This window comes from Heteronotia binoei, chromosome 1 (genome assembly GCF_032191835.1).
Source record: "Heteronotia binoei isolate CCM8104 ecotype False Entrance Well chromosome 1, APGP_CSIRO_Hbin_v1, whole genome shotgun sequence".
Classification (NCBI taxonomy): domain Eukaryota; kingdom Metazoa; phylum Chordata; class Lepidosauria; order Squamata; family Gekkonidae; genus Heteronotia; species Heteronotia binoei.
Genome location: NC_083223.1, coordinates 250,598,776 through 250,723,517, shown reverse-complemented (window position 1 = coordinate 250,723,517; position 124,742 = coordinate 250,598,776). Strand labels below are relative to the sequence as shown.

The 124,742-nt window shown below is 46.4% G+C and overlaps 7 protein-coding genes across 7 annotated transcripts in view; 3 read left to right on the top strand and 4 right to left on the bottom strand.

Moving 5' to 3' along the window:
- Positions 1 to 11,159: 11,159 nt before the first annotated feature.
- On the bottom strand, positions 11,160 to 20,804 carry FAM89B (family with sequence similarity 89 member B). Its single transcript, XM_060252342.1, has 2 exons — positions 20,048 to 20,804; positions 11,160 to 12,868 (listed from the first exon to the last, which is right to left on the bottom strand). The coding sequence occupies exons 1-2, from the start codon at positions 20,303 to 20,305 to the stop codon at positions 12,584 to 12,586; spliced, it is 543 nt and encodes a 180-aa protein (XP_060108325.1). The 5' UTR covers positions 20,306 to 20,804; the 3' UTR covers positions 11,160 to 12,583.
- Positions 20,805 to 24,857: 4,053 nt separating this feature from the next.
- On the bottom strand, positions 24,858 to 28,367 carry ZNRD2 (zinc ribbon domain containing 2). The gene is made up of 4 exons (XM_060252331.1): positions 28,183 to 28,367; positions 27,860 to 28,011; positions 25,863 to 25,947; positions 24,858 to 25,379 (listed from the first exon to the last, which is right to left on the bottom strand). The coding sequence occupies exons 1-4, from the start codon at positions 28,235 to 28,237 to the stop codon at positions 25,006 to 25,008; spliced, it is 666 nt and encodes a 221-aa protein (XP_060108314.1). The 5' UTR covers positions 28,238 to 28,367; the 3' UTR covers positions 24,858 to 25,005.
- Positions 28,368 to 31,861: 3,494 nt separating this feature from the next.
- BBS1 (Bardet-Biedl syndrome 1) lies at positions 31,862 to 54,718 on the top strand. The gene is made up of 17 exons (XM_060252306.1): positions 31,862 to 31,981; positions 33,393 to 33,469; positions 34,749 to 34,783; positions 35,428 to 35,700; positions 38,835 to 38,881; positions 41,575 to 41,613; positions 41,754 to 41,826; positions 42,736 to 42,867; positions 43,298 to 43,404; positions 46,094 to 46,214; positions 47,875 to 48,033; positions 48,774 to 48,843; positions 49,562 to 49,720; positions 50,931 to 51,064; positions 52,182 to 52,316; positions 52,628 to 52,714; positions 52,962 to 54,718. The coding sequence occupies exons 1-17, from the start codon at positions 31,944 to 31,946 to the stop codon at positions 53,046 to 53,048; spliced, it is 1,773 nt and encodes a 590-aa protein (XP_060108289.1). The 5' UTR covers positions 31,862 to 31,943; the 3' UTR covers positions 53,049 to 54,718.
- On the bottom strand, positions 54,712 to 66,932 carry CTSW (cathepsin W). The gene is made up of 11 exons (XM_060252319.1): positions 66,794 to 66,932; positions 66,086 to 66,152; positions 65,310 to 65,423; positions 64,042 to 64,178; positions 62,323 to 62,419; positions 59,706 to 59,786; positions 58,155 to 58,274; positions 56,875 to 56,939; positions 56,498 to 56,588; positions 55,298 to 55,374; positions 54,712 to 55,004 (listed from the first exon to the last, which is right to left on the bottom strand). Exons 1-11 carry the CDS (start codon positions 66,890 to 66,892, stop codon positions 54,894 to 54,896), a joined length of 1,059 nt encoding a protein of 352 aa, XP_060108302.1. The 5' UTR covers positions 66,893 to 66,932; the 3' UTR covers positions 54,712 to 54,893.
- A 12,369-nt stretch (positions 66,933 to 79,301) lies between these two features.
- Positions 79,302 to 90,456, top strand: LOC132579523 (uncharacterized). Its single transcript, XM_060249996.1, has 6 exons — positions 79,302 to 79,539; positions 80,216 to 80,552; positions 85,144 to 85,307; positions 86,779 to 86,853; positions 88,351 to 88,517; positions 89,516 to 90,456. The coding sequence occupies exons 1-6, from the start codon at positions 79,302 to 79,304 to the stop codon at positions 89,627 to 89,629; spliced, it is 1,095 nt and encodes a 364-aa protein (XP_060105979.1). The 3' UTR covers positions 89,630 to 90,456.
- A 3,474-nt stretch (positions 90,457 to 93,930) lies between these two features.
- LOC132581167 (transmembrane emp24 domain-containing protein 10-like) lies at positions 93,931 to 100,354 on the bottom strand. Its single transcript, XM_060252292.1, has 5 exons — positions 99,913 to 100,354; positions 99,632 to 99,752; positions 99,009 to 99,082; positions 97,745 to 97,871; positions 93,931 to 94,468 (listed from the first exon to the last, which is right to left on the bottom strand). The coding sequence occupies exons 1-5, from the start codon at positions 100,108 to 100,110 to the stop codon at positions 94,347 to 94,349; spliced, it is 642 nt and encodes a 213-aa protein (XP_060108275.1). The 5' UTR covers positions 100,111 to 100,354; the 3' UTR covers positions 93,931 to 94,346.
- Positions 100,355 to 114,801: 14,447 nt separating this feature from the next.
- FOSL1 (FOS like 1, AP-1 transcription factor subunit) overlaps positions 114,802 to 124,742 on the top strand; it is a 10,869-nt gene continuing 928 nt past the window's right edge. The window contains exons 1-3 of the mRNA XM_060260172.1: positions 114,802 to 114,951; positions 120,312 to 120,563; positions 123,941 to 124,048. Of these exons, the coding sequence (XP_060116155.1) occupies positions 114,853 to 114,951; positions 120,312 to 120,563; positions 123,941 to 124,048 (459 nt within the window). The 5' untranslated portion in view covers positions 114,802 to 114,852. The remainder of the gene's footprint in view (positions 114,952 to 120,311; positions 120,564 to 123,940; positions 124,049 to 124,742) is intronic.

The following is a 124,742-nucleotide window of genomic DNA, read 5'->3' as shown; positions in this document are numbered from 1 at the left end:
TCTTTCCTGGCTGTACATTCTCTTTCTTGGGCGAGTGGCCAGGCGGGTGGGATCCTGGCCAGTTGGAACTCTGGCTCTGCTGCCAGCCAACCCTCAGCAAAGTGTACATACTCAGTAGTTAAGCTACTAATGCTGCTGAGCAGAGCTTTCCTGGAGGATCGAGGCCAACAGTATGTGAGAGAATAAATAAAGACTCCGGACACTTGCAGAAGGTATTTCTCTCCCTCCTTCCATGTAAGAGCTGGGGATAAATATTATATCACATTTTAATCCCACTGTTCCTCCAAGGAAGGAGACAGAGTTCTCCTTTCTATATTTGTCCTCAACAACAACCTTGTGAGGGAGAACAACAGTGACTGAACCGAGGGCCATCATAGTATTGTGTGGGGGTGGCCAAACTGCAGCTTGAGAGCCACATATGGCTCTTTCACACATATTGTGTGACTCTCAAGAGCCTCCAATACCTCATTGGCTGGCTTGGAGAAGGCATTCGTCTCTTTAAATCACTTCTCCAAGCCAAACCAGCCAGAGGAGTGTTTATTCTATGTGGCTCTTTTGTTAAACAAGTTTGACCACTCCAGTATAGTAGTTAAAATGATCTGGGATACCTGTGTTTGAATCTCCACTCTGCCATGGAAGCTAGCTAGGTGATCTTGGGACAGTCATACACACTCCCATCCTAATCTACCTCACAGGGTTGTTGTGAGCATAAAGAGGAGAGGAGAACAATGTAAGTAGCTTTGGGTCCCCACTAGAGATAAAGACAGGAGATAGATTGATAGATAGAGGTGAATGAGGATCTGAACCCAATTTCCCTCACCACTAATCTGTGGCATTGCTCTGATTTCATTCCAGAAGACCATAAAGCAGGGATGTTAAACTCATTTGTTATAAGGACCGGATCTGACATAAAGGAGACCTTGTCAGGCTGGGTTACGTGTGTCATAAAATGCAATACCAGGAAGTGAAGATACAAACTTTATAAAGGACACAGAGATGCTTTTTTTTCTTTTTAAAGGTGCTTTCTCCAGTGGGATTAAGGGAACTGGGCAAAGGAAACTGGCTCTTTCCCTCCCTCGGGGACCAGGAGGGGGAGGAGCCTCAGCCAATAGAAGGAAGAAAGACTTGGCTGATTAGTTCTGTATGATTGAGAGAACCTGGCGGAGCAAGCTCTCCCTCTACCTCCCCAAGGGAGGAGCTTCAGCCAATGGAGAAAGTAGAGGCTTTGCTCTGTAGCTCCTGGCTGACTGAGCAAGCCTGGCAAAGCAAGCTGTGACACAGGAAGAAATAAGGGAAAGAGAGAAGGAAACAGACTTGCTCACAGGCCTGATAGGAGCCATCCAGGGGCCTGATCTGGTCCCCGGGCCACATGTTTGACACCCCTGCCTTTCTCTCTCTCTCTCTCTCTCTCTCTCTCTCTCGGCTTGGCTTCGCGAACGAAGATTTAAGAAGGGTGCAATAGTCCACGTTTGCAGCAGGCTCGCTGGTGGCTGACAAGACCAATGCGGGACAGGCAGGTCCGGCCACAGTGGCCTGCCTTAAAGGCTAGATAAGCACTCCCCTCCTCTTTGTTTTGAATGCCAGGGACTGAATGATACACTGGGAACTGTATCCGGGCATTCTGCCCCACTGCAAGGACTCTAATGTATTGATTTATGTTGTTAGCCACCCTGAGCCTGCTTCGGCGGGGAGGGCGGGATATAAATTAAATGATGATGATGATGATGACTCCTGTTCCACGCTTATATGACATGCCTCAGGTTCTCAACATATGCAGCTACTCAAAAGGAGTAGCTGCATACATCTGCAATTGTTTGTTGAAAGTGGCTTATAGGGGGTGCGATTCTGTGCGACAAGGTAGCCATAGGGCAAGATTTGCTGCTCTGTTTTAAATTAGGCTGCCCAGTATTCCCCTTCAGCATCCTTTCAGCCCCTTGAAAGTTGCCTATCTCAATTTCAGGCCTTCTTGTCCTTATGAGCCCAATCTGAGGTCTCTGAATCCTCCTTCCCATCCATTCCCATCCTCACCCACCTTGTCTGCAGCTTTCCCTCTCGCATACTTGACTTCCAGCTCAGAGAGTATAAATAAGCACCCCGTAAACTGATCCCAAACAGGTTCCAGCGTCATCTCGGGTGGACATGTCCATCATGGGAACACATTGCCCCAAATTTAGCAACCAAGTGACTGGATCTTACATAGAGATTCCCGAAAGTCAGATGGGAGGGTCCAAGAAATTTGTGAAAGAATATAACATAACATTTCTCCAAAATATATAAACAAAGAGCTAACTTACCCTGTCTTTGTATCAGACCTTACTTAGACCATGATTGTTGGAATTAAAATTCTGTGTGTCTGTGCATACTTATGGGGGTATGGTGGGGCTTCTAAACAGACCTGAACCCCTATATGTCTCTCATTTTGAATGCTGTATTTGTATAAATTCCAGAGAAGTGACTCTGTTTTCCCTAGCATTTGGTGGAACGCCTTTCCCATGAGCCTCACCGAAGTTTCTGGCTATCTTGTCTTTTCCCTTTGGTTTTTAACAAGTTGTCAGGTATTTGTCATCCGCATATTTACATCCCATTTAAGGAAATTGGGATTTTGCTTGTTTTTAACAATAATCCTGTGAGATAGGGTGGTTTAAGACACAGTCCTTTACCTCACAGTGAACTCAGTGCTTGAGGAGATGTTTGAACCCAGGTCGCCATAGTTCACACCTAGTAGTCTCTTTACTATACCACGCTGGAGTGATTTTATTCTACTGTGCAGAACCAAAATCATTTATAATCTGCCGGGTTTTTTATTTTTGTGCTATAACCCACTGAGAGCCCTTGTGGGGATATTGAGCTTGATATAATTCTCAGTGTACATTAGAAATGGCAAGTAACCACTTCAAGTCTACAGGATAAGGTATAACACTCAGAATAAAGGAAGAGACACATTTGGTCACAGTTATCTTTGCTCTGATTATAATCTGGTTGGGCTACTGCAATACATCCTAAGTGCGTCTGCATTTGAAGACTGTTCAGAATGTAGCAGTTAGGTCAGCCACAGCTCTCTCCGAGCTGTTCTCCCAAGAGCAGTTTTCTCAGAGCTCTCTCAGCCCCACCTACCTCATAGGGCGTCTGTTGAGGGAAGAAGAATAGAAGAAGAAGAATTGCAGATTTATACCCCGCCCTTCTCTCTGAATCAGAGTCTCAGAGCGGCCTACAATCTCCTAACCTATATCTTCTCCCCCCACAACAGACACCCTGTGAGATGGGTGGGGCTGAGAGGGCTCTCACAGAAGCTGCCCTTTCAAGGACAACCTCTACCAAAGCTATGGCTAACCCAAGGCCATTCCAGCAGGTGCAAGTGGAGGAGTAGGAAATCAAACCCGGTTCTCCCAGATAAGAGTCTATGCACTTACCCACTACACCAAACTGGCTCTCTTAAAAGAAAGGAGATTGTAAACCACTCTAAAACTGCAAGTGAGGGGTGGGGTATAAATCCAATCTCCTCCTTTTCCTTCTTCTTTCCTGTTTGGTTTCTTTTCTTCCAAGCCCAGAGCACATGTGGCACATTATTACTGCATACCACATCTTTGCACAAGGGGCAATAAGGTTGCCAGGTCTGTATTGTAAAATATCGGGGGGGGGGGGGGCTTGGAGAGGGGCAGGACTTCAGTGGGGTATAATGCCATAGAATCTACCTTCCAGATCAGCTGTTTTCTCCAGGTCAGCTGATCTCTGTAGTCTGGAGATCAATTGTAATCCCAGGAGATCTTCAGTCAGTGCCTGGAGACAGGACCAGATCTACATGGTTTTTAATTACATCCAGTAATTAAAAAATTACACCCCCTTATGGGCCCATAGAATAGAATGGACTCCATACCCAATTTGGTGCCCCCCTCCGGGGGCACCCAGGGCAAGTGCCCCCTCTGCCCCCCACTAGATCTGACCCTGCCTGGAGGTTGGCAGCCCTATCGGACAGTAATGTGTATGCTTTGAGAAACACACTGAATGCCCTCAGAGAGGTGTGTGGGGAAAGCAGATGCCACAGTGTTCAGCTTGTGCAGAGGGAAAAGCTGGCAATTGAAAACTAGTCAGAAAACCAAGATCACAGATATACAAGAACTTTAAAGGGAGATCTACTTGGGAAACAGCCCTCTCCCGTGCCCCACCCAGGGTAAACAGGGCCTGCCCATGACTCAGCCTGGCTAGAACCAACCACTCACACTGACTCAGCAGAAGAACGCGGCTGCCCCTGGGGCGTCACTTTCAGGTGGCTTTTGCCCAAGTGGCAAAGAGGAGCTGGGAGATGCCATGTTTTCTGCTGAAGTCTGTCAAGAACACAACAAAGGAGTTCAACTAAGGAAGATGCAACTGAATGAAGCCGACAGAGCAACTTTCTAAGGGCAAAGAACAGTTCAAGCTGCCAAGGGGAGGGTGTAGAGTTCCTGCCCTGCTTGTTGGTTGGCAAGAAAAGCCTGTGCACTGTGAGTCTGTGGATGAGAGGTTGCTCTGGACTTTGGTTTCACTTCTGCCAAGGGCTCCTAACAGACTTGTCCGATGTGATGGCCACTGATGGGATTCCTGATGCTCATTTGTTTCTTCCTCAAAGCCAAATGTAGTCCTGGTTTTCTACTACATTGTAATAGAAAGAGCTTCAGGAGAGCCTGAGAGATATCGTGTTTGTTTCTGCAGACGGCATTCAGAAGTGGGTACTTCCATCATAGGATGATGTTTGGCTTGCCACCTCCCAACATTTTCTGATTGGTGCCAGCACTTGGCAGCCATTTTGTGGGGGTGCCAACTCCCTGTTCTCGGCACACCTAGCCCTTCTCCCGCAATTACATTTCAGCCTATTAGGGAGCCGCTCATAGAGCTAGCAAAGACTACTGAGGAGCAGTTGCCAGTCCTGGCAAACAACAACATAATAATAATAAATGGCATATATGTAGTCTAGAAACATTGGTTTCAGTAAATATTTATACAAAGGGGCTGCGGGCTATTATAGCCTTGAAGCAGATCAGAGAGAGTCAGGATTTATATCAGTAGATTCAAGGAATGATCACTGAGTAAAAGTTCGGCCCAGGTGCAAGGACTGTCTGGAAAACAGAATTGTTAGTCAAGGACAGACAGGAAGGCACAGTTCAAATATGTGGTTTATGGGTTAGTAGCCAACAGATAATTGCATGTATTCAGAACTTGTAATCATTGTTTTTAATATCCGTGATAATGATTAAATGTAGCAAAAATGTGTTAAAGCATACACATAACTTAGTGGATTTATTTAAGCATATCTAAGTATAGATAATTTTGTAGGATGCTAGAAGCCCATAATATGAGTCAATAATGTGCGCTCGATTAAGCAGGACAGCTGAGCACTGGTGGACAAGATTTTGTTATGAAGTAATATCTTTAAAGAATATAAACCTAAGAGCTTTGTAGCAGAAGTGAGCATCTTTAATTAATCCTTGCTACTGCTAGGGGTAAACAATACATTGGATTCTTTATTTCATAATAATTATTTATTTCATAATAATTATTCACAAATGGTATTTTAAAATTTAAGTTGGACTTATATGTGTTTTAATAAAAGGCAGAACGGAAGCAAAGATCATTGTGCTATACTTGAGATATACCTCTTAATTGTCAAAGTTCACTTTCCACTAGCAGATGGCCATTCATGATCCAAGACAGGGTTGTGTGTTTGTTTATGTAAGCATGTATGTAAGCAGCTGACTTCTAGTCTGGGCATGTTTTATTTTTTTAGCAGGAATGTACAGGAACACAGTTCTGGCTGGCTTGGTGTCAGGGGGAGTGGCCTAATATGCAAATAAGTTCCTGTTGGGCTTTTTCTACAAAAAAACCCCTGCTTCTAATGACCCTGTTTGGTTTTTGAGGCAAGAGACATTCAAAGGTGGTTTGCCATTGCCTGCCTCTGCATAGCAGCCTTGGACTTCCTTGGTGGTTTCCCATCCAGTAGTCAGGGCCAAGCCTGCTTTCCTTCCAAGCCTGCTTTGCTTCTTCTCTTATGTTCTTATAAGGGTAATTAACATGTGGAATTCACTGCCACAGGAGGTGGCGGCGGCCACAAGTATAGCCACCTTCAAGAGGGGTTTAGATAAAAATATGGAGCACAGGTCCATCAGTGGCTATTAGCCACAGTGTGTGTGTATATATAAATTTTTTTGCCACTGTGTGACAGAGTGTTGGACTGGATGGGCCGTTGGCCTGATCCAACATGGCTTCTCTTATGTTCTTATGTTGTTCCAAGACCCTGTCTAAGTCCTTTGAAGTGATTAAAAGGGTGTAACTTGTTCTTAGGATGGTGCTGCTAGACACCTTAAGTGCAGACCAATGCCTCAATTATCCTGCTCTTACAAAAGCCAAGTCCGACCTAGCCTGATCTTTTCAGATCTTAAAAACTAAACAGGGTCAGCCCTGGCTAGTATTTGGACAGGAAACCTCCAAGAAGTACCAGGGTTGTGATACAGAGACAAGCCATGGCAAGTAGTCACCCTTTAACATCTTCATGCCTTGAAAACCCTTCAGGGTCACTATGAGTCAGCTGTGACTTGTTAGCGAAAAACAACAATGAACAGAAGCCATCCAGAATGGGTTCCTGCCAACTCTTCAGGATGGGTCATCTGAGTAGAAAGAATCCGAGCGCAGAATGCACGCCACGTACGCCATGAGGGGATGCTATCCAGAATAGCCTCTTGTGCCTTTCAAATGTACAAAGGGATCAATCTCTTCCTGTTTACAGGCTGCTGAAAGACGGTTGTGAACAAAAGCCACATGTGCTTTCCTCAAGTCATACTTGTTTTCCCCCTTCCCCCTCTTGAAGTGGTATAGTTCAGCAGTTAGATCATACGCTTTGCATGAGGATGGCCCCAGGTCCAGCGTGCTCTCTGGTAGAGGGCTCGGCCAGCCAGAGCAGACAAACGGAGTGTTGAATGACTTAAAGGAGCCAGGTAGGCTATGTTATCATCTGATGTCTGCCCTCGTGAAGGGTTTTGCATAGAAACGTCACAGATAATCTTCTGTATTTTATGGCTCTTTATCCTTACCTTTTGTAATCCCCTGCCCTGTATGTATAGATATGCCTGCTGATCTTTTAACCAAATGGTAAACTTCGGAAGATTAGTTAGCATGGAAACCAGATCAAACAAGATCCCGAAATCCAGATGACCCTTCAGAATTTTCCGGAAGTGGGGCCTTGCCCTGTGCTAGGGAGAGCCTGGCAGCCTGAGACTAGGAGCCAAGTCGCTTCTTGGCATCAGTGGTAGTGCTGGCAGCTGTTTTGCAACTCTTACCTAATCCAAAGGGAAATTCCAGTTATCGAATCCAAATCAGATCAGGCCCCAAGAAATGTCATTGGTCAGTTGGAAGCTTTTACCTGCAAACTGTCTCATGGTGGCATAGGTGGATGGAGAGCTAGGAAAACATTTCTGTGTTGTAGGAGCCTGCAGCTGATGTCTAGACAACTGGCACATGTGCACAAAAACACTTGTGCAGGTAGGTTTTTTGAGCCACGCATTCATCGCAGCACAACAAAGAGTTCCGTGTTAATTCCAATGAAAATTAGTCTGAAGGGGGTTGTTTTGTCTAGACTCTTTGGGACTCTGATCTTTCCTTCCTCTGCGATCAGCTTTCATGTTATAAGCAGATGAAAGCAATTTCAGCTTTCTTGGCTGCAGAGGGGTGTGTGTATGTATGTAGAACTAACAGGGAGTGGTGGAGGAGAGGAAGCTGCTAGTATTTTGGCTGCATCAAGAATAGGAGGAAGCAGGAACTTGGGGAAGCCCTATTGTTGGGGGAATCTGAAAACCAGACAGAATCTGGCAGCGTGGCAAACAGGAAGCGGAGAACAATGGCCACCTAATTTGAGTAGGGATCCTAGTCCCAAAGGGGGTGGTGGAAGAAAAACATGCAATTGGGAGGGGGGGAGGGGGATGGAGTGATGAGGGACACGGCTTGATTAGGGTCAAGGCACCTTAACGCTTAGCAGCATGGTGAGCTTTCTTTGGTTTTTATTTTTAATTTCTTCCTTTACAAATGCAGTCTCCAAGATTGGGCATTGATTCCGCCCCAGCTGTATCTGTTCTTTCTAGGGAAAAGATATGGCTACCTTCAGGTCTGTGGTGTCTTGCTGTGAGGAAGAAAACAACAGGGGGGAGAAAGGATTACAGTTTCTCTCTCCTCCAATTAGTTGCCAACCTCCAGGTGGTGTCTTGAGATCTCCCTCTATTGAATTTATCTCCAGGCGACAGAGATCAGTTCACCTGGGGAAAATGGCTGCTTTGGAAGGTGGACTTTATGGCATTATATACCCCATTGAAGTCTCTCCCCAAACCCTGCCCCGCTCAGACTCCATCCCCAAAATCTCCTGGAGCTGGCAATGCTGACTGAAACCCCCCAGGCATGCCAGTTCTCCTCAGAAAGCAATCTTGCTCCTACAACAGAAAAAACAAGATTATATTCAAATAAACTCATTGTGTTTAGTTCAGCCCTTAATTTCTGCAGGAAAGAGAAACTAAGGAGCCAAAATGGAGGAGCAGAGAATGTAATGTAAGTCATCTTAAGTCCCCATTCGGAAGAAAGATGGAGTACAAATGAAGTAGATGCAGATGAGAGCCTCAATGCTTGAGAAAGGGCTTCAGTCCACCCCCCCCATGCCATTTTCCCAACCTCACACAGTTCCTGGGGTGGAGGGCTGATATTTGTCTTCTTCTGGAGAGACCATGTAATACTATACTGATGCAGTACATGAAGGCCATTTTTTGGATGGGAAAATGGAAGGATAAACCACTTCTCAAGCAAATTGGACCCTGCAGCCCTGGGAATTGAATTCTGAGCAGGGAACTTGAAAACGCATGTCTAGGAATCCACTTGGAGTTTCAGTGAGAAAGGCAACTATGGTGGGGGGGTGGTTTAGAGCAAGATGGGGATCTGTGTTAATCTGTCTGTAGCAGTAGAAAAGAGTCCTGTAGCACATTGAAGACTAGAATTTGTGGTAGGGTATATGAGTTTTTGTGAATCACTGGTCACTTCTTTGGGGGGGAGGGGTGGGCTGCCTCTTGGGTATCCTGCCCCCCCAGGGAAAGTGTATGCGCAATACATAGCCTCTCCTCTCCCGGTGTAGTGAATGCCGCGTGGTCACTGTCCGGCTATGCCTGGCAGATGGTCACTGCAATGGCCTCTCCTGCATTACTGCATCCGTGGCAACACCTTCCCGCTGGTCCCCCCCGTTTCTCACAGAGTTTGCCACGTCATGGTGTGACCGAATGTCCGGCGGTATAACCGGATGGGCAGGCTGGGCTCACCAACCTCACCAGCCAAGAGAAGGAAAACTGTAACATCAACCCTGGGCAGATAGAGCTCGTTAATGTAACACCTACCACCTGGAGGACTCGCTGCCAGCGTCCCGGTTTACTGGGCCATGGCAGATGACCCCAAGGTGAAAGGGTGGGGCCAGTACCGCGCACACTGTGCTTCACCTAAAAATTCCTCTGCGCAGGCCTGAAGGGCATATCCACATCCACAACCCACAACACACCAAGTCCTGCAGCGATGGGCAAGGGGCGAAATGGCAGGTGGAAGATGCCACTGGAAGCCGCAGTCCCGATCCTGCATGTAGGCGGTTCAGGGTATTGGTCGCCTGATGCTGACCCGGAGACGAAAGCATTTTTCGGCAGCACCCTGAACGACCAAGCAGCCTTATCTAGGGACAGCACTGCTTGCTCCACACGGAGAGGGGCCTAGAAAAGGTGGCCTAAACAAAGCTCGTCTCCCCCACCCCAGTTGGCTAGCCGCGGTCAACGGGCATCCTTACTTGTGGTCAAAAAATAAAGGATCGCACTGCTACAGCACCAACCCCAAATCAGACTTTTCCCTGCAGCCACTGTGGCCGGATCTGCCTGTCCCGCATTGGTCTTGTCAGCCACCAGCGAGCCTGCAGCAGACGTGGACTACTGCACCCTTCTTAAATCTTTGTTCGCGAAGTCAAGCCGAGAGAGAGAGAGAGAGGGGGTCACTTCTTTACATGCTTTATCAAGAAGAAGTGACTCATGAAAGTTAATTCCCCTGCCACAAATTTTATTAGTCTTTAAGGTGCTACTGGACTCTTACTCTTTTCTACTGCTATGGATGAGGGGATTAGGGATTAGTTAGAGAGAAAAGAGCCCCGTGACGCAGAGTGGTAAAGCTGCAGTACTGCAGTCCTAAACCCTGCTCACGACCTGAGTTTGATCCCGGCGAAAGCTGGGTTCAGGTAGCCGGCTCCAGGGTGACTCAGCCTTCCATCCTTCTGAGGTTGATAAAATGAGTACCCAGCTTGCTGGGAAGAAAGTGCAGACGACTGGGGAAGGCAATAGCAAACCACCCCATAAAAAAGTCTGCCGTGAAAACGTCGTGAAAGCAACGTCACCCCAGAGTCGAAAATGACTGGTGCTTGCACAGGGGACAACCTTTACCTTTTTTAGAGAGAAAAGAGTGTCAAGTGAGGGCTTTTTGAGAATAGGGGAAGGCAGTGTCTGAGTGCAGTAGGAGAGGAGCCAGAGGAGAGGGATAGGCTAATTATTGGCAGCCAGACATTGGGGAAGGATTGGATGTGGTAAACCAGGTAGGCAACTCACCAAGTGTGTGTGTGTGTGGGGAGGGGGGACAGAAAAGATTGTGGGAAGAGGGAAACTTAGAAGGAGAAGGGAAAGCACGAAAGAGAGATATCAGAACAGATGGTTTCTATTTCCACCTTGAGCAGAGAGTGAGGAAGAGGGAGCTGGTGAGGCAGGCCTTAGTGGAGTATGAAAGGTGTTGATAGGTACTTGGAGAGGCTGAACATCTGTGGTGGATTGGGAAGGGTTCGTTAATGCTGCTTTGCCAGATAGCAGACAAGGAGGAGGAAAGAATGAATTTGTGATGGTTAAAAACAGCTAGCTCTTTTGTTCTCCTCCAGAAGTGTACGGATTCAGGAAATTATGGAGATATCAAATGATCCTGTGCTGGCAATAAGAAGAGTGAATGTCCAATGGGAACATTCTTCTCATATTCACACCTTTGCCTATATAGCTCCAGCTTACCTGGTTTATAACTCCCGTTAGACACACTTAATCCCCTTTCAGAACATTACCCTGTCCTGCACCTGGGAATGAAACACAACCAGACCTTGGTTTGTTAACAGGATGAGGCATTTTATTCTCTAGATTTCCAATGGCAAAATGCCCCATCACAACCAATATATTAAATTAGCCATTTAAGGTTTGTACCCAGTTACAAATGGGAGGGAGAGGGAGAAAAGGGGTTGCCCTCTCCTGGTCCCAAACCTAATATTTCAAGGCTTTAAAAAAATAACAAAAAGTTCACATATAATTAAATATTTTAAAAGAGGCCACTTTTGGGTAATATGGGCGAGGCACTAATAATAAATCCAGCCAACGCAACTCTGCCTAGAAAAAAATCCAGCAAATAAGCTTCGTGCACAGCAAGTTCCTATCCAGCTACACCATTCCTAGATGCTTCCAGCAGAAAACAGGAGAAAAGGAAAGGGGAAATGAGCTGTGCCCCTCCAAAGCTGAAGGAGCAAATTTTGGGGAACAGGGTTGTAAACAGGGGTTCTGAGCTGTCCCCAGCCTCAAATCACATAATTAGGAGACCCTGTGGGAACTGGGGCAACCTGTGAGAAGATGGAGCACAACAATGTGATATCCATTCCTCACAAACAAGCAGAAAGCCAGCATCATGGCCAGAGAAGCCACTTATTTCCTAAAATGTATTAGTTTCCCAGTTACTGGGAGAGGTTCATGCACACCCAGGGAACATCTGCACCTCCCCCCCAACCCCCCCCCCCAAAAAAAATGTTTATAATAAGCCAAAGAACTTCTGTCTGGTAGTGTTCTCACAATACTATGTTAATCAGGATTCTTTTATACCTGTTCAGTTCTCCTTGCCCCTGGCTAGTCTACTGATACACTAGGTCAGGGGTCCTTAAATGTTCTGAGCCTGTGGGCACATTTGGAATTCTGACACAGAAGGATAGATGTGGCAACAAAATGGCTGCCACAGGTGGAACCAGCCACAAAATGGCTGCTGAAGCTTACTTTGTCACCCAGTGAAGATCCTTGTACTTGAGGCAGCTTCTGCCAAAGCAACATTTTTAAAAATCTGCACAGCCAACCGGAAACTTTGCTTGAGAAGAGCCCCACCCTCTTTCTAAAAACACTTGGTGGGCACCAGGAAAGATATTGGCAGACACCATGGCAGCCATGGGTACCATGTTCAGGACCCCTGCTCTAGACGTTTATCTGTGCCCTGAAGGACAGAAAGAGCATACTCGACTCCTGCACTGTCCATGCATAAAAGTCTCTCTCAGAAGAATTATCAACAGGATCCCACTGGCTCTATCCAGTGGTAATAAAACATTAAACTACTACTGGTTAAGTGCAAACCCTACAGCATATTCACGGGCGGTTCCCAAACCAGCCACAAACTGCCCGTGTTAACATGCCTCATTCCTCAACCCTATAAAAAATTCCTAATTTATTGTCAGACTTTTCCCCACATCACTGGGAAAGGCAATTCTGTGGCAGAGGCCGCCTCAGATGGTGATATGGAAGGAGTCCTGCAGCCACTGGTCCCGAGAGTTCTGGGGCTGGAGAAGACGGAGTCGCTGTCCCAAGGCATTCTCCTTATGCCCATCTGGGCTAGATGGATCCACCTCGAAGTCTTCCTCCTCGTCAGAGAAGCCATTTTCGGCAGCCAGACTGCCTTCTGAGTGAAGTGAGGAGGACATATCCTGAAAGAGACCTTTATACTCCTGAATCGACTCATACAAGGACCACAGCTGACACAAAAGGGACATGTCCAGTTGCCGGAGTCCCACCTGCATAAGGCAAAAGAACAAAGGCTGAGTCATAGAATCAGATAATTACAGCACTGGATGGGGCCCTACAGGCCATCTAATCCACCACTCTGCTCAATGCAGGATCAGCCTAGAGCATCCCTGGCAAGTGTTTGTCCAGCCACTGCTTAAAGACTGCCAGTCACACAACCACCACCTCTCCCAAGACTCATTCAAGCCAGCACCCCTCAACTACTTGCACTGTAGAGCACCTAACTGAAGGTCCCCAAAACCAGCTGCAGCTAAAGCCAGATGAAGCCTCACAGGTGTTAACGGAGCAAGGGTTTCCTGAGGACAGTTTCCACACTGGCTCAGGGGCTAAAAAGCCCCCAATGTGTTGCAGAGGATTCTGGGGAGATTATCTAGGGAGGGTACATCTTTGGGTGGTCTCTGGACAGTGTTGGACTTTACTGTCATCCCACTTGAACTGGGAATGCAAAGTTTACAGGCAACTTGACTCTGAGCTAAACAAGGGCTGGACATTTCTCCTGCTTAAATAAAAATTGAGAGCCCCCATGCCAAGTTCTGTACTAGAATTTCAGGATGTCCACTGCCCCAAGTATTCCTCCAGCTCTTGGGAAGGAGGAAACAGCCAGCTTGTTGTCATATCTTTCTTTGTAGATTGCCCAGCTGGGGTTATCAAGGAGAGAGTAAAGGGCTGGGTGGACCTTTGGCCTGATCCACAAATCAGTTGCTGTGGTCTGTGAAACAACGGAAATGACAATTTCTCAGATCAGCTGACCAAAACCACTTACTCAAACATCTGCAGTGCCAAGTTGAGGGCAGGCAGGGCATGTAAAAAGATGCTACCTGGGGCTGTTCCTCTGGAGTCCCATTCCCCCCAAAGTCTCAGCCTGGCCCATTTCCCACAGCCCAAGTTTTCATGCTAAAGATAGGCTAAACAACAAATATGAGGTAAATGAGCAAAGGAGCCTAGGAGGTGAGCCCCACCCCACTCCCATCCACTGCGTTAAAAGTGGCAGAGTCCACACACTCTTTAAGGATTAAGGAACCATTTATGAAACCTATCACCTTCGGCACAGTCTGGACATCCCAGGTCTGGTTCACATGTGCATAGAGAATGAGGTGGCAGAGCCAGCAGAAGAACAGACTGCATCATTTCAGCTGCAGAGGGTGAATGCCAACAGTGAATGCTCAAACAATTAACAAAATTCCATGCCGGCAGCAAGCAGACACACTCTAGCCAAAGGATTCTAGTTGGTCCCTCTTTACTTGCTGTGCTGATTTTTTTATTCACAAGGAACTTTTTTTAACACAACAGGACTTTCCAAAATGTAATCCTCCCTCTGCATTCTGTACAATCCATTCCACCACTTCATTCTCCCGTCTGTGTGAATCAGGCCTTCGTAAAGTAAACCTCTTTGGTCTTCTTTGGGCACAAAGAACCTCAAATGGTAGCGTGTGAGTGAGGGTTGCCAGCCTCCAGGTGGTGACTGGAGACCTGAGATTACAACTCCTTTCTAGGCAATGGAGATCAGTTCACTTGGAGAAAATGGCCACTTTGGATGGTAAGCCCTTTAGCATCAAGAAGTCCCTCCCCAAACGACGTCCTCTTCAGACCCTACTCCCCCCCCCCCCCAAAAAAAAAATCTCCAGATATTTCCCAATTTGGTGCTGGCAAACCTAGTGTGAGTGGATTTTCCAGCAGTGGCCAGGTCTTCAGTTGATGAAATAGCTCTGGACAGCTCAGACCAGAATAAACATGTCTGTCCTTAAGGTGCCACAAGGCTGCTTGGGTTGTTTCCTCTCAGTGCAGTTGTTTGGCGCTTCCAGGCTTAAAATGGGTTTGGCCAAATGCTCTACCTTTTTGGGAAAGCACTGTTGTGCATCTCTGCTGCCCCCTGCTGGAGAAAACCTTCACATATCCTTTGAAAATGTGCTTCAGATGTCCACTGTAGGCTCAAATATAGGGAAGAAGCTATTCAAACATGAAACCCCACTGAAATTTGAAAGTATCTGTTGGCTTTGCTCTTACAATCAGCATCTGGGGCTGGTTGTTTTTCTTGCACGTAGAACTGGACAAAGGTAAAGAGTCAGTTTCCCAAGGACACATAATGCATCTTTTAGGATCTTGAACTCCAAGGTGCAATCCCATGATGGCCTGCCCCTGCTTCATATCTCATGAATTGTTTTCACCTATTTCATACGCCTACAAATGGACCTTGAGCTTGTTTGGAGGTTCCAGCAGAGGAGCACAGCTATCATATACCCTTGACCAGGGCTTTTTTTTTGTAGCAGGAACTCCTTTGCATATTAGACCACACACCCCTGATGTAGCCAATCCTCCAAGAGCTTACAAGGCTCTTAGTACAGGACCTACTGTAAGCTCCAGGGGGATTGGCTACATCAAGGGGGTGTGATCTTACATGCAAAGGAGTTCCTATTACAAAAAAAGCCCTGCTCTTGACCAAAGAATGGTACACTCCTTCTACCTGGGATGGTGGTCCTCTTCCACCAAGCACGCAGCTTCAGGAGGGACGCACATGGAGTGGTGAGGGAGGCAGAGACACCTGCCTAGCCAGCCGTATCAGCTGAAGCAACCCTGGCAATCAATGGGGTGACAGATGTTGCAGCCACACATCCTTTTTCATGTATTTGATTAAAAGCCACAAGTGATTGTTAAATAAGTCTTCCAACAAAAATTCATATAGTTTTTATTAGCACAGGAAATTACTTTGCATTACTGGCAATTAGGAACAGAGCCCAAGCAACCGGATGATGATTTACAGCCCTTCATCAAACTGTCAGCCAGGGAGCCATTCTGGTGTGAGAAAACTTCTGCAAAGGGTTCTGCTGTCTGTATTCCCCCCTCCCACCTAATTGAAATTGTCAATGGTGGTAAGGTCTTTGCCTGTATATCACTTGTGCTTTGCTCTTTTGAAGAACACTTTCTGTCTTGATGGCAAGTCAGGAGGAAAGGTGAAAAATGAATGCTAATTCAAGTTGCCTCCACTCTATGATTCTTTAGAGCTGCTGGAGGAATTTTGTTTCTCCATCATCAGCTACAAAGCAGAACTGAAACTGGGATTTCATGCCACACTTAATACAGTGCTCTAATCCCCAGAAAATCCAACAATGCTCATCCCTACAGTTAAGACCCTACTTAAGACAGGCCATCACCTGTCTCTGCGTAGTGACCCTAGACACTTCCCTGGAGGTCTTTCATCCAAGGACTAACCAGGGCTGACCCTGCTTAGCTTCTGAGATCTGATGAGATGAAGCTAGCCTGGGCTAGCAAGGTCCAGGCAATTACAATCCTAAAATTTTTTTTGGTGTAAATGTATGGCCCTGCAATCTCCAGAAAACTGGCTTCAATAAAAGATGGAAATGCTAAGACTACAACAAGTTGACACTGATTGCCTAGTTTTGTAAATGCTGAGTGGCCAAATGATGTTCATTCAGATTAAGAGCTTTGTTAGTTTTTTCGTCAGTTCTGACCCCATTCTGCTTCGATTTATCCCAATTTCCACACACATTTTTGTGCCTTTAGTTTTCACTCCCCCCCCCTCTCCCCTCGGTTTTTTCCCCCAGTGAAGACCCTTTTACCCTGATCTTTTTCTGGAAGCTGATTTTGAGTTTCCTTTTTCTTCATGCATAATGTTTCCATCATTCTTTGGCCCACTCACTCCTACCCACATCCAGTCTACTTTCTGTTGATTGGACAGTCTTCATCACTAAACCACTCCCTCTCCTTCCACCTTTTCATTTTAAAAAATAGTTGTAAAATGTCAATATGCCATTGTAATGATTGATTAAGCAGGTGATCTGAATTCTCAACTTTCATTTTTAAAAACAAAGTCAGCCTCTACCCCTTTTTGAAGATATTCCCTTTTTCCCCTTACAACTCCATGAAATAGAGACTTTACAAAAATAAATTAAAAGCTGGGAATCCAGAGAACCGGTCCCTGGTGCCAAAAAGGTTGGGGACCCCTGATCTAAGGCACCTGTAGAAGAAAATAAACTGATTCCACAACTGTGAAAATGCAGAGGGAAGGCAGACATGCAAAAAGAACTGTACTCAGACCAATTCCAATGCTTGTGGATCAACTACCAAGAAAATCAGGAGTAAACTGAGTGTGTGGAAAGACTCTAAATGGTCAGTATGAATGCAATAGACCGTTATAACACTATGGCGATATAGCTATTGCCATTTTTAAAGCCCCCCAAAGTCCTTGGGGAGGTGGAAATGGCCACCACAGGTATGGAAAAGGATGCTTACATAGGTTGGGTTGTGAAAAGGTCTGGAGAAAAACATCCTGTTCCTTTAAGGGAGGCTTCATGTTTGAAGTTTTTCAATAGCATGGAAGTAAATAACATCATCCAGTAAACAACATGCCATTAAGCCTCTATTAAAGGGATGGCCAGTGGGACTACTTTAAAATTGGCAACCCTAAATGTAGACGAGGCCTAAAAACATGCATGTTCCAATCCACATAGCATCCAAAAGCAATTTGACTATGATCTTTCCAAACAGATTGCATTAAACCAGGTTTAGGAAAGGTCACAGCAAAGCAGGAGAAAACACAGGATAAATAGAGGGCAACATCATGTGGATGCTCCCAAAAACAGTGCTGCGGAAAGGAAGCCCAAGGCACAGCAAAGATCCATGTGGAAAATAAACCAGGGTTCCTGGTTTGTCAGGGTTGTCCGATTCAGGTTGGGAAACTCCTGGAGATTTTGGGGGTGAGGACAGGGGCCTCAGTGGGCTACAATGCTATGAAGTTCACTCTCCATAGAATCCATTTTCACCAGGGGAACAGCTCTCTGTAGTCTGGAGATGATCTATACTTCTGAGGGATTCCCTAGTTCCCATCTGGAAGCCGGCATCCCTAAAGCAACCTGTAAGATTTTTAAAAATTAGTTGTTGTAGATTTTCCATTCTGTACAGCCTTAGCCTTGGCATAGTAGTACCTGACGTTTCACCAGCTGCTGTGACCGGCATCCTCAGAGGTATAACACAGAAAGATAGAGTTCTTTCTGTGTTGTGTCAAAGTGAGAGGAAAGAAATGGTAGGGATTTATATCTACTCAGGAAGGTGAGGTTGGGCTGAGTCATCTTGTAGGAATTTCCTAGGCTGTGACATGTTAATGGAGAAGCTTTCCTGAGGAGGTTCTTTTGTACATGGAGCTTTCCTGAGGAGGTTCTGTTGGAATTCTAATCTTACCTGTAATGCTGTTGTAAAATTGCAATCCCAGAACAGTTGGGTTTTTAAAAAAACCCTGTATTTTCTAAGATTTGACAATGTTTTCAAAAATGGCTGTAAAAATTTTTTACTCGTGTACTGCAAAGAGGCTCATATGCTTAGTCTCAAGGCTAATCAAATAGATCCAAGCCAAAACTAACCACTTTGGAGCCCCACTGGTATCAAGGGAAGCACATATGCTTCAGTCTCTGATTTTAAAATAGACAGGGGTCCAAACTTAATTCTCTTATAAAAGTCCACATGATCATTCACAAAGACTCACTTGCTCAGGGCTGTTTGCAAGTTAGGGTTGCCAGCTCCAGGTTCAGGAATTCCTGGAGATTTGAGGAGTGGAGCCTGGGGAAGGCAGAGTTTTGGGCAGGGCAGAACCTTAGCAGAGTCCATCTTCCAAAGCTTCCATTTTCTGCATGGAAAACAATCTTTGTATTCTGGAGGTCAGCTGTAATTCTGGAAGATCTTCAGGTCCCACAAAGCGGTTGGCAACTCTATTGTAAGATCAGTCAGTGTTCAGAAATGCACTCCACCTCTGAGAAATACAGCTTTGTGAGGGGATTCTTGTAAAAGAATGCTTTCCCCTTCAATGAACTACAACTCCCAGAGTTCCTTTGACTGGCTACTATGACAGCCAAAAAAAAGCATGTATTACACTATATGAATTTGTGTGGGTACCTAGTTACTATTATTGGATTTTTGCAAAGAAATATATCATATACTGATGATAAACTTGGGAGGCTTTTTTGGTTGCCATGATCTGAATAGGCTAGAGGGAAAAGTTGCAAGTCTGGACAGGTGGAATTTAAGCAAGTGTTTCAAAGATTTAAGTTTGTAGTTGGCATAGTGAATCCTTCAGCCACTGCAGTAGTAGAACATTCCTGTTCAACAGAATTAGATGTTTCCAACTCCATAATCCCACCAGGACAGACAGTCTAGGAAAACTTTCATAGAGTCTCCTACATCTTGTACACAGATTCATAGTTCTCCAAAAAGCATCTCTTTGTTCACTGCACTTTTACTAACTCTAATTCCAAGACAATTGATATGGGTCAAAAGTGTACTGTCCAGGGGATGTATACACTGTGCTTTTTTAAAAGTATAAAGTATATTTTTACTGTGACCTGTGCACACTGTGTGCCTTTGCAAATGTGTTTACATGTATGCAGTTTAATTTGCATAAATGTACTCTGCTTTTCCACAGTTCTACCTAGGCACAGAGGGTTTTTCTGCTAACTCCAGAGGATGCTGAACTCTGCACCTAAGAACAAAATTCTGTTTATGCAGTGCAATCTGTTTATGCAGTGCCATATACATGGAACACGTTGTCTGGGGCAGTGATGCTCTGTATTCTTGTGCCTGAGGGCTTCTGAAGTTCTGGCCCTGCTGGGGAACCTCCTGATGGCACCTGGGTTTTGGTCACAGTGTGACCCACATTGTTGGATTGGATGGACTACTGGTCTGATCCAACCTGGCTTCTCTTATGATCTTAATCACATCATTTATTTAGATATTTCTATCCTTTTTTCCCCAAAGAGAGGCCCAAACAGTTTGCAACACCATTCTGCCTTCCTCCATTTTATCTTCAAAACAACTACCCTGCAAGATAGGTTACAGTGAGCCAGTGACCTGGTCAAGGTCACCCAACCAGCAAGTTTTCACGGCGGAGCAGGGGTTCAAACCCTGGATCTCCCACTTCCCACTCCGATTGTAAGAGTTCTTGTAGCCCAGAACCAGGAGTTCAAAATCAGGGCAACCCTTGGGAAGCCTGCAATGCACCATCTCTGGAAGACCTTCAGGTGGGCACACAACACACCTGGGCTCCTTCTGCTTTCCTACTCTTGTCCACCTGCGTGTATCTCCCTAGTTTCAAAAGCTAATTGAAGGGGTACGGCGTGAGGGAGAAAAGGAAGAAGGACAGAGGGAAGGCAGTGGGGTTTTCTTACCATCTCCTTGCGCAGCACGGCCAGGGCTGAGTCGAGGTTCGCCGGTTTACTGCGGAGCAGCAGTTTTTCCGAGGAGGCCTGGGACTTGCTCAGGTCATCCTGGATGCGCGTCTTCTTGCTGTACACTTTCTCGATCTCCCGCCAGGAGCCCCCGCTGGAGTTGAGGATCCCGCTGAGCCCTTTGGGCAGCGGCGGGAGCCCCTCGATGGCGCATACGTTCCCTCCCAGGCTATCCTGGGAGGTCTGCAGGCAGTTCATGACGGCCCGGAGGCGGAGAGGGCGCAGCCCGCGGCGCTCAAGGCAGCGGCAGCGAAGAACAACGCGGGAACCTCAAGAGGCGGCCAGTCCCAGCCATATATGGAGCCGCTACGAGGCAGAAGCGCCGCGGCGTGGGCCCGCCGGGGCGCCACGCTGGAAGGAAGCCCCAGTCCCGGCGCAGGCAGCGCGCCCTCGGCCACACTTTGCCGATACTCCGAGGAACTCTCGGGGCCCTTTTTCCAAAAGTCAGGCCCCGGAGCCAAACCCCGCGGAACCCCCACGCAGCCGCCTTCGATTGGATCGCCGGGCTAACCTTCCCAGGCCGCCGCTCGCTCCGAAGCCATCGGGCTGCTGCTGGGCCGCTGCTTCAGCCCCACACCCGCCGTGCTGCACAGCAGCCGTGCGCCCTGCTTGATGCTTCCTTCGGGAGACGCCGGCGGAGGTGGAGGGGAGCCAGGCCGAAAAGTGGCCCAGAGGACCAAGACGCTGACGCCGAGCCGGGCCACCGGGCGCCCCTCGCCTTTGTTCGCGCTGCTGCAATCGCGGCGGCCACACCCGCAGCAGCGCCCCTGCTTGCCTTCGCCTCCCCTGAGCGCGCAAGGACGCGGCTTAAAGGGGCGACAGCCGCAACCGCCGACAGGAGGGCCCGGCCTGGGCAGAACAAGAGCCGTCCTCCATCTGGGCAGCCCCCTTCCCAAGTGCCAAGAGGGAAACGTCCCCCGGAGCATGTGCAGAGTGCTTGCCCGGCCCCCAATAATTCATCAGCCGGAGCCATGCTTCATGCAAACTAGCGTCTCTTGAGTCTAGAGAATGACTTTCCTTCGTCCAATCAGCCCCCAGAAGGATCGGCAGCTTAAGGAAAGGAGGGATCCCACCGCTCCTTGGACTGCTTTAGAAGCCGGTGGGACTCTCTGCCACCTGGCCTTGGCACAACTGAAAATAAAAGAGCGTGCCTCTAGATTTGAGCAAAATGGATTACTGCCAAAAGACTGGCTAGTATGGAAGGCAAAAGGGATGAGAGATTGCCATATTTTACGCACCCACACACACTCCCAATTAGGAAGGAGACCAGGGCTGGGATGTTCAGTTCCATCCAACTAGGCGCACTTTGCTCCTACTACTGCTCACATTATAACAATAGCAGCTGATGAAGCAAGAGAGATATCCCAGTCGTGCCTGGGGGGGGAGGATAATTTCCAATTCCCAGGGATATGGGGGTGTTGTAGGCTTGAAACATGTGGTAGTCACATATGGAGCCACCTAGATAGATAGATGTGGGGAGCCAAGAAGAATGAGAGTGTAGAAGAGCCACAGGTAAAGTACAAAAACAAGCTACTCCAGCATCAGCCAAATTGCTCACCCCCTTCCCCTTCCACAATGCAACAGTTTAAATACCTCTAGGCTGTTTCTACTCCAACTAAATGAAGTGCACTCGGAAAAACATGTCTCCAGGGTGGCAAAGACAGCATTTTATCACCTACCAGCTGGCCTATCTATCCTGCTCTAACCTCAGCACTATGACCCATGCAATGGTGACCTCCATGAGAGATTACTGTAATGTCCTCTATGTAGGGCTGCCTTTGAAGACACCTCTGAATGTGGCTGCCCGATTTCTGACAGCATCTCCTTGGTCTGCACATATAACACCAATACTTCAGCACCTGCACTGGCTTCCAGTCAGCTTCTGATGCAAATTCAAAGTGCTGGTTTTGACCTATAAAGCCTGAAATGGTCTGAGACCATCTTACCTGTGTGACTGCATCACCCAGAATGACTCCCTTGCCTCCTCATGGGGCCTTCTCTAGATGCTTGGCCCATGAATTGCCCTCCTATCAACCAGCAGGGCATGGGCATTTTCAGCAGCTGTCCCCTCTCTGTGGAACCAGCTTCCTAGGGAAGTTTGTGCCCTGCAGAACCATGCAGCATTCCATAGGGCATGCAGAGCTGCTTTGTTTCCAGGGCCTTTGGTTAGCACTACAAACTGGGGAGTGGGCCAGCTGTTTTAATCCTTCAGATTGGCTTGTCAAATTGATGTTTAATTGGTTTTACTGTTTTATACTTACTGGATTTATTTGTATTTATTGTATTTTAAATGTCATAAGCTACCCCAAGTCTCCTGTGGAGAGAGGGTGCTGGATATAAATAAAGCTGTTTACATCTCTCCCTCCAGAATCAATATTTTCTTTCCGCATACCTGCAGGTAGCACCATTCTCAGGCTTCACCACTGCAGGTAAAGGGCCCACACAGGCGCACGCACCTGTTCGCTCATCAGCTCTTATTGACGAAACTTCAGCTGAACATTCCTTGCTATTCCCAGGCTTTAACTGAATAGCTGACAACTTGCTATCAATTCATGGCAGCCTACAATTCGCCATCTGAGGCAAGTTGTTCTCCAGCCGTGTCTTTGCCATGTGGCTTTAAGAGCCCCGTGGCGCAGTGTTAAAGCTGCAGTACTGCAGTCCTAAGCTCTGCTCACGACCTGAGTTCGATCCCCGGTGGAAGCTGGGTTTTCAGGTAGCCGGCTCGAGGTTGACTCAGCTTTCCATCCTTCTGAGGTTGATAAAGTGAGTACCCAGCTTGCTGGGGGGAAAGCATAGATGACTGAGGAAAGCAATGGCAAACCATCCTGTATAAAGTCTGCTGTGAAAACATTGTGAAAGCAACATCACCCCAGAGTCAGAAACGACTGGTGCTAACACAGGGGACCTTTCCTTTCCTTAAAGACTCAAAATCAAAAGATGCAGCTGTTCCCTTTTTCCAGGGCCTTAGCTCAAGGCTATCCAGCAGGTATCCTTGACTGCAAAATTACACAGCCCTCTAGCAAGAGCTCTAGCAAAAGCCCACTCTTCCTGCAAGTTGCAGCCATTTTGACTGACATAAGCCTATTTCACACTCGCATGCTTGTGAAGCCTGATTCTCTGCATGGTGAGGCGTGCTGAGGTTCACTGACTTCAATAGGCTTATGTGCCCCATCTGTTGGATTATAACAACACACTACCATTCTCACCCTAGGTAACCTCTATTAAGCGCCAATGCCCATTGCACCCTTGCTGGAGAGAGAAACCCACTGCAGTTTTGCTTTCAGACTGCAGATCTGGAAGGCTGCCAGGTGATCAGTCTTTGTGCTTTCATCCTCCTTGTCCTCTGGGTGAGCTGGCACAAACCTCACACAACTAGCTGATGGGATGGTGATGCTCTTGCCTCATGGCACTTTGGTTTTTCCAGGTGTGGTGGGGAAAGCTAAAGACAGGGCAACATTTGATCACTAAAAAGGGAACAAAAACAGTTCAGACTACTCTGTAAATCCTGAAATAGACTCGGAAAAGTGAGACCTAGAAAATATTGTAGGAATGGGGACCAGAGAGGGGCTGTGGCTCAGTGGCACAGCATCTGCTTGGCATGCTGCAGGTTCCAGGTTCAGTCCCTGCCCTTTACAGTAAGGATCAGGTAGGAGGTGATGTGGAAGACCCTGCCTGAGACCCTAGAGAGCTGCTGCCAGTATGAATAGACAATACTGACTCAGATGGACCAAGACTCTGATGCAGCATAAGGTGGTTTCATGGGTCTGATGGACCTGTTTTCTTACTTGTCAGGCTTTAGAGTAACAGCCCTGCCTTCACATTCTTATATCTGTAAGTGTTGCACAATTATATATTTTGTTAAAAATATTGACATTGGGGCTCTGAAATTTCTCAAACATTGAGGTCAAAAGGTCCTAAAGGTAAATTTCTCATACACAGTTCTGAGTAGTTATTTGGTCTTTATGTGATATGGAAACAATGAAGCAGCTTTTGAGAACCCTCATGGTTATAAGCCCACCACCACCACATTTATGTCTATACAAGCCAAACATAGTCCAACAGCCATGCATTTTGGCCACCAGGCTCCTTCCTCTTGCAGGAAGTTCTCTGAGCTCCTGAGAAGGGGACAACATGCATTGCTGGTGGGGCTACGTGTGGGGAGAGGTCACACACTGTGGAAGCCTGCACTGTATAGTCCCTGGCAGAAAAGGCCAACACACTCATTTTACCACTGTGGCATGAGCCCCACCCAAAGATCTTGGTTAAAAACTATTTAACCGTGAGGGATAGAAAGTTGGAAGGGACCTCCAAAGTCAACTAGTCCAACCCCCTGCACAATGCAGGAAATTCACAAATACCTCTCCCGACACATTTCCCGTGATACCTGCTCAATACTCAGAAAATGGCAAAAAACCCCAAAAGAACAAAAACCCAAAACAAACAAAAAAAAACTACCTCCAGGATCTCTTGCCAAACTGCCCTGAAGAAAATTGCTACCTAACCCCAAAGTGGCAAATAGCATTCCACTGGGCGTGTAAGAAATGGCGGAACTGGTTGCTCAGAGATGTGGTGGGTTCTCATTCTTTGGTGACTTTTACACAGAGGCTGTCAGACCATTTGTCAGGGATGTTTTAGGTTATCATGAACTGCGCAGGGAGCTGGACTGGAGGGTCCCAAGGACCCTTCCATTTTTTAAATCCTACAGCCCTGAATCCCCAATGAACTATCAAAAGCTCCAAGACAACCAGAATGAGGCAAAGAGCATGAGTTTTAATCAGAGTCAGAAATGCCGTCTTAGCTGAACTTCCCAGACTCTAGTTTCTAAAAGGGACACACACCCCACTGGTGTTACAGGCATAGCCTCTGTTCCTTTTGTGCCCTGAGAAGACCAAGCTGTCTCACTGCAGCAGTTCCTTGATACCCTTTAGGGATTCCGCACAGGAGCGGATGAGTGAGCAGAGCTGTATGCTCATCTCAATGGAGGTGCTCTGCTGGAGCTCCCGGCCAGCCCAGCTGATCTTCTGCAATATTGCTTCCTCTACTGCAGCCAGGGTGCTGGTGGGAGGTGGCGAGGGAGGCACCGGAACAGAGACTGGGAGGACTGGAACAGGGGCGGATGCTCTGAGTCCTGATGCTGCCCCTTCACAGTGTTCCGGGCGTGGCACATGGCGGGGAGTTGGCAGGGTGGAGTACTCTGGTGAAGTGGTGTCTTCAGGATTGGAGGCCAGCCGGCATTCGCGCACCTGTGACAGAGCAGCTTGGGCATTCAGGGCTAGAGTAGGAGAGAAAAGAGCACAGGGGTGATCCTCAGGGTCTTATTCCCCCAGCCTGTGCCTATATTACCACCCTGTCTCTTGCAAGCACCCCAACAGAAAACAGCAAGGCAGCAGTACCGGAGGATCCAGCCACAATTTAACTGCCTTTTGTCAAGTCAAAGTTTTTTGCTTGCAAGGGCATATCCAGTGAACAATGCAACAGGCTCAGTTGCAGTTGACAAAGCAGCAGAACACAAACATGAGAACAATGGCTGCTTTTTGTAGCAACAATGGCCTTAAATATGCGTCCAAGATCACAGAAATTGAGTCACAATAGTGAACAAACCTCCAATATGGGAGTCCTTCTTCCAGTCCAATGGAGGTGAGGGAAAGAAATCCCACTTTCTGACTGAGGACTTCAATCCTTCCCAGTCAATTTACTTTAGAAATAGCTATTAAACTGGAACAGCAACAGGCTCTCTCTGCTTCTCTGGACATACCTGGATTGTCTTTGTCAACATCAGAATTAAGTTCTTGGCAGGCAACACAATAGAATTTCTTCTGCTTGTCTTGCAGCAAAATAGTCTGGAAGGACACAGGAGGTTATTGGGAGTTTGCCATAAACAACACAAGTGAAACAAATTTAGCAAGTAATAATAACAGAAAATACACCCTGGACAACGTCAAGTGTAGCTAACAACTTGAAAGACACCATCTTATTGCACACCCAGGTGAACAGGCTGCATACTGAATAAACAAAAGTTGTCAAAGGACGTCAGGGGCTAAGGAAGAAAGCAAGAGACACCTTCACTTTGAAATGTGCACATGAAATCCTTTGATACCACCTACCTGAGGCTACTCTGTCATATACATAATCTTCAACTCCCATAGAAATGTCAACATTTTGTGCTTCCTGATTACCAACTGGTTACCTCTTCTTGTAAAAGAACTCCAGTCCTCATTACTTTTTCTTTGAGGAAAAGAGCTGTACAATACCATATGTGAAAATCACAAATGGCATGCAGAAACTTTTATCTCCTTGAAAATGACCGACATATTCTTCCTCTACTTCACAAGCCAGCCTCCCCTACGTTAAGGAACACTGGAGAAAAAGATTCAGTGCCATATTCTTAATGTAAGGAAAGGCAGCACAATATAGCCCGATCTTATCAGATCTCAGAAGCTAAGCAGCTTGGAATGGAGAGCACTAAAGAATCTCAGAAGAACAAGGCAATGGCAGACCACCTCTGCTTCTTACTTGCTTGAAGGCCCCTTGGAAGGTACTTGGAAGGCAGACCATCAAGGAAGACTCTGCAGAGGAACGTCTCTGCCTTGAAAGCCCCTTGCTGCAGTCACCATAAATCAGCTGCTACTTGACAGCACTTTAGACACACAATATACGGGCCATGCTTCAAAATACTTAGCTCAGCTTGCAAAGCAGCATTCCCTACTGAAGGCAATGACTCTGCATCATATTGTCTACCAGAAGGACTTCTAGGGTTACATTGCCCTTCTCTTCCAGGAGTGTGCCTTGGAGTCCTTTCTTCCCAATGCTCCCAGAGAACAGCTGCAGCCTTTGTGTGTGTGTGTATCACCTGTTTCCTACCAGTGCTGTGGAGTCCCAAAACACCATATCAAAAATCTGAATACATTTTCACTGAACTAAATCCTTGACCCTTCAGGACTAGTGTTGTCTATTCAGAACAACAGCAGCTCTCCAGGGTCTCAGGTAAAGGTCTTTCACATCACTTTAGGTAGAGGTTACATCATCTTAGGCAAAGATCTTTTACATCATCTATTATCTGCTTGCCTTAGCTGGAGATGATGAGAATTGAACCTGGGATCTCCTGCACAGTGGTAGATGCTCATCTTCTGAGCCACAGCCCTTCCCTACTTTACCTCCCAACAGTCTCCAGTCCCCACCCTTTCTGTGATCCACACCACAAGTTTCCCACAGACCACACAAGATCCTCTTACTTTGAGGATATCAGTGCCTTTGAATCCAAGGGATGCCTTCCACTGAAGCAACAGTGGAAAGTAAGAGACCCTTGTGAGGTCTGTGGGAAGCGTGTGTGTTTCAGAATGAAACCATCTGTGTAAGAGACACTACGAAGGAATTCAAGCCAGAGTAATTTGGTGGTTAGAGGGAAAGAAAATCTGGATTCATTCCCCATTCCACCATGGAGCCAGAGACTTTAGCCAAATCACACCTCTGGCCAACCTACGCCTAAATGGAAGAAGGAAGGTCGATGGCAGAGAGCTGTTCAACAATGAAAAACACCATCTCTCCTTCCAAAGAAGTCTTTCCGCAAACAGGGCTGCTGCAGCTGCAGGGGTTGAATTGGAGGACCCGAAAGAAATCTTCCAACTATGTAGGCTGGCCTGATTCCCCGGGGAGAAAAAGTGAGGTAGAGGGATACCTCTCCACAGGCCCTCAGAAGGCCCTCTCGCCCTGCGCACACTCTGCACATGCTCAGGGGAGCCCTAGCTGCCTCACCCCACAGTCCTCGCAGCACTCGCCCAGCATGCGGTAACCCTTGAGCAGGTACTCGCTCATTAGCTTGCTGATCTTGTCCTGTCTCTCACGCCGGGCCTGGATCACCTTCAGCTCCGCCTCGGACGGAGGCTCCCAATCCGCATCGTCGTATCCTATGCCGGGAGATGGAGAAAGGATGAGCGATGGTGAGATGGAGAAGCAAAAGGCCCCGTTGCCTTCAAACCTCTCCTCCTCGCCCACGAGAATCGGCCAAACCTCAAGGCTTGCCGCTCGCCAGGCCCAACAGCAGCGGTTGCCATGGATACGCCTCTTCCCTCACCTACCTGCCCCGTTCACAGCCATGTTTTCCCCGCTGCCGCAGCTTCCGGCCTTAGCCATGCCTTCTCCCTCGCCCTGGCCGTCTCTTACGCAATCCCCGCCCCCAGCACTCGTGTTCTCTATGGCTCTCAACCATAGAGTTGAACTAGACTAGCCATAGACAGGACTTCCTGATTCCTTTTGGTGCTGCGGTTTTGCTTTCTCCCTCAAGAGGGGGAAGAAAGTAGAAGCAACCTCTTGATCAGAAATTGTGGGAAACTGCCAACCTCCAGGTGGCAACTGGAGATCTCCCACTATTACAGTTGATCTTCAGACAATCAAGTTCAGCCCCTCCTGGAGAAAATGGCTGCTTTGGAGGGTGGACTCCATGGCATTATATCTACCTCCTCTCAAACGCCACCCCCAAATATCTCAAGGTATTTTCCAACCCAGAGCTGGCAATGCTGTGTATGTCGACTTATGGTGACCCTATGATTTAACATTCTTCAAAATGTCCTATGGTTAGCAGCCATTCTCAGATATTGCAAACTGATGGCCCTGGCTTCTTTTCAGTCAATCCATCTTGGGTCTTCCCTTTATTCTGCCGCCTTCAACTTTTCCTAGCATTATCGTCTTTTCCACTGACTCTTGTCTTCCCATAACGTGACCAAATTACGAAAGCCTCCGTTTAGCCATTGTAGATTTTAGACAGTTTTTTTATTTAGTCTGCAACCCACTTATTTGTCTTTTCTGGCACCCCAAGGTATTCATAAAACTTTTCTGCAACACCCCCATTTCAAAGGAATCTGCTTTCTTCATTGCCCAACTTTCACACCCATACATAGTATCAGGGAATACTATGGCATGACTTGACCTTGGCAACCCTAGTGCCATGCCATATCCACAAAAAGGAGTTTATGCCTTTTCTGCTTCTAATATTGAGGAAAAAAAATGTGGCTTTTCTAAAAGGTTGCTAAACTGGTTTTGTTTTTAGTTACCACATCATTTCCAATGCTGTTCATAACAAACAGGAGTCCAGTGGCATCTTGAAGAATAACAAGATTTATTTTAAAAGTATTTTACTTGTCATAAAAGATCGTATATGATAGTCCTAGAGAAACGGAAATCCTAATATCACATCCCCACTGAGCTCCATCCCTTCTCTTTCCCAAACTTTGCTCTCCCATTATCACCCTCAAATCTCCAGGAATTTCTTGAGCTGAAGTTTGCAATCCTAGAGCCGTGAATTAGGGGGCAAACATCACATGGCTTAAAGCTGAGGGTGGCTGTTAGAGCTTTTTTTTTTTTTAGCAGGAACACACAGGAATGCAGTTCTGGCTGGCTTGGTGTCAGGGTGTGTGGCCTAATATGCAAATGAGTTCCTGTTGGGCTTTTTCTACAAAAAAGCCCTGGTGGCTGTCATACATCATGCCCTTCCATAGGTCAGCTGGTAAAGTAGAAAGCTAGATCATATTTGAATATATTTATTGGAACTTTTTCAACTTGAAGAAGAGCCTGGTTGCCAACTTCCAGTTGAGGCCTACATATTACAGAGATCAGTTTCCCTGGAGAAAATGGCTGCTTTGGAGGGTGGACCCTATCGCATTATATCCTGATATTCCTCCTCTTAAGAACTTAAGAGAAGCCATGTTGGATCAGGCCAATGGCCCATCCAGTCCAGCACTCTGTCACACAGTGGCCAAAACCCAGGTACTATCAGGAGGTCCACAAGCAGGGCCAGGTGCCATCAGATCCACCAGCAGGGCTCTCCTCAAACCTACTGCCCCAGGCTCCACCTCCAGATCTTCAGGTATTTCCCAAGCAGAAGCTGGCAATCCTATGACAAAGCACTCTAAGCCCAGGGGGAAAGAAGCAGAAGAAGAGGTGCATTTCTCAGGGAGGAAGCAGCACTGCTGCAGGTTAAAGGGAAGCACGAGGTGGATCTGCAGGGAAAACTAAGGAACAGACAGGAGGACTGACAGCCTCATAGTGGAAAGGCTAAGGAAGACGGGCCCTGGGAATGATAAAGGCCCCAAATGGAGCAAACAGGTGACTGGTAAAAGTGACCATCCAAAGAAAATAATGAGTAAGGCCTAAACTCACGAACCTCACTGCGACTTGAGAGGGCAGTATTCCTCACCAGGTAGCATTTCCTGGGATATTAACAGGCCTATGCAGGAAAAGTGCAGCACAACAGCCTGATGCTGTAGCTAAAGGACCTATGGAAGAATTCATGCCCAGAGCTTGAGCTGGAGCAGGCAGAAATGATAACTAGAGGCTTGGACTGTTACTGTCACAAGCTGGCTGTTAAATGTGATTGAATAATTAAAGCAGCATTGGAGAGTAGTGCCCCTGCCTCCATGGAGGCTTTACACAGTGCTTATGTGTGTTTTCTCAGTCCCTGGTAGTTGTCATCCTCACCACTGTTTGATTATGTAGAGCAGGCCTTTAAAAAAAAAAAAACCCAGCAAGATCTCATTTGCATATTAGGCCACACCCCATGATGTCAAGTCAGCCTGAATTGCATTCCTGCGCGTTCCTGCTCAAACAAAGCCTTGATTTGGAGTTTGGTATAGTGGTTAAGTGAGCAGACTCTAATCTGGGATAACTGGGGGTTTGATTCCCCACTCCTCTCCTCTACATGCAGCTGCTGGTGTGACCTTGAGTCAGACCTTGAGCTCTCTCAGCCCCACAGACCTCATAAGGTGTCTGTTGTGGGGAGAGGAAGGGAAAGGAGATTGTAAACTGCTCTGAGACTCTGATTGAAGGGTGGGATATAAAACCAATTTCCTCCTCCTCCTTTTTCTCAGTGTGAGTCATGGCAAGATGTAAAGCTGTTACTTAAATACTAGAGCCAGGAAGGTATGTGTGTGCTTTAGGCAAACTGGCTATTTTGCATGCATTATAAGAAACCCAAGTATGTACTCTCAATAACATCACTAGCAAAAGGGTGCTAGTTACCTCCAAAGTACACCGTGCTACAAAGGGCAGCCTTTATCTTGACAGGAAACCTTACTTGTGTACAGCCATGTACAAGAGCAGCACCCACTGGAACACTCACAGCAAAAGTAGCTTATGAACATATGAAGCTGCCTTATACTGAATCAGACCCTTGGTCCATCAAAGTCAGTATTGTCTTCTCAGACTGGCAGCGGCTCTCCAGGGTCTCAAGCTGAGGTTTTTCACACCTATTTGCCTGGACCCTTTTTTGGAGATGCCGGGGATTGAACCTGGTACCTTCTGCTTCCCAAGCAGATGCTCTACCACTGAGCCACCGTCCCTCCCCAAGAGGTTGTATGGCTTCCCAACTTTCTGTCAACTGGACAAAATGATTTTAGGGAAGAGGGCAGAAGTAGATTCGAATCATTTATTGTCTTTCAAACTTTAAGCCTTCAATCACCCAATGAGATGGACAAACAAAAGATTTTGAACAGAAACCAAAGGATATTCATAATCTCCCATAAACCTCTGAAACTCATTGCTACAGAATACAGGTACCTGGCATGTACAGTTTTGGTTAAAGGAATTACAAATTCCTAAGGATTTTGTATACACTATTAGCAAGGATAGTTGAACATTAAGCATCTGTCACAGTTTTGCAAATCCAGTTTCTATCTGCGGTAGGAAATGCTGGGAAACCGGGTTTCTGAACGCTAACCCTTTTCCTACATGAGCGTTTGAGAGCGTAACACGCAAACGTTCAAGGGGGACTCGTTTTCCTGGAGCACCCATTAGCAGCCACGGAGTTGCCATAGCAACAGATTTTCAGCTTAGCCGTGGCTTTGAAATGGCGACCGCCGCTTCTTCTAGCGGTACCAGCGAAAGGTAAAGAATGAATGGATGGCTATTATGTCCAGGGGAATAAGACTTTGAGGAAATAAATGCCCCCCCCCGGAAGTCTGGGGAAGTCCTGTTTTCCCGAACTTGATGTTGGATTTCTAAGAGGAGAGGGTTTGTAACTTAGAAGGAGGAGGCTTGGAGCTAGGGCTCCTGGGTCCGTAAAGGGGAATGGAGGTGTCTTTGGGGATTCATCCCAACATGTTGATCTTTTCGTTGCTACTCGCCTTACCCTCACTCCTACTTCCGCAAGGCTTACACTTTTAATTTCTTTATTGTGACGGACAGAAGTTGCCTTTTCGCCATCGGTAGATTGGATAGTTCCAAGAGGTATTTCCATTCCATTTACAGTTGCCAACAGACCGGAATAAAAATGTTTGCCCTTTAATCGAGATTTAGTGGGTAAAAATTGGTAGCAGCAGCTTTATATGGCATGAAGGTCAATAATATCACTTGCTAAATAACATTCTGCTGTTACCCTTATAATAAAGGGTTAGACTGCATTTTTTTTTTCCTCCAGGTATTTGGCAATCCTACTTCTATTTTTGCTTGAAGGGAAGTACGGTAATGAATGACGCAGTGCCGGTAAAGTGGCCACTCCACCATAGTATTAGCATGGGCAAAATGAAGAAGGGGTCTGAAGTCTTTGAAACTCCTGCTTTACTTTGCTGTTTCAGATTAATAACGTTATCCATCTTCATGGTAGCAATGCTCCTGACTCTTCTACATCCAAGGAGTCAGTTCATACTTTATTATGTGCCAGTTTGGCATATTTATGCCGGAATTCTCTGTAGGGAAGATGTAAAGCATTGAAGAAAGATTTGTGTACCATTGTTCTGTCTTTCCTCCGTAGTGTCTTGTTCTTCAGTTTTACATTGTAAGCCTGTAGTCAGGGAACAAATATTTTTACATTTTTGTACAGCGCCTAGCACTTTTAGGTGTTTCATAAATAATTAATTGCAATCATAATTCTGCTCCAAGTACACAGTAGGCATCTTACATTCCTGTGAAACGTGCATCTCCTCTTCTCATTTTTTATCTTCCCCAAGTACAACAGCTCTGGGACAGCAGGCAATAGAACCCAAGAGTCCTGGGTTCACTCGTAAAACTGCCACTTAGCATTGGAACTCTTGTGTTCAAAAAGAGAATAGGATGAATGTGTATGATGGTGTGTGTGGTCACTTGGAGTCAGGATGCCTGGGTTCTTGGAGAGCTAGGTGGGATTGCAGTGGTCAGAGCTTGGGAGTTGGGGCATTGCGTTTACTATTCTAGAAAAACTGAGAAGGGCTGTTTGGTTGTGATGGGGGATTTGCGTCTGGGCTGAAGGGTCTTGCATGTTCTCAAAGACATTCTTCTGTGTACTTTCTTCTTCAATCTTTTTCATTACCACGTCTGCCAGTACTCAAGCCAATTCCAAATGGCTGGATGCCCACTACGATCCGGTGGCCAACCTGTACACATTTTCCTCCTGTGTTGGTAAGTCTGAACCTCTATTCAGTCTCTTCTAGTGTTTTGAGGGGGAAGAGGGGAAGTCAAAACTTGTGGTATTTCAGCCCAGGTGTCAGTGGAATTTCAAAAATATGTCAGTTTTCTCTGGCCTCGTAACCAAGTTAGCAACAGGCAAAGATGTGCTTTGCTTTCCATCAAACTAGTATAAGCATTGCAAATTTGGTGGCATTTCCTGATGTGGCTAAGAGACTGGGATGAGGAAACCTGGGCTTGATTCCTTCATCTTCTACAAAGATCCGCTGGTGAATTTGAGCCTTTGCACACACTCAGTTTATCCTCATGGTGTTGTTCAAAGGATACACAGTACTGATTTATATTGTCCTGATACTCCTGGAAGAAAAGCAAGGTGCAAATATGAATAGACAGATAAAATTAACAGCTGATGACTACGTGGTTGCTACTTACAACTTCCCCAGCCTCTATAAACTCCTTTGGGGTAGGAACTAACCTATTTTGTTTATGCTGTAGAACACTGTGCTCATTCATGCAATTTCTAACAATGTCTGATTTATGGCAAACTCCAGTTTGCTCCTCCATAATGTTTGCCTGTGTTTGAAAGGTGGGAAATCCAGATCCTGGCTTTTATTATAACTGGGGCTGCAAAGATCAGGCAGTTATTAACACTTCCTTCAAGCTCAGATGTGCATGAGGAAATGTGGCTGAGGTAAGGGAAAACCTCGCTGCAAATGTTCAGAGGCGCCTTCCTTTTATTGTCACTGCACATGTCTCAGGGTTTAGACCTGCCGCTGGTAACGCGTTCATGTGCTTAATCCTGACAAGGTGGGTGGTTCAAAGCAGCAGGATGACGGCAGCCAGTGAAATACCTTTGCCCAAGGTCTCTAATCCCATCCGAGGGCGTCACAAGAGAAGATCTGCTGTTTTGTCTGCCTTCCAGCTGGGGTGTAGCTGCTTTCCTGGTTGTGATGCCATGTTCTTTAGAATGCCTCCCAGAATCTTTGTTGGTCAAGGGATGGCAAAAGTTAATATTTTTAGCACAGAATTATATTCCCTAGAAGGATTACCCTGGAGTTGGGAACCACAAAAGTGTTCTCCCCTCAAAAACAAATATGTTCTCTAATTTGAGCTCAGAATATTATTTCAAATTCCTAAATGACAGCATCAGGTTTTGGGAGATCCAGAGCCGGCTTGCTAGACAATGCATTAAATTAATCAGTTTACAGAAATGTTAAGAGTTGCCTTTCTGGGTCTCTTGTTGAATGGGCTGAAACAGGGCCTTCTGTTTCAGATCTAGCTGACTTGCATGGTGATGGAGATTATAAGGTAAGACAGCTGACTGAACCAACAACCCTTCTCAGCATGGTTACCAATATGTTTTCCTTGCCATTGTATCCCCAAACCTGTAGCCCATCTGGTACTTCTCTATTCCAGCTTCACTTCACTGATTGGTCTTAATGGCTAGGCCTGTTCATACTGTGCACGTATTAACCCATGCATGTAGTTTTTCCGTGTAGATTTTGTGTGCATGTTTCTAGTCCTTTTTGTTTCTGGGTTAACTACATACTTTATGTTGAGGCTGAACAAAGCTTTATGTGGGAGAGCTATGATCAGATCCCTTGGTCTATTTTACCCATTAAAAGTAGCCCTAGAGGGCCCAGTTTGAATTAAGGATGTGGTATGAGGAGAGTAGCCCCCTTACCTGAACCATCTTCTGAATAGAAATCTCTCACTCCTGCTGTTGCTATTGGCCCCAGTGAGGAAAAGGCAGCATGTGAGTGATTTTATTAACTCTCCTTTTCACATCTCTAATTTGACTTGGGGGTAGATGATTTATGAAGTTAAAGAAATTCATCTCTGACGTAAAGTGTAATTTACAGACTCATGGCATTAAGAGATCTTGAGTGTTCACTCTTTGTGATAATTCAGACAGATCCTTGCCTCTTTCCTCCCCCTCTCCACTCCATCAGCTTGTGGTAGGTGACCTAGGCTCTTCCTGGCATGACATGAAGTTGAAGGTGTACCGAGGCACAGATCTGCTGAGTGAGAATGCCCTGCCGGACTTGCCTGCTAGTGTAGCTGCCTTCCTGATGGAACTGCGTGAGCCATACATGCCTGCTGTGGCCGTGGCCTCTGGGCCGTTTGTCTACGTGTACAAGAATCTCCGTCCCTATTTCAAATTTACACTGCCTCCCCTGGAAATCAACCCCTTGGAGAAGGATGTCTGGGAGCAGGCTAAGGAGGTAAGAAGAGAGCAGGTGGGCTGTGACATGGAGGTCACCCAGCAGGTAGTTCTTTGGAGTGGGATCTTTCAGCACAGATTCTGTTACCCAAATTGCCTGGGTCTGGTTATTGACACACAGGGCAGTTCAAGTGCATAAGGGTTCTTTATACTCTATGTATTCAAGGGTCAGATTGCAAGGGGAACCAATGGAAGAAAGAGGCCTTAAAGAAAGAGCCAGTTTGGTGTAGTGGTTAATTGTGCGGACTGTTTCTGGGAGAACCAGGTTTGATTCCCCACTCCTCCACTTGCACCTGCTGGAATGGCCTTGGGTCAGCCATAGCTCTCGCAGAGGTTGTCCTTGAAAAAGCAGCTGCTGTGAGAGTCCTCTTAGCCCCACCCACCTCACAGGGTGTCTATTGTGGGGGAGGAAGATAAAGGAGATTGTGAGCCGCTCTGGGATTCTGAGATACGGAGTGGAGGGTGGGATATAAATCCAATATCATCTTTTTCTTGAATAAATGAAATTTTATTATGTATAAATTCACACTAAGCATTCATACAAAATAATAAACACAGATACACACACAACTAAGAAACAGAGGGGTAATCAATAGTGACAAGAAGAGGGTTGGTTTGTAATAGGGTGATATTCACCTGATCCTGAAGTCTGGAACCCACGTGGAGGAAGGAGGGGAGAGAGACATGACTGACCAGTGGTTCATGTCAGAGGCTCAGACAGAGTCTGAGAGTACACTCTTCTAGGTGCCTCAAGAGATGTACAAAGCTGGGACGCAGAGTGCCAGTTTAAGTATTCTTTGGAGGGCTAGGGGTGGGCTGGCCCAAGTGTAATGAGTAGCCAGGTTAAAATTGTGTAAGTGTGGGATGCTTGGCTTGTGCTTCCGAGGTCCTTCCTCCTTCTAGTGAGGCTTCCAAATGTCATGCGTTGTGTGATATTTGGCCTGGGGAGTAGGGAGCTCGCTCTTCTCTGGACCACCCAGGGCTGCAAGAAGTCCTCACTGTCTCCTGGGGCTATGGTAACAGTAAGATTCTCAAATTTCTCTCTCTAGTTTTGCTCGTTTGTAGTCCCCAATCCCTGCAGCATTGTGGAAGCTGCTAAATCAGACGTGTAGGAATGGGAAGAGTTCCTTCTCCCGCTTTCTCAAAGCTGCATTTTATCTGCATTCTGGCTCCACCCCATTACTCTCCAGGCCAGTCCTTACATCTTGTCATAATTCTGAGCCTTCTATGCTCATTTAGCTTCTGGAGCTCAGTAACCTTGGGTTGTGCTTCTATGATCACTGAGTTCCCCTTTGGAGCTGCAAAACTCAGGGCTGGACTCCAAAGTGTGGATTTTTATTTTATGTGTTATTAACTGCATTATAGTGATACAGTGTAGCTAAAGCAATAAACAAAATCAAGAGCAAGAAAGAATGAATGAATGTGTGAGTTTTTTGAGGATCCTTCAGTGAGTTCTATTACATGCTACTATTTAAGACTTGCTCGCCATCAGAACTGATTGTTCATTATATTTCTGCCCATTGTTCCTTTAGAACCACAGTTTTCAAACTTTCTGACTTCAGGATAATCTTCCCACAATATTTCATTGACATATTTATTTACGTTTTTAATGTATTTTATTCTGCGTGCTTTATCTATGTTTGTTGGCCACCTTGAACTCCATAAAGAAGAAAGGTGGCTAATAAATGTTTTGATTACTTGATGATTAATTAAAAACATTTATTAGCCATCTTTCTACCTCATAGGAACTCAGTGCAGCTTACACTGTCAGTAATAATAAAATACATCAAAACCATGAGTTAAAATCAATAATTTAAAATCACCGGTAGGCAGAAGAGCTAATTATATTCCATCATGAAGAAAACTGTCTTCAGCCACCTCCTAAAGACCAAGAGGGGGCCAGGTGCACCTCCCAGAGGAAGTTGCTCCATAACTGTGGGACTGCCCCTGAAAAGGCCCCCTCTCATGTACCCACCAGACAATCTTTATCTATGGGACAGTCAAGAGGCCCCTCCCTGTGATCTTAATTCCCAGGCAGAAGCATATGGGAGAAGATGATCCTTCAACTATCCCAGTCCCAAGCCATGTAGAGCTTTAAAGGTGTTTTAGGCTAGTGTTATTTATATCATTGTGATCCTTCTTTATTTCAGGGGTGGTTAGACTGCTTTTAAATAAAAATCTTTAAAAGCTGACATTGAATGAACTTTACCTGGGATAAAAAGTTTCCTGTTGACACCTGGTATAAATAAACTTCTGACATATTTTTAGTGAGAGGGCTGATTACTTGTTAGAAAATGAGAAAGTAATCATCTCAATACAGTCTTGTGGGTTAGTGGTTAATTGCATTTGCCTTGGAACAGTCAAAGAGACTTCAGTTTCCATGTGCTTGTTTTAAAATACATGCTTTCCCCACCAGTGGGATAAAACTCTGTATCAGTGTGTTCCTGAAGGTTCTGGGCAGGCCCACACATGCAGGGTCCTGTGCAGATCTTTCATGTCTAGACATCACCCCATATCAACTAAGAGTACACCTACCAGACATCTAACATTCTACAGGGGAAGACTGGCAGTGGCAAGTAGGCTTTCTTTGAAAGACCCTTGTCAGCCATTTCTGACCTTCCCATCATGGTGCTTCCGTAGTTTTCCAAGAAACCTCAGGGCTCCATGGAACAGCTTATAAAATAATGCTTTAGGAAGCTAAGTACAGATAATGCAGCACTCTTAGTGGTCCACATTGACCTGAACACCACAAGAGCATTGTATGTTCCCAACACTTGCTTGTGCAAGACAGCTCATGATTGGGTCCCAAGGCTAGGCTCCCAATTTGGAATTACTTGCAGTGGTCTTCACCTTCAGCAATGAGAGGGATAGAGGCTGAGTGGAGCCTGAGCACTGGGCTAGAGATGCCAGCCTCCAGGTGGGACCTGGGGATACCCATGAGCTCCACCTCCAAATATTCAGGAGTTTCCCAACCTGGATATGGCAACACTACCCCACACCCCACTACCCCACATCCCCTGCTGGTGGTCAAGGGGGACTAGGCAACCATTACACCCTAGGTTTTTCAGAGTTCTCTTTGGTGTGTGCTGGTGCTGCAGTAGGAAGCAGCTGAGTATTCTTGTTCTCTTCTTACAGGACAAGATTGACCCTCCAACAGTGAAAGAGATGCTAGAGATGATCCGGTGAGAAGCTTAGAATCATAGTGTCCCTTAACTGAGTTTGAAGCTCGGGAGTTGTAGAATAGAAACTTCAGGACCCTAAGATGAGAGATGTGGATAAATATGTGATGCAGATTCCTCACACATCAAGGTCTTGCTGCATCTTCCTGCCCCCTCCCCATGGCAGCTGATTTAATTCTTAGCTTCCCCATAATATCGGCACGCTTCTGCCAACCTTCCAATTTTCCATAGCTCCACTGCCATTTTTTTCTCCAAGCCTCCTGGTAATCCATACCCAAAGTGGGGTTGGGCAAGTGCAGAAGAGAAAGTACCTATTTCTGCACCTGTGGCCTGTGGCAGCATATCCAACACCATCTCCTCTCCAGCCTGCTGCTCCCTCCCTCCTCCCACCAGCATATTTTTAGCCAGTTTTTTTTTTAATTGCTGCTTTGATGTTGAGGAGATAAGGCAAGATAGACATGTTTCATAAATAAATTATTATTGGTATATTGCAATATGCCTACTAATGATAAATTAAGGGGGGGACAGGCTAAGAGTGAAGTATGTGTGCCAAGTTCAAATATGGAAACAGAGAGCAGTGGCCATTAACTCAGAGCTGAGTATTCTTGTTCTGTGTGGGTGGCATTACTCTGGATTTTCAGCCTGTCCATGGCAAGTAAGGGTTAATGGTAAGCATTTGTTTTGAAGCCTGTGCATTCTCAGTGGCAAGGATTATCCCTGCAGGGTGATTAACCTAGTGCCATTATAAGAAGAGCTGCATCCTTCTAAACCCACGGACTTCAGTGGTCTTATAAGGGTGTAACTCCACTTAGGATTGCAGTGTAAGAGGCCAGTTCGCCTGCCTTTCAGAAAGCAGTCAGGTGGAGTGATGACTGGAAGTCCAGACTAATGCCACCCACACAGGATTATCCCTCTGAGTTAATCCGAAATGGCCACTGCTCTCTGTTTCCATATTGGGACTTGGAAGACATTCTTCTCCCGCAGCCTGTTTGTTTGTTAGGTATGCAGCATGTTACTCCCAAGCACTCTTCTCATACTTGCAGGCCAGGTGGTGAAAGGGTTAACTCCCCTCTCCCTGCTTCCTTTTCACGGACACGCTTACTAGTGTTCAAAGACATTGTGAAGCTGGAACAAGCACGAATGTCAAGTATTCAGAGGAGTTAACCATGTTAGTCTGTTGCTGCAAAAATAGCAGAATTCTGTAGCACCTTTAAGATTAACAAATTTTATTGCAGCATAAGCGTTCAAGAAACACAACTCTCTTCATCAGATGAATCTGACGTAGAGAGCTGTGTTTCTTGAAAGCTTATGCTACAATAAAATTTGTTAGTCTTAAAGGTGCTACTGAACTCTTTGCTATTAATGTCAAGTGTGAGAGTGTGACCTTGGACATGGGATAAAAAGCATGGGGACGGCCCCCTTCCAAACTATGAGAAATGGAGGAGCTAATGGGTGACTAATATTCTACTAGACAATCCTGCATGACTATCCCAATCAGACAGCCAGAGTTCAAACTCACTTTAACCCCAACGTCACAAATAGCTCTGTTTGCTCCTTTGAAGAAGACAGATGGTTCACACATGCTGAGATGCACTCTGCCTTTCAGTCTTTTCAAAGCTGGCACTGAACTCTATCCATCTTTTGAACTTTTATCTCAGCTTTCTTCTAAGGAGCTCAGGTTGCCTGCTAGACATAGGTCTCTCCTCCTGCATTTTATTTTCACAACAGTCTCATAAGAACATAAGAGAAGCCATGTTGGATCAAGCCAATGGCCCATCCAGTCCAACACTCTGTGTCACACAGTGGCCAAAATTTTTTATATATATATGTGTGTGTGTGTGTGGCTAATAGCCACTGATGGACCTCTGCTCCATATTTTTATCCAATCCCCTCTTGAATCTGGCTATGCTTGTAGCCGCCACCACCTCCTGTGGCAGTGAATTCCACGTTAATCACCTTTTGGGTGAAGAAGTACTTCCTTTTATCCATTTTAACCTGATTGCTCAGCAATTTCATCGAATGCCCATGAGTTCTTGTATATTGTGAGAAAGGGAGAAAAGTACTTCTTTCTCTACTTTCTCCATCCCGTGCATTATCTTGTAAACCTCTATCATGTCACCCCGCAGGCGACGTTTCTCCAAGCTAAAGAGCTACATGGTGTAGTTTAGGCTGAAAGAGAGGGTGACTTGCCCAGGTTCACCAAGTAAGCCTCAGGTCTGCCTCCTCGGAGGCATGACCTTTAAGGTTCCCAGGGAATTATGTTGAACTAAGAGAGAAGTGGTGTGTTTGAGGCCTGCCAATAAGTCCATGGCTTAAGGAAAGGCTTGAGCCTAGGGTTCTCAGAGCCAAGTTTTCTTTAAATGTTTGATATTTATTTACAAAATTTGGAATCTGACTTTCTTCTCTCTTCAAGGTCACAAGGCGGCTAACCAATTAAAAACCTACATATAAAAAAACATTAAAACCTAGCAGAAATACATCATTAAAATATGAAAACCAAGTTAAAATATACAAGCAAAAATGTAAAAATAACAAAACAGAGAGCAGGAAGGAGGGGTCACTGAGGGAATGCTAGATGAAAAAGAAAAGTCTTTAACTCCTGGTAAACGATGGCAGTAGTTAGTGAGAGAGAGTCTTTAGGCCCACCTTTGTGTTTCTTTCATGACTTATCTGGTTTTTTATGTCTTCTCTGGCAGAGAAAAAGGTGATATTCCCTTGTCCGTGCAGTCCTTGAGGTGAGTTCTTTGGCACAGCTTTGATCAAGGGGCAGTGGACTTGCTTTCAGGCCCTTTGCCCTTTAGAGAGAGGGTGGCTGTCTCTGGTAGCAGGGGTCCTACTCTGCCCTGCCTCACTCCTTTCCCCTATGCTGCTGTAGGTTCCTGGCCCTTGATACCCCTGAGATGGACTCATTTGTGAACCAGTATAAGATGCAACCAATCAAGCGCCAGGTAGGGACTTCTCTGGTCAAGCGGGAGTTCCCAGAGCTTTCAGTTTCAGGTGTTTCTCTGAAATGCTCTTGGAAGGAGGGAGCTAAAAGACCATCTTTAGGGCTAAAAGGAGTGCAGTAGCACTTGCTTTCTGTAGTGTTTGCAGGATGACCAAAATGCCTCACTGACATTACCTAAGCAACTGATACAAAGGGCTAAAGCCTACTGGAATCCATATGGTTGAGGGATCATTTCTCCCTCTGTATGCACTCGTTCACCAATTCAGATCAACCTACAGATCTCTCCTGGCCCCTTCCATCTGCCAGATATCGTTTGTTTCAGGGAAGGAAGGCTTGCATCATGGCTTCAAAAATCTTCCAGGGAAATAATTTTGAAGAGTATGTAAAACTGCTCTTTTCCCAAAGGAATTTGATGGGCACTATTTTAGGGTACCAGCTCAATTTTCTCAGTTGAATGTGGCGATTGGGTTGTGTATGTTCATTTGTTTTTATTGTGAATGATGTTCTCATGCTAATTTTATCTGGTTTGTTGTAAAGCTGCTTCAGATTGCTCCAGTGAAGTGAAACAGAATTTTTAAAAATTAAATCAGCCAACGCCCCTGGAGGCAATATGATTAGCCCCTGCTGGACCTGGGTGACTTATAAGCGGTTTACATGGGGCTGCTAGTTCCTTGTAGAGGTGGGATTAGCTGGTTCAGTCTTTTAGCTTCAGTAGGGCTGCCCGAAAATACCTTCCTGTTTAAGACATTACATGCTTGGTTGAACTCATTCTCCGTTAATTTGGTTTTGTACTAATAATAAAAAGTCTGATTCAGCTGGTAGAGGGAGAGGTACTGAAAACTTCATACCAGTCTCTCAGCGCTTGGCCTTGCTCATTTTGGTGCTAAAGGGCATCCTTTCCATCTTTCAGACAGTGATCACTTGCATGTCTACTCTGAAGAAGAATATGGCTGATGAGGATGCCATCAGCTGCCTGGTGATTGGGACAGAAAGCAATGAAATCCTGGTTTTGGACCCCGAGGCCTTCACTGTCTTGGCAAGGGTGAGGCCATGGAGCAGAGTTATTTGAAACTGATAAACTTAGTTGTTTCTCTGCCAATTCCAGCTTCATCCAGTGAGAAAAAGAAATCTCAGTTATTGTTCAGGACTAACATGGTAGTCACTCATTATAGTATTATTCATGGTTGTGCTGTTCAGCCACCAAATTAACTATCAGACACCTAATCGAGCATCTAGAAAAACAGTTTCTACCCCCCTATGGCTGCAAAGATGCCCTTGAAGCCCGTGCACAGTTTCTGTGAAACAGTGTCTGGTGGGGAAGATGAGCACAACCCTTTCTTTGTGCCCTGGATGTGGGGGGGGAGAGATTCCTTTTACTGACATTTGAAGCCTCAGACAGCCTGATGAACCCAACCCAGGCACTATGTTGGGGTGCCCAGCATTACCACTGCCCTCTTTATTTTCCATGACAGATGGCACTGCCAAGTGTGCCAGCCTTCCTGGATGTCATGGGCCAGTTTGATGTAGAATACCGTCTGACTGTAGCTTGCCGTGATGGATGCATTTACATCTTTCGCAGGTGGGCATCTCTGACAGAGGAAAGGGAGGTTGGCAGGGAGGGGAAATGTTGGGGGGGACATACCACAGAACAAAAACGTGGCAGCATAAATGTGCTATGTCTAGCTCACATTTCCCCTCATACAAGCCAATGTTGTTTTGTTCTTTGATTCTTCTTGGCTCCAGGTGGCATTTTGTGAGCAAACTCCCCTCTTCCAGCCCAACCTCCTTCTGTAGTTTAGCATCCCTGATATTATGTGGCTTGTTATGCATGCATATTTAGATGCATGTTCTCTGTGAATGAGCCCACCTTTCAAACTGGGCCCTGAAGTTCACACAAACAGTCAAGAGTAAGAAAGAAGCCTCTCCTCCAGTTCTCCTCCCTCATGTCTTAGGCAGGAGCTGCAGACTGAGGTCTCAACACCCAACGCAGTCTAAATCCAGATGCAGACCTCCATGGCTTTTTAGGGATCTGTAAGAAGAATGGTGTTTTAGGGATCTGTAAGAAGAAGAAAAAGAATTGGAGATTTATCCCCCGCCCTTCTCCCTGAATTAGAGACTCAGAGTGGCTTACAGTCTCCTATGTCTTCTTCCCCCACAACAGACACCCTGTGAGGTGGGTGGGGCTGAGAGGGCTCTCACAGCAGCTGCCCTTTCAAGAACAAGTCCTGCGATAGCTATGGCTAACCCAAGGCCATTCCAGCAGGTGGAGGAGTGGGGAATCAAACCTGGTTCTCCCAGATAGGAGTCTGCACACGTAACCACTACACCAAACTGGCTCTCAAAAGAAATGAGGATCCAGAACAAGCTTGAAGACTGGGAAAAAGATCTGGGTGGAGTAAAAAAATGGGGATAGTTTTTTTTTAGCAAGATACCAAAATAAATTTATGCCATCATAATATGAGGCACGCATATGGCATCCAGTGCCACACTGCCCGCACTAAATGTGCCCACATACACTCTGTGCAACATGCAAATTCAAGAGTAGTGTTTAGTGGGGAAGCGGAGAAGAGAGGGATATGGGTATCAGAGAAAGTAGATGGTTATCAGTGCAGTCCTAAATGCTGTTCACATCCTTCTAAATGGCTTTAGAAGGGTGTAATCTCCTTAGGGTTGCACTGTATACTACGTTCCTATTTCTGCATGGAGAAACTGTCTGGATTCCAAGTATCTGATGGGCCAACAGAATTAAGTCGTGGAAGCTGGAACTCCAGATTGCCTGCTTTGTGCAGGTGGGGAGGCTTGGCGAGAGTCCAGTGGGATGGCTGAGTAAGAGTTCTCAGGAGGAATCAAAAGGAAGGTCCAGTTGCAAGCAGCCACGTATAGCAGAACTGATAGAGCAAGAGAGTTGAGATCCAGGGTATGTAGCAACAAGGCTGAGATCCAGTTACTTGGCACATGCAAGTAGGGGGAAATTAACTCTGATAGAGGGGCAAAATGATAATAGGTGGAGAAAAAATTGATTTTCTCAGGCTTTGTCCAGGAAGGGGGGGGGGGTGATTGATGAAGTCAAAGGTGAGCCATCCCGTTGGTTGGGGATGTGGTGGAGGTATACCTGGGATCTAGGAATTTCTTGAAAGAAAGGAAAGTAAGAGAGAAGGCTATGGCAGGGCAGAGTTGTGTTGGGTTCTTAGTGACCACAAGTTAGAGAAAGGCAAAGTAGTTTATTACTTAATTTACTAAACACTGATGTCAATGAAGATTCTTTGTTTGGAAGCAATGGAGCAAGACAACTGAGCAGGGTGCCTAAAAGCAGCTTGGTTGACTTTAAATAGCCTAAACAATGGCCCAAAAACTGTTAATGCTTGACTGAGTTGGTTTCTCTCTGAACATCAGCTGTGCCAGAAAAGCGTTTTCAGTTATAATTCAGCTAGTTTGGTTGTCCCACTCCTACCTACTCTTCTACCAGTTTGCTTCCGTTTTTCTGCATACAGCTCCAAGGCAAGACTTGCAAGACTCTGAATTTGCCTAGTTACAGGCTTGAAGGAGAGAGACTAGCAAAAAGGATGCTCAGAGAGTGTAACAGCATTACCGAAAAAAGCACAACATTGACAATCTGTCTCCATGGTGCACTTTTTTAAAGGCAGCAGTGCTTTCTGTATAGGTAAAGCAGTCTGTGTGAAGCTGCCTTTGATGAACAGCAAAGGCCTGAAGACCCCTTTAAGCCTGGCCTCAGAGCTCAGACATCCTTAGTAAGGCAATGTGAAGCCATTTTAGGCAGCTGCTTTTAAACACAAGACAGACCAAGCCAACACATAGGCCATAATGTATCAGGACAGTCTCCTTTGCAATAGCTGCGTTGTACGATTCCTGTTCATTTCAAATTTGTACTCCACTTTTTCATCCATTGGGGCACAAAGCAGCTTACAACATCCTTCTGCCCTCCATTTTATCATTACAACAACCCCCCAGTGAGGTAGGATAGGATGAGAGTGTGTGAGATTGCGTTTCCATGGCAGAAATGGGATTTGAACCCAGATGCTAGTCTGATAGTCTAACCACTAGGCCACTTTGGCTGTCTCATAAGAAGCTTATGTCAGAGTGCATCCTGATGGATTTTGTGCGGTACTAGTTGGGATAGGAAGCCATTTTGAATTTTCCAACAGAAGCAACAAGACCAGTTTTCCCCTAGAATTACTTTTTTGGTGGGATGCAGGTCAGAATGCCAATGAGTGCCTGTGCTGATCCATCACATTTTGTCTTCTGTGCAGAGATTCCAAGAAGCCCAAGTACTGCATTGAACTGAGCTCTCAGCCTGTGGGTTTGGTTCGGGTCCAAAAGAACATTGTGGCTGCCTGTTCCGACCAGACGCTGCAAGGATATACACAGAAGGTTGGAGGGGGCTGTTGTGTGCAAGAGGAGAGGGGTGAATTATTGGCGTGTAGGGCTTAGTTGGTTTGCCTCTCCCAAGTTGCCAGCAGTAGATGTGCTGGGGTTTAACTGAGACCAGGAAACCTAATTTCAAGGGGCATTAGAAGTCTCCAGACAAGCTGAAGTACATACTGTGGAGGTGTTTCTTTTTCCAGGAGGAAACATGGCCAACCTACAGTTCACACAATACAATTGCCTCACTCGTTAGTAATAAAGTAATTTTTTCTAGGTGAGGGGCAGCATGTTTTTCTTTTCCAGTATTTCAAACAGGCTGTTCAGCTTGATTTGTTCATTAAAAATATTGCTGTAATGGAAGAATATCCTGAAGGTTATCTCTTTAATTGATAAACTGAGGAAGGATTGATATGAAGATTTTAACCTGGAAATTTGTGCTATGTGTATTCGCATGTTAACATCGTTGGTGTCAATATATTTAATCCAATGTTTATGATGTCATTTTAAATGCAAAGTTTGTTGTTATAATAGGGGATACAGTTGTGTTGTGTGAACTGTGCTTTGATCCCCCCCCCCCCTCCTGGATTCTTGAGGTCTTTCCTTCTTTTGCTTCTGATATTCCCTTTTTCACCTGCAGGTGGTGCTTTTGCTGTTTTGCAGTAAAGGGAAGGGAACATCCTGGTTAAAATCAGGATGAAGGAATAGAAGGAATGCTTATTACATTTGCAGATGATACTAAATTGGGAGGTGTTGCAAATACAGTAGAAGACAGAAACAGGATGATCTTGGCAGGCTGGAAAACTGGGCTAAAACCAATAAAATGAATTTTAACAGGGGTAAATGTAAAGTTCTGCATTTCAATAGGAAAAATCCAATGCATCATTATAGGATGGGAGAGACTTGTCTTGGCAGTAGTATGTGTGAAAAGAATCTAAGGGTCTTGGTGGACCATACGCTGAACATCAGTCAACAGTGTGATGCAGTGACTAAAAAGGCAAATGCTATTTTGAACTGTCTTAACAGAAAGATAGTGTCCAGGTCACCTAAAGTGATGGTATCGCTCTGCTCTGTTAAGACCTCACCTTGAGTATTGTGTTCAGTTTTGGGCACCACATTTTAAGATGGATGTAGACAAGCTGGAATGGATCCAGAGGAGGACAATGACGATGGTGAGGGATCTGGAGACCTATGAAGAAAGGTTGAAGGAGCTGGGTATGTTTAGCTTAGAAAGGAAGCGGCTGAGAGTGATATGATCACCTTCTTCAAGTACTTGAAGGACTGTCATATAGAAGATGGTGCAGAATTGTTTTCTGTTGCCCCAGAAGGTAAAACCAGAACCAATGGGCTGAAATTAAATCAAAAGAGTTTCTGGCTCAATATTAGGAAGAACTTCCTGACCGTTAGAGCGGTTCCTCAGTGGAGCAGGCTTCCTCAGAAGGTTTTTAAAAAGCTAGATGGCCATCTGACAGCAATGCTGATCTTGTGAACTTAGGGGGAAGTACTTGTGAATTTTCTGCATTGGGCAGGGGGTTGGACTAGATGACCCTGGGGGCCCCTTCCAACTCTATGAAAAGGAATGTTGGTCCTTTACTGGAAGGGAATTCAGTTGAGGAGCAGCTCAAAGCAGCAGTGCCTAGATGTTCGTAGTGGTATATTCTCCTGACAGGGAAAGAAGCTCTGGATCATCTCACTGCCAGCAATACCAATGACTGTGAGCCTGATGGACCAGAAATCTCGGGGTTTCCAGGCAGTGCTAGTGGCTTTAGCCAACATGGAAGTACACTTGTACCAGGACAAGAGCCTTGTGAATGTCATCCGAACGCAGGTATGATGTGATAGAATATGTGGAACAAGCATTTGGATTGTAATGGGAACTGTTTAGATTGCAATGTGGAGAGGAAGGCAAGTTCTAAAGCTTGGGGGTGTGTTTCTCAGATCCGGGGCTGCTGCTTGTTGCCCATTGAGATGGAAAGGGTTTTGCTTAGGGAATTAAAGCAGGGCAACTTGAGAACTGGGACTCCTGCCATCTGCAACCATCAGAAGTGTATCCTGTTAAGCCAAGGATGGACCTTAGTTAGCAAAGATCAGCATCTCCTATAGCTGTCTTGGCACAGAAACTGACTGAAGGAGTATCCTCTGACCAGCTTGGGTGTGGCTGATCTGCCTGAATCCCCTCCTTTCCAAGGAGACTGGTGGTGGACTCCCTTGCCTGTTGTCCCTGTAGGCAGCCAGTTCAAGAGCCATGGTCATTCTCAGCTGTAGGAGAGGAGGCTGCTGCAGGCCAGAGAATGGCATGGCAGAACCCTAGCAAGGAATAGGGACAAGGGGGCCAAGGGGGGGGGGGGGAGAAAGCCACATAGCTTGCCCATGCTGAAGTGAGTGAAAAATAGCACAGGAGAAAGTGTCATGGTGGCAATGGAGGTGGCTTGTTGATCAGGAGGAGGAGTCAGAAAGGGCAGAGGCAAGTAGGAGGATGTCAGCAGAGGAGCCTGGAATTGGAGGAGAGGAGGAAATACGGCCTCTGCCTCCACCCACAAAACTTTCTCTTCTGTTTCCTGCTTCTAGGATGTGGTCACCAGTATCTGTTTTGGGCGCTATGGGCGGGAGGATAACACCCTTGTTATGACAACCAAAGGTAAGAACAGAGAGCACGTCTTGTCAGATCAGCCCATCTAGCCCAGCATTCTGTCTCCCAACAGTAGGCAGCCAGATCCCACTGATGTAATATCCCTACATAGCTCCACACTCTGCCTCCAGCATCTTGTACTCACAGGCATACTTATACCTAGTGGTGAAGGCTGTTGTGTTTCTCTTTTTTAATTAAAAAAAGACGGTGAAAACCTCTTTGTCTTGTGGATGTACATATGAAAAGCTAGGACCAGTATCAGAAAGTTTATCAGTGCCAGAAAGTTTACCATATGTCACTCATGCATGGTTTTTTGGAAGTTGCTGCAGCTTCTGAAGGTTTTGTTTTTTGGCTATTAGAATTTTGAGATTGTGCTCATCTGCTGTAAATAGAATATTGTCTATAGCTGCTGTGACCCTGTTAGTTGCTTTATTGGGTAACTGCAGTTTTATGGATTCGTTGCTGTTTTATTAATTTTTCCATGAATTTTTAAGCTAGCTGCTTCTTCCCAACTGTTTTATTTTTTGTTTGTATTCTCTGCGCTTTGGCTGCTCTTGTGGTTTATCATTACCCCTCCTTGAGAGCTAATGTTGCTGAAGGAAAAGCAGGCAAGAAATGCTTTAGAAATTATTTTTTAAAAACCCATCTGAGAAATGATGTAGCACTGGAGGAGGATTTTATAACCCGCTGGACTAACTTACCCATGTCTTTTACCCCCTTCTCCTAGGTGGGAGTTTGATCATCAAGATCTTAAAGCGGACTGCTGTGTTTGATGGAGGCGATGCATCTGTAGGGGCCCCCATTGCCCAGAGCATCAAGCTCAATGTGCCCAAGAAGACAAAACTGTATGTGGACCAGACGCTGAGAGAGCGGGAGTGCAGCGTGGGTGAGTGGGGAGGGGTGTAGCTTTCTCTGCCTGGCCCCCTCAATGGGCCAGCTGGCCCACCTCAGGGCTGAGGCACACAATCTCTTAGCTGGGCCCCCGGTTGCCTACCTCTCTGTATCAAGAGAGAGATCCAGAGGAGTCAGCCAGGTAAGTCTGTTGCTGCAAAACAGTAAAGAGTCCAGTATAGCATAAGCTATTGAGAAGCACAGCAGTCTTCATCAGATGCATCTGACAAAGAGAGCTGTGTTCCTCAAAAGATAATGCTACAGTAAAATTTGTTAGTCTTAAACTAACTCTTTACTGTTTTGGATCATGGGAGGCTTCCCTGCTTTGTACTTTGATCTTTGTACTTCAATCTGTTGTAGAATCCTGGAGGTCTCAACTGTTCTTCTTTTTAAAAAAAACCCCAATTTTTATAGTCTATGTAGTCATAGAGGCAAGAAGCCCACTAAAGGAAGCAAGACTTTTGTGAAGAATACAAATTGTGTAGGAAGCTGTTTGCATGAAATATATCCCAAGTGCTTTGGCACTGCAGTCAAGCCAGCATGGCCACCTGAAAACGAGATGTGATTGAAAGCACTCCGAACTTAGTGATGGTTGTTTGATGTGGACACCTTCCCAGATGGCTGCACTCCTAGTGGCTAACAGCTACCACCAGAGTGTTTTACAAATCCAGAAAAGTGTCAGCAAGCACAGGCAGACCCAGGTGTCCATTCTCAAAGTCTAGATGTTAAACATCTGACTCCTGATCCTCCACAGAGAATGTGACAGCCAGAGTGGCATAGTGGTTAGAATGTTGGACTGAGATCTTGGAGATGCAGGTTTGAATCCCCACACTGCTGTGGAAGCTCACTGGGTGACCCTGGGCTAGTCAGACACACTCAGCCAACCTCACAGGATGGTGGTTGTGGGCAAGGATTTTTTTGTAGCAGGAACTCCTTTGCATATTAGGCCCTGATGTAGCCAATCTTCCAAGAGCTTACAGGGCTCTTCTTATAGGGCCTTCTGTAAACTCCAGGAAGATTCGCTACATCAGGGGTGTGTGGCCTAATATGCAAAGGAGTTCCTGCTACAAAAAAAGCCCTGGTTGTGTGGATAGAAGAGGGGGAATGTTGTCAGGCATTTGGAGCCCATTGAGGAAAAGTGTGATATAAATGAAGTAAATCTGAAAAATGGGTGTTCATGCCTGCCTCTTTCCTTCCCTCTCCAGCCATGTATCAGGTGTTTCAGATGGAGCTGAGCCGCATCCGCCTCCTGGCCACACGCACCTACGCCCAGGCCCTGGAGTCCAGCCTGACTCCCATCACAGACACCCTGCAGGAGCCACTCAAGATGAATGCCGTGGTGAGCAGAAAGAAGGGAGACAGGCACAAAGGCCGTGGTCCACATTGGTCCTGCTCTGGATTGACTCTCTTGCGAAGACACAATGGGATGATGGGTTGCTGGGGGTTTACTGTAAGATGAGGAAGGGACACCTTCTAAGACAGTATCTAAAAACTGAGTGGTAGTCATTATTTCCATGGAACCCTGGGTGCTTATGTATCTGGGGGTAGGGGCAAGGCAAAGGGGGAATGCCAGGGGTTTCTGAGACTTCTCAGTACCATCCCAAATGGATTTGATTTATTTGATTTCTTTTATTTGATTTCTAGCCTGCCCTTCTTGCAAATGGACTCAATTTTCCATGTTGCAATTTTGCATATACAGCAAGGCTGTAGGAGGAGGCTTGTCTGTTCTGTAAGGTGTGATGGAACTTGGAAGATTTGTTCTACAACTAGGAATGGTTGAGAGGAAGGCACAGTTCCTTTCAGCAGTGGCACTCCTTAGAAAAGATAGTGGCTTAACTGGTTAATGTAGTAGGAACCAAAATGGTCTCTAGAAGCCATCAGACATACTAGAAAAGCAAATCCACAGAGGAAAAAATTGGGGATGTGCCAGTGAGAATCAGGACGTTGCTGCAAAAAGTAGGAGAGACCACTTCTATATATACATTTCAGAGCTGTTTGGGGGTGGCAGTGACTTCCCTGGCTGGTTTCATCATATTTCAGCTATGAATTCAGTTTTAGGGCTTGTTGCAGATGTTCAGAGCACTTTCCTCCTGATGAGGCTCATGGAAGCTTTGCTAGTCTGCTGTTCCGTGCCCCTCTCCCTGAGATGACCAGAGCCAAACTAGATAGGATGGCACGTTGTGGCTGCTGCGAGGACATCACCACCAGCATTTCAAAGGCTTTTAAAAAATGTTGCGAGGATGTGATCCTGGTGAGCACTCTTGTATCCTCCCCCCCGCCAACACCTTACGTGTCAAAATGGCCACCCTACACCTCACAATGAAGATTGGGCAATAGTGGCATTTTTAAATGGCAGTGGAATCTTCATGGTGGCCACAAGGATGCTGTTGTATCAAGTTTGGTCCTTAGCAACTCAGTTCCAGCATTTCCACCTAACATCCACTCCTCCTGTACAGGTCCAGGGCATTGGTCCCACCTTCAAGCTGACCCTTCACCTACAGACCACATCATCCACCCGCCCAGCCATCAACCTTCTCATCAGCTTCCTATACGATGAAAGCCTTTACTACATGGCACATCCCTTCTTCAAGGTAACTCTTTGTTCCTCCCGCTCTGTTCCTGTGGGTTTTCCTTATGCAAGGCTGTCATTCAAAATATTGCTATTAAAACATGTCTTTGGCATCAACAAACTTTGCATACAGCAACCAATGTGACCTGGAACCACTGCATTTTCAGTGTACCCATGAGGGATTGTCCCCTTCCAGTGTTGTGAAGGGGTTTCTCTTTGGGTATGTTCTCCATTTTGCCACCCTCTGCCCTGCAGTCTGCAGATATCTTTTTACTTCACCACTCCACTTCTGCCTGCTCCACTGGAAGCTCTTAATCTTCTTCCTCCCTTCAGGCTCCTATGTTGGTCCCTGGCCTGAATTACCCCCTGGAAACCTTTGTGGAGTGCCGAAGTGACAAAGGGATCGCCGATATTATTAAGGTTGGTGCCTATGCCTTGTTTTTTTCCTGCCTCTTTACTCTCTCCCTCCTGCCCCAAGCCTTGATCCTCGGGGGCACATTCAACTTCTTTTAGAAACATAATTCTTATCCCAGAAGAAGAGCCTTTCCACCATCTTCCAGTTGGCATCCTGCCCTCCAAGTGGTCGTATCCCAAACATCCTGGGTGGCTTTTTAAAAAAGGCAGGGGCATTGCTGTCTCACCTATGCTGTCTTCCTTTGCCTTGCAGGTGTTCGTGCTGCGGGAGGGAGAGAGTGTCCCATTGCTCATGGCACACATCAATATGCCTATCAGTGAAGGCCTGGCAGCCGCGTGAACAGCTAGGGTGATGCCAAAAAGTTGCAAAGAGAGCAGTTTTAGCCTGTAGGCTCCTTTCTGGAGTGGACGTAGAACACCCTTTACCTCCGTCTGTTCTGGGATGGGGCATTTTATGAGGTATCTCTCATCTCTAGACAAAGAGAATGCGATTCCTTGTTCCCAGGAAGATGTCACAAGAGAGGTCCATCTCCAAACTAGGCAGCTTCCTTCCCAGGTTTGGAGGACCCTTTGGTAGTGAGGCCAGTGTTCCAAGTAGCCCGGTGAATCATATCGCTCTTTGAATTGGGTCTCTGTATCTGCAGGCAATCCGTGGAGGTGTTTGTGGCTGAGTTACTAGCCCACAGGAAATGTGTATGAACAGGAATGTACAAAGCCATCCCACTGAGTCACTTTGTTGGCTCACCCACCCAACCCTGTCTTGTCTCCTCTGACTGGCAGCCACCCAAATAAGTTTTCCTGGTACAGACACTACAGGCCAGAGCTTAAACCTGAGTCTTGTGTGTGCAAAGAATGCACTCTACCAGCTTCAGACTGAGCCACCCCTAAAAAAATGCTTCTATCCCTGAAGCCTTTCCTGCTACATGGTGATTTGTGAATCCTGCAGATGTGGAGGAGAAATGGCCCTTGCTGCCCTTGCTATTGTATCATTTATTTATTTTATTATATTTATATCCCACCCTCCCCTGATGGGCTCAGGGCAGGATATAAATATAATAAAATAAATATCACATGTTCCGCCCTGCACCCTAAAGCTGAGGCCCAGCTCAGGTTAAGCCCCACCCTTGGCTTGCCTCTTCCTCATATAGGACACAGCTTAGCAGGGTGGGCCTTGGTGGGGCTTTTGGTGGGCCTTGGGCAGCCTCGTTCCTGTGCTTGACGGTGTGGCTTCCCTGCCCACCTTCTGTTCCCCCACTGCCTATCCATCCTTTTTTCCCCTACCCATTTGGTCATTTTCCAGCACTCTTAACATTCTCATGCTGGGTTGGAAAATGCATGTAGCTGGAAGTGGTAGTGGGAGGACTCAGAACCAGCAGATGGGCAGCTGAGTGGGCTGGGAGTGGTGGCAACAGGCCCCTTCAGAAGACATGGGCTTTGACAACAAGCCCACCTCGGTCTGCTTTTGCTGGCCCTGCAGCTAAGATTTTCCGTTAACAGGCAAAGTTTCCTCGCTGTCTCTCCTCCCTCTTTGTTCAGATATAGCATGCTGCATTGCAACCTTGATATCTTAGCCATTTTGAACTGTTCTGGTTCTGTTCCACTTCTGTTGAAGGAGGAGGAGCAGCTATACCGGGAGGGCCCCTTCCTGTTGATGGGGTGGACAGCCTATCATTTACTTTTTCCACAGCTGTGTGGTTTCTTTTTGACACCTTTTGACGGAACACAGAGGTGTGAATAAGCAATTTCTATTCCCCACTCACAGTTTTAACCACTCTTCATGAGCGGGTGCTAACTCTCTCTGCTTGTCAAGATATGTCTGTTCGGCAAGCATCTGCCTGATAGTTGGGGATGGGATGGGAGGCTTTCTATGGCTGGCAATGCTGATCCTCCTGGTGTTTAAATGTGCTGCACTGAACACAGGGAGATAATTCTCAGATTGTTCAAATGACTTTCCAAAGAATGGCTGTGATTGTTGCAGCAAAAAAATAAAGAAATTCAGAGGCTGTGAAATCCTAATATTGATTTTATTAAGAATGTAAATCAGATTTATGGTATTATTGTCTACCGTGTGGTTGGGAAATGAGAGTGTGGGGCATTAATTCTTAGTAACATGTCTGCTGGTATGGAAACTGAATCTCCAGCCTGCAGAGCTGGAGAGGTTCCTTTATCTTATACAGTTCTGCCATCAAGGAGGGCACGAGACAGGCAGTTTCTTCTCAGAAGTCCAGACAATTGCAGTCACTGGGTACTGGGCAATGCCACAAGTGTTGGTTCCTCGATGCAGCCGAAAATACCCCTAGGTAGGCAGAGAAAACATGGATTAAAAAGTGCATGGGGGATTGTGTCTGGTACCGGCCAAATACCCATGCCTTGCAGATCTCTGCAAAAAGCCCCCTTTGCACATTCCTCTTCTTTCTATTCCCCACCCTGCCCTGCTTCAAGTTTGGAAGAAGGCAGGGGTTCCCCAGTATCTTCATTAGCCTTTGAGAAGTCCAAGGAATGGGCCCATCTTCCTCCTTTAAGCAGACTGGTGGAGGGTTCTCCCAGGTTTTTCTCTTCGTGCTCTTCAGTTATTGGAGGTTAGCATACCTTTTCTCCCCAGCCTTCTCCCCATGAGTTCTGTATAATCCAGTATGGTCCAGACCAGGATCCCCGCCTTGCTTTGACTGCACAGAAGTGTAAACAATAAAGTTAGTTTGTGTTTCCTAGATCAGACAAGAGGCCCATCTAGTCAAGCCACATCTCTCCAGAAAGCTCCCACTAACAGCAACAGCATTAGAGGTAGACTGCTTCTGAACACTGACAATCCCTTTTAACTATCTTGGACTAATCTATTAATTTTACCTAATCCATGCATACATTGTGAAGATCTCAGTGCAGTGGAAAGCTATTCCATAGAACAGCCACTGAAGAAAAGCTGGCAGTTTTGCAGAGGCTGATCTCCTAACCCTAACTAGAAGACAATAGTCAGAGGAACTTAGTTGTCATATGGGTTACTACACAGAGAAGTAGTCCTGTCTGTTCATAGTAGCCCAAGATTGTAAAACTCACTCCCTTGCATGTTTTGCACTGTCAGACTTTCAGAGGTTCATTTAAATTGCTTTATTTAACCAAGCTGTTAAGAGTAGTTTAATCCATGGAGCATTCAGTTTTCAAGCTACTTGGACATTTAGTATCAAGACCTCAGCCTCCCCCATATTGTCCCTACACAATTGCTATTAAGAGGCACAGTGCTACTGAATATGAGGGCTCTATTCTGCTATCATGTCTAATAGTTGTTCAGATCTATTTTCTTCCATTAGCTTGTCTAAAAAGGTAAAGGTAAAGCACCAGTCATTTCCGACTCGGGGATGACATCACATCATGCATCATGTTTTCATGGCAGACTTTTTACGGGGTGGTTTGCCATTGCCTTCCCCAGTCATCTAGCCTTTCCCCCCAGCAAGCTGGGTACTCATTTTACCGACCTCAGAAGGATGGAAGGCTGAGTCACCCTTGAGCCAGCTTCCTGAATCCAGCTTTCACCGAAATCGAACTCAGGTCGTGAGCAGAGGTTAGGACTGCAGTACTGCAGCTTTACCACTCTGCACCACAGGGCTGCTCTATTAACTTGTCTAGTCCATCTCAAAACTAGTTGATGAGGTCAACTGTAAGCCTGGAGAGGCTATCAGCCACCCATTTTCCCTAGCTTATGGCTCCTGTCCTTTGCCCCACCACACTCAGTGTTAAAAAGCACTGCTGATGGTATTTGCTCCAGCTTTCCCATAACCCCATCAATGAATGCCTCACCTTCACCATAACCCACAATGAGCACAACATGTTCCAGATCTTGGGGGCTGCAATCCTGAGAAGGTCTCCGGATGATGCCTTTTCGGTAGTGCTGGCAGACAGAGAACACAAACTGATCAGAAAGGGACAGGAGGTGTTCTGGAAGCAGGGGCAGTTTTTTGTCTTGGAGGTGGTGTAGGCCAGGGGTGGCCAACGGTAGCTCTCCAGATGTTTTTTGCCTGTAACTCCCATCAGCCCCAGCCATTGGCCATGCTGGCTGGGGCTGATGGGAGTTGTAGGCAAAAAACATCTGGAGAGCTACCATTGGCCACCCCTGGCATAGGCCAAGGAGAGGGGAAGAAGGGATGGGTTTCTCTCCACCTCCATCAGACACCTACCTGAAGTGACTTGATATTGATGAGCGCTGTTACAGGACCTTGGAAAGCAATGACTTGGGCTATGTCTGGGGAACAGCAAGGAAAATGACATCTGAGATTAGCACCGGGGTACAGAGATGGGAGACCAGATATTCTGATCCTTGATTCCTGCCCCAGAATGTGATCTCTATAGCCATGTCAAGGTCTAGTCTTGACACATGAGATATTATAATAGCTTGGACATGTGCTAAATAGCTGCCAAGTTACCACAAATAGCCTCTCTGTGGCCAGGCTATCATTAGAAGGGAGGAGGAATCCATGCAAACTGATAAATTCAAAGTGGCAAAAGTTAGCTTTGGAGTTACAGAGTTCTTCAGCACGTGCACATTATACAGTACAAAAATCAAAAAGAAGATGCTGTCTTCTTAGGCTGGTATTGGCACAATAACATTCTGTGCTCTATTCTTTCTAAGTACTGCAATCTTTACCGAGTCTGCGTTTGCCTGGGTATGCAGTATCCTTTGTCCTTAAAAGGAAAATTTACAGTTACACCTTACAAAGGATTCTGTGTAACTTAGAAGCTCACTTCCAGTATTTGGAACATTATTCAATCCAGTGAAGCAACAGAAGATAGTCACAGCAAGCAGATCCCTGGCACCTTGCTCCAGTTCTTCCCCTTATCTCTGCTTTCTCCTTGCCCTGCTCAGGTGCTTTACATCCCCCCGCCCCCGAGACTCACACAGAAAGTCTGTGGGCTTACTCATCCAGATTCCATTTAAGCTAGCACTTGAAGTGCGGGTTCATCAGCCCCAAACAACATCTAAAGAGGTGGCTCCATTGTAGAGCATGTACTTTGCATGCAGAAGGTCCTAGATTCAATCTGACAACTCCAGTTAAAAAATCTTAAGTAGTAGGCATTAGTGGTCTTCTCCAGCAAGGCAGAGCAAACAGCATTGAGTTAGATGGGCCAATGGTCTGATTTGGTATCTGGGGGAGGGGGGGGCTACTTCTCTGAATATGTGCAGAGTGCATTCTTCTCACCGCTTGCCTCTGGGAGTCAATTCCCCATAAGCAGAGCTGAAACGCAGCCTCCTTCAATTGAAATCAGATCACTGGTCTTTCTCAATTATATTGTCTAGCCAGGATTCCAGGTAGAGAAAAGTCCCTCCTGCTCCACGCAGGAGATTCTTTAAAATGGAGATGCCTGGGATTGAATGTGGGGTCCTCTGCATGAAGTTCTCTGTCACGCCCCCTTTTCATAGGCTTCCATGCCTTTGTAAACTATCACCATAAATCCTTACGTTTCTCATCCCTGGACAGGAATTCATAGTCATGGATCCAGGCAACTGCTTTCCCTTGGTTCTTTCTGCACAGCTGCTCTTTGTTCACATAAGGATAGTGTTTCGCTTCTGTCAGTCCACCTAGAATGGAGCACATTGTCTATCAGGTGAGGAAACTGTCCTTTCTCTCTCCATCCCATTCATTAGGGACTGTATCAACAAGAGGGCAGACCCAAGCCCTTCCCCTCACCCATGCAGTTTTCACAGGCAAACAAGGATTTTAATCTGGGTCTTCTGGTCCAAGTCCAAGACTAATAACACACTCAAGAAGGTTTACAAAGTTCAGGTTTACACAAAAACAAATTTTGTTCACTTTCTGGGCCTCTGGGATTTGAACCACGGGTCTCTTATGCTCTCGAGCTGGGCCTTAGTCAAACTGCATGCACAGATGGGCCTAGAAAAGCATACTGGACAACTCCAGTTGACAGGCAGTACAAAGCCTTGGGATCAGCTACTCCTAGCCTTCTCCCTTTCCTGGCTTAATAGGCCAGTTCTCATCTGGCTGTCCCAAGGCCTCTCTAAGCAGGCCACCACCAGGAGAGGAAGAGGCCCAGTGAGTGGGAGGTGCCACTTACTGGGCAAAAAACAGCAGATGCACCAGGAGAGGATGGGGCAACTCGCAAGAAGCCCTATGCAAACCCAGACGATGGGGCAACTCGCAAGTAGCAGCCCTATGCAAACCCAGCTGGAACACGGCAAGGCAAAGAAGGAGTTAAGAGAGCCACAAGGGGTGGTGCTGGGCCTCAGGAATAAAAAGGGGCTATGTCAGAAGAGAGGGAGGAGATGAAGAATGCAAACTGGTTGAGCAAAGAAGGAAGAAAGACGGAACCTAAAGGAGGAGCTGGAGCAAGAGAAGGCTACCCAACTGGGACAGGTCTGGTGGAGCTGCCCCAAGGCCTCAGAGGTACAGCTCAGCCCCTGAGGTTTCAAGGGCAGAATGGGTGGGTGAAGGGATCTGTGCTCATGAGGAAAACTGTGGACTTTCCTACACCAACAAAGAGGCAGTTAAGGAACATCACTCTGTCCGGTGATTCTCTGCTGATTATGGAAGTCAATCATGATGTTTATGGAAGTCAGTCATATTGTCCCGCTGCCCCCTGGGGGGGCCACAGTGGTGGAGAATACAGACAAGCCAAGCCCCCCTGATGAACAAGGAAGACCTGAGACAAACCCTCAAGACCGGTGGGTATGGCTTGGTGAGCAGCTCAGGCCCAGGAGCAGCAGGTTGTGGCAGCAGGTAGTCACCCAACAGGCTCAACTGTAACAGATGTTACAAGCAAAGCAAAAGTCCTATGCTGGCTTATGGGACAGCCTCCTCAAGATTCTATAACCCTTACCCACAGGGGCTAGTCTTGAAGAGGAGCAAGGGACCATAAAGGTTGAACACAGAGGTTTAGGGCAAATGCAGGGGCCATTCTACAACATTTGTGTTGAAGAAAGACTTTCTCCAGATCAGAATGGCCATGTGGTGGGCAGGGCAGCTTAGGTGAAGGAGGGTGTTGGAGAACATACTGTGATTGAGGACTGTCTGGAAGGCATCCCATGGAAATCCCCCCTCACAGCCAGATCCACATCTTGTACAATCAACAACCTCTGGAATGGGAGAAAGCAAGATCAGCAAGGTTAAAATAGAGTCCATCATTTAGAAATAAGAGGCTTAGTAAGAGTAGTATTCAACCTTAGTTCCTTTCTCCCTCCCTGCAGATATGATCCAGGCCAGGCCAAAAATGTTAGCAGTAAGAACCATCAATCAAAAAAGTGATCATTGACAAAAAGAGTTAACACAGAATTGATATTTTAATACACATTTGAAATCCAGATGGATTTTCAGTGTTCCAAAATTTTCGGTTTTCAAACTTGTAAAATTCAGTTCACTTTGGAGTCATGGGAAGGATGTTTTTTTGGGGAAAGTAATAATTTCCTGAACTTGTCAAATATAATCCTTTTACACTCTCTAAATATAATCCTTTACACTCAGATCTGGCAATTATCTGTCACTGGGAATGATGTATAATCAATCCCCACCCACCACAAACCAAAAAGAAGTTGGCTGATTTGTAAATTTGCCAACCTCCGGGTGAGCCCTAGCAATCACCTGGGATTAGAATTGATCTCCAGAAGGCAGCAGAGATCAATTTCTGCCTCCTCCCAGGCTCTGTCATCCCAAGGCTCCATCCCGAAAATTTCCGAGTGTTTCCTGATGCAGAGATGGCAACCGAACTGATTTGGAAATCTTTTCTTTTTACAGAACCACTGAGTCAGGCAGAGAAATAGGTAAAAGAAATAGGTACTGTTCTAGGTTTATTGTATGTGTGTGTAAATAAAACAAAGGAGCACTTCTCTAGCACTTCGGGGTCAGACAGCAAATTTTCTCCAGGCCAGTTTACCTAGGGATCCTGGTTAAATAAAACAATTTAAATGAACCTCTGAAAGTCTGACAGTTTGGCTAGGGATCCTGGAGGGTTGTTTTTTGGGGGGGTGGGGGCATCTTCTGGGCATGGAACAGGTGTCAGCAGGTGTAACTGGGTGTGGGGGCAGGGTTGCCATGTCCAATTCAAAAAATATCTGGGGAATTTGGGGGTGGAGCCAGGAGCAAGGTTGTGACAAGCATAATTGAATTCCAAAGGGAGTTCTGGCCATCACATTTAAAGGAAACTCACTCTTTTTAAATGCCTTTCCTCTAGAAATAATGGATAGGGACACCTATAGGGGCTCATAGAATTGGACCCCCTGGTCCAATCTTTTTGAAGCCTGTAGGGTGTTTTAGGGAGAGGCACCAGATGCTATGCTGAAAATTTGGTGCCTCTACCTAAAAAAAGAAGCTTCCCCCAGAGCCCCTGATACCCACAAATCAATTTTCCATTATACCCTATGAGAATTGGTTTCCAAAAGGAATAATGGAGTGCCCAGCAAACATTTCCCTCCCCCCCCACCCCGCTTTCTGGTGACCCTGGAGCGGGGGGAGGGCCTCCAAACTGGGGGATCCCCTGCCCCCATCTGGGGATTAGGCAAACCGGAAACCACAGTGTACAGACTGGTAAGAAAACAACAAAACACCGTGTAAATTACACACAAAGTAAATGCTTTACATTCTTTACTCATATATCACTTATTATGGCTAGCATTAAATGCTTTTAATCCAATACCGAAACTTAAAAAGTCCACAGTCCTCAAACAAAGGCTCTATTGCAAATAGGATCCAAATTGGATCCTGCAAACAATAGGTGCTAAATCCTGTTGTCTTTATATCCCTCTTGCTGGTAGACGCAGATGGTACTGTTCTCTATTCAACAGGTGCGGCATTTGCCACTTCCAGTGTCTGCGTATTCTTGAATCAGGAACCCATGCTAAGGCAACTGCTCACATCCCCGATGTATTTATTAGGTTAGGAGAACCTTAGTATTTATTAGGTTAGGAGAACCTTTCGTTGAATAGAGGACTGCTACCTCAGGATTGATTCAAGGATATACAGTACCATCTGCGTACTGCAATAGAGCCTTTGTTTGAGGACTGTGGACTCTTTAAGTTTCAGTATTGGGTTAAGAGCATTTGATGCTAGCCATAATAAGTGATGCATGAGTAAAGAATGTAAAGCATTTACTTTAAGCGTGTAATTTACACCGTGTTTTGTTGTTTTCTTACCCACCTGAGTAAGTGGGGGGGACTCTATGGGGGGGAGCTATTTGTGAGTTTCCTGCATTGTGCATATGGTTGGACTACATGATCCCTTCCAACTCTATGATTCTATGATAGGAAGAATCCGTTGTAGAAATAAATTAATGTTCTGGAAACACTTTCCTCGCATCCTTTCTTCCTGGAATTTGTCCAGCTAATTCAGTTTGCTTCTGCTGCATATTGTGACAATGAGTTACAAAAATTAACAATGCACAAAAGCATAGGTAAATCAGAGGTCATCGTGGGGACTCAAATCCATCTGATCTAGGGGAAAGAGAATAACCCTGTTTACTCATGGCTTTCATGGCAGTGATCCAAGGCAAATTGCTGAGTGTTCTCCATATCTTTGGAATTTGGAAACAGATTTTACAGCCAATCATATGTCAGCTCTAGCGCTCAGCCCAAGTCAGACCTGGCCCAAACCCATCAAGCTTTCTTTTGATACCAGACATACCCTGTACAGAGAGGTTTCGTGGTGAATCGCAATGGATGTTCCACAAGGCCTCAATGTTGGATACAGCAGCAAAAGCCCAGCATGATTTACAGGTACCCTGAGAAGGAAGGAAATAGAAATGTATAGCACTACATAAGAACATAAGAGAAGCCATGTTGGATCAGGCCAATGGCCCATCCAGTCCAACACTCTGTGTCACACAGTGGCAAAAACAAAACAAAACAAAAAACCAGTTGCCATCAGGAGGTCCATCAGTGGGGCCAGGACACTAGAAGCCCTCCCAGTGTTGCCCCCCAAGAACCAAGAATACACAGCATCATTGCACTAGCAGGATGCAAAAGATGTTTTTGTCATTGATGAATGGGTAATGCATTCATGATGGAAGCACATTTTACATACTGATAAATGAACTGTCAGTTTTCCCCACTGCTAAGGCTTAAATATAAGAAGCTTTCATTAGTTTGCTCTTTTTACTTTAAAATAGCCAAGACTCTATCTTCACTCCCTCACACAGGCCAATGACAAAGTAAGCCTTCCAGAGTTGCCAATCATGAGATAAATCTTCCCAGTTAGCTAATCTGGGATAAACTCAACAGTTCTGTGCCTTTGAAAATCTAACCTTGATCAGAACTCTCAGCCATACTCTTGAACCACAAGGAAAGGTGGAGCATAAATGGCAGCAGGCAGGATGGTTCCCCATTGGCTGGCAGTGAAAACCATCTCCTTACACTACTGACCTCCTCAGCTATTCCGTTATAATCCAGTTCCATCTCTTTATAAAAATGCCCTCCTAAAAAATTAAGTTTTGCACATTTTACTAAATTAAAGTGGGGCGGGGGGGAATCTTCCTGGCCTCTTCAGGCAGGCCATTCCACAAGGTGGGAGCCACTACAATGTTCAGTCTTATCCATTTGCAGCACTGTCAGAAGGCTTTCTACTGGCATGAAAAAGGCAGCAAGAAAACTTTGTCTGGCTGCTAAAGGTGGCAACTATAGTTTGTTCAAAATCAGGACAAAGAAACTGCCTCTTATAAGAGATAAGCTGCACAGCACCAACTGTTTCCAGAAACCACCTTTCCTAGCACAGCCAGGGTGGTGCAGTAATTGGAACTTTGGACTAAAAACCAAGAGACCTGGGTTTACATCCTCACATTGCCAAGTAGAGATGTGAAAATACAGATGCTGGAAAAAATGGATGCTTTGGAGAGTGGACTCCATGGCATTGTAGCTCCCTGAGGTCCTCCCCAGGCTCTACTCACAGATCTCCAGGAGTTTCCCAACCTGGAACCGGCAACCCTAACTCCTTCCTCCCCTGTCAGTGGCTACAGGGGACTTGGCAACCCTACAAAGCTGACTGATCATGGGCCAGCCCCACTAGAAAGCATTGTGATGTGGGTCCCCAGCTTGTAGGATTCTGGGCCTGCTCACATTCTGCCATAGCTGCATCTATCCAACATTTCTTAACCTATAAACTTGTAAAGGAAGATTTTTCAGAAAGGTCTTCTAAGTCTCAAGAGGTTCCTCAAAAGGGGAGCCAGCAACAGCTGCCCTTGAATCCCCCTCCCCACAAGAGACTGGGGCGGTCTGGTATTAAAGCCATCACCAGGGGGCAATAGATGACCCTTCCCTTCATTATTCATTACAAAGGGATGTCCCACTTTAGTTTGAGAAGATGTTTGGTTTCCCCTAATGGTTTCCATCACACAACAAATCCCTTTACCTGATTTTTTACTGCTGTGATAGCTCCATATTTTCTCCAGTCGCAGGACTTTGCACTCTTGAGGGGTTTTGCTGACTTCTTCAATGTAGGGGGATGAGAAGGATGAGGAATCCCAAACATCTTTTCAAACTCACTTTCTGGGGGGAAATTTGAAAAAAAAAGTTGGTGGCTCTAGTTTAAACTAGGGCATGGCAGATTTATCTTAAACCTTTGGTTAGAATTCTCTGGAAAGTGGAGGTTGTGAAGACCCTCTTTGGAAAAGGCTTATAGAACAACTGGAGATAAGAATTCACATTGGCTGGGGGAACAGAACTTTAATGATCATATGTCTGGTAAAAATTCAATAGGTGCAATTCCTCAAGTGCAGTAATGCTTTACCTATTGATTATGTGGCTGCCTGGTTGCTACAGCAGCAATTATGTGAACTCTTCTAATACAACATTACAAGGGGCTCAGAGTCAATCCACTGATTTAAAAAATGTTTTGTCTGGCATCGCTTAGAGCAGGGGTGGCCAGACTTGCTTTACATAAGAGCCACACAGAATAAACATCAGATGTTTGAGAGCTGCAAGACATAAACGTCAGATGTTTGAGAGCCAGAAGACAAGGAAGGAAGGAAAGGAAATAGATGGAGGAAGGAAGGAGAGGTGGAAAGAAAGCAACTTTAACTTTAAATGCCTTCTCCAAGCTGCTGGCTGGCTTGGCTTGGAGAAGTGATTTAAAGAAACAAATGCCCTTCTCAAAGCCAGCCAACTGGGTGGTGGGGGCTTCGAGAGCCACACAATATGTGTAAAAGAGCCACATGTGGCTCCCAAGTCACAGTTTGGCCACCCCTGGCTTAGAACTACCCTGCTGGACTTTAGTCTTCGTGAGAACATACTTCGTGTCATGGGGCAGGGGAAGACATCAAAGAATTTTTACCTCAGAATACCCACCTATGTGCTAAGTGATTCAGCAGCTAACAGGACTTGCCTCTAGGAGGATATCTGGCTAAAAAAGGGCCACTGTAATGGCCTGTCTGGTCAAGAAGCAAGGTCCAATTCCTCCCCTCTAGTAAGAGGAAGATGCCCTACATCAGGACAGCCATTAATTAATACAATGCCCATGTTCATTTCCCTGGGGCTAAGCAAAGAGAACTTCCTAAGTCCTGGGCCCCAGCCTTGGGTCTAATCACTCTCCTATCCACCACCTTTGACAGACGTCCAACATCCAAGCCAGAAGCTTCATTCCAACGCCTCCTTTGGGCCTGACAGCTCCCTCCTCCTCACCTGTCAGGTCACTGAACAAAGTGACCCCATATTGGGCCGTCCCCAACTCTGAGGCCTGTAACGCACAGCTCACTTTCAGGTTTTCCACAAAGACTTGGAAGCGATGGTCTCTCTCTGAGGTGTAAAAGGACAGATTCAGCAGACTGACAGGACCTTCCCCCAACTTGAAGAAATACATCATACATTTTGAGTAAGATTTCTGGTGAGAATCACACCCCAAGAACTTCGTTGGAAGATCAACCCTGTGAATTGGCTCTTTGGGGGCTATATTTCAAGGCACCAAGGACAGATTCTGGAGCACACCCCCTCCCCCATCCTCATGGAGGCAAAGGAGAATACAGAGAAGGTTTGGTTGACAATGTAAGCTCTGTCTTAAAGCTCAATAAATAACTGAGGTCCAGTCCCTCAACTTCAGATAACGGATCCATAAAATGAGAATAACAGTGAACAACCTCATAGGATGCCTGTGGAGATTAGTTATCAAGAACTGCCAAAACTGGGTGGGAGGGGTGAATGCAATGAGGAGGAAGGGCTGGATGTGAGAGAACAACGATCCTGCCCGTTCTCTGGCAGGTCTCCTGTGATTCAATAGGATCAGGTCAGGTAGATATTAAACAGGCAGTTTCCCCTTTTCTTTGGCTACACTGTACTTGTTGAATTTCTGCCTGCCATTCTCCCCCTTCACAAAATAGGAGACTGGTAAGAAAACACAATATGAACCATTTCCTTTCCCAACCCCAAACCCTGCAGTTAGCCCTGTAGGCTGGAGCCCTTACCTTCTTGACTCCCATAGGTTTTGTTGAACTGTGTCATAAAATCCTGGAAGATCAGGGCTACCTGTGTCTGAAACAGAAAGGAAAAAATAAACTGAGCAGATGGTTTAATTCTCCAATGGAGCAGATCCCCTTCAGCCATTACTTATTTAAAATATTTGTTATGTTTATTATTGTCTACCCACTCCTTTTCTGGCCTCAATGCCTTATCTATGACCTCCAGTGTTGCCTCTAAACTGAGTTAGTGTGAGCTAGCTCACAGCTTTTTAGCCTCTAGTGCACACATTTTTGTCTTCGCTCAGGAGGATGGCCCCAGAGCAAACTGATTTATGCATTAGCCAAATGGCTTGCACACAACTTTAATGCCAGTAGCTCACAAAGTAGAATATTTGCTCACAAGATTCCACAGCTTAGAGCGGGCAAGCTTGCTGACTTTCCTTCTGGTGCCTGTCTTTTAACAACCATGCAAAAGGCAGAAATGAAGCAGAGGCTGCTTTTTCTGATACGGTTGTGCAGCAGGGGAGGAGTTTTACCTGTGGAATTTCTGTCCATAGATCAACATTGGAAGACATAAGAGCCCCATCAGGAAAAGTAAAGGTATCAAAACAGTCTTATTTGCAAACAACAACCCTGCCTGCCTGCTTCTGCTTAACCCTGCTGCCTTCTTGGCACCCCCCTCCCCTTTCTCCCCCTTCTCTTCAATTTCCTCACCAGGTTCAGAACTGATGGTAGGAAGGAATTGTCAGGATAGGGGACAGAGACCGATAACCCCCACACCATCAAGTAAGCATGCAGGGTGGCTGACCACATTGCCGGTGTATCTCTGTGCCACTGTGGAACTGCCAGCCTGCAACCCAAGCAAAGCACTTATAGGGACTTCAAGTGGAGGGGGGAGGCATCCGGTGGGGAAACCACTGAGGCAGGAAGAGGGGGAGGGCTGGTATTTTGGGAGTTAGTGTCAAATTGTGTGTGTGTGGGGGGGGGGTTGTGTGTGTGTGTGTTTAGGGAGAGCTTAATTTGCCCTTTGGAACTTGTGCTACAATAGTGGAGTGTCTCTTAGCATGTGCAGAATGCCTTCCCGGTACCACCGCCATTACCTTGCATTTGGAAGTAAGGCCCCTTCAGAAGAAATGATACGTACAAATCTCTGCACATCTCCCTTTCTTAAGAAATCAAGCCACGTACATAGCATCTGTTTACTATAACTGACATCTATGGTTTCATAATCTTCGCTTCCAGGACTGCCATTGCACAATCCCTCTGTGCCCCAGTCATCCACTGGATTCTCCACTATCTGCATCCCTTCTCTCTCTGCCCTCCCCCCACCCCTGCCTGGTTGCAGCCCCCAGGCCCATCCCACAATGAACAGTCTCTTGCCAATGTTCTTTTGTTCTTCTCTAGTCGGCCTTGAGCCGTCTTTGGCTCAAAGCAGCAGGTTGTTGGAAGAGACCCAAAGGACAATCCTGCCACTCAAAAAACCATCTTCTCTGTTTCCCACTTCTTGCAAACTGGTGTCTGCTGCTCTGAATAGGGTGGGAAAGAAGGCTTTCTCCCTTCCCCGCAACATCTGGGATTAAACAGGAGAGAAATTATATCAGATTCCAAATGGAAAATGATCACTTGTACTTTGCACGTACGTAGAACTTCAAAATGATCCATGTATATTATTTTATCAGTACAACAACGCTGAAAAGTAGGCCAGCATTACCCTCCTCATATTGCAGGGGGGTGTTTGGGTATGTGAGAGTGATCAGTTTATATAAGGCCATTTAGGGACTGGGGAGACTACTCTTTAGAAACTGGCAAATGAACCTTTTCCTCTAACATAGAGAAAATAAGCACAATCACTCAGATTAGCAACTCCACTGCATTAGCTATCAAATATTAAGGAATCTTATGAATTCACAAACACCTCTGAACACAGAACGGTGTACTTTTCTGTTAATAAATACAACAAGCTGGGAGCTAGAAAGCTCTTGTAGGTTTGCCAATCTCCAGTTGGGGGCAGGGGATCCCCTGGTTTGGAGGCCCTCCCTCCACTTCAGGGTTATCAGAAAGCGGGGGGGGGGGTTGAATGTTCACTGGCCTCTCCATTATACCCTATGGAAACTGGTCCCCATAAGGTATAATGGAGAATAAATCTGTAGGTATCTGAGGCTCGAGAGGGGGCATTTTTTGAGGTAGGCACCAAATTTTCAGCATAGCATCTGGTGCCTCTCCTCACACACCCCAGGGGTTCCAATTCTATGAGCCCCAAAATAAGGTGCCCCAATTCTCCATTATTTCCAAAGAAGGGAAGATTTAAAAGTCCCATTAAATGTGATGCCCAGAATTCCCTTTGGAGTTCAGTCATGGGGTCACAACCTTGCTCCTGGCCACACCCCCTAAGTATCCTGGCCACACCCACAAAGCCCCCAGATATTTCCTGAGTTGGATCTGGCAACCCAATCCTTTAGGATTCTTTAAGAATTTGCCTATTCTCACATAGATATCTTACTTTTTTCCTTCTGAAGAACAGAAGTTCTCTCACATAGGGATGCCAATCTCAAGGTGGGAGCTGAAGATCTCCCAAAATTACAGCTGATCCCCAAACGACATTAATCGTTTTTAAATTAATACATTTCTTCTACTTCTGGAGAAAATGGCTGATTTGGAAGGTGGACGGCATAGCATTATATCCTGTCGTCACACTTCCTCCCTAAACCTCACTGTCTCAGGCTCCACCTTTTAATCTCTGGACTCAGAGCTGGGACCCCTACTTTCACACCTTGTCTGCTACTCTAATGCCACATCTACAACTGCTTTCCAAATCCCCCCTCCCATTTTGACGTTTTGCCATGTCACTGTGGGGGTTGTGCTGTTGAGTGACCACACCCAAAAGGACCCTACTCCTGGATTAGATGGAACTAGTTGCACAGTTGTTTGGATCCCAACCTCAGGATGCTGGTGGTGGCCCTGAAATATCACACCTGCAATGTTCAAAGGGAGAATCCAACAGGGAAATAGACTTCACTAACAAATTCAAGAGCTTGGATGGCCCAGGCTAGCTAGATCTTGTCAGATCTCAGAAACTAAGCAGGATTGGTCCTGGTTGGTACTTGGATGGGAAACCACCAAGAAAGTCCAGAGTTGCTATGCAGAGGCAGGCAGTGGCAAAATGCCAAATGCCTCTTGCCTTGAAAACCCTATGGAGTCATGTAAGTTGATTGTGACTTGATGGCACTTTCCACCAACTCAATGAACACAACACAAAACAATTCCCCCCGCCCCCCCAAAAAATCTTCCCAGGAATCAGGGATTCCTTGGGCACTACTGATGTTAATATCTTGCATATCCCACTCATTACAGATGTCAATTAATTCAGCTATACCAAGGGTGTTGAACTCATTTGTTATGAGGGCCAAATCTGACATAAATGAGACCTTGTTGGGCCGGGCCATGTCAGGTCGGGCCAGGCTATGCGTATACCTATTTAAGATTAAGTAGCAGAGATATAAAGTTTATAAAGGACACAGTCAAACACAATTACATTTTTTTTAAAAAAAACCCTTTAAACATGTTTAAGATGTTAGCACTTGTTGGTCTTAAAGATGCTTTCTTTGTATCTCTCCCATGGGATCCAGGGAACTGGGCAAGGGAAACTCTAGCTCTTTTCTTCCTTCCCCAGGGGACCAGGAGGGAAAGGAACCTCAGTCAATAGAAGGAAGAGAGGTTGGCTCAGTACCTCTGCTGTGCGATTGAGAGAGCCTGGAAAAACAGGCTCTGCCTTCCCTCCCTTCCTCCCCAAGGGAGGAACCTCAGCCAATGGAGAAAAAAAAGGTTTTGCTCTGTTACTCCTGGGCGATTGAGCAAGACTGATAAAGCAAGCTGTGATGCAGAAGGAAGCAAGAGAGAGGGAGAAGGAAGCAGATGACAGCCAGTTGCTTGGGGGCCTGATTTGGCCCCCGGGCCGTAAGTTTAACACCCCTGAGCTATACCATTGTAACTTCTAGGAATCTGCTTACCTTTCTTGCACTAAGTTTTATGCTTAATCCTACCTTGTTTATCTGTCTATTATTGCAGATGGTCCCACTTGCTCGGAGTGAATCAATTGTTCTCGGTAGTAGATCTTGTTTGAAATCTCTTTGTAACATCTCACACCCACCACATTTCAACAGTATGGATGTACACTTCATTGCCTCTGCTGCAGTGAGCTCTAACTCACAAAGTCTTATGTTGCAATAAGTCTTTTAAGGTGTCGCTGGACTCCTGATTTATTTTGCTGCTATAGACTTAATACAGCTGCGCCTTGGGAATTACCTGTAACCTTGAGCATTCTAAATCAGTCCCACCAAAATCAGAGGCACACACAGGACTGGGTAGGAACTGATTGCTTGCAGTGTGATGGCACTCACTTCTATAGATATCCATTGCGGGGAGGGGAACAGCGCTGGAAAAGCTGCTTAGCCATTAAGGCAGGGGTCCGCATCTTTTTTTAGACTGTTTTGGAATTCTGACATGGCATGGCAGGCACACCGGCCAAATAGATGCCACAAAATGTCAGCCACATGAGGCAGAGCCAGCCACTAAATGATTGCTTCATTTCAGTTACACAGTGCAAATATGGTTGCCAGCCTCCAGGTGGGCTTGGAGATCTCCCGATTTATACAACTGATCTCCAGCTGGCAGAGATCAGCTCCTCTAGAGAAAATGGCTGTTTGAAGGTGGACTGTATCTTGCTGAGGCCCTTCCACAAATCCTGCCTTCTCATGGATCCATCCCCCCCTTCCAAAGTCTCCAGGTATTTTCCAACACAGTCCTGGCAACCCTACCTGTAGTGGCAGCTGCTGCCAAAGCTACATTTAAAAAAAAATCTGCACAGCCAATCAAATCTCCAATGGCCAATCAGAAGCCCTGCTGGGCTAAAGTCCTCCCTGCCCCCTCCCACTCCCTAAAAACTTTTGGTGGGTGCCAGAAAAGGTGTTGCTGGATACCATATCACTATGGCAACCATGTTGGGGACCCCTGCATCAAAGCAATACAGGTTTTTCTGCCACCTTTAGTGCATACAGGTCAACACAGTTCTTGGCTGCCTCAAGTCCTCTCTTCTGCTCCACGCCTCCGCAAGGGCACATTTCAGAGGGGGTGCGGCTTTTCTTTCTCCCACCCCATGTTTCAAATTGCACAACTATTCCTCCAGAGGATCTTTACTTTTATTATTACAACAAATGCACTTTAAAAAAAGTATGGATTATGTACTTTTGTGTTTAATGTATCTAAACACAGTTTTTGGTTTCTGGCGTCCAACCTTTCAGGGGACTTCCCTCTGCCCATCAACTGACTTTACACCTCCTCCCCCAGCTGAGACCTGAAACAGGAGCCCTTGAACATCTGGAACAGGACCCAGCCTTTCAGATTAGAGGATGTGGTTTCTATGGTTGCCAACTGATTAGAGGATAAACCAGCCTGCTCTAGTCTTGCGGCTTGAATAATAGCTTGAGGCTCCTTGAGGTGTAGATTCTCAGCAGGTATGGTTTTTCACAAAACAGAAAGAATAAACACAATCACTTCTTAATTTGTGTGTACCCAACAGCTCTTAAAGGTATAGAGAATGGACAAAAAGTAAACACCCGCCCCCCAATGGCTTGGAAGAATTTAAATTTACCAACTGCCCAAACAACAAAACATCCTATCTCCTTAATGGGATGTTATTTACCCCATGCCATGAAAAGCTTCCACTGCCTATTTCCACACAGGACTTTTTCCTCTAGCCTTTTGGAACTCCTTCTCCTTCTTGCTGGTAGACTGGACAGATTCTGTTTATGCTGGAGACCATTTCTGTGGCCAAACAGTTTCTTGCCCACACTAACCATCTCCTCTAAAGCTCCTTCCTCTCTCCCCCAAGTTATCTACTTCTGAGATCTGCTGCATTTACTTCATTTGTTAAATGTATAATTCACTTTCTTCTCATGGAGCAAACATGGGGGTTCAAAGGAGATCGTCCATAGAAATCATACTGAGATGTACTTAGCGTCAGCAAGGTTGCTGTCCCTGCAATAGAGACTTACTGCATGAAAACAGGTAGCTGAAGCTTATCATAACAAGGAAGTAAATAGTGTTGCCTGGTGAATAGCATCCCATTTAGCTAGGGTTGCCAATTCCGATGTGGGGACAGGAGATCCCCCAGTTTGGAAGCCCTCCTGCTTCAGGGTCATCAGAAAGGGGGTGCGGGTGGAATGCCTGCTGGGAACTCTATTATTCCCTATGGAGACTTATTCCCATAGGAAATAATGGAGAATTGATCCATGGGTATCTGGGGCTCTGAGGGGGCTGTGCTTTGAGGTAGAGGTACCAAATTTTCCATGTAGCATCCAGTACCTCTCCCCAAAATACCCCCCAAGTTTCAAAAAGATTGGACCAGGGAGGCCAATTCTATGAGCCCCAAAAGAAGGTGCCTCTATCCTTCATTATTTCCTATAGAAGGAAGGCATTTAAAATGGTGTGCAGTCCCTTTAAATGTGATGACCAAACTCCCTTTGGAGTTCAAATATGTTTATCACACCTTTGCTCCTGGCTCCACCCCAATGTCTCCTGGCTCCACCCCAAAAATCTCCTGGCTCCACCCCCAAAGTCCCCAGATATTTCTTGAATTGGATTTGGCAACCTTACATTCAGCCTCTACTAAAGGATAAGACTCCTTGCCCCAGCAGCTAGCAATTCTGCATCTGAGTAAACATCTCCATAGACTGGCTGAGTTATAGAGAATTCTGACCTGCACAGCTTTTCTCTTCACGGTGCTGCAGGGTATGTGTGATATTATGGACATGTACATTATTTAAAAATGTGAAGTAGTATTGGAGATTGCAACCCATGTGTTCCATCTCCTGCAAAAGACATTTCTGTACAACTTTCCTGTACACAAGCAGAGCTCAAGACCTGGGCTGGGTCAAAAGTGTAAAGTTAAACAAACATGCCTCTGAGCACATGTAGAGATTTTTCCCTGAAGAAACTGCCTCACTTCCAGGTAAACCATAGAATGTCCTCAGACACAGATGCAAACAGTGCCGGATTAAACCCTTGGGGGCCCTCTTGCAAATTATCTCAAGAATCGGAACACCCACCCCACCACCCATGGCCCCTGCTGCAGCCTGCAGGCACCTTCTCAACAGCCCTTTTGACAAAGCTGTGGGGGAGAGGCAGAGAGAGGCAAACATGGTGACGCCAGCAGCAGCCACACCAGGCAAGTTAGGCAAAGGGCGGCTCAGTTGCTGGCTGGGTGTGCAGGCTCTGAGGGCTGCAAGCAGGGGGAAATCAGGGGGAGAAGCCAGCCCAGGGCCCCTAAGGACATGGGGGCCCATAGACCAGTACCTACTTGGCCCCATTGTTAATCCAGCCCTGGATGCAAGATGGTTTCAGGTGAGCAGCCATATTAGTCTGTGGTAGCAGAAAAACAAAATTAGAGTCCAGCAGCACCTTAAAAACCAGTAACATTTCCAGGGTATAAGTTCTCATGAGTCAAAGCTCCCTTTGTCAAATTCTGCTGCTGGACTCCTTCTATGCACAAGACTGGGTCTTTTAAGCAGATGTGAGTCCAGGCATGTTTCCTTTCAGAAGCTGAGTGTATAAGCCTGGCTTGGTGCATGGCACTAGATTCAGTGCTGAGCATTAAGAGCAGTTGTCTAAAGTAGCTACCTGTCAGGATTTCTCTAAGAACATAAAAGAAGCCATGTTGGATCAGGCCAATAGCTCATCCAGTCTAACACTCTGTGTCACATAGTGACCAAAAAAACCCAAGTGCCATCAAGAGGTCCACCAGTGGAGCCACTGTGCCCCCCGCCATCAAGTGCCATCAAGAGGTCCCACTGTGCCCCCCCCACTGTGCCATCACCTCCTGTGGCAGTGAATTCCACATGTTAATCACCCTTTGGGTGAAGAAATACTTCCTTTTATCAGTTCTAACCCAACTGCTCAGCAATTTCATTAAATGTCCATGAGTTCTTGGGTTATGAGAAAGGGAGAAAAGTACTTCTTTCTCTACCTTCTCTTTCCCATACATAATCTTGTAAACCTCTATCATGTCACCCCACAGTGGACGTTTCTCCAACATCTAAACATCTAAAGTACGCTACCTGTGCATTTTTTCCCCTTTTTGCTTTAGCTTGGGTATCTGTTGAGAGATGGGTTGTTACTGTAGTCTGTTACTGTAGTCTGTTTTCTTGACTTTCTTCATCCAGTTTCGCACTAGGGTTGCCACTTCTGGGTTTGGAAATACCTGGAGGTTTGGTGGTGGAACCTGGGGAGCGTGGGGCTTGGGGAAGGGAGGAGCCTCAGTGGGGTACAATGCTATACAGTCCACTTTCCAAAGCATCCAGGTGAACTGGTACCTGGAGACCAGCTGTAATTCCAGGAGCTCTCCAGCTACCACCTGGAGACTGGCAACCCTAGTTAAGCATACACATACCTCAACTTGTTCTCCTATACCTGGAAAAACGAGATACAATTAGTGTCCTTGGGATCCCTGGAACTTTGGAAAACATTTGAGTTGAATTCCACCTCCTGCACGTTTTGTTTTTCCTTTATCTCTAAAAGTTTTTTTTTTAAAGTTCAAAACTATTTTTACTATAATTACTTTTTAAATGAAGGCTGAAGATTCTAAGAAGGGGTCTGGAACATCTTGGCAGGGGCCAGACTCCCCAGCCCCCTCCTCTCCTCCAAAGCCACCAGCTTCCCCACCTTGTTCCCCACTCCGTCCTTTGATGCTGAGGCCTTGGGAGCAGGTGCAGAGCCATGTTTGCAGACAGCTAATCTACTCCAAGCAGATTCTCGCCTTTCTGTTCCCGCATGCATGCATACACACACCCCTTCCACATGCACCCCTGGCAGCCAACCTGGGGAGCTATTTATAGCACAGACAATCCTTTTCTGTTCCCCTGGAATGTCTGGCCCGAAGAAACAGCAATATAGAAAACAGGGAACTGGGCCTCCTCCTCTTGCTGGCTTCCTCCTCAATCTCTAACCTGTCAGTCCAGTGAAAAGAGACAAGTGTTTTTTATCAGAATAGCAGAGCTTCCTTTACTGGATGAGATTAATGGTCCATCTGGGCGAGCATCTAATTGGCCATCCAGGTGCCATTAGAATCCTGTGGCTGGAACATGACGATCTAGTCCTGCTAGGGTTGCCAAACCCCAGGTGGGGTCAGGGGAAGCCCTGGCTTGCAGACCCTCCCCCTGCTTCAGAGCCATCAGGAAGTGGGGGGAGGGGGGAAATGTCCGCTGGGCACTCCATTATTCCCCATGGAGACCGATTCCCATAGGGCAGCGTTTCCCATTTGCAGGGTCATGACCTGGTACCAGGCCACGCAAGCCTCAATGCCAGGTCGCCAGGGGTGGACCAACTCCCTTCTATATTTATCTTTGGTGTCGCAATGCAGCGCCGCGCTCCAGCCCCTGCCCCCCATGCCACCACCACTGACTGTAGCACTCTCTGAGCATCCTCCAGCTAGAGGATGCTCAGGGAGCGATACTGAGACTGCGTGCCAGACAGGCACGCTCCTCCGCCCTTCTTTGATGTTTGGAAACATCAGAGAGGGACAGGGAAAGCTCCTGGCTGGTGTGCAGTCTCTGTATCACTCCCTGTATCCTCCACCCAGACCATGGGGGGAAAATGGGCCACAGGAGGAGGGGGGAGTTTGGGAAACCCTGCATGGCATAAGGTATCATCAAGAATTGATCCACAAGTATCTGGGTCTCTGGGAATTGTTTTTTGATGTAGAGGGACCAAATTTGCAGCATAGGATCTTCTCAAAACACCCTCCAAGTTTCAAAAAGATTGGGCCAGGGGGTCCAATTTTATGAGCCCCAAAAGAAGGGGCCCCTATCCTTCATTGTTTCCAATGAAGGGAAGGCATTTAAATGTGATGGCCAGAACTCTTGTTTATCTGTCTATTATTGCAGATGGTCCCACTTGCTCTGTGCTTGTTACAATCTTGCTCCTGGCTCCACCCCCAATATCTCCTGGCTCCACCCCCAAGGTCCACAGCTATTTCTTGAACTGGACCTGGCAGCCCTGAGTCCTGCCCAGCTGTTTGTCTGTAACAGGGGGTCCCCAACATGATGCTTGTGGGTGCCCTGGCACTCACCAATATCTTTTCTGGTGGGCTTGCGCTGTGTTCACTACTTTTGGGGAAGTAAATCCTTAACGAAATTTTTTAAATTACAGGTTTCTTGATTCTGCTTTCTTCTGAATTGATTCTTCTCAGTCTTTGGAAACATAACACTATTCCAAAACCTAAAAGAGATTTGATACTGATTTCACTTATGGCTGCCAAAGCTGTTCCAAATGGAAAGATAAAATCCCCCCCCACCCTCCCCTCCCACAATACATGCCTGGTACTTAAAAACATAATGGATAAGATCACTGCAAATTTACAAACTCAAGATAACCCTCTTCAGCATTTACCTTTAATGGAGAAGTGGTCCCCCTCTCCTAGAAAGAAACCCTGCTGCATGCCATTTGCTATGGGATGTTTTGTTAGTTTGTTCTGTATTTAGCCTAAACTTATGACTGCTGCTATTACTATCTATTTTCTTTTGTAAATCCTCACTACCCCTGTATGTTGTGTACTGTACTTTATTTATATTGTGATACGATATATTTTTGTTGTGTTTGTCATTTTGTTTTACTATGTACATTGATATTTATTTCAATAAAGCTCTTTTTCAAAAAATCTTTTCTGGTGGCACCCTGGCCTCAGATTCAGCAGGAGCTCGCAGGAGAACAGCTCCTGAACCTTTCTGATGGCTCCCCTTCTCCTCCCCACCTACCTTGTCCATTGAATAGCAAATGCAGCTGCATAACAATCCCTGGATTAGGAGAGTGGGCAGCCAGCCAGCCACCAGGGGTTTTTTGCCATGCCCCCAGCAGCCCTCATCAACCCCTGGAGAAGCCCACACCACCCTGTATCCACTTATGTGATTTTGGGCAACGGGTCCGTAGCTTGCGGGCCTTTTGACTGGGAGGCGGGGCAGGAGAGTGAGGTTCTTGGGCTGGCTGAATCTCAGGCCAGCCCAAGCAGGCCTCACTCACCCGGGGCTCTCCTTTCTTGTGTTGGGTTTCTTTTGATTGGTGGGGGGCTGGCATATGCTAATAAGTTATGCTAATGAGCTCCACCACCTATTTTTCTACAAAATGACCTCTGATGGTACCCATCAAGTGTTTTTAGGAATTGAGCAGGTTCGGGAAGGACTTTTGTCCAGCAAGATTTCTGATTGGTTGTTGGAGATTTCATTGGCTGTGCAGATTTTTAAAAATGTTACTTTGGCAGTAGCTGTCACCACAGCACAAGGTTCTACATTAGGGTTGCCAAGTCCAATTTAAGAAATATCTGGGGACTTTGGGGGTGGAGCCAGGAGACTTTGGGGGTGGAGCCAAGATCAAGGCTGTGACAAGCATAATTGAACTCCAAAGGGAGTTCTGACCATCACATTTAAAGGGACAGCACACCTTTTCAATGCCTTCCTTCCATAGGAAGTAATGAAGGATAAGGGCACCTTCTTTTGGGGCTCATAGAATTGGACCCCCTTGTCCAATCGTTTTGAAACTTGGAGAATGTTTTGGGGGAGGCACTAGATGCTGTACTGAAAATTTGGTTCATCAACCTCAAAAAACAGCCCCCCCAGAGCCCCAGATACCCACGGATCAATTCTCCATTATTTTCTATGGGAATAAATCTCCTTAGGGAATAACAGAGTTCCCAGCAGACATTTCCCTCCCCTCCCCCCGCTTTGTGACGACCCTGAAGCGGGGGGAGGGCCTCCAAACCAGGGGATCCACTGCCCCCACCTGGGGATTGGCAACCCTATTCTACACTGAGTTACTGAAGTTAAGCAGGGTAGCAATCATTTTCTGGCTGGCTTTCTGCCTCCTGTGGCCAGGGCCGGATCTAGGGCGGGGGCAGAGGGGGGTGCTTGCCCCAGGCGCTGACAGAGGGGGGGCCACCAAATTGGAAGTCCATTGTATTCTATGGGACCATAAAATAGAATGGCCCATAAGGGGGTGTCATTTTTTAACTTTTCCCCCTTTCAAAAACATGTAGATCTGGTACGGCTTGTGGTACCCATTTTGTTGCTGTGCCCACCATGCTATGTCAGAATTTCAAAAGTGCTTGCAGGCTCAAAAAGTTGGGGAGCCCTGGTCTACAGCATCTGGTACTCAGGAGTAGGCTGCCTCTTAATTCTGGAGGCTCTATTTGGCTATCATGGCTGGTTGCTATGGAGAGGACCTAGGGTTGCCAGCCTCCAGGTGGGGCCTGCAGACCTCCTGCTTTTAAAATTGATCTCCAGCTGGCAGAGATCAGCTCCTCTGGGGGAAATGGCTGCTTTGAAGGGTGGACTCTGTGACATCGTACCCTGCTGAGGCTCCTCCCCTCCCCCAAACTCCGCCCTCTCCTGGCTCCCCTCCAAAGTCTCCAGATAGAGAGAGCCAGTTTGGTGTAGAGCGAGTTTGGTGGAGAGCCAGTTTGGTGTAGTAAGTGTGCGGTCTCTTATCTGGGAGAACTGAGTTTGATTCCCCGCTCCTCCACTTACACCTGCTAGCATGGCCTTGGGTCAGCCATAGCTCTGGCAGAGGTTGTCCTTGAAAGGGCAGCTGCTGTGAGAGCCCTCTCCAGCCCCACCCACCTCACAGGGTGTCTGTTGTGGGGGAGGAAGGTAAAGGAGATTGTGAGCTGCTCTGAGACTCTTTGGAGTGGAGAGCGGGATATAAATCCAATATCTTCTTCTTCTTCTTCTTCCAGATATTTTCCAACACAGACCTGGCAACCCTAGGTCTATCATTTACAAATGTTTCTAATCCTTTTTTTAAAAAAATGTACAGGGCCAGTGCACATTGGCTTCATGATGGGGCATCTTGTCTACCTGCTGTGCCCAATCATGAAGAGAAACAATTTGGCTGCAAACAGCTACACTCTGGTTTTATTGAGATGACTGTAATGCATTCTGGAAGCAGCAGATGGACCAACATTCTGCTGCTAGGCTATAGACAGGCGTATGCCACAGTGCCCATTTTAAGCCTCTGTTTGCAAAATCTTACATTTTGTTTGTCTAATTTTAGGAGAGAGTTAAAGGTGCTTTTTTAACCTTAAACATTCTGTGTGGCAGCTTCCATTCCTCAGGTCAGGGCTAGGCTTGCCAGCAGCCTAGAGAAAATGTCCTGTCCTATAATGGAGACTTAACATGTGGAAATGGTAGAGATGCCCTACAAATATGACAATCTAGTGACGACAACTTCTATTGGCACCAGTGCCAGATTAAACCCTGTGGAGGCTGCTAGGCAGTTAAAATCTCAGAAACCCCCTTGTAAATTATTTCAGAGTCAGAACACCTGCCCTGCCACCCACAGCCCACACTGCAGCCTGCAAGCCCCTTCTCAAAAGCCCCTTCGACAAAGTTCTGGGGAAGAGGCAGACAGAGGCAAACTTGGTGATGATATAAGCGGCAGCCGCACCAGGCGGGCAAGTCAGGCAAAGAGCAGTTGAGTTGCTGACTGCACTTGCAAGCTGGGAGGGCTGCAAGCAGGGGGGGAAACGGGGTGGGGGGGAGCTGGTCTGGGGCCCCTAAAGGCATGGGAGCCCATAGGCCCGTGCCCACTTGGCCTAATTGTTAATCTGACCCTGATTGGCACTGTATCTCTATGAGTTTTCAAGGGGCACAGAATTCAGCAAGCACAATCCATGGCAAATTTCTCCTCCTTGTGTTGCTCCCTACATCCACCTCTGAATTGGAAGTTCTACTCCCCATTCCTGGGATAGGATGTGGTTACTCAGTGGCTGATTATTAAAAATGCACTGTGCTCTGCTCATACTCAGAGGCCCTCGTCTTTATTCCACTTGTTACAAAGCATAAAGCAGTTTCTTCTGATACAGACTCTTGGCTCAAGTCTGAATTAAACCAGTAGACGTAGCGATGAGAATAGATGGTTTTAAAAGAAGATTAGACAGATTCACAAAAGATTGGTTCATCAATGGGTACCAGCTATGGTGCCTAAAGGGGGCCCCCTTGCTTTTATGATTTTTAAAAGGGGTGGATTTGATTGGGGGGGGAGTGTCTGGCCATACCCCAAAGGGCAGAAAGCTGGCATCTGATACTCCTTTCCCAGTTCCTGTCGAGGAAGACACAAGCCTGCCTGTGAAGAATGCCAAGGTCACCAGAGTGCTGGAGGAGAGGCAGATAAAAGTGGGTTCCCACAGTCTGTCCGCTCACATCTCTTCCCAGTCCCCCCCCCCCCTCAGCTTCACTCGCCATCCTGCCCACCTGGCCGCAAAACCCACTCCCCTTCGCCTTTGCCCAGATACATTCAACTTGGCCATGTGGCACATGCTGCTACTGAGTGGGTTGCTGGCAGGGGTGCCACCCTGGGGTGCCTGTGCCCCTTGGGAGATAAACTCCGATGATGGTCAGCCACAGGAATCTGCAGTGGTTACCCTCAATGACAGGTAAGCAGCTGCATGGATACCTCCTGGGCAGTTGTGGTTTGAGGACTGGGGTGGCCAGATGTGGGAAAGGATCTTTCTATAAAGGCATCTGCCTTTAATAGTGGCTTAGAAGGAGAGATTTCTGCAATGGAAGAGAAAAGATGCTTCTTTTGAAATTCCCTCCCTCTCAAAAAGGATATTGTAGAACTGGAGAACAGGCAGAAAAAGGGCAGCCCAACAAGCAAAGATGTTAAAGCAGCTTCCCTAGTAGGAAAAGTTAGACGTTTGGGTCTTTTTCTAAAAAACAAAACCTACTAAAGAAGACATGAAAGGTTTACACACTTACGCATGGGGTGGAAGGAAGAAGAGGGATAGAGAGCACTGTTCCACAACCATCGATCTGTAGCATGGGATCACCATATGCAGTTGACGAACAGTTGATTGGGAACAAATAAAGGGAAGTTCTTTATCACACTCTGCAAGATTTACTTGTGGAATCTCAAGCCAGAAGAGGTGATGCTGACCGGTAACTTATATGTGGTTGTGGCGGAGAGTTATGCATATTTGTGGGGTCAACCTACAGCTATGATAGGTTTCCACTTGATCCAGGAAAATGGGATAATTTTTCCAGCATCGTCACCCTTTGGGTTTGAAATAGAAATGGAGATATTTGTTCATGAAAGGTGATAGGCATTTTTTCTTTCTTACTTACCATACCTCCTTGGTGTCCTGAAGGTGCTCCCTCCACACCGATCTCCATGCTTTCTTAGTGGCTTCATTTCAGAGGATAGCCATGTTGGTCTGCAGTAGCACAGTGAGATTCAGGTCCCAAAGCACCCTAGAAATGGATGAGAGTTTCATGGCATAAGTTTCTGAGAGTCAAGGCTCCCTTCTGCGTTTCCCCTAATCAAGCTGACTACAATATGCATTTGTACCTTTGCATCTTTACAACACCTCTCCCACCTTCTGACTGGGATATAAAGACTCAGATTTCCATTCCTATTCCTTTCTGATGAAGGGAGCTTTAACTCTCAGAAACTTTTGCCCTAAAAGTCTTGTTGATCTCTTAGGTGCTACTGCACTTGGATTTAACTGTCCTACGTGGCATAGGAGATTTTAAACTAAACATGACATGGATGGTTTCCCAATAAACTGTCAAATTACAATAGATATTCATTTACTTACCTTTTCTGGCATCTCAGGGGGTAGGTCAGAACTCACAGAGTCAGGAAGGGCCTTATTTCCCCACCTGAGAGCCACGTTGCTTCACCATCCTCCAAAGGGCTGGGAATAACTGTAATAAGAAGATGCAGGATGGAGATTTTTAAGCAGAGGCTAGGTGGCCATCTGACAGCAATGCTGATTCTGTGAACTTAGGCAGATCATGAGAGGGAGGGCAGGAAGGGTTGCATCAGTACTTAGTTCTTGTGGCCCTTTCTTACACACCCAGGGAAATGCTGATTGCCACTTTGGGGTCAGTCAGCAATTTTTCTCCACCCCAGTTTGGCAAGGGATGCTGGAGGTTTTTGCCACCTTCTGGGCATGGAGCAGGGTTCACTGGGGATGTGGTGGGGGGAGGTATTTGTGAAGTTCCTGCATTGTACAGGAGGTTGGACTAGATGACCTTGTAAGCACCTTCCAATTCTATGATTCTGTGGGTGGTGTAGAGCTACATTCAGATGAAGAGTTCCTTCGTACTTGACTTTTAGGAAGAGTTTTTCTACTGTCTGGGGTGTATCTGCTATAATTCAGTTTGCAAGGCATCTGTCTAACATAAGAACATAAGAGAAGCCATGTTGGATCAGGCCAACGGCCCATCCAGTCCAACACTCTGTGTCACACAGGGGCAAAAAATTTTATATATACACACACACTGTGGCTAATAGCCACTGATGGACCTGTGCTCCATAACAACACTGCGGGGAGCATTTGTTTACTTCTAACAACTGAACACATGAAATTGCCTGATACTAGTCAGACCTCTTGGTCTATCAAGGTCAGAATTGTCTACTGTGACTGGTGGGGGCAGCAGCAACTTCCGAGAATCTTTCATCATCTTTCTAACTGGAGATGCCAAAGATTCAACCTTGAGACCTGCTGACACTAAGCAGATGCTCTATGTTCAGTCTGGAGAAGAGGAGGTGTGGGGTGGGACATGATTGCTCTCTTGGAGTATTTGAAGGGCTGTCACTTAAGGGAGCTGTTCCTGTTGGCAGAAGAGGACTCACAATAATGGGTTTCAATTAAGGGCAGGAAGGTACCAGCTGGATATTAGAGAAAACTTTTTTACAGTAAGAATTATTCAACAGCAGAACCAGCTACCTAGGGAGGTGGTGAGCTCCACCTCACTGGCAATCTAAGTCGCAGCTGCAGAAACACTGCTCAGGGATGCTTCAGGCTGATCCTGCAGTGAGCAGGGGGTTGGACTTGATGGCCTGGATGCCCTTCCAATTCTGCAATTCTATGCTTCTATCACCGAGTCACAGGCCTCTCCCTACAGTTGAACTCCCTTGCAGGTGTTGATTTTGTAAACACTTTTATCAGTAAGATTACCAGCAGAACTGGAAAAATTATTTCACTTGCTTTTTGCACTTTTTTACATCCAACTGTTGGTCTGCAAGTGAATTGTTTCCAGGCCTTGGAAATAAGCATTATCGCCTTCTGAGGAAGATGCTTGTAAACAGGGCTGATCTTTTAGCAGGAATGCACAGTAACACAGTTCCAGCTGGCTTAGTGTTGGGGGAGTGGCCTAATATGTAAATGAGTCCCTGCTGGGCTTTTTCTACAAAAAAGCTCTGTGTGAACAATGATGATTTCAGGGTATATGGCTTAATATGCAAATGAGTTCCTGCTGGGCTTTTTCTACCAAAAAAAAAAAGCCCTGCTTTTGGGAGCAGGTCCAGCCAGAAAGTTGGCAACTCTTTCTTCTTGTTAGTTTGTTTTCGCAGCTTTGCTTTGTGGCCTGTGATGTAAGTTTTTCTGTGCAGGACAGGTGGTCTATGGATGATCCTCCCAGCTCCTTGATTTTCTCTGCATATTTAAAACCAGTATCTGATTGGCTGATTTATCTGAATGTCACCTTAACACATCCACAATCCTTAACTGTGGTGGTGTTTTAAGAGTGACAGAACGGTTGTGATTCCATCGCTGTTCATACAATGTGTGCTTCAGGGCGGGGTGAGTAAAGTCAAGACTCTTCTATTTTTCATACTGAGGGAATATTTTGGGGCTACTTTGGGACCATTGCCAACAGTGCAACAATCAGGGCAGAGTCCCTCTGACATGTCTTACCTGTCCAATAGCTGTCTCTTGTGCATCTGTTAAAGGTGCCTGGCCCATAGGGCCAGCCCCGCCGTTAGGCAAACTAAGCAATTGCCTCGGGTGCTGACCTTCTGGGGACACTGAATTGGGTGTCCCCCATGTGACTCAGTGATGTTATTAGTGGAGGAGGGACATCAGAAGTCAGCCTTGCCAAGGTGCCAGCCAGCCTAGGGTTCAGTCCAGTAAAATAAAAACTGTCACTTTAGACTGTCATATCTAGAAAGAAGAGTGGGCTTGTTCGGTAGGGTTGCATATATTTGACTAGAAAAGGGGAACACATTTTATGAAAGCGGCCTGTCCCGTGTATATACTGTCAAGCTGCAGCTGACTCATGACAACCCCAGCAAGAGGCTTTCAAGGCAAGGGAGAAGCAGAGGTGGTCTGCCATTGCCTCTCTCTGCAGAGTCTTCCTTGGTGGTCTCCCATCCAAGCACCGACTCTACTTAGCGTCTAAGATCTGATGAGATGAGGCTATACTATGCTGCCTTCCACCCCCTTCTCTGTGGAGAGCAGAAAAGTTGTTTTTGCTAGATACTCTTGTCAATGATGTTGAAGTGTGAACTTTTTTTTTTTTGCTGTTGCTGTTGTTTTGGGCAGGGAAATGCTTAATCTACGGAAGATGTGCCAACAGTGTCTGTGTGGGCAGGGAACAGGAGGCAGATAAACTTCTTGAGAGCAGAACAACGCTGCATGTTAGAATGGCCAACTTCTCAGCCTTCCTGCTGCTCCTGAGCCTTCAACAGCCGCCCTGAGCCTGCTTCGGCGGGGGAGGGTGGGATATAAATAAAATTTTACCTTACCTTACCTTTTACCTTTTTACCTTAAATGCTTCACCTGCTGGCTTCTCCATACTGAGCCACTGTGAAAGGTTCAGGAGACAGCAGAAGTCCAGTTGGCAGCTTAAGAGAAAAGGTGGTTGTGGTTCATATGGTTTAAACAGATATGGTGAAGGAGGAATTGAGTAGCGGCAGCTTCTCCTACAGAGAAGGCACTGGCTGAAATGCCTCCTTCAAGCCAGTTCTCAAAGGCACAGGAGTCCAGCTGTCCTCTTTGGTCTCTTGCTACTCTGCTGTCCTCTAAACCCAAACAGAACCACTACTGCAATAACAACAACACCAGGGAGCTGCCGAACAGTCAGGGGGTTCTTTCACATGGCAACTGTTTGCAAGTGGATTTTGCTGTTCTTACACAGTAAAAACCCAGTTGCAAAGCGTGTTATTTAGTGTGTGTGAACACACCCTGGCTCTAAGCACCACAGCTTAACTTTACTTTGTTCTCTCTCCTTTGACAGCTGCCGGGCAGAAGTCCTCTGGCGGGCAGCTTCTGCAATGCTTCAGCAGCTTCGGTTGGACCGGCCTCCTAGGATTGCAGCCAGTGCAGCAGACCAAGCACACGAAACTTGGGCCAAGGTGGCGAGGGAGCTCCCAACCCTGTCCAGTCAGGGGCAGTACCTTGGTGAGTTCCTCTGACCTCCCACATCTGGTTTCTGCCCTAGACCTGCTGCTCACCATAGCTATACAATAGGATTTTAATTTGAGTCCTTCCACCAGGTTGCTGCTCCAAGGTCCAGCAGCAGAATGTGCAAAGTGATGAGAGTATCTCTAGGCCTGTGCAGAGTGCCTTCTGCCTCACCATGAACCACTGCGTAGTGGCTTTGGAATCAAATTCTAGTGAAGCTTAAGTTCCAGCACTTCTCTTTTTAGAAGTTAACCATGATCCTCTCTTCAGTTTGTCCCACCAGGTACTGCTGAGATAAAGTTTGGTCTCCCCTTGCCACCCTCTCTCTTCTCCCTTTAACAATAGCCTTTTTCTGAGATCGCTGGAAAAACTTCACTTTCTACATTTCTTGTAAGCATCTTAAACAGACTGGCAAACAAACACTAATTTGAAGTTCGTTGTCTTTGAACTTGCAAAGAATAGGGCTGCCAACAGACCTTGAAAAAAATTTATTTTTTCTTTTTAAATAACTTTTACATGTGGAAATGGCACTTGAAAGTTTTAATGGCATGGAGGTAAATAAGAACACATTAAGATTCTGTTAAAAGGAATGGGACATTTTTTCCCCCCTTCTAGGCCTGTTGGCAACACTAACTAAGGATTTACTATGTGGCTTTGGTAAATTGTTAATTTTCAGCTTCAGCTCTCCCATCTGTAAAGGGGAACCCAGAACTGCAAGTTGTTGTTGAGACCTATAGCCATGCTTGGATGTTGAAATCAAACCAATATGGCTCCCTCACCCCTACTTGCTTAATTTTCCTGTTCCCATCTGTCTCTGCTTGATGGGTGCCAACCTTCAGGTGAGGCCTGGAATCTCCTGGAGTTACAGCTGATCTCCAGATTACAGAAATCAGTTCCCCTGCAGAAATTACTGTTTTGGAGGTTGGAGGAGTCTATGGCATTATACCCCACTGAGGTCCCTGTCCTCTGCAGGCTCTGCTTCCAAATCTCCAGGAATGTTCAAACCCGTATTTGGCAATCTGTTCTGTCCCAATGCTAATCTCTTCCCCTCAACCCCTACATTCTGTTCTTCCTCCTATGCTCAGAGTCTGAAGTATTTCCCCTTGTCGCATGACCTTCAATTTCCTTCACTGTGGTTTTAAATATTCCATGACAGACCTCCTGCTATGACATCACAGCAGCACAGCCAATGCCTTTTGTCAGCTAGGGAAGAGAGTAAAGAAAGGTGATCAGCAATGTGTTACAATGTTTCTACCCTCTTTCACTCTATCTGTGTTGAACCTTTTAGGAGAAGCCATTCAGGATCCTGTTTAATAAGACTCAAATCTGGCAGCCCCAACTTTCCCCATTATAATTTTGCGTTGTAGGGAGAATCAGTATCTGCTGACATTCTCTCTCCTGGTTAACAGGGGGGCCTTGTCTCTGCCACGTAGACCTAATCACCAAATGTTCCTTCCTCTCTAAACAGATATCTTCTCCAATCAAACGCTGCTGATACGAAGAGGGAGCTGCATCCAGATCTCATATCGTATCATGATGGATGGTAAATGCTCTCATTCTGGTTAGATTAAAATCTCTGTTTTTCTCCCCAGCCGGCGTGGTGCCTTATGAGGCTGCCAGGCAGGGGCAGAAACAGACCAGCCTGCTGTGGTTATAAGTCTCCTTTGAGGCTCCTATAGTGAACACATCAAGTATGATGGCATTTATACTATACTGGCTTACTGCCTGGAATGACCACAAACTATGAAAGACAAAATCGTTCAGGTGGGAATTCCTATAAAGGTAATAAGGAAAATATTATAACAGAATGGTTCAGGAAGATGCTTTTATAAAGGGAAAAGGACTGTAGACTATGCCCTTGTATATGGTATGTATTATCTGTTTGTTGTAATATTATCCTGCTCTTACTGCAGTGGTTTCTACTTCTGTAATACCATTTCCTGCATTGTTTGACATATCACAAATGAGGGTGGCCAATTCTGGGTTGAAAAAGTCCTAGAGATTTGGGAATGGAGCCTGGGGAGAGTAGGGTTTGAGGAGAAAAAGGATAATGCCATATAATGCCATATAATCTACCTGCCAAAGCAACCGTTTTCTCCAGATGATCTCTGTCATCTGAAGAACAGTTGTAATTCCAGGGGATTCCAGGCTCCACTTGGAGGCTTTCATCCCTCTCATCAACATTTGGCTTTGTTTCAGGTTTTCATAATCCTAGTCCTATTGCATTACTTATTAGATGCCTCATCCTACTAATTGCATTGATTTACTCTATGTAATCTGCCTTGGGTCTTGGTGAGGAAGGTGGACTATAAATAAATAAATAAAAATAAGGTTGCGCTATTAAACCCTTGCATGCATGTCCTGGGGAACCTGCCCCTACCAGGAGTCTCCCAGGGCTTATTGCTGTACTCAGATTTGCCTTTGGAGCCATCGTCAGAGGGCTGACTATGTGTTATGCAGAAATTTTGTGCTGGTTTTGTTCTTTAGTGGAGGAAAAACATTTCTGTGTTTTGCTTGCTATGACCTGCAGATCTAACTTCTATTAAAGGCTCAGGAGCAGAGGCTGTTTTGAAGGGTGCACTTCAAAACACCCTTTGGAGAGGGACGGTGGCTCAGTGGTAGAGCATCTGCTTGGTAAGCAGAAGGTCCCAGGTTCAATCCCTGGCATCTCCAAAAAAAGGGTCCAGGCAAATAGGTGTGAAAAACCTCAGCTTGAGACCCTGGAGAGCCGCTGCCAGTCTGAGTAGACAATACTGACTTTGACGGACCAAGGGTCTGATTCAGTATAAGGCAGCTTCATATGTCATATGACTCTATGACATTGCACAATGCTGAGGCCCCTCCCCAAACCCTGTTCCACCCTCTCCCAGAGAGAGATGTCGTATTAGTTATTTCTTTTTGTGGCATTCTAGCTGTTCTCAGATGGGAATTACCAGTCTAGCCATTTTAAAGGAGAAGCAAATACAGTTTTTAGACATGGTTTGCAAAAACTGTCTTCCACCCACCCCTTTATGCCTTTCTGTGCTCCCCACTCCCTTAGATCTCGGCTGGCAAACCTGGGTGCTGCACCCCAGTTCCTTCGTCTTCACGGAATGCTTGGGCTGCCAGTGCCACAAAAAGGAAAAGGGGCAGACGACCCCCGTTTGGATGCAAGAGTGTGGACTCCTTGGACAGCCAAACCATCAGCCAACAGTGGACTCAAAGCAGGTACAGGATGTGGTCCTCCAAAGACCCACTCAGGCAATTTAATTGGAAGACTCTGGTACTTTAGAGGGGATGGGAGGAGCCCAAAGTTTCTGGGGCATGCTCCTTAGGTTAGAGCTGTTATGTATTTGCTGTGTTCACTGCTAGTAGGCCTGAGTTTGAGGCAGGCACTCCTTGCAAACCAGGATCCTGAAGCTTGCAAGAACTGCCAATCAGGATGCTAGGCATGTAACAACTTATAACAAAGAGATGCAAATGAAGAATTCTGGAGTGAGCCAATAGGAATAACTGTTGCCTGCTAGGGAGCATGGCTAGCCATAACCAGGCGGTATACAGTTCTCTCTGTGCCTGTTTCTCTGTGGATGTTTCTTCTTGCAATAAATTAGTGTGCATAAATTAGTGTGCTGTGGGGTCATCCTTCCTGAGCTAAGACAAAAACATGTGAGCTGGAGGCTAAAAATCTGTGAGCTAGCTCATGCTAACTCAAGTTAGAGGGAATATTGGCCAGGACTACTAGAAGCCCTCCCACAGATGCCCCCCAAGCACCAAGAATACAGAGCATCACTGCCCCAGAGAGTTTCATCTATACCTGTGGCTAATAGGCACTGATGGACCTCTGCTCCATGTTTATCTACTCCCCTCTTGAAGCCGTCTATGCTTCTAGTTGCCACCACCTCCTGCAGCAGTTAATTCCATGTGTTAATCACCCTTTGGGTGAAGAAGGTGCTAAGTATGTTTTATACCAGTCATCTTCACTCCCCTGGACATATGCAGCTGCCAGTCAGAGGTGTGTGCAAGCCCCCAAGCTTCATGGGTGGACTCAGGTGCCTATCCCAAGTTTTAGGTGTTTTGTTCTATTGAAATACTCGTAGTTTGCTTCTGTACTGCAAACATGATCTGAAGTAGCTCTGCACATAATTGTATTGGCTTGAGAGTGTAGTGCAGAAATTGTAAATCTTCTATGCTCTTCTTGAAAAAAACAATCACTTGCTTTTCTCCAGGCACGCTGCTGTCGACCGCGCCGGACTTCAATCTCCTTTGTGTTTCTCCAAGAAGATGGCACATTAGTTGTACGGGCACCACGCTTGGATCGTGACTGCCACTGCCAACCCTGAGGCCTGCTCCACTTGGCACAAAAGAAACCGAATTCAGGGGATAGACAGGGATCATCATCTGCAACCATCACAGATTTTCTCCTGTAAGGGATGCCCCTGAACTGGCATTTTCTGATACTGGAGAGAAGCGGTGGGAAAACCTCTTCCACAGCCCCCTCCCACACACTAAAGAACCCCAAATGGAGCGCTTGAGTTCCCACCTGCTGCAGAACGCTTTGAATAAAGGCCCATGAGCATTTAAATCAGGTTAGAACAAATTTAGCTGTCAAAAGAACCTTAGAAATTGCAAGCTTACAAGGGGAAAGGATAGCTTTTAATTGAGATCTTTAGCCCTGTTACTGAACTTCAGTCCACAAGATTTTGCTTTTAAAATATGAAATGCCTTTGGAGTAGGAAGAATTCCGTAATACGGTTGCAATTTTTTAAAAAAATAAGTCACCGCTCCTGTTTGATCTACAGCCAACAACAAGAAATCATGCTTAGCTCCCTGCCCTGGAAAGCTTCACCACAAGCTTTTTGTCGATCAAGTTGTTGTTAAAGACACAGGAGCAGGTCAGGCTGTTTTTCCCCATCAGTTGGCAACCCTGTTATATACTCTTGGTGCACATCAGATAAAAAATCACTTGTGATGGTCCCATATAGGGATGACTGTTTTAAATTCCCAGTGTAGGCCTCCCCACAATGTCAGTTCTTTCTATTGCTTTCCCCCACTCCCCACCCCAGGCATGGCAGAAGACAGATTGTCCAAGGACACTTTTAAAAATTGTTTTCACTATGAAGAAATATATCAGATTTACAATAAAAACACACCAACTATTTTAATACAACTGTAGAAGTTTGTCTGTCTGTTTCAGATGAGCCAGCAGTTTGGTCTTTTATAAACAAGGGGGAAATTGCTTATAACAGGGTGAGGAGTGGGGAGGAGAAAGAGACGGATTGATTAGTCAGGCAAGCACTCCTCAGCCCTGGATCATCCAATTAACTTGGGCTTCTGAGCATGTGCAAAGTGCTTTTCTCCAACTCAGCCAAAGACTTTTAGGATTGCAGTCTGATGCATACACAACATAGGAAATTGCTATCGAACACAACAGGACTTGCTTTTGTGTGTGTTTCATACCACTTTACATATGCTTAAAACTCTGTTAAATAAATGGGACTTGAAAATGTTTAACTTTGGCCAGATCCTGACCTAGTCATGTTGCCGGGTCAGACCAAAAGTTCATCTATACTATCATTCTCTTCCTAACAATGGCTGGTTGGATGCCTTTGAGAAAGCAGCAATGAGAGAAGCAGTGCATGAAGGCAACAGCTCTTCCCAGTTTGGAGTAGTGATTAAGTGAGCCAGTTTGGTGTGGTGGTTAAGTGTGCAGACTCTTATCTGGGAGAACTGGGTTTGATTCCCCACTCCTCCACTTTCAGCTGCTGGAATGGCCCTGGGTCAGCCATAGCTCTAACAGAGCTGCCTTGATAGAGCAGCTTCTATGAGAGCTCTCTCAGCCCCACCTACCTCACAGGGTGTCTGTTGTGGGGAAGGAAGATAAAGGAGATTGAAAGCCACTGAGACTCAGATTCAGAGAGAAAGGCGGGGTATAAATCTGTGGTCTTCCTACTATGTCTCCCAAGCATCTAGTATTTAAAGGTACACTGCCTTTGAATATGGAAGTTCTATCTAACTATCATGACTGACAGATGCTTTGAAATAGACTAATTTTTTTAAGTCAGCCCAGAGGGATGTGGAATGGTATAGTATAGCCCGATCTCATCAGATCTCAGAAGCTAATCAGAGTCAGTACTTGGATGAGAAACCACCAAGGAAGGCTCTGCAGAGGCAGGCAATGGCAAAACCACCTCTGCTTAATCACTGGGTTTGAAATCCCTATGGGGTCACCGTATGTCAGCTTCCACTTGGCGGCACTTCACATGCACGCAAGCACGCACACACAGAGTTATCCCAGCTAGTGGCTGCCTCCCCATCTTGCGGCAGTGAGTTTTAAAAGTCCATTGTGTAAAAAAAATAATACTTCCATCAGTCCTGGACTTGTATCAAATCATGGAGTGATTCCAAATGCCATTATTAGATGAGGGAGTTAAGAGCTCTTTTCCTATAACACTCAAGTAAATCTTTAAGATCTCTCTCTCTCTCCTCTGCCCCCAACCCCTTCAAAAAGTCCAGCCAGCTAGGATTACAGGGCAAAGCTGCAAGGCGGGCATCTGCTGTCGCAAATCCCTCTTGGTTTAAATTAAGCACGCACCAATTAAGCACCCACATGTGCATTTATACATAAGTAATCTAAAGAGATAATGGCTTGCACTGACCTTGTGTGGCCTACATTCACTCTGTCTCTCTCTCACACACACACATGCTACCATTTGCACTGGACAGTTGCAAGGTGTAAGATGCCCTGAAATATTTGAAGAAACAGGATTGGGTCTCCAAGTTGATGCATTTTTCTCTCTACTGAGTATGAGTTCCAACCTCCCGGTGGTGGATGGAGATCTCCCACTATTTCATCTGGAGAAAATGCTCGCTTTGGAAGGTGGGCTCTGTGCCATCATACCCCATTGAAGTTCTTCCCTCCTTAACCCTGCCTTCTTCAGGCTCCACCTCCCAAATCTCCAGGTAATTTCCAACCCAGAGCTGGCAACCAAACATACGACTGAGGATCCACAAGCAGTCTTTACCTGGGGTTAGAGTTCAGCTATTCTTTTAAGGCAGAAAGAGATACTCTTAAGAAGTCTGAACCCTAACCCCTTCTTTTTAAAGAGAATACTACAGCAGTAGAGGCATTTTAAAGAGAATGTTGTATGGTAAGGAAAGGAAAGGCAATTGATGCCGACTTTAAAAAAAATTCCTCTACTGCTGTGCCTTTCATAGCAACCAGACACAGAGAAACAACCGAAGAGCATCATATCTCCATTCTATGATTTCTTCTTGCATGGTAGAAGATGGCTTTATGTCTTTGCATTTTTCTTTCCTGTAAAAGGGGAATTTTTTCAACAAAATGTTAGTATGTGTTTTTGTGAAATCCAGCAGTTTGGTATAGTAGTTAGGAGCAGCAGACTCTAATCTGGAGAAGCAGGTGTGATTCCCCACTACTCCTCTGCATGAAGCCAGCTGGGTGACCTTGGCTCAGTCACAATTCTCTGAAAACTCTCTCAGCCCCACCTACCTCACAAGGGTGTCTGTTGTGGGGAGACTGAGGAAGGGAAGGAGGATTATAAGCCATTCTGAGACTCCTAGAGCAGGGGTGGCCAATGGTAGCTCTCCAGATTTTTTTTGCCTACAACTCCCATCAGCCCCAGCCATTGGCCATGCTGGCTGGGGTTGATGGGAGTTGTAGGCAAAAAACATCTGGAGAGCTACCGTTGGCCACCCCTGTCCTAGAGTAAAGGGCGGGGTATAAATCCAATCTCCTTTTTAAATGCACACAGAGTTGCCAACAGGTCTGGAGAAAAATATCACATCCCTCTAACAGAAGTTTAATGGGATGCCATTTACCCCCATGCCATGAAAACCTTCAATTCTCCTTTTTCACACAGCAAGCATCTAAAATAAAAGGACAGGGAATTTTTCTCCAGGCATACTGGCCATCCTGAAATCAGTGGCCAGACCTGTGCCCCCCCCCCATTTATTTTATCATGTCCTTCCTCCAAGGAGCTTAGGGTCCCATTCACCATTCTCCCCCCACTCTATCCTCACAACAACCCTGCAAGGTAAGTTAGACAGGGAATGAATAGCCCATGGTAACCCAGCAAGCTTCCTTGGCAGTTGGGGATCTGAACTGGGGCCTCCCAGGTCGTAGCTGAACACCCTAGCTCAGGGGAGGCCAAACTTGCTTAATGGAAGAGCCACACAGAATAAACATCAGATATTTGAGAGCCACAAGGCAGGAAGGCAAATAGATGGGGAAGGAGAGGTGGAAAGAAAGCAACTTTAACTTTAAATGCATTTTCCAAGCCACTGACTCACTGACTTGGAGAAGTGATTTAAAGAGACAAATGCCTTCTCCAAGCTGGCCAATGGGGCAGTGGGGGTTTCAAGAGTCACACAATATGTGTGAAAGAGCCACATGTGGCTCCTGAACTGCAGCTGGCCATCTCTATCCTAGCCCCTACACTACACTGGCTCCATCTGTTCTACAGTCCTTAAGTAGGTACGCTCAGAAGCAAGTCCAACTGAGTTCAGAGGAACTTACTCCCTAGGATGTGAGTTTAGGATTGCAACTCTAGAGTGCTACGATCCTGTCCCAAGAGGAAGACTAAACATCCTGCATTGTCCTCCCCCCGCAACAGCACTGAAATCTAGGAACCAAAATTTATTATTTTCAAAATTTCCTTTCAGCATTCGCCAATCAGGACTTAAATTACATTCTAATCAGAGATCCCTCATCCCCATGGGAAAAAAGAACGGCACAGTCCACACCAGAAAAGGGGGGGCCAATTCTTTTCAAGTCTGGCATCCAGAATCTATGCCTTTTTGATGACAAGACTTCCTTCCCAGCTGGCAGAGATCCAGTCCAAGGGCCACAATGTCCCATTAAAAGTCCTAGCTGGGAAAAATCCTGGAGAAAAAAAACCCCCGTCGGCTCAGGAGCTGATCGAAATTGGTGGGTGGAAGAACTTTGATGAGATGTGGCTCACAGGCCAGCAAGAAACCCAGTGGGGAGCATGGGGGTATCTGCTCTTTGCACCCCCCCTACCCCGGACCGGAGCTCATTCACTCGATGAGTTTCTTGGCTTTGAAGAAACGCCGGAGATAGAAGACCTGCCAGGTGGCCAGACCCACAAGACATAACATGGAGAAGATGCTGAAGCAGAAGACACGAGCACTGGTGGATTCTGCAAACAGAAAACATGAAACAACAACAAAGCATCAGGAATGTAAGTCATAGCACTTGTCTAGAAGCTACTTTCACTGAATCTGAGATGGGGGTGGTGTGGGGAATTAGTCAATGGTAAAGAGATGCTCTTTGCTCATGCTCAGAGGTGCTCCATTATTACTTCACATGTTTCAGAGATGCATCCTTAGCACTGGAATGATGTGCCAATGTAGGGTACTGTGAATACTTGGATTTAAGAGGCAAAGTGAAGGAGGATAGATCTGTTAGCCACAGTACTTAACTAGAACATTAGAAAAGAGGAAGAACCTTATGGATTGGAAGCATCTATCTGGCCACTGTGGAAAACTGCACCCTGTGATGTGATTCATGGGTCTCCTGTCTCTCTACCATGATGCTCAACAGCTGATTCTGAAGAACTCACCATTCGTTCCCTCAGTAACTCCATGAACACAATCAGCATTCCTCACAGGAGATAAAAGGTGCTGACTGAATGTATATATTTAGCACAGCCTGCCTCCTCTTCCATTTGGAAATGACCCAAGAAATCAGAGAGCTGGATTCAGTTCATCCAAGGCAAACAAATTTAACAGGGCTTCACCATAACCAGGAGCTTGGTGCAGGAATATGTTTTTAAAGTGATCTGAGAACTTATAAGTGTGTGATTGTTCCAAGTTAATCCAACAAGCTTCCAAGGCAGAGTGGGGATTCGAACCTGCCTTGGTTCAAATAGAGAGCCAGTTTGGTGTAGTGGTTAAGTGCATAGACTCTTAACTGGGAGAATCGGATTTGATTCCCCACTCCTTCACTTGCAGCTGCTGGAATGGCCTTGAGTCAGCCATAGCTCTCATAGGAGTTGTCCTTGAAAGGGCAGCTTCTGGGAGAGCTCTCTCAGCCCCACCCACCTTACAGGGTGTCTGTTGTGGGGGGTGAGGTAAAGGAGATTGTGACCGCTCTGAGACACTGAGATTCAGAATATAGGGCAGGATATAAATCCAATAACATCTTCTTCTTCCTCCTCCTCCTCCCTTCCCCAACATATTTTGAGCCAGTGCAAGAAATCCTGACATGCAGCAGCAAAAATACACCTTGGGCGAACCCTGTTGGAAGTTGAAGGATCAGGCATGCTTAGCCAACAGTAAAGAAAATTAAAAGTGAACAGATTTTTAGATACTTTCAAAGATCACAGAAAGATAAGGGAAAATCAGGTATTCACTGCTTTCATGAAACAAAAAACAATGACTTTAAACTCTTAGGTGAAAAGTCAGAAAGAATGCTCTAACTGTTGATTTGGCCACAGAAGTTGCAGAGTCTCCCTCTTAGGAGGTTTTAAGAAAAGTCCCGATGCTCAAGAACAAGTTGGACAGCTGGATCAGGGCGGCTCTGCGGTGCTGTTGTTATTAGATCTGTCAGCCGCTTTTGACATGGTTGACCATCAGCTACTGACTAGCCGCCTTGCCGATGTGGAGATTCAGGGATCTGCCTTACAGTGGCTGACCTCCTTTCTCCAGGATCGGGGACAAAGGGTGGTGATAGGGGAGGAAGCATCCCAGAAGCACTCTCTTAGTTGTGGGGTGCCGCAGGGAGTGGTCCTATCCCCAATGCTATTTAATATCTATATGCGCCCCCTTGCCCAGATTGTCAGGAGGTACGGACTGGGTTGCCATCAATATGCGGATGACACCCAGCTCTATCTATAGATGGGTGGCCAGTCTGACTGTACCCTGGAAAATCTAGACCTGGCGCTACAAGCCGTGGCTTCTTGGCTCAGACTGAGTCGGCTGAAACTGAATTCGACGAAGACGGAGGTTCTCTACCTGGGTCGAGGCGGTCCGGGGGGAGAGATCCAGCTGCCGGCTCTTGACGGGGTACCATTAATACCGGTCCCTCCCTAAGGCCAAGAGCTTAGGCGTGCTTCTTGAGTCCTCCCTTACAATGGAGGCCCAGGTAGCAGCCACGGTTAGATCTGCCTTTTTCCATCTTCGGCAAGCGCGGCAGCTGGCCCCTTACCTGGAGCGCAACAACTTAGCGACGGTAATCCATGCTACGGTCACCTCAAGAATAGATCACTCTAATGCTCTCTACATGGGGCTACCCTTGACGCTAACCCGGAGACTACAACTAGTGCAGAATGCTGCGGCACGACTGTTAATGGGGCTGCCGCGATGGGAGCACATTCAGCCTGTGCTGAGGGAGATGCAATGGTTGCCTGTTGTGTTCCGAGTTCGCTTCAAGATGTTGGTATTAACCTTCAAAGCCCTTTATGGTCAGGGACCTGCCTATCTACGGGACCGCCTTTCCCCATATATCCCCCAGAGAGCACTGCGATCAGGGACAAAAAAATCTGTTGTCTCCCCCTGGCCCAAAAGAAGCCAGGCGGTGTGTGACGAGATCCAGGGCTTTTTCGGTGGCAGCACCAGAACTTTGGAACACCCTTCCAGAAGCCATAAGGGCCCTGCGGGATTTGTCTGCGTTCCGCAGGGCCTGTAAGACCGAATTATTTAAACAGGCTTTTGCGGTTTGAAAAAGGGCTGCCGCTGGACATCTTACAGAATGCTGACAATCACAGTCGAGAATTCGATACCGCCTATATTGTACTGAAATAGCGCCATAGAATGGTTTTAAAGTTGATATATGTAAATTATGGTTTTATATGTTTTATGGATTGATTGTATTTTATGATGTTGTGAGCCGCCCTGAGTCCGCTTCCGGAGAGGGTGGGATATAAATGGTAATAAATAAATAAATAAAGTCAGGTTTTCTAGCTGACCTCTTGTGCTAAGATGAACTATAAGTTTCCCTTTCAAGTTCTTGGATTCTAGAGTATGGATTCTTCTTATAGTCATAAATGTACAGGACATTTTAATAAGAATTCACATTTAAGTAGAGCACTTCACTGATGTTATCTCAGTAATCCAAACAGCTGCACTTTGATGTAGCCCAGTGTTGTTGTTTTTTTAAAGGTTTATTGGATTTATATCCCGCCGTCTCCGCTGAAGCAGGCTCAGGTAGGCAGGTTGGGGGTGCTGAAAGAACAGCAACTAGTCCCGTTACCTCCATCAGCTCATGGCAAAGATGAGATTTGAACTCCTTTCACTACTACAATACACTAGCGTTATAGTTCCCTAAGCAACAGAGGAAGGTCTCTGCCCCAAGGAACTTACAATTTAAATACAAAAGAAAAACAGAAATGCAGAAGAGTCTTCCTTATAGTTTATCTTGATCCCTGCACTGGTCCCAGAGAGGGGCAACATCTCAGTGCTTGCCTGTCACTCACCATTGGTGTCTCGCATCTCCTCCTCACGTTGCTTCATGAAGGCAAAATCTTTCACGATGGATTCCGAGAGGTCTTCAAGCCGACGCAAGTCCACCTCTAAGGGCTTTAGTTTTTCTGCCTTAGCAATCTGCAAGGTGGTTTGAGGGATGGATGAATGCAAATTACTCACACAAAGTCCTAACTAGAACTGGATCTACAGAGGTTACTTTGGCGGGTGGTGGGGGACAATGCAATCACTTTGGGGGTGGGTGAACTTTTAATGCACAACCTCTTCATCCCAAGATGCCTCTGGGTGGAGCATCAGAAATGTCTCTGCTAGAATGACTCCATCCTTCTCTCCCACTTCCCAAAGCAATGATGATTGGCACAAACTGCCCCCATGCCTAGCATGAGCAATATCATTTGAGACCCACATATCTGAAGGACAGTCTTTTTACATGCCAGTTGTGTGCCAGCTATGATTGTCAGGCATCTATCTGTTGGCTATGCCACCACTTAGAGTGGCCTGTCTGGAATCAACCAGAGCCCAGGCCTTTTCCATTGTGGCCCTGGCTCTGTAGATGGGCTCCCAGAAGAGGTGAGAAAGGCCCCCTCCTAGGAGAGCTTCAGGAGGCACAGCAAGTCCTGACTTCACCAGGGCTTCTGTGAGGGGTTGAATGGGCAGGCATCTTTGAAGAGAGAGGTAAGATTTGGGGTCTGTTATTTTATTTTGGTTTTTAACAGAAAATGTTTTTAAACTGATACTGCAAACTGCTTTGAACCACAAGGAAAGGCAAGGTGTGTTTTAATAAATAAACAAGGATATATGCCCCCAGTAGTGTCTCCTCTAAGCTGAGTTAGCATGAGACAGCTCACAGATTTTTAGCCTCCAGCTCACACATTTTGGTCTTAGCTCAGGAAGGATGGCCCCAGAGCACAATAATTTTTGCAGCAGCTCACAACTTTAATGCCAGTCGCTCACAAAACAGAATTTTTGCTCACAAGATTCTGCGGCTTAGAGGGAACACTGGTCCCCAGATATATTAAGAGCTAAATTTAGCTCTGACCTGGATAGCCCAGGCTAGCCTGATCTCATCAGTTCTTGGAAGCTAAGTAGGGTTGGCCCTGGTTAGTATTTGGATGGGAGACCTCCAATGAAGCCCAGGTCACTATGCAGAAACAAGCAACAGCAAACTACTTCTGTTCCTCTCTTGCCTTGAAAACCGCATGAGGGGTTGCAATAAATCAGCTGCGACTTGACAGCCAAAACAAATGCTTTGCTTACATCATCATAATTCCGTGCCTCCACACCATGCTTTATATTAAGGGAGACCAGTTGATCTGGAATCCGGAAATTCCCTAGAAGACCAAGGAAAGAGAGAATAAGCTTTGAGACAGGATAAGGATAAAGGACGGAGAGACAGGTAGCTGCAAACAGGGTTATACAAAATAAAAGTACGTAACTGAGGCTTAAGCACCCCAGACCCCTTGAATAACAAAGTGTGTGGAAGCCTTTCCCATTATCACTAAGCGGCCACAGCCATCCATGAAATTAAGGAGCAAGGCTTCCAGCAAGATTCAAATCTAACACTCCTCCCCCCTCCAAGTTAAAACAGACTTCTGATTTCTGCAGGCAATACTGGGGATGGCAAACGAATGGTGTACATACTGGGAGTAGGCAGAAGCCCCTTTTTGGATCCAGAATTTGTCCTGAACAAAAGACAATATGGGCCTCTAGGCACCTGCAGAGTGTTTTCCTCTCCAACCAACTCAATCACATTTGGCATTAGGAGTCAGGACACCCAGGCATGTTTCTCAAGGCCTGGGGCAAGGCCTGGCCAGGGAGAGGCAGGTGATCAAAGGAAGAGTGAGAAAGGGAAGTGCCCAGAGCACCTAGAAACCCCTTACCTGGCTGTCCATGGCTCTCAAAGCAGATTTCATAGATTTCATAGTTGTCAGTAGTGAAGGCAAATTTCCCTTTTTTGGCATCGTCCTTGGAGTACAGTGTGTGTCCAGAGGAGTCGGTGACCTGTGGAAAGAGAAGGGACAGCAGCATGAACTAATTCCCTGTCTCTGGAAACACTGGAGGTACAGGCCAACATTGGTGTGTGTGGGGGGCGGCTTTAAAGCAGCGAAGAAGAGCTGAAGATACCGCAGGGTAGGGGGCGGAAAAGGCCTGCTCCGCTCACCCGGAGATCTGTCCTGACCCCGGGAGCAGCAGCTTCCGAGACTTCGTATTCTCCGGTGACCATCACGTCCCGGTGGAGCTCCTCTTTAAGGCACTTGCGGCTCTGCGGTGGCAAGTGGAAAGACAGCCCGTGGCAGCTGCCGGCCTCCAGCGCCAGCATCAGCGCCAAGGGACCCAAGAGTCCGGGGAGGACCCGCATGGCTGGCGGGCAGCAGACCCCGAATTGAACCCGGACCGGTTTACACTGAGATCGTTTCTTTCCCGGTGCAAATCTCTCCCCTCCCAAGGCGATCCTCTCGAATCAGCGCAGGGGCGGACGATGCCCTCCTTGCGCGCCCAAGGCCAGCCCCAGCTTCCACGCGCGGAGCTTCGGGTTCCTTTCGCTCGGCTGCCGCCCAGCCCTCCCTGCTTGCTTCGTTCACATCCGACGTGGCGCTCTCCAGCCAGCGCACTCCGGAGGGGGCGGAGCCTAGCCGGGAGGAAGCCACGCCCCCAAGATCGCTTAGCCCTGCGATGTAGCGAGAGGGGATCATTCGGGGCGGGGGGCGGGATGGGGGAGATTTTGTTGAGGAAGGAAGGAAGGAAGGAAGGAAGGAAGGAAGGAAGGAAGGAAGGAAGGAAGGAGGAGGAGGAGGAGAAGGAGGAGAAGAAGAAGAAGAAGCAGCAGCAGCGCCGAGGGAGAATGATATTTATTCTTTGGCATTTTGTTTTAACCCCGTCTCTTAATAGAAATCTAGGCACTGCTTAAAACAAATACTCGTGCAGCAGGTCTGGTCAAGTTGTCCTAAATCAGACCACCGGTCCATCAAGATCAGTATTATTATCTAGATCCAAGTGGGCAGCCCTGTTGGTCTGAAGTAGTTGAACAAAGCAGGAGTCAAGTGTACCTTTAAGACCAACCAAGTTTTATTCAGAACGTAAAACTTTCGTGTGCTCTCTAAGCACACTTCATCAGACGAGGGGATCAGGTATACTTGTGCTTAGTGTGCTTAGAAAGCACACGAAAGTTTTACGTTCTGAATAAAACTTGGTTGGTCTTAAAGGTGCGACTTGACTCCTGCTTTGTTCAAGTATTGTTATCTACTCAGGCTGGCGGTGGCTCTCCGGATTTCAGGCGGAGGTCTTTCACTGCCTGATCCTTTTAAAAGGAGATGCCGGGGATTGAACCTGTAATTTTCTGCACGCGAAGCAGATGCTCTACCACTGAACCACAGCACTGGTGTTCAAAAGGTTTCCTCTACATATGAGTGGGGGGTATTTGTGAATTTCCTGTATTTTGCAGGGGGTTGGACTAGACGACCCTGGAGATCCCTTCCAACTCTATGATTCTATATGTGTGTCAATTACTCCGCTGTTCACTGTATACTGTGATTCGGCCGGCATGGCGGCAGCAGGACAACGGCTATGGGCTGCGGATGCAAAAACGCGCCGGACGGTGGATAACGTGTGATAACAAAAGATCAGGTTTCCAACCAGCAAAGTAGCAAAACTACAATTCCCAAGATTCCTTGGGAGATGCCCAGCTAATAAAAAATATTTCCCGATCAGCAGGACTTCCGGTAATGTGGCAGATGGGAGAGCGAGGATGATGCTTGCCTTGAAGCTGTCAGGGCAGAAAGAAAATACGCACGCAGGCCCGGGTGTATGCCATGAGAAAGGCTCGGGGATTCAGACCGGTGTTCCATCTAAGCTGAGTTAGTATGAGTTTTTTTAGCTGCCGACTCATACATTTTTGTCTTCGCTCAGGAAGGATGGCCCCAGAGCAAAAACTAATTTATGCAGTAGCTAAATCGCTCACTCACAATTATCACGCCAGTAGCTAGAATTTTTGCTCACAAGACTCTACACCTTAGGGGGAGCATTTATTCAGACCTGTCTAAAATTGTATGAACATAAGGATTTATTTATTTGGTGCATTTCTATCCTATTTGCCCTGCAAGGGACTTCAGGGTGGCGTAGGTTCCTTTCATTTCCTCCTTGCAGTAACCCTGCAAATAGATTCAGGTGGGGTACCCGTGTTGATCTGAAGCAACAGAAGAGAGTTTGAATCCAGTGGTCCGTTTAAGACCAACAGGGTTTAATTCTGGGGATAAGCTTTCCTGTGCATGCATAGTTCTTCAGGTATTTATTTATGTATTCAATTTCTATTTCACTCTCCCCCAGGATTGTGGAGCTCAGAGCGGATCACAACATAAACAGGCAATTTAAAACTATGCATACAAAGTCAAACAATCAACCAGCGAACCCAATGCCATGGAAACTGTTTCATTGCTCCTGGGGAGAGAAGAATCTGAAGTATCTGAAGATGTGTGCATGCGCATGAAAGTTTATAAACAGAATTAAGCATTGTTAGTCTTAAAGGTGCCACTGGACTCAAACTTTGTTCAGTAACCCTGTAAAATAGCTTAGTCTAAACGAAAGTAAATAACTCAAGGATACCCAGTAAGCTAGATAACAAACAGGGATCTTAATCCAGGTTTCCCTGATCTTAATCCAACAGTGCCACCCTGGCTCTTCTACTGAATTAGTTCATGGCTCCACCTGGTTTACTATTGTCTACTCTTATGGACAGTAACTGTCCAGGATCTCAGAAAGGCTTTTTCCAATCCCTCCTACCTGATATCCTGTAACTGGAGATACTGTCTGGAACCTTGTGTATGTGTCAGAACTGGGATCCTGTGCCAGTGTGGTATAGTGATTAAAGTGTTATAATAGGGCATGGGTTCAAATCTCCACTCAGCCATGAAAACGGGGTCTGTGACACTCTTTCAGACTGATGTACTTTGTTTTGTTTTTTTAAGAAGAGTTGGATTTATACCCTGCCCTGCACTGAGAGTCTCAAAGTAGCTTGCATTCTCTTTCCCTTCCCCTCCCCATAAAAGACACCCTGTGAGGTAGGTAGGATTGAGAGAGCTGTGAGAGACCGGTGGCCAACCCAAAGTCACCCAGTTGGCTGCATGTGGAAGAGTGGGCAATCAAACTCAGTTCTCTAGATTAGATTCCCCATTCTTAACCACTACACCAAGCTGGCTCTCTGAACAAAAATACAAAAGAGGAGGGGGAAATCACGCATGCCACTCTGAACTCCTGGGAGGAAGGGCAGAATTTGGAAATACAGATAGGCTATACAAACAAATCTGCTGCAAGATCTGTCTCAAAGTGTCTGTCTTATATGGTGTCATTCTGTTGGTTCAGTCTGGGGTCTTTTCTGGGTCTGGGGTCTTTTCCAGTTCTCCCCTGAGACCCGGAAACTTATTAACAGGTGTTTCTCAACACCAGCAACCCACATTCATAATGTATCCTCTCAGTAAATCAGTGTCTCTCCAGATCACCCAGTTGGGATTTGAATTCACATTTACTCATCATGTAAGGCTGAACTGCTAAAGTCCACTATTCTGCCAGACCCCCCATTTTATCCTCACAATACCGTGAGGCAGATTAGACAGAAAGTGAGTGACTGATCAAGGTCACACTAATTTCTCCCCCTGTACATACTTAACTGTTACACTCGCTGGCTTGAAGTCTGCATCTGCAAGGCGAGGATTCTCCGTTTCCCTGTCATCACAGCTGTGAACACAGAGGCATGTATACTGGCAATAGAGCATCCAGGTGGCAAACTTCCATCTGTCAGTAGCCATTTCCCATCCACTACAGCAAATAGCGCTAACCAAGAATTAACAGCAATGCCATCTAGGTACTAAAATTGTATATGTTAAGATGTTTTAATGATTTTTATGATTTTATTGTAATATTTACTCTTGTGTGCTTTAACTGCTGTTAGCCGCCCTGAGCCCAATAGGGGAGGGTGGGATATAAATATAATAAAAATAAAAATAAAATAAAAAGCATTCATGCCACCAGAGTACCTTTGAGGGCTTTTAAAAAATAATGGTAATCGTTACTGTGCTATAGTAACTATAGAGAGCCAGTTTGGTGTAGTGATTAAGTGTGCGGATTCTTATCTGGGAGAACCGGGTTTGATTCCCCACTCTTCCACTTGCAGCTGCTGGAATGGCCTTGGGTCAGCCATATCTCTCGCAGGAGTTGTCCTTGAAAGGGCAGCTGCTATAAGAGCTCTCTCAGCTCCACCTACCAAACAGGGTGTCTGTTGTGCTGGAGGTGGAGGGGGGGAAGGTAAAGGAGATTGTAACCGCTCTGAGACTCTGACATTCAGAATATAGGGCAGGATATAAATCCAATATCATCATCATCTTCTTCTTTTGTTGTAACAATCTATTACCATGATCTGCTAGTTACTGGAATGCTCATTTCATCCCCCCATTTTCACTGTGGAGATATAAGTGGAAAGGTTTTCCCCATATAAACACAACAAAGGAACTAGAGACTTTAAAAAAAATGAAATAAAGGTATTCAAAGGAACTAGTAGATTGTTTAACAATATAGCAATTACTGGTTTTGTCCCAGGTATAAGCTTTGCATGGATGCACATGGAAGCCTGTATCTTGAATAAAACTTTGTTGGTCTTAAAGGAGCCAGTGGGCTCAAACTTTGTTCTGCTGCTTCAGATCAACAGGCAATCCGCCTGATTTTGCTCCCAAAAGCCCTCTGGTGGCATGGCAGGGGAAATGGTGGCAATGTGGGTGGAACCATCAGAATTATGAGCTCCCCTAGAGCAGGGGTCCCCAACCCCTGGGCCATGGACCGGTATTGGTCCATGGCCTGTTAGCAACTGGACCATGAGTTTTATAATTATTTCATTATATATTACAATATAGTAATAACAATAAGACGACGAAGACATTGTTTTTATATACTGCCCTCAACTCCAAATTTCAGAGTGGTTCACAATCTCCTTTACCTTCCTCCCCCACAACAGACACCCTGTGAGGTAGGTGGGGCTGAGAAAGCTCTGCTGCCCTTTCAAGGACAAGGTCTTCAAGAGCTATGGCTGACCCAAGGCCATTTCAGCAGCTGCAAGTGTAGGAGTGGGGAATCAAACCCAGTTCTCCCAGATAAGAATCTGCAAACTTAACCACCACACCAGACAAATAGAAATAAAATGCACAATTGTATAATCCTGAAGCCCCCGCACCTCCCACCCCCGGAAAAATTGTCTTCCACAAAACCAGTCCCTGGTGCCAAAAAGGTTGGAGACAGCTGCCCTAGAGGGCTTGCTAATGGACTTGGAGTCTTGGACCCATACTTTTTCAACAAAGATCACAGTAATCCTGGTTTAACAAAATAATCAGAGAACTGGAACAATTTGCAGAGCATATAATTAGAAGATGATGTTGTGTAGATGCTGAAGGGACCCATGCACACAATCCCCGCTCCCAAATTTGGAAGACAAAGTGGAGAAAAACAGCAAAGACACTTTATTTAGTGTATTCCTAGTCAGCCTACTCAATGAGTCTGAAAATGCATTACAGCATTTGAAAACAGTGCAATCTCGGCCAAGCACGGTAGGACAAACAGTGCAATAAAACTGGATTGCAAAATTAGAGAACAATTAAATTTTTTTTAAATCTTAATAGCTGTGCCAAGGGAGGGATTTCCCCAGCTGAAACCTTCTCATCCTCGAAAAGCTGCACTTGCCAAAAATCTCTCCCACGTAACAATTAGGTTTCAGGACAGTGTTGTAAACCACCCTTTAGGCGGCTTTCAGTTGTCGGTCTTTGGCTCCCTAGAGACCCTCAAGGTGATGGTGGGAGGGAGCCTGCGGGCAAGATTGATTACAGTCTCTGGAAAGAGAAAGTACCCGCCCTGCCTGCTGAGCTCTACGCACAGCGTCGCTGCGCGAAGGAGCGTGTGGTTGTGTGAAATATTGGCTCGGGACACTCCCAGAATGAGGGGGGGGGATGAGTTCTTCGTGAGATCTACTACAGCACTTGAGCGCCCTCTGTGTGCGAGGGGCTGCGCATGAGGTTACGAGAACGACTGAGCCCAAAGAGGTCGCTCAGCCGCAAGGAAACGACTCAGGCTTTCAGCAGGCAGAAAGGGAGGGCAGCGGCCCACTCTCTCTTCTGGCCGGGCGCCCTTACGCGGGGGCGCGCATACACTTTTCTTTTTGGTCTCTTGCCAAAGCGAGGAGAAAGGAAAAAAGGCGTCAGGGCCTCGTTGAAAAGTAGCCTTGCCAACCTCCAGGTGGGTCCTGGAGTTCCCCTGGGATTTGCAACTCATCTCGAGGCTACAGACGTCAGTTCCCCTTAAGACAATAGCCGCTTCCGAGGGCAGATTCTATGGCACACCATTCTAGGTGAAATCCCTCTCCCACAGGCTCCACCTCCAGATATCCAGGACTTTCCCAGGCCAGAGTTGGCGACCATAGGAAGTGGCCACCAAAAGCCTGAGAAAGTGGGACTGGTTCCGGTTTGCGTAAAGACTGTTCAGGAAAGGCCCTGGTTAGAATAAAGTCGGTGGTTGGAGGAGAAGAAACGAGGTGGGGGAGAGAGCTGAGGGAAGTGTTTCATGCCTATAGGGCTGTATGACTCAGTCCTCCTTGCCCCATTTCCCCCCCTCCCTGCCAATGGTATAGTGGGTGGGTGGAGGGGGGAGGAGGAAGAAGTGAAAGAATTGACTGTCCTGACACCAAGAGAGTGACTCACCTAATGGGAATGACGGTGCTCAGGTGCCAAGTGGATGAGCTGCAACTGGGGGTGACTCATAGCAGCAGCCGCCTGAGGGCCCCCAAGGGACCAGGCAAAGGGGAATGGTAAAGTTGGTGAAGCAACGTTAGGGATTGTCCCCTTATACCCTGGCAGGGCTCCTGCTCCTTTATGAGCTGCATGATTGGCAAAGACCAAACAGGTGCAGCGTTCCTGACTGCCGCAACTGCATGGGAAGGTGCTGCCCCTGTAGAATTTCTGCCTGCATGGTGGCTGTTAAAAGGTCAGTGATCCAGCTGAAAAATAGACCATAGCCTTATTTTATCACAGCAAGCTAGAGAGGTAGGCTAGATTTAGAAAGTGATATGGCTCCAACCAGCCATCCTGTGAGCTTTGTGAAGGGAGGGGGGGATAAACAGTTGTGTGTTTCTGCACCCAGCACTGCATTTGCTGGTCCAGAGTTACCTCCTGCTTGTATTCCCAAGGACAGTAATACCAAGAGTTAATTTCAAAGAAAAATAATGTGGGACACCAATCAGCAAACTGGTACACAGATTATTTGTTGCAGAAAAGTGCTCCTTCTGGTAAAATTCTTATTAACTACCTGTTGCCAGTATGGGGTGGGGGAACAGAACACCAAAGCCCAGCACTACTTCCAAGGAGAGCCAGTTTGGTGTAGTAATTAAGAGTGAGGGACTCTAATCTGAAGAACTGGGTTTGATTCTGCACTCCTCCTCCACATGAAGCCAGTTGGGTGACCTTGGGCTAGTCACAGTTCTCTCAGAACTCTCTCAGACCCACCTATCTCACAGGATATCTGTTGTGGGGAAAGAAAGGGAAGGTGATTGTAAGACACTCTGAGACTCCCTTGGGTAGTGAAGGGCAAGGTATAAATCCAATCTCCTCCTCCTCTCCTCCTCTTAATTCTAAAAAGATCTTAGCTCTCAAACTTCTTTTTTTGCTGCCTTGATCCAGGAAGTGTAAGTGCCTCTGAGCCTATGCAGAGTTGCTTTTCCTCAAACAAAAACAATCCCAGTTTGGTGTAGTGGTTAAGTGTGCGGACTCTTATCTGGGAGAACCGGGTTTGATTCCCCACTCCTCCACCTGCACCTGCTGGAATGGCCTTGGTTCAGCCATAGCTCTGGCAGAGCTGTCCTTGAAAGGGCAGCTGCTGTGAGAGCCCTCTCCAGCCCCACCCACCTCACAGGGTGTCTGTTGTGGGGGAGGAAGGTAAAGGAGATTGTGAGCCGCTCTGAGACTCTTCGGAGTGGAGGGCGGGATATAAATCCAATATCTTCATCTTCTTCAATCCCATTTACAGCTTCCATTTTTCTCATTTTTAGGAGCTTAATTGTTCCCCACTCATAATCTTAGAACACCGACAGGGCAGTGCAATCCTGGTCAGAGTTAATCTAGTCTAAAACTATTGAAATGAATTGTCTTAGACTGGAATGGCTCTCCTTAGAACCCAGTGCTGCTAAATTGTGAGTTCAGGACAGTTAAAACAGTGGCGTTAATTTACGGCATTCCCTGCCTCGATTTGTGACAGCCAGTAGCTGAAATGGCTTTGAAAAAAAACGATGATGCACATTCCTGGAGCTGGAGGACAGGTCTACCAACAGCCGGTTTAGAGAAGTATGTCTTTGATTAACAATTAGAACCACAAAAGAAGACAGGCATCTTCATGCCCTGCTTCTGACCTTCCCAGGGTCATCTGGCTGATTTCTTCTGTAGCCACTATGCTAGCCCAGATGATTTAATCATGTAGTTCTGATTAATTTTGACCATGGGTGAGTTACTTCCATGGAAACAGAGACTAACAACTTGCCTTATATTGTGAGCTGAGCAGGGGTAGCCTGTGTCATGTCCTTCTTGATGCGAGGCTGGTATCCATTACACAATGCCGAAGAAAGCAGCAAGGAGGCAAAAATTGAGGCTCTGTTGAAGATCCTCTGTTTCAAGTGGCAGTTCCCTCTCTGTAACCTCCCCACCCGGATCTCTCTTCCTGCTCTTTGAACTGTAGCATGCCACAGACATGCTTTTGAGGGAACAGGCCAAGATCCAAGCGACATCCTTGAAACGTGAGTTAAACTCTGGAAGGAAGAGGAAGGATGACTAACCTGAAAAGTATAGGGAGGCCTCACTTCTCATGACAGTGCCTCTCAGACTTGGCTCTTGGGCTGCAACCATAGGAAGCCGGCTGGTTTCCATGTGCGACTCCTCATGCCTGCCAGTGGGTCTCTTGCTTTGCCTCACACCCTCAGCAGAGGTGAGAATGAAATCCGAGAGCTAGGCCTGCAACGTTTCTCTCAAAGATTCCCACTCCCTTCGAAATACTCTTTTTTGTCTGTCGCCCCACCCCCACGTGTCTCTCATCTCTGGGCATGGAGCCAGGAGGAAGGAGACAATATAGTTTTAAAAAAACAACTAGATAAACTGTCTCCCCACCCAAAATAAGTAACCACTGACAAAGGTACTTCTGTTCCAGATAGCTTTTCACCAGCTCTCTTGAAACTAGGGTTTTTAAATATTTGTGAATGGAGACCAAGCCCTATGGGGGAAAGGCTGAGGGATTTGGGAGTGTTCATTCTGGAGAAGAGGAGGTTGAGGGGGGACATGATTGCTCTCTTGAAGTATTTGAAGGGCTGCCACTTAGAGGAGGGCAGGGAGCTGTTCCTGTTGGCAGTAGAGAAGACTCGCAATAATGGGTTTGAATTTATGGCAGAAAAGTACCGGCTGGATATTAACAAAACCCTTTTTTACAGTAACAGTTGTTCAACAGTTGTTCAACAGTGGAATCAGCTTCCTAGGGAGCTCCCGCTCACTTGAAGCAGCAGCTGGACAAACACTTGCCAGGGGTGCTCTAGGCCACGGGTGGCCAAACTGTGGCTCAGGAGCCACATGTGGTACTCACACATATTGTGTGGCTCTCGAAGCCCCCACCTGTCAGCCAGTTTGGAGAAGGCATTTCACACTTTAAATCACTTATCCAAGCCAAGCCAGTTAGCGGCTTAGAGAATGCATTTAAAGTTGCTTTATTTCCACCTCTCCTCCCTCCCCCATCTATTTGCTGTCCTTCCTTCCTGTCCTGCAGCTCTTAAACATCTGGCATTCATGTCTTATGGCTCTCAAAACATCTGACGTGTTTCTTCTATGTGGCTCTTACATTAAGCAAGTTTGTCCACCCCTGCTCTAGGCTAATCCCACATTGAGTAGGGGGTTGGACTAGATGGCCTGTATGGCCCCTTCCAGCTCTGTGATTCTATGTTAGATCAGGGGCAGGGTGCCCAACATAGTGCCCTTGGGCACCATGGCACCCACCAAGTGTTTTTAGGAAGTGTGTGGGAGTAGGAAGGGCTCTTGCCCAGCAAGGCTTCTGGTTGACTATTGGAGATCTGATTGGCTGTGCAGATTTTTTTTTTAAATGCTGCTTTGGCAGCAGCTGCCACCACAGCACAAGGATCCACACTGTGTTACTAAGGTTAAGCTGTGGCTGGCTCTGCCTCCTGTGGCCACCATTTTGTTGCTGTGTATTGCCATGTCAGAATTCCAAATGTGCCCACAGGTTCAAGAAGGTTGGGGACCCCTAGAATGAACAAAAGGTGCCAGAAGATGCTTGGCCTAGGGTTTTGGTGAGTCTTCTGGGAACATATTCCAGAAAGGTAGTCAGGCTGATGGTTGCAGCACAAATAAACAGGAATCTTGCGCCAGCTTAAAGACAAAACAAGTTTTCATTCTGGCATAAGGTTTCGTGCACCCACTTGATTAGATGGAGACAGTTACCAGCATCTACCTGCTTACATGAATCTGACAAAGCAAGTTGCAGTCCATGAAAACTGATGCTAGAATAAATATTTGTTAGTTCTTCAGATGCAAAAAGTTTCCTGAGTTTCATTTCTTTGGAAGAACCTCTGGCAGAAGTCTGCATTATAGCCTATTTATTTTATGAGGCTGTGGCTCAGTGGTAGAGCCTCAGCTTGGCATGCAGAAGGTCCCAGGTTCAGTCCCCAGGAACTTCACTTAAGAGGGTCAGGTATGAGGTGATGTGAAAGGCCTCTGTCTGGGACAGCGGAGAGGTGCTGCTCGTCAGAAGCAGACAAAGCTGACCTTGACAGACAAAACATCTGACTCAGGGCAAAGAAGCCTCATGTGCTCCTGAGTCTCAACTTGTGCAGCTCTTCCATAGGGCACGTAAACCTTGCTTGGGAAAACAGGAACATTCTTTTGCAGTGGAGCCAGCATTTTGGATTTTGATTTTTTACTCAAGAGGAAATGCTGTGAGTTGATAATGTAAGGCTTTTAATGACTGCTTTTGACCTTTGCATCCATAAGATTATGAAGAGATGTTTTCTTCATCTGGCTTTCTTATGACTTCTGTGGTTACTTTTGTTATGATTCTATGCACATGGTCTTATGGTCTTCATTCATTTTGGAGAAGATATCAGAAGGATACTGAAATAAGTATTTTTTACCCCATATCTCTGCATATGGTACTGTTCCTCTTAACTTATTTTTATTTATTTTATTTACCTTAAATTTCTATCCCGCCCTCTCCGCAAGTGGACTCATAACTGTGTATGTTCTGTTATGTATTATTCTGTATCAGGGGTGGTCAAACTGCAGCTTGGGAGCCACATGTGGCTCTTGAAGCCCCTACCACCCTATCGGCCAGCTTGGAGAGGGCACTTCTCTCTTTAAACTGCTTCTCCAAGCCAAGCCAGCTGGCGGTTTGGAAAATACATTTAAAGTTAGAGCCGCTTTCTTTCCACCTCTCCCTCCCCCCCTCTCTCTCTCCTTCCTTCCTTCCTTCCTTCCTTCCTTCCTTCCTTCCTTCCTTCCTTCCTTCCTTCCTTCCTTCCTTCCTTCCTTCCTTCCTTCCTTCCTTCCTTCCTTCCTTCCTTCCTCCCTCCCTCCCTCCCTCCCTTCCTTCCTACCTACCTACATCTGACATTCATGTCTTGAGGTTCTCAAACATCTGACATTTATTCTATGTGGCTCTTATGTTAAGCAACTTTGGCCACCCCTGTTCTGTATATTTTCACTGTACATGTTCTGTTAATTACGGATGACCAGTTCCTCTATTGTTAACTCTATTGCAAATAGATCTGGAAATGTTACACATGAAATTTCAGTTCATATTGCATGATAGGTTTCCAGCTGAGACCAGTCTATTCCAGTGGTTTGTTATTTTACATTCCTGCCTTTCATCTAAGGGGTCATGCCTTGCCATAGTTTTTGTAATTTTTCTGGAGGACCACCTTTCTTTCTTTCTCCTCCCCTCACCCAACCTAAGACATGTAGACGAGGGCTACCCTGTTGCTAAAGCTAAACCCTATTCAGCCTAGATGGGGGACCACAGGGCCTTCCCTGTGAGATTCCAAAGCAAGGGAACCACAGGTCTACTCAGCTAACCAACATTTCTTACTCTCATCCCTATTACCCATCTTTTCCTTTTCATTCAGTCAAAGCCCAAGTCTGTCTCTATCCATCTGAATACAACCTATTAACCATGTGTTTTGTCCCATAGGTGCCCTCAAGAGCTGTTCAGAATTTGGGGGCAAGCCATGGCCATGGCAGGCTTAAACCCCCTCTTCCTTCAAAGTGAGTCACCAGAATCCTTTTCGTGTGTCTCACATCCTGCCGGATCTCTCGGATGCTTATTAACCCTTGAAGTTTCAAAAAGAATGTCAGGGGGTTCCCTTTGCCCTGCCCTGGGGATTTTCACAGAAATCCAGTCCATAATTGTTATGAGAGGGAGATACTGTGAAGTATTTTTGGCCTCTTCTCCTGGTGTATTGGAGGAGATACAGAAGGCTGTGCTTCATCATGGTTATAACTGGCTGAGGGGGTTGGGATTATAATCATACTATTTGGTATCCCTACCTGTTTCTTCTTCCCATCACTCAGCCTGTTTCCCCAGTCTGTAAAATGGAAATAAGGGTAGCATACCTTTCAAACTAGACAGAAATGTTGAAAATGTATGCAAACTATAAGAATTACTGTACTCTTTAGAAAATTACTAAAATGAGAGGCTCTGGGACTCAAGTTTTTGGGAAACCTACACTCTGAGCCAGAAGACCCCACTCCCTATGAAGGTTAGTTATGACTCAGGGATGTGGAAAAGGTTCCCTGCACATGCTCAGAGGTACTCTGTTCCTTCTTAGTACTTGATATTTTCTAGGCATGGGAAAACAGTTTGAAGGAACTGACTCTCAGCAGCTTTAATAAACAGAAGACATTTATTTCATGCCCATGTGCAGGACCTTGGAGCTGTGTTTTCTTGCTGGAGTGACTTTCTCTGATCACAGAACAGCCAGTTTCCTTTTGAATCACTTTCTGTTCCTGATTCTTGGGGTCAAAGGACAAGAAAAGAGAAGGGAAATCCTGATACCCTCCACATTTGGAGGGTGACTGAGGAACATGATATTTGACGCAGAGGCTAAGGAAGTGAGAATTTATGCACAAGGAAGGTTTTGCTTGGCATCTTGTCTCTCCTGTGAACTCTGTAGGTGGTCTCAAGACACACCCCTTAGCCCCCTCCAATATGGGGAACATGCTGACCTATCTTATAAATTTACTGAGAATGCAGGTGAAACTCTTTGAACCCTCCAAAGCTCTGTGTACTGCATTGTTACTGATCACATTGTTAGAGATTAAAACAATAATTGAATTTTAAATATGCCTGCCACATTTTCTCATTGCTTAGGGCTATCATTTGTTCATTGCTTTCAGATTATTCAGGCTCCAGGTTCAGGTTAGACTTCTTCCCAGAGATGGAGAAGGTACTCGGGTTTCCATCCACACACACATCACCACCCCAAATTAGTGGCAGACACTGTCTTTCCCCATAGAAGAGAGGAACTTTGACTTTGGACTCCAGCAGCTCCCAACCCCAGTTAACCTCACTTCTCCAGAACGGTACAGGGCTGCCAACTTTATTTACCACTCTTGCTCTTGTGCTTTTAACAACAGTCTCAGACACAGGCTTAGCACATGGAAGCTTTTTACACCACTTGTCACTGTGCTAGGAAAGAACATAAGAACATAAGAGAAGCCATGTTGGATCAGGCCAATGGCCCATCCAGTCCAACACTCTGTCACACAGTGGCAAAAAATTTTATACATACACACACACTGTGGCTAATAGCCACTGATGGACTTCTGCTCCATATTTTTATATATAAGAACATAAGAGATATTGAACTGCTGTATCATGCCCTTTGTCTGTTGAAGATGTAGGAGCTGAGCTAAAGGAAAGCAGGTACTAAAGAACTTAGGGGCTCCAGTCAGAAAATCTGGGGTAGGTGTCTACAGCTCTCACCCCTTTGGAGGGTGACATTGTCCCCCCCCCCCCACTTCCCCGGCTAATGGCGTCGGGCCAGGAGCGTGGCTCTATCTAGGTTTACAACTTGGATCTGTTCCCACGGGGAACTGTCGGGGATTTCCCTGCTTCTGCCCACGAGGGGGTGAGTCACCCCCGTGAAGAATGTGGGACGCCATCTGGCCCGGCCTGAACCGGTAGAAAGAGCACGTGCTCGGGAGGTCCGGTGGTGGAGGAGGATTCTATCGGTTTCATCCTAGTGCTTCGCGGCCTCTATCATCACCTCCCTGCACTAGTGTTTCAAGGTTAAGATTCAGTTCCCTTCAAGAGCTCCCTAGCATGTACAGAGTGCCTTGTCCTCGAAGTGGTGTAAGCCCAACAAGCTCCGCCCCGAGGAAGGTCTCTCTCCCTCCCAACAGTATTTCAAAGTTCAGTTCCCTACAAGCGCTCCCGAGCATCTACAAAGTGCCTTGTCCTCGATGTGGTGTAAGCCCCGCCCCGGAGGAAGGTCTTTGGGGACTCAGACAGATATATTCCAGGTTAAAAGGTCCCTCGAAACTTTTTTTTACTCGGCTCAATTTCCGTCTTATCTCCAGCCGCTTTCCGGGTGGAAATCTGGGTTTCTATCACGCAGGTGAAATCCTAAGCGAACGGGGAATCCTTTTCTAGGCGGGTCGAAGAGAAATCAATCATACCATTTAAGGGCATCTACGTCATAGCCCGTGATTCATGCAGGGAATGAACCAAGCGCGGCTTTAGGGAGGGAAGTCAGCGGTTTCTTCGCTCGCTGCGACCCGCTTAAAAGCTCCGCTGGTGCATCTATAGCTGTGCGGGCGGGGATTTACATTTTATAGGCAAGCTCATGCGCTGGAGTCTGGGGGGCGGGATTTCCCATTCAAAGCAGCTCGCTGAGTGGCAGCGTGGAAATAGCTCCCCCCTCTTTCCCGAAGCAAAGTAAACGTGGTTGGGAGTTCCCATTCATAAAATCTAGGCACGCTGAAAGCTCTTGCTCCAGACCGCGGGAGTCAGTTGACTGGGCTGAGCCCGGGCAGAGATGTTCAAGGAGTACGGAGTGGGAAGGCCACCCGATCCCGGAGCTCCTCGGCCTCGCTTACAGAGCCCCGCACCCGCTTTACGCCCAGCGTCGCAACAGGTAAACGGGGTGGGGTGGGGATGGTTTAGGGGTCGTTCCGCTCTTGTCTAATATAAGAGGTGCTGAAGATCAAAGGCTGCTTAGAAGCTCAACCCGCCCCTCCTGCCTGCTTTTCTCTCAGGCCTCCTCTGTACATGCTCAGAGGCACTTTCGTCTGCTTTCTCTAGCGATGCTCATTGTGGTGCTGAATACACATCTTGGGGTGAACTGTCACCCTGACCCAGCACCGCCCCTTTTTTGAGGGAAGGATGATAACGGAATAAATATTTCCACAGTTCAGTATCCAGAATAGAACAAGAAAAGAAAAATATCGGAGGAAATGGTTAATTTTTAAACCGTCCTGGGGTTTACTGGAAACCCCGTTATTTCTTCCAAGAGCCCTTCTTTCTAATTGGAGGTCCGGGGGATGAATCAGCAGGGTAGGAAATGTGTAATCTATTTACAGCTGAATTTTAAAAAGAGGTGGTTGTTGAAGCCCGTTTGGAACTCTATGACTCTACACGTCTGTGATATACACTGACTTATCTCAATAGGCCAGTCTATGTTCCTGTTCTGTCATTTATATGCCTGTCCTTTTACATCATCTGTCAGTTATGAAATGCTTTTGATTACAGTACAGCATTTTAAAATAATATTCTGTACATGCTCAGAGGCACAGTCATCCCTTGCTGTGTGCCCTGATTTTGGAAAGAGGTTTCTATTATCAGACAAAATGGAGGCAGAGTACACACGGTGACTAAAACTTATAGTCTATAGACATTGGTAGGGGTACTTTGCAGGTAAAAAACCTTTCCTTGTGATGCAAACTATTAGAATAATACCAATGCTGGCCAGTAGGAGATGATAGTACTCCAGGTCTGGCTCCTGCAGGGGCAGACCAGTGAAGGTTAGGAGTCCTTGTGCAGTATAACAGCTGGTCCTCTGGACTACTGGGAGGGGAGCAGAATCTAGTGGTTAGAAGGAATGTGTCTTCTTTGAGAGCTAGGCTGCCCAAATTCTTTGGAAGTGGAGCAACGGGCTCACACGGGTTTACTCCTAATTGTAAACCTGCCTAGCACACTGAGGCAGAAGAGAGATTTAAATATGCTCAGTTAACTTTGGGTGTTTTCAGATATGTGTAAAAATATCAGTTTCAGTTTATTTCAATTTATATCCCGCCGAAGCGGCTCAGGGCGGCTCACAACATATAAAGTTTGGCTTTAAAATACATCAATTTACAATGGCTTTAAAAATACATCAATTTAGACAATTTAAAACAGTAAAATAAGGTGCCTGGGGTACAATAAGAAGGGAGCTAGTGGCTGGAGAATTTGGGTAGTAGGGCTCTAGAGTCCTACCAATGAGTTTTTGAAGTGGGAGGTTTGAGGACTCCCTAGAGCTGCCCTTTACTTCTCCAGGGAAGTGTGGTGAGAACCAGAGTTAATGTACTCAAGATGGTATTTGAACTGCTTTTGGTCAGTATAAAGAATGAATGGGATGTTTGACCCAAGTTGTGGGAGATACGTCACCCAGAACAGCCTGTCCCCCTTTCTCTTTTTTGTACCTCTGGGCTAATGTTAGGGGGCATTCTAAGCTTTTGGGGGCAAACGAGGAGCATTTGGGGATATTAGCCCACTCCTCACTTTCCATAGGTTCTGACAGCCAGAGGAAGAGAGCTGTTTAATGCTGATCACCCCATCAGGAGAGTAAAATCATAGATTACTCCTGCTGGCCCTTTAAAAAGTGGTATACGACATACAGGAATCAAAGGTAGCCTTATGGAGCTGGCTGCTGGCCCAGAGGTTGAAGGCTCTCTTTGAATGTATGCCTGGGATTTTATGCATATATCATAAGTGTTCTTATAGAAATAAAATGGTCTCGTTTGGGATGCTGCTTTCATGTTGTGATTTTTGAAATGTGTGTCTTGGAGAGCAGTTGATAATGTTGTGTACTTGGTGGTGGTGGGTGGTAGTAGGTTAAAGGTGAAGAAGGGCTGTTCTAACCACTATATAACATGGGCATTAGGTTCTGAGAATCTTCCTCTTCTTAAAAGCCATATAGGATATTGAAGGCTTGGAGAGATCTCTGTATTCACATGCTGTCAATTTAAGTCCCGTACTCTATCAAGTCTCTATACTAAGGGGGGGGGGAGTTTCCCCAAGTGATTTCCCCCTCTTTTACACCTGGGTCATCTGTCCAGGACAGGATGGGAGGGGCTATGACTTTTGTGCTGTGTCATTTTCTGCTGTGTCATAACATGGTGACTCATCAGAACAGTCGTCAGCCCGAAGAGAGTCACAGTCTCCACAGACAGAGAGGGTGCGGTGCCCCTCCTCTTTCCCTTGGATCCAGTTTCAGTGCCAGCAAGGATTTCTCATCATCTGCCTTCCTGTGAAACAGCCCTGGGAACCCAGCCTTACCCTGCAGGGCTGTTGTGAGGATGAATGAGAGGCAGATGAAGTGTTTTGAATACTTAATGATGATAAAGGCTTGGCATTTAAAAGGCGGCCCTCAAATATTCAAAGCATTTCCTGTGCCCTGCCTCAGCCATCCATACAACAGCCCAGTAAGGGAGGCTTCCATATTCTGGTACAGAGGACGACTCAACCCTGGCAGAGAGTTGCAATCGCCTAAATTCATGGATGAGATTGTTAAACCTGGGTCTTCTCAACCACCAGATTATACTCTCTGTACTTCAAACCTGCTTTATAAACATGCATTAAACGTTTTGCTTCCCCTGGAAGCCTCAGCCGAACCCTAAGAACAGCAGAACTACCTATGCTGGATCAGGTCCACCTAGTCTGACAGTACTGCTGGAAGCAGAATGCTGGAAATTCACTAGCAAAACTCTGGGGCAGCAGCCTTCTCCTGTGATTCCCCCCAAACAAGGCGGGGGGTGGGGGTGGAGGGAGGTCCAGACTTTCTTGGGGAATCAGGGAACTTGGGTTGCCTTTTGGTGGGTGGCAAGTCTGACTACTCCACCCCCACCCCAGTTAACTGCTAGATTCCACTTGATCCAGAGCAGTAGGATCGGCTAACCTGCTCTAACCTCTGGATAACCTCCCCCACCCTGGCAAGAGAACCCAGGAGTTTGAGCTGCCGGCCATACTGGATGGTGCAAGGGGCTGGAATTGGGGGTGGGTATTGGAACTGCCTCACTCCTACCTGGCCGGAGGGATCTGTGAATCTTTCCCAGACAGCAGGTCAATTCTGTGCTTGTTTGAATGCCTCACCCAGCTAGTAGGTTAAAGTGACGCAAGCACCCACACAGCTGGCCAGGGTGTGACTCTTCAAAGGTGTGCCAAGGTGCTTGGAGGCAAGGCAGAGGCTATCCGGAAAATTAGGGCAAGGGGTGTAAAGAGGGCATGGAGTGTGCAACACAGCCAGAAGGCTGCTTTTCATCTCTCCTGTGAATGTTAACTTGGTTATGGGTTGAGCCAAGAGGAAAGGTGGGGTATAAATATTGAATAAACAAATAATCCAATAGGCTGAGTTCATTGCCAGATTTCTGCTCCACTACTGATCATGTTTCTGAGCATGGTAAGAGTATTCTCTCCAACCACAAGCAGGCTTGATCCGACACATACTGGTGCTTAAAAGGGAAAATCTAAATGGCCCCTTCCTCTTTCCTCAATCAGTGCAGGTCCCAATCCACAACTCTCTCATGCACAAGCCTTATTGAAATGGCTGATGGCTAAGTAGAACTTCCAGGTACAGAAGCAGTGTACCACAAATACAGTTGTTGGGGTGGGCAGCCATAAGAGATGGCTTGTGACTCCTTGCCCTGATGGTGGCCTTCCCAGGGGCATCTGACTGGCCACTGCTAGATACAGGATGTTGGACCCAGGGGACCTAGAGTTTGATCGAACACAGCTCTTGGAATGTTCTTAAATGAATGGGAGGGGCATAACAGATTTCCCATACTGTTGCATAGGTCTCATGCATTTGAATGTCACTTGCTCAGGGGAATTTCCCAGGGCAATTTGAAGGGTGGAACATGCAGAAGGTTGCATTTTCAGTCCTTGGCATCTCCAGCTAAAACTAGCAGGTGTTGGGGGAAGACCTCTCCCACCCTGCCTGGCAAGCCACTGCTCTTCAGAGGAGAGGATGCTAAGTTAGATGGGCCCATGGCCTGACCTCTGCATGAAGCAACTTCCAGTTCAGTTCATCGGCCACTTCTATTTGGCTGCCCCTTGATGGCATTTGTGGGCAAGGCTGCTGCTGGGGCTTCCGGGCTGGAATTTGGGGCAGGCTTCAAATCCCATACCTTGACACATTTATTCTCATGGCGGGGGGGGGGGGGAGATTCAGCAAAGAGGGACTCAGTTGTATTGGTGGATTTCCTAAATTGTGCAGAGGGTTGGACTAGATGACCTTGGACGTTCTTTCCAATGCTATACGTTAAGATATTGGATTTATATCCCACCCTATACTCTGAATCTCAGAGCCGCAGAGCGGCTTACAATATCCTTTACCTTCCCCCCCAAACCTCCGCCAACAGACACCCTGTATGGTAGGTGGGGCTGAGAGAGCTCTTCCAGAAGCTACCCTTTCAAGAACAGCTCTGTGAGAGCTATGGCCGACCCAAGGCCACTTTGGGCCACCACTGGGGAGAACGGTGGGGTATAAATGAATTAAATAAAAATGAATGAATGAATGAGATGTGCCCCCACTTGGTTGAAGTGGTACAGCTCATTCAGAGGTCAACCTCCTCAGTGGCGTCCAATTGTTTTGCCATTTTCTGATGGTGAAAAGCAGGTCATAGATTCATGCAGCGATCATGCTCATTGTAGATTGGGGGGCTTACCGGCTATGCTTAAATGTTGACTTCTTGCAACCATCAGAAAACCAACTGTGCCTGGGGGAGGAGGGGCTGGGGGAAACGGAGAATCCATGTGCTGCAGCGAAACCATTTAAAAGATTGTTGGATTAAATATGATGCAATGCGAAGACGCTTTGTGCTGCTCCAGCCTCCCAAGCCCTGGCACTCCTGGTACAGAACCTGCTAAATCTGCTGCGTTACTTCCTTGAGCAATTCTCGAGAATCCTGCCCTGATGTCTTCCTCAGAAAAAGTTGTCTGTTTATTTCCTTCATTTGTCTTCCACCTTTCTCCTCAATGGGAACCCAAAGTACCTCATGACATTCTTCTTTTTATCTGTTTTCTCCTCTGAGGCTAGGCCTCTTCCTTTAAGAAAAAACCGTCATGAGGGGACGGCCCTTCCCACTGCTACCCTGGTTAAGAGAACATGTAAAGAGTGTCTTTTTCTTGACCCAGTCAGGGATTAGGGGGCCTGGGCTTCCAGGCAGCTGAAGATGTCTGAGCCTCTCTCTACTCAGACACAAGATCACTGTTCCTAACTCTCCGCCTTTCTTCCTGCAGAAGTACTCATCTGATCTGGGGGCAGGACCCAGTAGCAGCAGTGGCTTGGTTCCGAGTCTCAACACTGTCACCACCAGCCACAATCTCCAGTGGATGGTCCAGCCCACACTGATGGGTGCCTCCCCGGGAATCCCTCCATACCCGCGGCCCTATCGCTGTTCACGCGACTTTGCCGCTTTGGCTGGAATTCGACCTGGCGTGATCCGCACTGCAGGCCCCATCTTAACACCCCGGAGGCGGCATTCGGAGCATGTGAGTATTTGGGGAGAAGGAAGGGAATTATTTCACTCCAGGGGAGGCTGTTGAAGAATGTTTACTTTTCTCTCTGTGCATGCGTGCAGTAGGGTTACCAGGTCTGTGTTGGAAAATACCTGGAGGCTTTGGAGGTGGATATGAGAGAGGGAGGGGTTTGGGGAGGGGAGGGGCCTCAGCATGGTACAATGCCATAAAGTAAAACCACCCTTCAAAGCAGCCATTTTCTCCAGGGGAGCTGATCTCTGCCAGCTGGAGATCAGTTGTAAAAGCGGGAGATTTCCAGGCCCCACCTGGCATGCAGAAGTTCCTTTCCTGGAGTTATCAGACTCAGTAGCAAGGAGTATGAAAGACCTCTATCGGAGAGCAGCTGCCAGTCAGAGAAAGCAATGTTGATCTACGTTGAGCAATTGGCCCTTCTCAGGAGCAGTGAAAAGGAGCAGAAGAGCGGCTAAGGAGGAAAGCAAGCCAGCTGTAGTCAGGCCATGCTCTAATTTACCAAAAGCTCAAGTCAGCAGCCGTTTGCTAGAATTCCCAGAAGAGGAGGTTCTCTCTGATTCAAGCTCATTGAAGCACTATGTGAAACAGAGAGACTAGCGCAACTCTGTTGCGTTCTGATGCCTTGCTGCATTACATCATTCTACTCATCTGTTCACCAAAAAAGATTGGAGCGTTGTACTCCGTTTGAATATCGACCTTTTCCACCACAGCCCGGATATTCAGTTCAAGAAATTTCATGTTTAAAGACTAAAGTACTATGCATACGGGTGTGGTCAGTGTTCTGTCACTTTAAAATGTGATTTATTTCACTTTTGACATGTTTTTGTTATAAGTATTTTTGTAAATTACACTTAAATTTCTTTACCGTTGAGGCTGGTTTTCTCGGAGGTTTTTGTACCTTTACCCTGCCCCACCTGGAGGCTGGCAACCCAAGTTGAAACTGTTCTTTTCAAAGGTTGCTATTTTTTTCCTGCCGCTAGAGCAGATCAAAAGTAATTGTTAATACTTCATGCTTTGCTCCACCCGTTTTTAGATCTCTTGTTGGTTCCAGATTTCTGCAAATTTAATCCTCTTGTATTTCATCTATTGGATGTTCCACCCTGTTGATTGTATTGACTTATTCCGTACAATCTGCTTTGAATCCCAGTGAGAAAGGGGGACTATAAATAAATTAAAATGGCCTTTCTCTGAGCCAGGCCTCCAAATCCCTGGAATATGCAGAGCAATGAGGAGAGACTTTGAGCATGCACGGGGAGTGCCTTTGCTGGGCCATTGCAATCAAGAGTGATTTGTCAATTGATTTGGTGGGCCAAAGGTACTGTAGCACCTTGGATATAGCGGTTGCCAACTTTCCTGCTACTGGTAGGACTTATGTGCCTTCCATAGCTCCGAGAAAGGCACAGATTCAGATGCTTCTCTTTCTGGTGGCATGGAGATGGTAGCGATTGGAAAGTGACTGTTGAACTGTAGATTATTGTGCTGTTAAAGGTATGAGAGATCTCTCAGGAGAGCATGTGGCAACCAGAACAGGAGTCTGTTTAGCCCCCCCCACTCTTTACCAAACACATTTTCTACGGAAAGACCAAGGTTATTTTTTGTGTGGCAATGGCACCCTCTAGTGTCCGTCAGCTTTTTTGATAGGCTAAATCGGGGTGAATAGCAAGGATAGACTAAACTTGCTAAACATAAGAGCCATATAGAATAAATGTCAGATGTTTGAGAGAAGGAAGGGAAGGAAGGAAAATAGATGGAGGAGAAAGAGGTGGAAAGAAAGCAACTTTAACTTTAAATGCGTTTTCCAAGCTGCCGGCTGGCTTGGCTTGTAGAAGTGATTTAAAGAGAGAAACGCTTTCTCCAAGTTGGCCAGCGGGGTGGTGGGCAATGTTCCCTCTAAGATGCAGAATCTTGTGAGCAAAAGTTCTACTCGATGAGCTGCTGGCATTAACGTTGTGAGCTACTGCATAAATTATTGTGCTCTGGGGCCATCCTTCCGGAGCTAAGACAAAAATGTGTGAGCTGGAGGCTAAAAATCTGTGAGCTAGCTCACACTAATTCAGCTTAGAGGGAACACTGGTGGGGGCTTTGAGAGCCACACAACATGTGTGAAAGAGCCACATGTGAATTCTGACCCACAGTTTGGCCACCCCTGCACTAAATACCCTGTTTCAGAACTACTAGCTCTGGTTTTGCAATTAGCCCTACACTTCTAAAATGGAAAGTATTACAGCTAAAAGATTTCTTGGGAAAAATCCTTAAGAATTCAAGGAGACCTGCAGGATCTAACCATAGCTCCAGCTAATTCAGCACCTGTTTTTAACTGGGGCCAGCAGAAGGATCTCTCCAGAATGTACACTAGACAGGACATAAAGGGAAGACTCCTCCCAGCCAGTTTGGTGTAGTGGTTAAGTGTGCAGACTCTTATCTGGGAGAACTGGGTTTGATCCCCCACTCCTCCACTTGCAGCTGCTGAAATGGCCTTGGGTCAGCCATAGCTCTTGCAGGAGTTGTCCTTGAAAGGGCAGCTGCTGTAAAAGCCCTCTCAGCCCCACCCACCTCACAGGGTGTCTGTTGTGGGGGAAGAAGATATAGGAGATTGTGAGCTGCTCTGAGACTCTGAAATTCGGAGTGGAGGGTGGGATATAAATCCCATATCTTCTCTCCTCTTCTTCTTCCCTTATTTATTCCCCTGCAAATGACATTCTGAGGTATATTGCTTCTGGACTTAAAGGTTCCATGTAGATGTTGGTGAACCTGTCATCCATGAATTTGAATTTAACGACACACACATCTAAGTTAGGTTTGGGTGGGTAGCTGTGCTTGTCTGCAAGATTTGAGTCCAGTACCACCTTAAGGACCAACTTCCAGGGTATAACTCCTTTTGTCATATATCTCACATATACAGCTTGGATTCTCAAAAGCTCATATCCTGGAAATCGTGTTCGTCTTTAAGGTGCTGCTGGACTCAAATATTGCATATCTAAGCCAATTACCTATACTGCAACGGGGCAGTGAGTTCCACAGGTTAACTGTGCACTGTAAGAAATACTTAGATCCATACCTACTGAAGTCATACCTTCAGACCTAGAAGTTCTGGCTTAAAAGCTCTGCTGTCTATCCTCAAAATGATATGGGTTCCCTGGTGAAAAGGATGCTGTTGATCTGCTTGCACTGTGATATATCTTTGAACACCAACTCTTGCTCCCAGGAAACCTTTCCCTGGTACCTTCTACACCTTGATTGTTATCTCTGACTTCTCCTTTAGGCCAGAAAGTTTCCCACGAGTGCCAGTGGGAATGGCCTTGAAGCTCACAGTGGCAGAAGGGGGCAAAGAAAGGGGTGCAGATAATACTGTTTTGACCCGTCTTGCCTCTCTATAGCTGACACCGGAAGAGGAGGAGCGCCGTCGATTGCGGCGGGAGAGAAACAAGCTGGCAGCTGCCAAATGTCGGAATCGCCGGAAAGAGTTGACAGACTCCTTGCAAACAGTAAGTGATCCTTCGGTACTTGGAAGACTGGATGGGCCATTGGCCTGATCCAACATGGCTGCTCTTATGTTCTTCTGAGGGCAGCAGAAGAGACCAGTGGTGGCCTTAATCTATGTTGCACAGGCAGGGCCTCAAACAGTGTTCAGGGCTCTCTGGAGACAACATAAGGAGGAAAGACTATTCCCTGCCCCACAGAGCTTACAATGCACAGTTTTGACAAAGCAGACTGAGCAGTAGCAGAGTCAAAAGCTTAATGGAAGGATTAGTGTGGGGAGGGGCAGTATCTGTGGCTTCCATGTTCCTTCCACTTCTGAATTTGCAGTAGCAATGGAAAGCCTGCATGTCTGTCTCGCATTCTCCTTGACTCACTTCCCTCATGGCCTCCATAGCTTTCTTTTAAAAAGTAAATCAACAATTGGCTGCCACTATAGCATTAAGTCCAGGTCTTGAATTCAGCAGCTCACAGGAGCGGAACTCCTGAACCTTTCTGGGGGTTCCCCCTCCTCCTCCCCACCTACCTTGTCCATTGAATAGTAGGTGCAGCTGCATAACAATCCCTGGATTAGGAGAGTGGGTGGGCAGTCAGCCATCAGGAGTTTTGCCACGCCCCCAGCAGCCCTCATTAACTCCTGGAGACGCCCCCCACCACCCTTTCTCCACTTATGTGATTTTGGATGACAGGTGACTTGCTGGC

Bases quoted from the DNA above. Each gene is read 5' to 3' on its own strand.
- LOC132579523 (XM_060249996.1), top strand. From the start codon at position 79,302: ATGGTAGAGATGCCCTACAAATATGACAATCTAGTGACGACAACTTCT. The intron at 80,553-85,143 runs GTAAGCAGCTGC...CTCCTTTGACAG, and splicing joins GTGGTTACCCTCAATGACAG to CTGCCGGGCAGAAGTCCTCT. The intron at 86,854-88,350 runs GTAAATGCTCTC...CCACTCCCTTAG, and splicing joins ATATCGTATCATGATGGATG to ATCTCGGCTGGCAAACCTGG.
- ZNRD2 (XM_060252331.1), bottom strand. From the start codon at position 28,237: ATGGCTAAGGCCGGAAGCTGCGGCAGCGGGGAAAACATGGCTGTGAAC. The intron at 28,012-28,182 runs GTAGGTGAGGGA...CTCCCGGCATAG, and splicing joins CATGGCTGTGAACGGGGCAG to GATACGACGATGCGGATTGG. The intron at 25,380-25,862 runs GTATGTCCAGAG...CTCCTACTCTAG, and splicing joins TGTTGACAAAGACAATCCAG to CCCTGAATGCCCAAGCTGCT.
- BBS1 (XM_060252306.1), top strand. From the start codon at position 31,944: ATGGCGACCGCCGCTTCTTCTAGCGGTACCAGCGAAAG. The intron at 38,882-41,574 runs GTGAGAAGCTTA...CTTCTCTGGCAG, and splicing joins GAGATGCTAGAGATGATCCG to AGAAAAAGGTGATATTCCCT. The intron at 42,868-43,297 runs GTGAGGCCATGG...TTTCCATGACAG, and splicing joins CCTTCACTGTCTTGGCAAGG to ATGGCACTGCCAAGTGTGCC.
- LOC132581167 (XM_060252292.1), bottom strand. From the start codon at position 100,110: ATGCGGGTCCTCCCCGGACTCTTGGGTCCCTTGGCGCTGATGCTGGCG. The intron at 99,083-99,631 runs GTAAGGGGTTTC...TTGGTCTTCTAG, and splicing joins TGAGAGCCATGGACAGCCAG to GGAATTTCCGGATTCCAGAT. The intron at 94,469-97,744 runs GTGAGTGACAGG...TTCTGTTTGCAG, and splicing joins GGAGATGCGAGACACCAATG to AATCCACCAGTGCTCGTGTC.
- CTSW (XM_060252319.1), bottom strand. From the start codon at position 66,892: ATGTGGTCAGCCACCCTGCATGCTTACTTGATGGTGTGGGGGTTATCG. The intron at 62,420-64,041 runs GTAAAGGGATTT...CTTCCTTCTCAG, and splicing joins TCACAGCAGTAAAAAATCAG to GGTACCTGTAAATCATGCTG. The intron at 59,787-62,322 runs GTATGTCTGGTA...CTCCCATTCCAG, and splicing joins ACGAAACCTCTCTGTACAGG to AGGTTGTTGATTGTACAAGA.
- FAM89B (XM_060252342.1), bottom strand. From the start codon at position 20,305: ATGAACTGCCTGCAGACCTCCCAGGATAGCCTGGGAGGGAACGTATGC. The intron at 12,869-20,047 runs GTAAGAAAACCC...TGCCTTATGCAG, and splicing joins CCGTGCTGCGCAAGGAGATG to GTGGGACTCCGGCAACTGGA.